Source organism: Anguilla anguilla, chromosome 7 (assembly GCF_013347855.1).
Source record: "Anguilla anguilla isolate fAngAng1 chromosome 7, fAngAng1.pri, whole genome shotgun sequence".
Classification (NCBI taxonomy): domain Eukaryota; kingdom Metazoa; phylum Chordata; class Actinopteri; order Anguilliformes; family Anguillidae; genus Anguilla; species Anguilla anguilla.
This window is the reverse complement of record NC_049207.1, coordinates 53,922,825-54,045,452: the sequence shown is the minus strand read 5'-3', so window position 1 is coordinate 54,045,452 and position 122,628 is coordinate 53,922,825. Positions and strand designations below refer to the sequence as shown.

General features: G+C 41.1%; 6 protein-coding genes and 1 long non-coding RNA gene across 23 annotated transcripts in view; 3 read left to right on the top strand and 4 right to left on the bottom strand.

Moving 5' to 3' along the window:
- Positions 1 to 8,711: 8,711 nt before the first annotated feature.
- Positions 8,712 to 43,393, bottom strand: gpm6aa (glycoprotein M6Aa). 2 transcript variants are annotated; one of them, XM_035425138.1, is made up of 7 exons: positions 43,232 to 43,393; positions 17,298 to 17,490; positions 15,575 to 15,731; positions 14,634 to 14,787; positions 14,033 to 14,109; positions 13,453 to 13,518; positions 8,712 to 11,131 (listed from the first exon to the last, which is right to left on the bottom strand). In XM_035425138.1, exons 1-7 carry the CDS (start codon positions 43,233 to 43,235, stop codon positions 10,979 to 10,981), a joined length of 804 nt encoding a protein of 267 aa, XP_035281029.1. In that variant the 5' UTR covers positions 43,236 to 43,393; the 3' UTR covers positions 8,712 to 10,978. The 2 variants fall into 2 exon arrangements, with proteins under 2 accessions (XP_035281029.1, XP_035281028.1); XM_035425137.1 differs by lacking the exon at positions 43,232 to 43,393 and adding an exon at positions 34,047 to 34,519.
- Positions 43,394 to 45,568: 2,175 nt separating this feature from the next.
- Positions 45,569 to 48,451, bottom strand: spata4 (spermatogenesis associated 4). Its single transcript, XM_035427645.1, has 7 exons — positions 48,103 to 48,451; positions 47,779 to 47,908; positions 47,387 to 47,505; positions 47,018 to 47,238; positions 46,163 to 46,261; positions 45,764 to 45,819; positions 45,569 to 45,577 (listed from the first exon to the last, which is right to left on the bottom strand). The coding sequence occupies exons 1-7, from the start codon at positions 48,201 to 48,203 to the stop codon at positions 45,569 to 45,571; spliced, it is 735 nt and encodes a 244-aa protein (XP_035283536.1). The 5' UTR covers positions 48,204 to 48,451.
- aga (aspartylglucosaminidase) lies at positions 47,571 to 72,202 on the bottom strand. Of its 2 annotated transcripts, XR_004766049.1 has the most exons (10): positions 71,772 to 72,202; positions 70,031 to 70,184; positions 69,536 to 69,648; positions 69,289 to 69,401; positions 68,458 to 68,566; positions 68,099 to 68,174; positions 67,526 to 67,633; positions 66,693 to 66,826; positions 66,225 to 66,436; positions 47,571 to 47,585 (listed from the first exon to the last, which is right to left on the bottom strand). XR_004766049.1 is itself a non-coding variant. In XM_035425129.1 (9 exons), the coding sequence occupies exons 1-9, from the start codon at positions 71,884 to 71,886 to the stop codon at positions 66,336 to 66,338; spliced, it is 1,023 nt and encodes a 340-aa protein (XP_035281020.1). In that variant the 5' UTR covers positions 71,887 to 72,202; the 3' UTR covers positions 66,080 to 66,335. The 2 variants fall into 2 exon arrangements, 1 of the variants encoding a protein (XP_035281020.1); XM_035425129.1 differs by lacking the exon at positions 47,571 to 47,585 and having other exon boundaries at positions 66,080 to 66,436.
- LOC118231383 (ankyrin repeat and SOCS box protein 5-like) lies at positions 48,623 to 56,353 on the bottom strand. 6 transcript variants are annotated; one of them, XM_035425136.1, is made up of 8 exons: positions 56,136 to 56,153; positions 53,440 to 53,523; positions 51,970 to 52,049; positions 51,704 to 51,811; positions 51,040 to 51,190; positions 50,690 to 50,824; positions 49,729 to 49,920; positions 48,623 to 49,362 (listed from the first exon to the last, which is right to left on the bottom strand). In XM_035425136.1, exons 2-8 carry the CDS (start codon positions 53,513 to 53,515, stop codon positions 49,235 to 49,237), a joined length of 870 nt encoding a protein of 289 aa, XP_035281027.1. In that variant the 5' UTR covers positions 53,516 to 53,523; positions 56,136 to 56,153; the 3' UTR covers positions 48,623 to 49,234. The 6 variants fall into 6 exon arrangements, with proteins under 6 accessions (XP_035281027.1, XP_035281026.1, XP_035281022.1 ...); XM_035425135.1 differs by lacking the exon at positions 56,136 to 56,153 and adding an exon at positions 54,627 to 54,736; XM_035425131.1 differs by lacking the exon at positions 53,440 to 53,523 and having other exon boundaries at positions 56,136 to 56,353.
- On the top strand, positions 50,758 to 52,090 carry LOC118231385. Its single transcript, XR_004766050.1, has 3 exons — positions 50,758 to 50,848; positions 51,011 to 51,236; positions 51,958 to 52,090. It is a non-coding gene; the product is annotated as an uncharacterized LOC118231385 (long non-coding RNA).
- Positions 58,902 to 65,952, top strand: neil3 (nei-like DNA glycosylase 3). Its single transcript, XM_035425122.1, has 10 exons — positions 58,902 to 59,170; positions 59,477 to 59,586; positions 59,834 to 59,968; positions 60,462 to 60,675; positions 60,851 to 60,925; positions 61,504 to 61,670; positions 62,497 to 62,666; positions 63,087 to 63,510; positions 63,980 to 64,154; positions 65,332 to 65,952. Exons 1-10 carry the CDS (start codon positions 59,066 to 59,068, stop codon positions 65,512 to 65,514), a joined length of 1,758 nt encoding a protein of 585 aa, XP_035281013.1. The 5' UTR covers positions 58,902 to 59,065; the 3' UTR covers positions 65,515 to 65,952.
- Positions 72,203 to 109,920: 37,718 nt separating the features above from the next.
- The window catches only part of si:dkey-237h12.3 (teneurin-3), a 335,156-nt gene continuing 322,448 nt past the window's right edge, over positions 109,921 to 122,628 (top strand). For 8 of the 10 annotated variants that reach the window (XM_035425584.1, XM_035425591.1, XM_035425590.1 and 5 more), the window contains exons 1-2: positions 109,921 to 110,652; positions 121,354 to 121,429. The gene's annotated coding sequence lies outside the window, so the exon portion shown is untranslated. The remainder of the gene's footprint in view (positions 110,653 to 121,353; positions 121,430 to 122,628) is intronic. The other 2 variants (XM_035425593.1, XM_035425592.1) reach the window with 1 other exon arrangement.

Here is a 122,628-nt window from a genome sequence, read left to right as displayed (position 1 = left end):
GTTATAATTTCAGACCTGGAAGAGCATATTTATTTATTTGTAAAGAATTTTTATTCTGGACAGATGTGCTATGTTCTGCTCTCATTTGAAAACACATTGCTTCCGTATTTGTCAGATATGAATCATTCTTAGCAGCGTTCTTCCAATCGAATGTATATGCAAGTGTTGTTGTAGATACAGTACATGCTCCATATTACAACTCCCCCCCTTTAAGGTCAGTTGCACGAGACCCCTATTATAAAATAAAGAAAATCCTCTACTATAAGGTTCTCCTGTTTAAGTAATCTTTTTTTTAAAATGGCAGTTGTATAAGTGTGTAACAGAAAATATTTGGCGTGTTATTTGCGATACAGATGGATGATGTCTGGCTCTTGCCCCCCCCCCCCCCCCCGAGCTGGTGTCCTGCAGCATACAGATGAATAGCCATGGCTAACCGTCACATCAGAGCCAATGACTTGTTGCATCAGTCCGCAGGTCGATTTTTTTGTCATTTTGAACAACGTCTCGAGGCACTGAGAGAACGCGTCTCGGTACTGGGGCTGACAGACCCTTCTTCTATCACCACGAAAGAGCGGACAGAGGCAGCTCGATCTCCGCAACATGTCCGTTTAATGGGCGCAAAGCAAAAAAAAAACGCGGTTAAACGGGCTCTTCAAGGAGCACATAAAATTGGCATTCAGTTGTAGAAAGAAACATGCTGATTGCTTGTGCTTCCTCACAATATTTGGCTTCTTTTCGAATATTTGTAAATAATGTATCATGTGTACATGAGTAATATATCCAGAAAACAAAAGCAATACATTCATAGAACTAAACTATTCACTGGATTGGTACTACTTCATGTCAAATATTTTAATGCAAAAAGAACTATTGCCAGTAGCTGGGATTTCTGGACTGTCTGACCTTGCATACTTCACTGTGTCCCTTACGGTGTTTTTTCCCTAGTCCTTGCTAGAGACATGCCATATTTGATTTTATTCTGTATTTGTCCAATATTCTGCGAGCTGGACTGTTGCTTACTTCAGAAGACAGACTGACATACTGGTGCTGACACTGTCCTTTTCCCTAGTCTCCTCCATTGGATTTCATTTTCAGTGATGTGTACTATCTGTAAATGTAAACCTGGGCTGTATTAAGTTTTATTATTATTATTATTATTATTATTATTATTATTATTATTGCTGTATCTTTGGCAGCTTTTACACCCTTTTAGGCAATCATTTTGTCTGAATGTATTTCAGCCTTTTCTACTGTACATCCCCCCTGTACTCCACGCACCACTAATTAATTTCTCATGAATAATATATGATTTAGAATAACACTGTAAAATATGCAAAAACATCCTTGGATATGTGGTACAGTAATGGATGGTGAGTAAGTGCTATGTGGAGTAGAGAGATTTTTTATTTGCTATTACGCATTTATGGTGACAAGCGTCTTCCTTGGAAGGGGAAATTTTTGAACAAGGACTAGTTTACATTCATTAAAATGATGCTTAAAATCACCCACATCATCTGATATATACTAATAATAATAATAATAATAATAATAAAGTCTTGCTGAGTCTTTGAGGTCTATTGAAGATGCTTGTTAAATTGCTCATATCATGCAGATAATGGACACTGGATAATGTTCCTAATTCTATCATAGATTCACTATTAATTGACATTGAAATATAAAGATTGTTTCTCATTAACTTGTATTTTCCCTGTAACTTGCTTTACTTGTGCCAGGCATTGTATAACCACTGCTTCTGTTTGAAAGCAATCAAAAGGCACAAATCAGTGCTGTGCAGTGAAAATGTGTCTAGAGAGGGCTGACTGTATGAGTTTGTGTGTTTGACAAGGGCTTTTGTCATCCAAAAGGGCAAGTGGGTCATAAAATCCAACTGTGTGTCTTTTGGGATGTGAACGAAAGACAATTAACTACACCATCAATCAACAGTCAAACTGTTGCTTTCACAAAAGAAACAGGTGTAGCTGTTGTTACAGAAAGGTATAGCACAGCTACACATAGCACTGACGTGCAATGATGAAATGGGAGTTTAAAGCCATGCGTAAAGGACACCTCTCATGACAAAAGAGAGCAAAGATCACTGAATGTGGCGAAGCAAATAAGATCTATCACTTCACTCCCTCTTCCACCAAAATTCATATCAGATCTGAGATTTGCAGCATTTAAAAGGTCCTCAAATTGGCAACATCTCTGCTAAGACTATTCTGCCTCTGTAGACATGATGATAAATCATTTTCCAGATTTACCCCTGAACTCTAAACCTATTACCACTGAACTGCTATAAGGAGGGGTGGTCATAGTAAAGGTCATGTACGATGGGAGGTGATGCCCCTGTTATCTTCTGAGAACTATAAATTAGAACTTAATTGTTATTTAGCCCATCAAAAAATGGAGGTGCATTGAATATCGGCTGCAGGTTACATAACTGAGACTTTTCAGTTCTGTTTTGTTTTAATCACGTTCAGAGGTCACATGATGTTACATTGCAGGGGAATGAATTGGCTGATTTAGCCGTTATGTACTCTTAAGTATTCAGCTGCTGAAGTGAAGTTATTTCAGTTATTTTTCATGCCTACCAATAATATTCAGCCATACAAACCACACGGTTTATTACAAATGTACATTGTTATGATGGCATTAACAGGTAATGATTTTGTTGCATCAGTTTATGTAATCGGTTTATGTAAGTGCTGAAAATCAAAGTCTTAGTCAAGCTTTTGTGAATATTGAAGTAATAATGAAAATCTTATTCATGAAATTAACTTTTTTTTTTTTTTTTAAACAATCTTTCTAGTGTTAACTGTGACATCCATAACAGCCGAAGAGCTATTTATAATACATGATTGCATATATTTATAGCCCTTTTTCTGAGGTTATTTAATGTCCTTTCGTAATAAATGATGGATCTTGATCCTTTGAAAAAATCATGTTGTCTGCTGCTTTTTGGCACTCGTCCTGACGTGCAGCGCAGGAAGTGCTTCGTCTCGTTCTCATGAGATTTTAAAACCTGCTGCATGACAGAAACACTCAAACAGGAAGTGGTGAAACCGAGCTTAATTCCAACCCTGTGGTGCTCCTATGGTTTGGAAGCACAACCCATAAACTGAAAAGCATCACGCAAACATTGGGGGTGATCGGTTTAGCTTGAGTGTTGCATGCATGTAGGTTTTCTCCTCCTCTTCTGGGTGTGCGATGGCATCCCCGTTGTGTAATGTGTACTTTTAATACCAGTAATAATAACAACCAGTCCAGGAAATTACAGCCATTGTTAGTAAGAAGGGGCGTAATCCTAGAAAGTGTAGTGCTGTATGTGTTTGTAATTACTGCAGGGTACATATAACAGGAAGTGGTTAAATGTCAACACATCATTTTACGGGTGAGAAACTGATCATTGCATAGTTATTATAGGCCAATATAAACATTCCTTCAAGGTTATTGCCATTGTAACTTGATATTTAGCATTTTATATGACCGTAATCAATACTTAAAAAAAGAAAAAGCATTTTTAATATGGACTAAAGCATAAAGCTCTGTTATGTGAAATATCCCTACCTCACCTGGCCAGTCCCTCACATCTAGGACAGTCCTCACAGCACACACGCACACGCACACACACACATGCACACACACACGTGCACAATAAATCATTTCTGCACTTATCTCCTGAGTGAGGTCAACCTTGGTGACTCGCACCAGGACACCTGGGAGATTTATACTAACAGCCACTCTGTGTGTGTGTGTGTGTGTGCGTGTGTGTGCGCAGGTGTGTGTGCGTGTGTGTGTGCGCGTGCGTGCACTTTCATTCATTTCATTCAGTGCATAAACTTAAAAATCTGGCCTGGATTATTACTAAGTTCTGAAGTTATACATGTCCCACCTAGGGTCGTCAGCCAGCCTAAGCGGGTCTAAGAATAATAACAGTAGGAAGTAGGTGTCCCCCAGTGTCTCTAAGAGATTCAATATTTACACAAAAAAAATAAATTTCGGTGGAGAACGCTTGTCACTTTTGGAAGTGCAGTACACGTGTCATGGATGACAAAAACATTTCGGTGAAAATATTTTTTTATTTGAACAAAAATATTATTTACTTTACTTTTATTGATTGTCCCTTGTAAGTGTATGTTTCTGCCTACCAGACTATAAGAAATTAAGACCAAAAAATGAATTTATAGGTCTTGGGAGGACATCATGCTTCACTAGTTGTCAGTATCCTACCCGCTATGGTTATGTTCTGCGATGCAGCAATATTTGCACAGTTCACATGAGACCACCTCCTCCCTTTCTAGTTGCTCCTACTGGTCAGGGTGTCTGTCTGCTCTGTTCCCCTATGGTGGAACGGCAGCCTCTTGACATGATTTCCCTTACAACTGTGTGCTTCAGGAAGAAAGAAAGAAAGAAAAAAAAAACACATTCTTGACTTGCCATTTTTTTCCTTCCTCACAGGGAGCTGTCTGTGTCCCAGTCCGCGGTGTCACTCTGAAAGCGTCTGAAAAAGCATCGCGCCTGCCTCCCCCGGTGAGTACCCGTCTCCGATAGACTGCTGTATTGGGAGAACTTTGCAGACATCTTGTGTGTTGATGGCTTTTATGGAGTTTCTTAAGTATTCGCTGCAGAATACTTGTTGCCACATGCTAGGAAAATCTTTAGCAATAGTAGAAATTATGTTAATTTGGGGGTGGGGGCGGGTGGGTACATAACAAGGCTTGAATTTCTTAAATAATCCTACTTGACTGCATCAAAGCTATCATATAACCGTCACAGCAGTGGTATGTGAGTGTTTTTCTTTCTATTCAATTCTCGTCCCTGTTGAGTTTACAACAGGCAGCAGATGAATGGGTTCAAGTGAAGATTTTTATTGAAGGGTATAATTTAAGACTTTATACGTTCATTAAACCATGACTGAATCTCACACCATAACTCTGTTACCGGGAGAATAGGCCTGCCTGGTGTATGTTGGCCAGAGTATAAGATTGATGATATTTCATAAGCTCTTGATGTTCTTCACTGTGTGAATACAGTCCGAGAATGCTTGATGCCTTGCTTGAGTATCCGGATGGGAAAAGTCTCTGGATCCTTGGCTATACCCATACTGCCCCACACCATCTGTTGCCATCTAAGACTCATGTTACTTTGCAAGAAATCTCTGAATATGTGACGCATTGCTGACTCAGCAAATACCGTTTAAAAATTCAGTTGCAATGTTTATCGCGTTCCACCCAACTGTCAGCGCGTCAGTGTTCTAGAACTCCACTGCTTTCAATGACCAGTAGTGACTGTGACATCAGCATTAGAATGTTCAGACAAGAGACTGCAGAGTTTACCCTATTCATTCTTAACAAGAGTTCCTCTGACATCACTGCTTCCTTTCAGACCCTATTTACAATGAATTGTTTTCATTATTCAAGTGAGAATAAATATTTGTTTTTTTTTTCCTCTCCATTTTCATATTCATCAACATGGTAAATCCTGTCTTTTCGTATCTCCATTTTTACTCTTATAATGTCACGCTCTCTGGCTTCCTCCAGTGCGGCATGCTGGTGTTGCTGTTGGTGATTGTGAGCACTTTTGTCATATTTATCACGGACGCCACATTGCTGCTCTCACACGCTTGCTCAAAGCTGTATGACCATTTAGTGTCATCGCAAACAAAATAATACATCCAAGTCATGCAAATGGGATTAAAAAAAAAAAAAACCTATATACAGATAAATACAATGACAATCCCCTAAATCTCCCCTCATTAATGTGGTATATGATCCTCCTGTACTGTATGTTTTCATAAAGTCATAATCTGGAAATAAAGAACTGGGTTATGTAATGAAAGAGTGAGTGTCCTGACCAGGGTGAGTGACAGATGAGATCTCTAGCCCTTCTTCTGCATGGTTGTGAATAGCCATAGTATTAAGGGTCCTGCTTCTATTTGCTCATTTAATTAGCAGTTATACCAGATGACACGTCTGTTTCTTAGCAAACTCTGAGCAGGTGATAACCCCATGACAGTTGATTTGCGGATGTTTAATCAAAGATGAAAAACTAAAAATGGGAGGTATTGCGCCTCTGCAGTGAATGTGATAATGTCGCTGCGGCACTCTGAGAATTGTGTGCGTTTCCTGGCAATTAATAAGATCTAATTATGAATATTGGGATGATAATCAAAATTCTAATTTTAATTTTATCATCAGAGGGACATAACATGTTTCTGGGGGAAATGTTTTTTGACAAAAAAAATTATTCTGATTATTCAAATCCACATTCAGTGATTGCCCCGACTTCCAAATCTGCATCATTGATTATCTCTCAATGAGCACAAGACCAAATCCAGAATGAGACCCCAGTGAACACATACTGCCAGCTGCCCCTTAACCAAAATAACAACAACCCAACCGCTGCTTGGACAGTGATACTATACCTCCTCCCAGCTGTACTGTAGTACCATGCTTAAAGCACAAAATCCTGAAAATGAGTCTGCACAGACCAGTCAATTCTTATTAATTTCCCTTTAGATCAGATATGTTTCTGCCCTGAATGCATAACACCCCTGCCACATATAATGCATGCACCTTGGACCGCAGTACCAGTGAAATAACGGAGAACTGGAAGCTAAATGAAATCAACGCATTTCCCCCTCAGAACTCATGATAGCAGTGGCACTGCAAAAACTCTGCCAGCTAGCTGCTGTGTCTCGATGTCTGTCCACCGCTGTCACAGAGCATCCTCTGCGACCTCGTTTTATAAATTAATTTTTTTTATAATGCCGAAGACATTTATTCAAAGAAGCACCGGGTGCTAACTCTGCTGTTTGGCATTCTAACGTTCCGATAGCCGTAATTCCTCCTTATTGGTCTCCGGAGTCTTGTGACTGAAAACACTTTCTCCTCCCTTTGGGAGTTCTGTTCCCCCGTGGGTTTTTAGGACGGGCAGAGAGAAGCTCTTTAAGGGGGTTTGCCGGACCCCCCCCCCCCAAGAAATGGTGCATCCTGCATATCCAGTATAACCACTCTGGAGAACTGCTATATTTGAAATTGAAATCAATGCAAAGCCATTTTGGGTTCACTCTGTCATGTAATAATGTAATATACACTGGGGAGCTGGGGATCGTCGAGGAGCAGATGGAATGCAGTACTTAAAGCACTGTAGGGTTTATTAATACTTGTTACACTACATTTAAAACAAAATAATAGAACATACGGGAAGAAAGGTGGTTGTATTGATGTCATAGAGTACTGTGTAGAGTGCTGGACACCATCCTATAACAAAATATACAAGAATCATCATTACACTCCCCTGAGACACTGTGGCTTTTTTTGTTCACGTATAAGTACATACATTTCTATGGTTAAGGCTTTTCTCATGTTTCTATTGTAACAGATATAAAAGTCATATATTCTTTTATTAGGTGCTCTGCCATCCACTGGGTTTTTTGTCTCTTCCAAGGTCTCCAACACAGTGATAATTTTACAGTGTACAGAGTGGAGAAACTTATTTCTATGATATTTCATATTCATACCGTTTTATTTTATTTGACTGAACCAGCAAGTTTGACACCCGTATTTTTGCGTTTGCTGCTAGCGACATAGTGTAACTGCAGTTTTATTAATCTAAATTGGGGGGGGGGGGTGGGGGTACACTACTTGCTGATTTGTTGTGTGCTGCATTGTGAATATTGATTTCTTCCAGATTGCATTTTGAAGAGATGAGAATGGGGTGATGCATTACGTTTGTTAACATATTCCGAACTGCCATTATATCAGGAAATGTCATGCTGGTTTTGAACATGATTAACAGTAGATTCCTCCAAGGTCAGCTATGACATTGACTGAATGCTGCTTTTCAGTGTGTGTCTGTTCAATCCATGTACCAGTACCTCATAATCCTTGTGCAGTTTCTAGGAAGTGATTATCGTGAGATATCATGAAATAATAGTGTAACTGTGGAATAATGCTTGTTGAAGCTTTTGATTCAACTAAGCAGTCTTAACCATTAGCAACATGCCATTTTTATCAATTGGAAGAGAATCAGAGATTATTTCATTGAAATAATCCTCAAATTTGCTGTGAAACTTTGATGAAGGCGGTGGCATTTATATATTGCTGAAGGGTTATTAGCAGTTTTTTGTAAAGATAAACAAGCTCATTCCTTGTGCGTCTATTGTATTCTGTTACATGAAATAGCTTTCTTGGTTTTGGCTGGCAGGGGTTCATATCAGTCCACATCAGCATGAATAAAGCACCCAGTTCTAAACATAAGCAAGAATGCTTTTTGAAATCTGTAGCTTTGATTTGATATGAATGGCATCACTGCCATCACCTGTTTTGGAGTGGTATTGCATGTCCCTTGAACAAACCAGTGTGCGCATATAATCGCACACACTCACGCATTGATCTATCTATGGCTTTGACTGAGCTTATATGGAAAATAACTGGGTTTGAAAGTGTAGTTTTAGATGTAGCATAGCCATGGCAAGAAGCACTCCTGTGTCAGAGTTAGTTGAGTGAAGATTCCATGTAAACAGGTGTGCTCTCTGTCCGAGGATCCCATTAACTGTTACAAATGGGGTCCACATAGAACAATATACAAACACACACAAAGCGTGTGTTTGTAATGTAATGTAATGACCAGCAAGGATGGCCCCCTTCAGTTCAACAGTACACATAATGAAACGTACTTACAAAAAATAAAGAAACGGACCCCAAAAATGAATTATTAACAAGTACACAGTGTGTTTTATTTATGCAAGCAAATTGTTCCTACAGTTCAAAAAAAGCCACCGCCAAGCTGTTGGCACATTTATGTACAAAACAGATTCATTTTTATAGACTCCTACAAAGCAATCTGTGTGAAAATACAAAAAAGACTAATACAAGGAGAACGCCAAAAAGCATCATCAGGTTAATACTGAATACGCAACACCATTACAAGAATCAGTTTCAGACATGGTCTGGAAATCATCACAAACTATAGAGAGACATCTAATCAAACACTACAACCTAATATCATTTCCCATAATACTGTTAGCAGAGGAACTGTAATACTGCACATATAATAACACAGTTGACCCAGCAAGACAGTCAAAGTGTAAAAAAGAAAAAAAAAATTGAATTGGTAAAACTATTACCATTTAATGCATAACCATGCCACAAATAACAACTAGATTCACTGTCTTTACCTAGTACAAGATTTGTTCATAACCAATGTTGAATGACTAGTTATATTACAGAGATTCAGCTCTGATATGAAAAGAAATGCACTTACACCAAGAAAGAGCTCACAATGGTTTTAATAAGTGCACAAAACTAGTTTTCTGAAACACTGACAAAACAAGAGTTGCCAGGCAACGAAATGACATGACACCACTGCAGTCCTATAGCGTTATGAGTAGGCAAGACAGACTTAAAATCTGTCCCATGGCCTGGCAGATTTTTTATTTTTATTTTATTTTTTTGAGCGACATTTAATGTTGTACAGTAAATAGCTTAGCAATTGTTTTATCTCTCAGATGTGACAGTCCCTCCTCACTTTAGCACCACCAAAAGTATATAGTCACCAGCTCACCTTGATTTAGTCACATTTTAAAACTGATATCTAAACAAGTGTATACATTTATTTGGAAACATTTATCACCCAACCACCGAGATGTGCTTTTTTGTACAAAAATCCTATGAAATGACCTGAAATTAAGTGTTTGCCTCAAACGTAAATATTTCTACACAGATATATATATATACAGCGCAGAATACTGACAAAATTAACTGCTTTTAACTGTATAGGTGTGTTTTAAAAGTTCTACTTCAAAACAAACAAACGAAATACCATATAAGGATTATTTGCATGTGAGTGTATGGCTTGCAATGAATTAAAATATAATTACAGTCTGTCCAAGGCAAACCCTAAAAGGCTGACAGATGAGAATGGGTTCATGCTTGGCTACTCTTTTCTGTAAAGCACCTTTATCCCTCTTTCGACATGCCATGTTAGCGCTCTCTTCTGTTACGGACACTCATATTGTCATTTATCAACATCTTAAAAACCGGCTTGGCACACGGAGCAAAAAATAATAATAATAAAACAATACAAATATCCAGTTTGGTCAAGCTAAGACAGCGTGTAAAGAAGCCACTTTATGGTTCAGTTAAATCCATTGCATTACCAGCACGGGCAGAATACGCTGGAAAATAATCCGTACATTTATGCCAACCCGAAATCGCATGGCGTAAATGCGTAAATTTGGGCTAAATTCGTATGTTCAAATTTCCGTAATTTATATAATCTTCAAAACACACTACGGACCCATGGACGGGCATCTTCAAGAAATATATGGTAATGAACTTCACTTTGGGGCAAAATATGTGGTAAAGTTCTTTGGCGTAACTATTTGATGCAAATCTGGCACTTACACTATAGTTACATTACAAATGGCACGAAGGCGTAACATTTACACCAATGCTGAATGCCGGGTGGTTCATAATGCTTTTCGTTTAAATGTTCCACTATACAAATTCGCTGACATTTTGGTTTCTGGATAGAAAAGGATGACCTGTTTATGTGTGAGGTGTCACATAAATCGCGTGACCCTTTGGAAATGTGTTTGAAACTATTTAACCCCAGGCAACATCCCACCAAAACAAACAGAAATGAGTGTCGCCGCGGGAAATAAATCGCACTACAGATTAAGTCATAAAATGCCATGACAGCTGCCGTGGGATGACACGTCACACATTGGGAAATGAAAGGACTGAGATGTGTCGTCTCTGATGTGAATCTGAAAACGAGGCAGTACGTAGTCGAAGAAAAGAAAAGAAAAGAACTCAGTCCTGTAAAGAGGTAAAGAGCGGTCGTCAGGAACGCTGTTAGGGCGACGGTACGGTCCCCCTGACCACCTTACTGAGACACGCCCATAAACTCAGTGTAGCCCCGCCCCGCCCCCCGTACTGACGTGAGCAAGGCAGGGACTAGCGCGTGTGCTTTATGTGTAGGCGTTGAGTCGCTCTTTGGAGCGGGTGGAATGGATATCGTGAAGCTCCTGCTCTTCCTTCGATTTGATATCCTCGTACTTCTGCATTCTGCACGCATCTTTCACGTAAGCCCAATTGGCAGAGAGCACCATCAGATAGTGAATCTGAAAAAGAAAAACATTGCCTCGTGTTAGTAGCCTATAAAGCAGGTGTAGAAGCCTAGTTGACAATATGGTTCACACTGCCCAAAACCTGTATTCATTGATAATTGTGACGTAAAAAAACACACACCAAATTAGCGGATCCAATTTTCAATAAATAAAAGGGTGGTGGGTACATTATTATACCGCCTATTTAACACAGTGCGTGTCATGAATTCCGCATAGACTTTAGTTCGCGATTAGTGCAAGACATTGGATGGCTTTGTAGTCTGCGCAAGTAAGGCCTCTGAATTAATAGAATTATGTCACTTTGACAACACTGAAAACACCATGGCTTCCCCACTCGTTAAGGGCAACGAGCCTGAGTAAATCCTCTTGACAGCTCTGTGTCCTGTTGAAAAGTTTCCTTTCGAGATGTGTGCAGTACTTTCCCAGACCTTTAACCTTTATTGTGACAAAATTTAGGATCAGAAGAGATGCGCTCATCACCTGTTACACAATGACGCAAAACAGAAAAGTATTTTCCACCATACAGACGGCATCTGCTAAGACCGTGTGAGGCCCACGCTTAGCACTCATTTCACACAATGTTACATTTCAGAAAACAACCAGCAGGTGGCAGGATTGTACTGTATGTTGGAAATGTGAGGCTCACCAATGTGCAGCTCGCCAGTGAATGTGTGTTTTAACTCCTGACTATAATTATTCTGAAAATAAATCAGTAAACAATTTTTGAGGACTTGGAACAGGCCTAAAAATATATGTGTGCGTTATTTTTCTTCAGTAACAATACAAAATACTGCTAAAACATGTTTTGAAAAAGCATGCAGTACAATATAACAAAAGATCCTCTTTGTTTACTTTTCATAGTCACAATATGCTGTGTGTTTTTGTATAGATACAACTGTCCGCTTGTGAAGAAGATACAGATAACTATTCTTTCCCATAAGTGTAATGTGGTTGTTTCTTTAAGTGCATCATTGTTCAAGCTAAAAGATAAAACTAATAAATATAAAAGCAAACAAATGAACTTCTCTTATGTAAAATGCTGCCCTTTCTATTTCCCATTTGATTGTTCTCAACCTATAGTGGCCATAATTTAATTTCAGGCTGAGGAGTTTATATCACCTACAGAGTTTATATCTGGCTTAAATTAATCACTTAATTTTCCTCATATTGAAAATCCTCACAGGATGAACTAATAATGACTCTAAATGTCCAAATATATTTGTTTTAGTATTTATAATTGCAACAATTCCCCTTTTTGCTGAAAGTGAGGTTGGTAAGGAATATTTATTTTACACCTTCTACAATAAAAACTGGACGCGAACAAAAGATACACCACACTAATTAGCAGAAAGAATCTAAGTAATTTGTTTTTAGTCTAAATTGTCCTGACGCGGCGACGAGCATTTCGGCTCATTAAAGTCGACGCCATCGTCCCCCGAACGCTCGCTGCCTTCCCCCTTCTTGGAAGACTGTTGCCTCGCAGTCACTTTAGCCGCGCTTTCAGCGAGCGCCTGGCCTTTCCAGCCCCAGTTTCCATGGCAACCATATGCCGTGCCGTTTGCGGGGAGACCATCGTCTCTCTCAGGAATGGCGAGTCTTTGTACTGCAGCAAAATATTACCTCCCAGCTCATTCTCTCAGCCCGCAATAAAGCGCGGTTTTTTGGTTTGTTTTTCTTTTTACACCAAAGCCGTTAATCGCGTTTATTACAGCTCAAAAGGGCAATATTTTCAATCAACCTTTGACTTATAAAGGCGCTGTCCAAAATGCAAAAAGGTCACCAACCTTCAATGCGTTTTAACCGCGGTGTGCAATTAGAACATTCATGATAAAATTCATTTCTCGTGCATATCGTTACGTGTTAATTGTATTGATAATGTTCTCATCAAGACGAACAGTGCTATTTGACAGTTAATTTGTTCTACTATCACATTCTGAACACGTCTTTGACACTAATCAGATATGTACTGTTCTTATGAGTAATGAGTTTATGCTTCATTAACTGTAACATTGACAGCAATCAGATATTTACTGTCGTTAATAGCTTGTATCAATGATCATTGTGATTAAAAGTCTTTGGAAAAACATGCATCATTATAATTGTAATGAAATGATTTACCCTCACTGTGGCTGTGGTCATTTATTTAATTTTATTTTTTGGTGGGATTTTTCAAGCCTCACTGGCCATCGAAAGAGCATTATCTGTGTGTGTTCAGAGCAAGGAAAAACATTGCAGAGGGGGGTACAATGGAATCACTGCAAATAACAACTAACATTCACCCCGAGATAAAAAGGCAATATATTCTGTCTCCTCACCATGGCAATGACGGCTGCCCCAGCTCCTGCCAGAGCGCAGATGAACAGGTGAAAGGTCAGGTCCAGCTGCACGGTGTTCAAATAAAACTTTATTAGTGACAGGAGTGAGGGCATAGACACTGCTCCACATAGCATCCGAGTCATGGGCTCTTATCTGTCAGTCAGTCAGTCAGTCAGTCAGTCACTCAGTCACTCATTCACTCAGTCCCGTGTGTCATACAAACGAAACATTGCTTGATCGTATTTCAAAACAAATAACACAATTTACACATGGCATCGTTCAAGACCCTTTCATTTTCATGAATCCGTTCCTTTCTAAAGAAAATGGCGGAAGATATTTTGTGCTTGCGTTGTTGCTCCTAAAGTTCAGTCCTTATATGCGATTTGCCCACCATTTTGTCCTCTGCAGGTTTCTCCCATCAGTAATCTATATCCCCACAGTCTATAATACACTACAATTCTGTAGCTGTTGTACAGGATGCACCAGTGCTGTTTAAATTCACCTCCAGAACTGCAACAGTCAAGCTTGGGATGGCTACATAAGCTTCCGTCTGTGCACATATATACGTATAGAACTGACCTCATTTGATTCGCACATTTTGAAGAACTTCTCCGACCCAGTGCAGACCTTCTTCTCCTCGCCGATTGTCACAATCCCTGAAATAAAACATTCGCAGGATCCAGTGACTCCCCTGAAAGTACTGCTCCACGGCTTAGTGTCTGCACCACGTCATGTATCCTGAACCTGCTTTCCTAGCATCAGTCAACACACAGACTGCGGTCTACGATACGACTACAAAGTAAAGTCAGAAGGCTAAAGCTGTTTTTGCAATATGACATACTTTTTTGAAAATTGTGTATATGAAGAAATGACACGTATACTAAGCAGAGGCTTGGACCACTGTAATGATAATCCAGCCATCCATCTGTTATCTATACCAGCTTATTCCTGGTCAGGGTCGCAGGAGGTGCTGGAGCCTATCACAGCATGCATTGGGCACGAGAGGCAGGAAAACAGCCTAGACAGTTCACTAGACCATCGTAGGGCACAATAATAATAATAATAATAGTACAAGTTCTAGATATTTCATTGTATTTATATAAAAGCAGGCACGCTTATTGGCTTGTCTCAGTGCCCTGCGTGTAAACTGAATCGCTGCTGGGGCGGTGAACTGGCGCACCGAACTGGCGCAGGTCCAGGCACAGGTTGGCCCCCTCCACGGCGGTGGTGTTCTGGCAGACGGTCCAGATGTTGAAGTACATGAAGACGGGCAGGGAGGTGAAGGCCGTCAGGCCCAGCCAGGCCAGCATGAACACGTAGGTCAGCATGATGAACTACGGCGGGGAGAAAGAGCGCGTCCCGTCAGTCAGAAACCCGCTCGCGCAGCGGCGACACGCTCACCTGACACCTGCAGGTTAGGGCACCTGGGCAACAAGCTCTACATACACTCTCTGAAATACAGGTACAGCAGGGGTACGGTCTTTTTCTTTAAGGATCAACTTTCCAAAACGTATGCTATAAACGTAATGTTCTATTAGGTTAGTAATAAGTACCTTTTACAAGCAGAACGGATACGGGGCGACATAGCTCAGGAGGTAAGACTGATTGTCTGGTAGTCGGAGGGTTGCCGGTTCAAACCCCGCCCTGGGCGTGTTGAAGTGTCCTTGAGCAAGACACCTAATCCCTAACTGCTCTGGCGAATGAGAGGCATCAATTGTAAAGTGCTTTGGATAAAAGCGCTATATAAATGCAGTCCATATACGAATGAATTATGTATGGCTGCCTATGGTTACAAATTTATGTACCTACAGGGTACCCGCAGTGACTTATGCTTGTGCGTTTTTGGGCACTATTTTTGTACCTTTTTTGGTGAGAGTGTAGACAAAGCTCAACAGACAGAATACTATCAAAAGTCATAACATATATTCTCATCTTTCAACATTAAATATGTATATTTCCAAAAGCAATCCCATTCCAACTGTGGCCACCAAATATCCTTGGCAAATCAGGGACGCGACACTGATATACTGCTCTGTCAGACGCGCGGTGTAAACCCCTCCCCCTTCCTGCCGTGTGCGCGTACTGCCCCCCCCCCCCCCCCCCCCCCCCCCCCCCCCGTACCCAGGCGCTGACGCAGCGGCCGCAGGTGGTGATCTTGAAGTCGCCGTACAGGTCCCTGATGGCTCCGGTGGTGAAGAAGCCCTCCACCATCAGCAGGATGCCGTACACGAAGAACGCAGACGCGATTCCGTAGATCACGTATTTGATGATGTCGATCCTGCAGAGGGATGGAATGCTTAATGGTGCCCTGCACATACAGGTATAGCGTAATGTTTAAAATAAATGGATTATACTGGTCATTATAGTAATAATAATGCATAAGGATTTACACTAAATGCTTACAGTAAATACACTCGTAAGGAAAGGTAGGACTAGACAAAACGCAGTGTCACCGTGGCACGGTGGTTCATACAGGAATGGGGCCGTGGTGTGAATGTCTCGGGCCTGGGTGTGAAACGGCAAGCGTGTTTTTCGCCCAGGAGAGGCGGCGGGACGTTGTGTTTACATCTTGAGGTGTGGCAGTTAGGGACACACGGGCACAGGCCTCTCTCTCTCTCTCTCTCTCTCTCTCTCTCTCTGTCTCTCTGTCTCTCTCTCCCTCCCTCCGCTGGCACGGCTCTGCTGAACAGGTGCGCCCGGGACGTCCCGGAGAGATTTGAGCGCGCCCAGCTCTTCCCCTGCGGGACTGGGGGGCCAGCCCGATGCTGACGAGCATGGAAAATCGATTGCTCATTGTGTGCTTCAGCCAAGGCTGCCACGGGCACTAAATCCGTTTAAATCTCACATAAAATACATCGCACGCTAATATACTGCCTTGAAATGTCAAAAGTTAGGGATATACGACTGTCCATTTCAGAGAAACTGAGTGTAACTGAGGCAGAAAAACAGCGGACGGAAGAATAAATCTGCTGGACTGCTTCTCGTGGCATTTCAAAAAGACACCGTTCACAACACCTTCAAGGTGGAGGGGCAGTCACAATTAAAGTGTAAAAATGAGCGGCAGGTTTGAATTTAAAATCAGTTTAAATGAAATTTTTGTGGCTCAGTGCTATTTTGAGAAACTCGACCAAGGCTATGAATTTTTTTGAACAAAAAATGATGGCTTCAAAGATCCACTGAGCCATTCTTGCCAGCAGTCCAAAGCATGGAAATCAAAATGTATGAATGTATGCACCAGGAAGGCTGCTATGTACAGAATAAACCTCCCTTCACACACACAGGCGAACGTTTCTCTGAAGGGGAGAGGTTGAAGAGCAGGAAATCATTACAGAGGATTCACTAAATGAAAGAACCGGCTTCACAATCACAGGTTTGGTGCTGCAGGGGATGGTTCAGCTGCTATCGCAGCAAAGCACTGCAGCTTACACGCACATGTAGGCTAACCCATGTCAGGGGATCATCGTGTTGTGTTGTAAGCTTTGATGGGCCTTCACCCGTTTACTTCCAGTACGATCAATGAAAACGTGCAGGAGGGACGTGAGGTTTATGAATTTACACACTGTGCCATTCCAGGGCCTACACGGCAAAAACAAGCCATTTTACAAAATGGCCTTCGTGGCTGTGATACCCTATGGCAACGGAATTTATTATGCAATATATTTGATAAATCTGGAATGTATAATGACACATTTCACAAGTGTAATATATAGCAGTATCTGAAATTACACATGTCCAATATATTGTAAAGTTCTGCCGTATATAGCTAAAACACTGTATTGCTTATATGGCAATATATAGTAATATATTTTGAAATGTACCCTAGTTCTGCATGAGGTGTACTCACATAGTGAAGACGTCCAGAGAGTCCATTGGTCCTCTGACCACCTCGAAGTAGTTCTGCAGGATGGTGACGGTGCCGGAGAGGGCTTCATGCCCGCAGCCACAGAAGAGTGCCACGCCCGCGTAGAGCAAGATGGTGGCGATCAGCGACGGGTACGGAATGCCGCCCAGGCACTTGATGCAGCACTCGAAGCACCCTTTAAAAAAAAAAAAAATTAAGCAAAGCAGCAGGTCTCATTCGCAAGGACGCACTGGAAAAAGAACAGGTATAGCCCTTCAAGCTCCCTGAAAAAAACACAGTGAAAAAAGATTGTCATTGTTACTCTTGATGCATCCTGGAAAAGAGCGCGTTTTATTTTAAAAACAGTACGAAAAAACTCACGCGACCAGCGGGCCTGTTCGATTCCGGCGTGACAGTTAAGAATAGACGCGGTTTCTGGGCAGAAGTGTGCAGACGATTCTATTAAAATCTCCTCAGGAAAATGAATTGCCTTAATATGCAGTATTGATCTAATTGTAGATGCAGCATATAATACAACAAACGCTGCTGAAGACAAACAGGGTATTGTTTATGAGGAGCAGAGACAACGACCACCCATCCGTCAAATTAAAGCTTTTCACATCAAACCAGATTGAGCTGTAAGAAGCTATAGCTTTCAAGTTATATCTCGCATATGTCTTCATATGCTACTTTGTAGACGAACCATTGCTTACTTCAATAAGCAAAAAATGAATTGGGGCACTATAACCCCCAATTAATTTCCATGCCGCAGACCACTTTCTGCTTCCAAAGGCCAAAGGAATCTCCCTCATCACTCCAAAACATGCAGGTACATCCCATAAAGCACTTTGGTTTTGTGAGGCCGAATTCGAATCACAATGTCAGTTATGTCACCTGGTTCAATGTTGTTCCGTGCTACCGTCTTAGCAGAGATGCAGCAGACGAACAACAACGCGCAGACAAAATGTTGGTCTCATTTTTTTAAAAAAGCCCCCCAAAAAACCACCCCTCCGCCTGCGCCCTTTAAACACCAGCAATGTGTTGTGTCGGGGAAGATGTACGACCATCCCCACTTGACACCTGGGAAAATCCAGAGGGAAGGCCGCGTGCTGGCACACAGAGTGACTTATCGTTGAATCTTTTCGGCGTGATCTTCTGAGGAAGAAATCGGCTCTTTGTTCGCCCGCCTGCGTATCCCTTCATCGAAAGAGAAAAGGCTTCATTCTGTTCATCTCAGCGCTGAGCTGGATGCCAAGAATCTGGTCACCAAGAAGCAAGCCAAGAACCCAGCGTCTCTTCCCCTACTTATTCCACCCACAGCGAGACTGAGAATTTCACCAAAATATGCCTTGCCGAGTTTGAATCTAATCGCTGCATCTCCTGGCTGCTTTTCCACACAGCCTTTATTAATACCACAAATTTCTACTGTACAGACTTTTTTTTGTGTGTGAAAAGGACCAAACTTTATAACAAGACATTCTTTTTTGAATGTGCGCTTGCAGCATTGCAGCCAGCGAATCGGACATGGCTGGGTATACCGTAACAGAAACAGCTTTTGCCTGTATATGCTTTTCTTACCCACTGACAGGTGATATGGCACTTATGATAGGGCGACTGGAGTCAGCAGCAGAGCTCCTGTTGGCTTAGGACAAAGCAGCGGTATGTGCAATGCTGGCCCATGTGTCCTGTATGACCCCCCCCCCCCCCCCCCCCCCCCCAGACCTCATCTCTCCTTCCCCTTCCCTTTGCCTCACGCTCCCGTGTGTGTTTCGGGAGAACTTTCCCACTTTCCCAGTATCATTTCTCTGACCCGTCCCAGCCAGACCCTCAATAGGCCCTGTGCTGGGCCCACACCTGCACCCCACTTCCTGTGGGGTCCTGCCCCAAGCAGAGGCGCAAAATCCAGGTTCTGAAAGTAATGAATGAATGAATTAGTTGTATTCAGAAATTCGACTTAAATACTTCACCTGGAATCTTGCCGTTTTATTTTACTCTGTGTGGATGCATCATTTGTCAAACTGACAGATATTCTGGAGAGTAAATGGAAAGCTTTTTTTCCCAGATATATTTTTCGGCAAAGTGGACTGAACGAGTATACTTGTATTCATGCGATGGTGCTCTGATTAGGAAGTGGCTGGAGACTTATTCGAAAATTTTTGAAAAGACGCTAGTTTATGAATATGAAATACACACTCAAGAAGGAGTTTTCTCCAAGATTGAGCGCTCCTTGAGTTCAGTAGTTCCTTATCAGAAAATGCTATCTCCAGTAGCCACAGGATCAGCCAAACTGTTCCCAGACTGAAAGCAATTTAAATGGAAATCTTTAGCTCAACCTGCAGTGGAAAGTTTCCCAAATTAAAACTGGTATTTCCTGCTGTTTATTTATGAAAACGAATGACCGATCTCCACACTCTTTGTTGATTTAGGATCTTACTTACTACTGAGATTAAAGTAATGAAGTTAATGACAATCTATATTGAAATGTTCCTCTGTTTCATGAGTTAAATGCATTATTTCCTTGTTTAGGACCAAACATTAATTTTCTGGTAATAATTTTGTTATTTCTACTTTAAAATATGCAGACGTGTTTTGCGGCTTCACTGTCAATTAAACTGACTAAACTGACAATTTTCTTGTTTATTACAGAATTAAATGTATAACCTTGCAGTGCAGGTATTACTTTGGTAGTCCAAAACAAATATTCACACGTATTTCAAAGTTTCACAGCACAACATTTTGTGCTTTAAATTTCTTTCACGAAAAAAAAAATGTTGAAAATCACCAATAAAATCTACAATACATTTTTGTTAGGAATTTATATTATTTAATGCTCATTCTTTTTCATGAATTAGTCAATTGATTTGTAACTGCCTACTTTTAATTGTTCATTCAACTGTAAAATTAATTCAGTTTGGTGATGAATTAATTAGGTCCTTTTGAAATATAACGGTTGTCCTGCACACTGTAATTACTGCATGCAGCAGCCGTCTCACAGTAATTTAAGGGTACATTCTGTTAAGCATGACGTTTAACTGTAGAAATATCAAAAGTTTATTAAAAAAATATGTTTTCAGGAAAGCAGAACTAACTGAAATTTACCCAAAGCTAATTCTGCCATCAGAGTTGTTAATAGAATGGGGACAGATTTAACAGCATATGCACTGCCAGTCTATTGGAGCCTGTCTTTTGGAGAATGCTCGATTTTGATGGATTTTCAACTTTCCATTACTGAGTTGCCTACTGTATTTGACAAAACTGGGAAGTATGTTGATACTTTTAGAATATTGTCCTTAAACAGAAATGGAACGCATGGATATATATTCGTGCTGATGAACTTTATCACTGATATTCCATTTACTCCTCAGAAGTGAACAGTCTGAAGGTACAAGCTTAACTTTCAGCCCATATCTGTAAGCTTAATTAGGTTGCATATATGTAGAATACACTTGAAGTATGGTGTACTTATGAGCTAAACGAGATGTGATTTAGTTTAACGAGGGTAATGGGAATACTGCCAAAATAAATCATATGAATAAATGAACTTCAAGATCAGATCAGTGTTTTCATAGCTCATAAAACAATGCAAATTCATCCACAATCGTGATAATGTGAAATACGTGAAAGAAATGTTTTCTTTTCTTTTTTCCTTTGTAGGTTCCCTAAATGTATTAAAATCGTTAAAAAAAAACATTAACGCGATGCTGAATGGTAAAGACGTTGTTTTCTTCCCCCGCCCTTCTTTCACTGCAAAGAAAGCAGCTCAACGCTGCGCTGGTCTGACAAGCTCCATTGCTGCTTCTACCAGGATCCTGACTAGAATAACAAGTACAGCTATCAAGGCTGGGAGGGGGGGGAAAAAACCTGCCTCGCGCTTGAAAACCCGGTTGGTGTATCTGCAGGAGCACAGACGTAATCCCCCCCCCGCCCCCCTTAAAAAAAACGTCAGGGAATCCCATGTTTTTATCATGCGTGTCTGCTATACCCAGTCATCCATTGTCTCAAAACAATGGTATCTCCGCTACGACTGTCCTGTCGCTTTATACAGACATTTGCTACGTGCGAGCGCTTAACATCAATGAGACTCAATTGCGTACGGTGGGAATATAGCTTCGAAACCGCGGGACAGACGGTTCGTTTTATACGCTCGAATAGGATGTGTCTGGATTCAAAATGATTTTGCCTGAGTTACGGTTCTGCTTCATTTTATGCTCAAACATGCACAGTTATAGGCTACATGTTTAACATCAATTGATTTTGACTGGTAAAATGCTAACTGCGAATGCAATGAAAAGAGCTCAAAATATATCTATAAACTGAATTGACATGGGGCGTAATACAAACTAAACCAGACAGGCATAACACTAGATTTGAAATGTCATAAAAGCAAAACATACTTATAATCGAACGTAACTGCATAATCACACATGAACGAGTGTTCTACGTTCTTCCATGATAGGCTATAAAGACTGACAGCCCAAAACCTTCAAGTACCTCTGACGCTGATTTTCCATAATCAGCTTTAGACAACTCAACCAGAAAACCATAGATGGTACCATTTAGAACCAGCAACACTCAATTTCCCCAGCAATATTAAATCAGCACTGGGGAATGCGTTGACAGAATGTCAATGTATGCCTTCGTGCATTCGTGTTGTTTTCATAAATAATGGTATACCCGTCTCTGCGTGCGTTCAGTTATATTTCAAGAAACTGCAATTTCAGTTGCCTTCCACGACATTACTATAACAAATACGAATTTTTATATAAATATAAATATAATGTAACTTACATTGTATTCAAATTCCGAGTATAGCACAGCTCTGTGGATCACTGTGTTTCAACAGGAGGAAAATTAACCTGTAATGTTTACAAGATACTACCTTATCCTACTTTAACCATACTTAAATGCTGATACATACACCTTCAGAACAGGCACAGCTGCTTTTTTTGGCATATATAAAACATTATCTTACATTTAAAAAAAATCAAATATTAATGAAAGTGTGAAAGATGAATAAATACATATGAGAGCTTGGAGAGATGGAGAAGGATGCTATTGTGACAGTGTTACCATAGCAACAACGGCGGACGAGGTTGTTAGCCAAACACGGATCCGTCCATAATCAATTGTGCATTTGTTTAATCGGGAAAGCAGTTTTTTTCCCCCTTCTTTTTCATTAATTTTCCATTTCAACGTGTCTGTCAATAACACACGTCTTCAGTACGCCTACATTTTGTGAAAACACCAAAGGCATGACACGCTGACACCATTGCTAGGAACGTACAGCGAGACAGACTGGGCAGCACAACAAACCAGGCGTGATTCCACACAATTGCATAAGGTTTAGAACAGTACTTATGTGGTTGATGTGGATGCTAATGATCTGCGGTTGTTTCCCTTGCTATGATACCACACCTTCACACCTGTACACTGATCTGATGTTGCTCAAACTTGGGAGTGTGGGGCGTGTTTTAAAGATTGACAACCGCAAAGCAGATTTGCGGGAAAAGGCTGTCGCCTTTCATCCGAGAACAGTCTTCAAATGGGGTTCATGACACCTCCTTATCTCTGAAGGCAATCATAGAGGCAAAAATGGCTACCCCACACACACACACACACACACACACACACACACACTTACGAGAAGAATCTCCACTAATGCATCTGATTGTGGTGAGCACTGAAGTGATTCAGACTGCTCTACATCGCCCAGGATTCAAAACAGGTTGCTCCTCATATACAGAGACGATGCAGCAGGATATTACCCTTGCAAGCAGTGGCCTCTTCACACATTCTCTGATTGGCAGTAAGTGCTGAAGGTTTGGCAGCCAGTCAATACAATCCTTGAGATGGAGAACACGCTTAATAGCTTTCTCGTCTGAGACAGAAGCTGTTGTGTAGGGGTGTGATATTGCGAGTTTGGGGGGAAAAAAATACTTTGTGATGTTTACTTCCACGCATAAGGCATCTCTACCTACAAAGCAAAGCAGACCAAACAGTGGAGCCATGCTGGTTGGACAGGCCACATGATTTTGGGAGCTTTTAAGGGTCCAGAATGCAGCTGGACGGATGAGGCCAGTGGTTCCCAAACTTCATGTGCACGGGACCCGCTGATCCCTTATTTTAAAAAACGTACACGGTGCAACGTGGCGTGGCGGTATTCGTCTCCCGCCAGCGCGGCTCGCCCTTCCTCTTCATCTTCATCTTCGCGGGCCATTGCGGCCTGCCTGCGCTCTGATTTACGGCCATGGCCATGCCCGTCCCTTAGGCTTCCACAGACGGGAACATAACGGCTCGAAAGGATTCCAAATGTCCTCATAAGCCACTTCTATCTGGCTCGGCTCATTATCTTAATTACATCTTGACACGACCCGTCGGTTTTTCTTGGGCTATCCCGAGTTACTGCAGGCTGCACCAGCTTTTAAAAGGTTAGACGTCCACGTTTTTGCAGCAGTGTGAAATTCCGTGGAGGGGCCCTCATTTTTACTTAACCCTTAGAAGACTAGGTTCTTTGGAATGTTCTTTAGTCAGTGTTCTAGAACAGTAGTGATTGTTACATCAGCATTAGCATGTTCAGTTAAGAACATTACATTTATTTAGCAGACGCTTTTATCCAAAGCGACGTACAAAAGTGCATTTCATGGTCATGGACAACTACAAAACACAGGTTCGTTAATGAACATTCAGGTTCGATAATGAACATTCTAATTACATATTTGTGATTACACCTTACACCTTAAAGCAGGGCTGCCCAACCCTGTTCCTGGAGATCTACCGTCCTGTAGGTTTTCATTTCTGCCTGAATTTGGCAAACCAATTAGCAGCTCAACAAGATCTCTAAGCTGTTGAATGAGGTGTGCTTTGTTAGGGCTGGAGTGAGAATTTACAGGTCGGTAGATCTCCAAGAACAGGATCGGGCAACCCTGCCTTAAAGGGTTAAGGAAATTGTATTCAACATTATTTACAATGTCTTGATTACACACAGACCCATGCATGAATGCACTTTCTTTGTAGACACAGCAGTATTTATTTATTTTTTTCCCCGGCTGTCATCTCTGCAAATTAACTTAATTCATAAGAGCCCAAGCGTTCGTCAGACAGAGAAGTGGCACACTGAACACAGCCACGAGATGAAAGAGCTAGGGCTCACCACACTGAACACAGCCACGAGATGAAAGAGCTAAGGCTCACCACACTGAACACAGCCACGAGATGAATGGGCAACAGGCTCGTCAGAATGAAGGAGCTGCAGGGCTTCCTGGGGCAGTGGGCAGCGTCCAGGCAGAGCGGCGAGCGGGGAGGGGGGAGGGGGGAGCGGCGAGGGGGGGCAGCGAGGGCGAGGGGGGGGGAGCCGCTCGAGGGGAGCGCTCACGGCGCACTGCTCTCTGAAGAAGCGCCACGGCGGGCAGCTGTCAATTGTCGCCCGGCGGGTGTCAGAGGCGCCCCCCCACCCCCCTCCCCCCTCCCCGCTCGCCGCTCTGCAGATACCCCACTACTTCCAGGGCATTTCACAAAACACCAGTTGTGGCCCTTGTTTTTTTTTTTTTTTTTATTTTTTTTTTTTTTTTTTTAAAAGAGTGGACTTTTGGTCCAGTTTGAGTGGTATCATATCTGAGGTGAGACTGACAAGAGTAAAGAAAAGTATGGACAGTGCTCTACTTCTGATACCCCACAACTCGATATTGATATTCTTGATATGCAATAGTCGGGCGCAATGACTAGATCGGTGACTAGTTTTCCGTGGGTCTCTATCCATATTATTGAATGGGCATGCTTTCCCTTCTGCCTCACTGTGGCAGAGGCACTTCTGACTGTAGTCAACAGTGGGTCAAGAGTCCCGGCGTAATCTTTCTTCTGTGTTTCTCTCCTGTACTTCTGAAATTATTCCAGCACCCTGGGTCCATAGGTGGGACTCGATTACCAGAGCATTACGAGGAGAGAGAAATCTACTGCGATAACAATTACCACGCATTAGTGCACTATAACAATAAGTACATGGACCACATTAGCTCACAATGCACACAGAGATTTTGGGAAATGTGTTCTTTCCACCATTTACCGTACATAATTATACTAAAATAAAGGAAATCCTTCCTCGAACCTGGGATGGAGACATCAGTGTCTTGCCATTCAGCAATCAGTCAGACTCTAATGCACTCTCAGCATTGCAGTGAATGCACTCTCTCTCTTTCAGTCTCTGGAGCCGTTCTCAAGAGGCACAAGCAGGCAAATACCTCATCTGCCAGCACGTCACCTTTCTTGGTCTTAAATCGTCACCTGTCACTACACTTAAACTGTTCCCAGGACTGTAAATACACGGTCAGTTACTGACGTACAGTATGCTGAGCTGAATGCAGGGACACAGGGACCTGCTCCATGTATTATTTAGCATCAGCAGGTCCTGTGCAGAAACGGCCGCCATGTCCATAAATAATTTAACCGGCACCCCTCGTCTGCATTACCGTCCTCAGCAAGACTAAACATGAATGGATTTGTCTGTCTAAAGACGCGTCAGCTGACCCCGAATGCGCTCTTTCCATTGGCCGCGATGATGACTCGATGAGGCGCGATGGCCTGCCGTTGCTTCGGTGGAGTCGCGGGCACGATGGCGGAAAGGAGCGGATTTGCACGCGCAGACACAGACTCAATCTCCTGTTTTAATTTCCCGTCTCAATTAGGGTGAAATCACACGTCGTTCCCAAGAGATGGAGGCTGTTCTCACCGACAGTCTGTCAACAAGGAGCTTAGAAGAAATACGTGTTCGGCAACTATGGTGATCCGAAGTGTTACACAACTGAATTACAAATTCAGCTAATTTTATTGATAAATGTTAAAACGTGTATGTACTGTACTTTAGCCATCTTCAGCTGAATTAGACTCCTAACAGTATGTGTTCATGAACCAAGAATATTGTAGCAGTATCATGACAAACATGAGCTCAAACAGCTACAGTAAGCTGTGGTACAATAAACAGCAGGATTGCGGTGTTTTTTATGCATGCACGGTAGACATAGTAAAAAAAAACAAGCAGAGAGATTTATTTGGTCGACTGATTTTGGCATGACCCAAATCTGCATAAAGTCTTGGTTAAATATCAGCGGCATTATCGTACGGGCAACAGAAGGCATCTTCCTGATGACAAAGAGATGAAGCTCCCCCCAACGCCCCCCCCACCCCCCCGCCAACGCCCTCACCCCCGCCCCCACCCCCCCTCCCTCTCCACTCCCACCTCTTCCCATCTGTCTATGCCATGTCATACAGACAACAGAGAGATTAGCCCCTCCCTTAATCCACACAGGGTTCAGGGGGTCACAATTATCTAATGGTTACTTCTTGGGCGTATTACAAAAAAGCATCGCAAAGGCGTAATTAAAGAGACAAAAGCATCCCCAGTCCCCTCACTGATTTTGCATAAGTACACACACTTTAATAGCAGCGGGTGTACAAGGGGAGGGCTGTATTGAGGTCTAGGGAAAGTCAAATGGAACGATGCTAGCTGAAGCCTACTTCCGGAAGAGGAAGGTGGCCCGCTAGACCAGTGATATAAATAGATTGTTTGTTGTAAATTCACTCCAACAGAAACATTATACACTATATACACTATTCTGAATGGATCTTGACAGGAGGGTTTCAGGAAGGTTAACAAACCCTTGATCTCTGGTGAGCTCCGTTAAATCCCTCCAGCTCCAACGAACATTCTTCAAACAAAGGAAGAAAACAGACAGTAAATTCAGCGAAACAAAGACAGATCAATGGCGAAACAGTTTATATGACTGTTTGTGGCATTCATTTGCGAACACTTAGCTCCTTTCGCTGAAGCGAGCAGGTTTCAAAAAAAATTTTTTTATAACCCACAGTCTCCTGGATTCTCGATGCATGTTTAATCAACCAGTATAGTTGCCATGCCAACAACGGTGCAAATTCTGAGAATAGACTGAGTACTTCAGTGCAGTGACCCACTTACTGTATGTCAACATATTCAATGGGGCAATAGTGAATGAGACACATTACACAGATTAAGCTCTAGGGAAACGCAACTGGAGACCAGGTCTCGAAGCTCAGACACTCATTTCAGGAGTTAAAAATAATTTTTTAAAAACTATTTCTGAATAAAGAAATCTATTTCTCCCGAGCCACTCCCACATCGGCAGAACTGTAAGCTTCTGTGTTGGCCTAATGAGTCATTCTGCTGCAGCAAAAAAAGAAGAAAGAAAAGATTGCAGTAAATGTATGGCTTAGCACAATCCAGGGAAGCTCCATATCGTAATTACATTCATAAACCGCAGACTATTTACATACTGCAAACACCTGAATTACTGCACATCCGTTTGCATAAGCATATTTTATTTATATTGGAGTACCCATCCAAACTATAGCGCATCTGGGAAATCAAACAATATATCAAAATGTTTGTGTTATGTAATTGCTCTGCTGGATAACAATGGTCTGCATAATAACTCTCTGTTGTAAGGAAAGCATAAGACAAGTCCTGTGGGTTGGTGGTGAGCGCCCCTGAATTGGACTGGATATGGATGGTGGATATGTCTGAGGCTAAGTGGCAGAGGAGAAATGTGAGTGAAGAGTGTAGATACACTGCACAGACACTGCAAAAAGACTGTCTTAACCATAGACCGTGTACAAATGGTCTTAACAAGTCTGTTAGTCTAGTAATAAGAGTTAATCTTAAGTAACAGATATTAGCCTGTTCTAAGTTACTTCTTGCTTGACAAGGGAAACTGTCTTCTACCTCATTGACAAATCTTAAAATGAGTAAAACTGTCTCACTTTACTGGCAACCTTTGTCTAATTTAGCAAAAAATGCAAAAGAAACACAATTTTAAGTCTTAAATATAAGACTAAAACGTTTTTTAAGATTTACTTTTTTTTTTTTTGCTTTTGCAGTGGACCTGCAACAGACAGCTGTGGGGGAGCAGGGTTTGACCTGCTCTAAGTTATATCAGTGGTCCAGTGCTGTTAATACAGCTTTAGAATGAGCCCTGTGATAATCCAGATTACCAAAGCATCCCAAAAGCGTCTGCACACCCACTGTCGAACGGCTGACACAGCTGTCAATAGCTGCAAATGGAACATTTAAGAGGTGGAAAACTGTAGAGTGTTAAAAAGACGTTGTCAAGTTGTGCTTAAAATGCACACAGACATGGAAGCAGGGGCACTTTGAGTTAAAAAAGGAGGCTGGGGGAGTGAGAGCGTGTCGGTTGGATGCCTGATTTAGATGCTCTGAATTGGGGGGGGTGCTGGTCACCCCCTCTCAGTGGCTTGCTACATCCATCCCACGGTGGTGAGGCTCTCAGTTTGGCTGGAACGCTAAGAGCGTGGTCACTGTGGAGCTCAGATCTCCAGCCTCGTAGACCGTGGGGAGAGCAGGCGAGGGTTTGGGAGCCGGGTAGACTGTGTGGGAAGAGCGCACCTGGCACCGCACACAGGGATGCTGGCAGCACTATGAGTCACAGTCTCAGGCTCTGCCTGGGTTTAACCCTGAAGGGTAGGTTTCATGGAATGTTTTTTTTTTTACCTTCATAATTCTAAGGCAGTGTTCTAGAACTCTGTTTGCTTTCAGTTGCCAGTAGTGATTATTGCATCAGCATTAGGATGTTCCGTTAAGAACATTCTAATTGCACATTTGCGATCTTTCACCTTAAAGCTTTCAACTGGGAGTCTAGCTTCTGAAGGCTATGATAATAAGGTGCATAAGGTAGTGCAGTGCCTACCTGACAGGTATGTGCAGTATCTAGTATCCACAAAAGATGAAAAACCCTTGAGTATGACATTTTGAAATCAGTGCACTGACTAACGATTAAAGGAAGTTAGGGGAGATGAAAGCAATTCTGAAGTTGTCTCCGCGGTTTGTGGCTCTTTTGTGGGAAGACAAAGTGAAGTTTGGAAAAGGTGTTGACAGATTATTTTTGTAAGCAGTCAGATAAGATGCTGGGGGAGAGCTTGGCAGGGACCTCTGCACCAGCAGGGCATCTCGCCTTCGTCAGGGGCAGACTGGCTGATACCCCGGAGGGAGGGGGGGGAAGTGCATGTCTCATTAGCATAAACTAGACAGTCAGGGAGGGAGCAGACTGGGGCGCAACCAAAATAAATCTGTCAGCCATTAACCCTTTATGGGAATAGAATGTTTTTAACTGAACATTCTAAAGCTGATGTCATTCACTGGATGGTAATTGAAAGCAATGGAGTTCTAGAACGCTGACTTCAAAGTTTTTTTTTTTTTAATTCCAAAAAACCCACTCTTCACAGGGTTCAAACAATTGACTACATTCACCGGTCAATAAATCAGGTTATTTTTCTTTTGCATTAAAAGGGAAATTTTATAGAGCATAGTATGGAGTTTATTCACCACTGCATGTGCTCCTATTTGTCTCTGCTGGTTACGGATGACACGTCTGATCTGGGCTATAAAGGCGCACATTGTGCAGGGGATCAGTGGACCGTCTTGGTCGTGTGAATAATAGCATCGTTAACCGCAGCCCTGACCAGGTCCTTTTTTTTACACGTGAATATCCACATCAAGAGGCCCAGAAAGCCAGAGGAACGTGGTCAGTGTTCCACCGCAAAGCTACCAAGCGGCTGATTTGCACACTGTGCCAATATGGCTTTCAAAAGACGTAGAACACTGAAAAGTAATGTGTGGTTTACAGACCTCAGAAGTTTTTTTTGGATTTTGTAAATCTTCCTCCAGCCTATTTGTCTGGATTAAATCTGTAGTGATACGACTGATTGCAGTACACTGATGGGGAGAGGTGATGGTATCAGTGAAGGCTGACTGAGAACCCAGCTGGCAGTACCACTCAGGGTTCAAGACTAAAACCATCATAATGACTCCATGAGAGTCTCCCACTCTTTCAGGCTTCAGTGACTCAACCAGACCAGAAAGCCAGGCCCATTAGCAACAGTGGCCCACTTCTATTAAAATATCAGCAGGTTCCAAAAGTCATGATTTGGAATGGTGATCAGTATTGGGTTGGGGTTTCAGATATTAAAGACATGCTAATCAATTGCATCATTAAGGATCAACCAAGGGGGAGAAATCTTTTGAATAATTTAAATCATATCACGATATAATTATACTATTTCTGCAAATCGTTTCTTTTTTCCTGTTTCCTCCTGATGGAATAATAAAGATTCAGCTTCAAAGGCTGTGCTGAATGGGGAATGGCATTTACATCAGGTGTTCTACCGTTCACTCTAAAAAATGATTTCAAGGTCTACCAGTCAAGCCCAGCACGTGTGAACAGAATTTAAAGCACAGTCATTTGTATCTAGCTTGCCCTGGGATGTGGCCAATATCAGATTTTTAACAGTGTGCGTGTGAAATAATAAAGCATTGTACTTGTTCTTAATCAAAGATGGTGTAGTGGAATAAGATGATGCATTAGCAGTACCAACTGCTCGTAAGCACCGAGCATTGATCTCTTCTGCAGAGCAGAGGCTGTTTTGATTTGCAGGGCATTCTATGGTTGGTTGGGAGATGCTCAGATTAACTACTGAAAAGTCATCAATCTTGAGCAGGACTCCTAAGATCGCTACATTTAATTGGTTGCATGTTGATATGACCATGAAGAGTACAGCTGACATCATCCATTGAACCACATTTGATCAATCATAGTGTCTCTAGGTGTTTTGGCATCATTTTATCCTCCAACAATTTCCTTATTGTATCTCATCTGAAATACATGAGGGATATGATACTTCTTTGTCAAAAACATACCAGTGATACTTTACCCGTCAGAACACACAGACCCAGAGCTCTTGGCACATTTCAAACCTTCCCCCAGGACTGACCCCCCACTGGCCCCTACGGCATTCACAAAGCTGTAAAAGCAGCTTATACCAGGAGGGTCAAGGTGCAGACGTAATCTCAATCTTGATTAAGCTGTCACCGGTGATTTAATGATATGCCACTGGATACCGGCCCACAATGCACTGGTAACCACCGTGAGAATATTTATCGCCACTCTGGACGCCACACGTAACCTCGCGCAATCAGCATTCATGAGGTGCAAACCGAGATGCAATCCGTTAGCCCTGACAATTATCCCTTTGGGTAATAGGGCAAGCCAGGCTCCGCCATGACTCAAGCGCTAACCGCTACATGTGTAATGTGCACGCTGGTTGTCAGTGAACGAGGCTGCGCTGCTTTAAGTTTGCATTGTGGCCAGACTGCTGTCTGCTCTTCAGAGTAGAGTGCAATTTGCTGTTCATTACAAATGTCCCCAGAAAAAGACTGGGTGCCCCCACCCCCCAAGCCCACCCAAGCCCACCCCATCTTCCAGCAGCACAAACTGGAGGCTGACTGGGCCCCCAGTGAATTACTGCTCTTCCTTGGCTTTAATAAAGCAGGCGTCGTACTGTTAGCCCCTCCAGACAGATGATATGATCGACCTCAATTACAGGACAACATGGAGATTCATAGATTTCATCTAAAGCTCCACCACTAAGGGAGGATACTGACTGCTCTCTTGCCAAGGAAGTGCATAGTTTCCTTTTAAGGAAACCATGGGAACCAGTGCATTGTTTCCATTTAAAGATGCTGGTCGACTGTTCCCAAAATAAAATGCTTTATTAACCAATTATTGTTTCATACGTTCATATTTTGAACTATAGAATTCATATAAGTATTATCATCATCATAATCATTTTTTATCATCTTCACCACCATAATTACCATACTTACCATAAACATTTTACTCTCCATTTGTTCATTAGTTTTGTGCTATATAACCTCATAATGAGACTGTTCAATGCTGCCCTTCTTCACAGCTGAGTCTCTGACAACAACTCATCAGCATGATAATCCACTAAAAAAGGGAAAAAAATAATCTGGAACATTCTGCCATCTGCTGAAGATGAATGTTTTATTTGTAGCGTATAAAGGCTTTATGGGCGAGTGGTGTTCCAGGGAGCCACATTCTTGCCTGAGGGGAGAGCTAAGCGGCTAATGGTGAGCTCTGCGCTTCTCTGGGAACAGCCACCATTACAGGCAGCGGCTCACGTTTCCTCACACGGCGTAATATATATATATATATAGAGAGAGAGAGAAAGGGGGGGGGGGGGGAAGCGCCACAGATTCCATTTTAGCCGTGGTTCTTTCCTGCTGTATCTTTGCAAAGCGTCGCTGAGATAAAACATCTGCTGTGCCGTGTCACTTCGCAGCGCATCTACACTACCGTCAGGCTATTGACAAGTGCGCTATTGACGTGAGTTTGCTTCAAACTGTGGTCACCCAAGTGGGGAGTCTGAAGACCAGCGGCCACAAAATGAATTACTCTCATTCCCTCGGCGCACTCGCGGTTTTTACGCATACGCTCCGAGCTGTCGGCTCATTCGAATTTCATCTGACGAGAACATTAGTCAGAAAAAAAAATTATGTGCAAGAACGCTATTAGTTGTATGTGCATTTACAGTCCATGCTAATGCCCAAATTCACACTTCAAGATAAGATTCTACATTCCCAAGGCTAGCTGTGACACTGGACACTGTACCAACTGTGCCAACACAAGTCAAAGACCAGTTTGTATCCACTGAACCACGACACCAAACAAATGAAGGATCTACTATATAATGCCTTTTTATTTTTTAAATGGGGGTATTAAAAAATACCAGTGAATATCTTTGGGGTTTAAATTCGTTTCCCCTGTCGATTGAAATTAAATACTTTCTACTTAAAGCAACACTGTTTTTTTTTTTCTGCTGAAGAGATAATACAACAATTATTTGATTAGCAGCATTTCACAATTAGAAGCAGGTAATAAAGACACTCCTTTGTAACCGGTTTTCATGCTATGGTAACCATCTTGGTTCTGTTCCCTGCCTTAGCAGCACGTAATGATCTCATTTAGGGTGGGAGAGATCACAGATATGTAGAAGATGACAGTTACTCTGCAGGAATAGAGACTGGGTGTGTGGGAGGAGGGAGAAGGATTCTGGTGTTGCTAAAATGGAAGCGAATTGTGTGTGTGTGTTTGTCTACGTGTGTGTTTGTGTGTGCGCGCGTGCATGTGTGTGCGTGGGTGTGTGCGTGCATGTGTGTGGTATGTGTGTGTGCATATGTGAGCTTGAGAGAGACAGAGAGAAGGAGAGAGAGAGAGAGAAAGAGAGAGAAGATGATGGTCTAAAATACAAATAAAACTGACAGTTTTTGAAATTGTGGTCCGGTACATAAATATTAGCGTAAATATTTCCCCAGCATTGCTCCACAGTCTCAACTGTTAAATGCTTTTCTGGAAACCAAGCAACACTTACAAGCGCACGTATGAGCAAATACGCCCCCCCTTCACAAATCAACCAGCAATCAGGTTCAATGGGGTTTCTGATTTGAAAGTAATAGCCCCTTTGTTACGATAAGCACAGGGAAGAAAAGTGGAGCGTTCGCATTACTTCAGCATCCCCTGACCTGTCAAGGCAAGTGTGAGAGAGCATGAACTAAACGAGGGAAAGACGAGGGAAAACAAAGACGGCTCTCTCATCCACGCTGGACTCTGCAGCCGAGGCAGCCTTGCAGCTTAGACTCTCACTGTGTGAGAATACGCGAGGATGCTGCTTCACGAACGCTGCTAATTGCTAATTAAAACATTATGCGCCGTTAGTCGTCTATTTCCCACGCCGCTTGTACAAAAAAGATCTCTGCAGCTCTCAGAGTCAAGTCTGACCACTGGCTCACACAAAGAAACATGTTTGCATTAGCAAATAAAAAATTAATAAAATAATAAAAGGAACTAGCAATACCTTTTTGTGTCTGCCCCTCGTCCAAGTCTTCCTCCATTCTTGCTTGGTTTAATTCAAGCCTCCAGTAAAATGATTAAAAGCGTTTTTATTGTCTCCTCGGGGACAGCAGCAGTGGTTTAGGAAAGACCTCCGAGCTCCGCTCGCAGACTCACTTACTCCCGACTCAGCCTCGAGACCGCCTGTCAAATCTTATTTCATTCAAATGAGTCGCTCCGTGAAGATCATCAATGCTTCTTCTCAATACTGTCCATTGTAAGCCGCGGCCGCGCGACGCTCTGAAATAAATTCCCCCACTCCACTGAACTCCGCTGTCCGCGGTGAGACGAGAGCAGCCACTCAAACGCGCGCGGGCAATGCAGGTGTTTGGAAATACAGACAGAGGCTTGTGGTGGAACAGACGCCGCGCGCTGAAAACAGCCCCTCACACTGAGAACAGATGGGTGGGTGGGTGCGACTCACGTTCCCCCTCTTTCCCTCAAAATGGAAAATCCCATAAGCCCCTGGCTGTGCTCTGCTGCATTAACTGACTCTCACCAACTGGGGGGAAATGGGGGTGAAATGCATATATGCATATATGTATTTACATATTTCTAAAATGGAGTTTACACATGCATGTTAAGACACACATCTATAATCCAAGGATCCACAAATATAGAAGAGTAACTGTGGTCTCCTCATGATGAGCTCATTCTTTTAATATGAAATACAATTTTAAGGCAGTTACTAATGGCTTATAGCACATTTGGCAGGTGAAGTCTGCTCACTGAAGACAAATGTATTGCCTGTTCTGTGTTTACAGCATTACAGCCACACCCGCTCACCACTATCCCCAGGGGATTTTCTGTTAAAAAAAATAAAATAAAAATTGTGCAAACTCTTGGGCAGAAATGAAGCATCAGACACATTTTAATTACATTTTTCATCTCAGTCATACGCTATGCACACCAACCGACGGCAAAATTGACAGGAGTGGTGATAATAAAGGGCATAAATTGAATAAAAAACGTGACGCGGTGATTAGCGAAGGCTTGGTAATCAGAAGCAGGGAGAGGAAAAAGGTCCCTCACACCACGCCTGTGTGTGGGAACGTCATACAGAGGCAGAGTGTTTTTTGAGAGGGAAAACATCACAGGGAGGAGCAGTCACAGGGACCCAGCGGCACACAAAGCCTGGCAACAGCAGAGGTCCACAGACACGGCCGTTTGGATACCTCTCCAGAATCGCAGCTTGCCGTTAATGCAGAAGTGAAATTACTGCAGAGGAGATCAAAGGCACTTTCATGATAAAAGGAAAACAAAACCGCACGCAGACACACACACACACACACACACACACACAGGGCGAGAGGAAGAGAGAGATAGCATGTGTTGAGTGGGACGTTGCCATAAGCCAGCTGCATTACAAACCCACCTGTAAAGATCCGCTTTCCTTTTAAAAGAAAAAAAGTTACAATTTTGCCACATTCACGTTTCACATCACTCTATAAGCCACTGAAACCCAGCCATTGTCACTGAAATAGATATTTTTTGGGTGTGGCATGTGAGCATCACCCAAATGTGGGCATCTCTCATCTGATCCATCTGATGCATGAGACTTACTGTTCACACAGACCCTCTGTAATGCAGCTACAGGTCAGGCGCTCCCCAGATATTACACTTCTGAAATATGCATCTCGATTATGCACTCGTAGATGTGTGATCCTCTTGTGATCACAAGTCCAAAAATATTGAATTAGAATTTTTTTGAGGAATTTGAAAACAAAAAAAATTATGCAGAAAGAATAATTATTTATTTCCAATTTAAGCTAAAATGCCCTCTGAGGGATGCACAAGCTTTTACTAATACTTTACTAATAAATGCATTAATCCTGCTGAGCCCACAGCACATGTAAGGTGTTCACAAAGACAGACGCTGGATCAGCTTTCCTCTTGATGGCGCATTACTACAAAAACATCTCACTCCCACCCAGCAAGCACACAATTCCCCTGACAGTTTAAAATGGGATTAACAACGAATTGTCTGTGCGGCAGGTGCTTCTGCATTTAATTTACCAAAATCCAAAGCGCCAAACACAATTTCACACTTAAGCCCTGTTCCTCAAATCATGGGGCTCAAGGTTTCCACCCTTCCCTTTTACCTGGGAGACAGGTGTGAAAATGGTCTGGCCAATCAGGAGCACGAACTGTTCAGTAAATTACCTGGGAGGAAAGAAAACCAGGGCCGGATTTTAATTCAAGAGCCAGATTTGGGTATCCCGGGACTAAACGTTTTATAGTTCTTATACATCGGGGACTACAACATATTTTATTAATGATATGGTCCCATAGAGCTTTTACAGGTATGACTATGTAATAGCAGTGTGTACATGATTTACAGCTCTGTTTCTAAGGAGAGTGATGCTGTCCTCCCATCTGGCCAAAAACTGTGACACCCGTCCCACCTGCCTGTGTACACACGTCTGTTCATAACGTCCCAGATCTTGATCTCTCAGAGATGAAAGCACAACTCTTATTTTCTCCAAGAACTGACACGAACTGAACACCACTGCTTTGGTACAGCAGTGACCTTTCATTGTATTGTGATCTACTTGGCAGGCATTGTTGGGCTGAATGGTCTGTTTTTGTCATTATGTTATGTTACTGTATATAGCTTTCAGGAAATAAACAAACAAAGAAAAAAAAAAACATGGCTACTGCAAACGGGACTCGAATTTGAAAAGATCAAATGCTGTACTACAATCAACTGGGGAACAACTAATAACGGAAACAAAAAACTGACATTTAGTTGGTACTGAGCCTGGCTTTTCACAGCTAGCTAGCGCCCATTAGCGATTTATAATTTTTTCTGTGTAGTTGTTAATGTTAAAAAGGTTTTAAATTTGTTCCCATCCATAGTTATAACTGGGGATGTTATGATAAATCAGACTTTTTTTCCAGTCCTGATATCATAATTAGGTCATGTGACATGTACAGTTATGTAGGAAACGGCTTCAGAGGCCAGGCTCTGCACTGTACTGTGTGTGACGCAGAACCCCCCCATCCCCCCCACCCCTCAGCCCCCCGGCCTAGCTAACACTGCTCAGGCACGCCCTGCCATTGCTGATGATGATGATGATGTCGATGGTGAGTTCGGCTGGGGAATCCTTAGCTTCCTGCTGGATCGCCTGTGGCTGGTTACGTGTCTTCAGTGAGAGTCCAGCTGTCCGCCCTCCTCTCTACGCGGATGGGTATGGGGGAATGTACACCGTTTCGCCAGATTTTGGTGTCTACCATGTGCAGGAGTGTTTGAAAAACTGGCAGTGCCTGAAAATGAAATCGGCAATAAATACTGGATGTATCCACGGAGACGGAAACGGTGTCAATATGACGCCTGGCTGGATTTTGCTGGAGATGCTGCGGTCTTTGACCGGAAGCAGCCAAATAATTAAAGCAAAAGCAAGCTTGCTACTGGCTACTGGTTGCTTCGTTACAGTCGCGCTGGCTACCATGGCAACTAACACCTTTGCCAACGAAATATAAGGAAATGAAATGAGCTATAATGTGATCCCAGGCATGCGTCCCTCTTGCTGTATATTCTGACAGATTGCACTGATGATATTGGCTGTTATGGATGATCCAGGATTATCGTAAGCGGTAAAAACAGCACACACGACTATTCATGTGAAGTTCATTCAGGGCTAAATGGCACAGACTGAGAAGGCTGCAGAATTCCATGCTTCATCACCTACTTCATTTCATCAAATCCCAGAATCAGATTCTTAATATACAAGTCCTTCTTCAAGATCTCTCCACCATTGAGTGAATATCTTCTCGTGGTTATATTGTCTGCACACATCAGTCTGTAGACGTAGTACCTCCATCATAATTAACGTGGTTGTATTCCAGTCTTGAATAATCTCAGAACTGCTTGTTGTGCAGCAAGCGGAATACATTTTTTTTTGGGAATAATCCTGTCTGATGGATCCTGCTCTTTTTTTCCACAATGAATACATGGACACTAGCCAGGACTACAGCTGAGTAAATGAGCACTTTAAAATTCAGAGGATTATTCATGGGCTACAGAGTCACACCCCCCAAAAGGTTCAGTCCCAGCCAAGTCAGTCTGCTACAGTTCAATGGCAGGGGGGTGAGGTTGGGGGTGGGGGTGGGGGTGGGGGGGGGGTGGTGGATTCGGGAGCAATTCAGGACTCAGTCGAATCTTTAATTGGCTTCATGTAATATTTAAGGAAACAGAACAAAGGCACAGACACACAGGGCTGTCTGAACCTGGGATTAGGCTGTGGGGTGACGACCAGACATTTGATGTAATTCCCCTTCACGCCTCGTCTCTGGCAGAGATCAATAAGAAAGATCAGGGATCGGGAATAAAATCACAATTAAAATGTGAGACGCAAGATAGAGAGTCGCCTGCAAATGCAAGACTGAATGGCCCTTTATCTGGCCTCGTGTTTCCTGGGAGCGGGGCACCCGTTTAAAACTCTGATCTGAAAAATCTGAGCCTGGTGGGCAGCTGGGTAGCTTGCTCGGTAAAAGCGCTACTATATATATATAACCTAAGAGATAAATGTGTTCAGTGTTCATTGCTCGGGGGATTCCTGTTAGCCATCCGGATGTTCGTGGCTAGCGCTCTCTCTGCGCACTCGTATGATTGGGTCTCCTCCGCCCCCACTCTACATGTGCGCTGCTTGTGGCTGCGGTCTGAAAAGAAGCATCTGGATCACACGGCGTTTTTCTAAAAGTAAATCTGAGCCAGGCCCACGATGAGGCCCACACTCATACAAGCCCCAATGGGCTCTACAGTACGAGCAACACCGGTCCTCCTACTCTCTATTTTCAAGCACAAGAATAAGAATTGTTTTATACATTTCATTCCCAATAAATAAATCGACACATACACAAAAAAACATTTAAAAACAAAAAAAAACATGTTTCAATGACATTTAAAAGCTCCAGAGAGGTCGGAGGCCTCCTTGCTCAACAGAACACGTCAGATTTCCTGTCGCCTGTTTCCACAACTTCCCCCGCAGGGTCATTTCCATCCAAACCCAGATAAAACTGGAGTGCAGTGGTGGGGTTTATCTCCAGCAGGAAGTGCACGTGCATGCGGCTCGCTGCTGTATGGCATCCCCGCAAGGCCAAGTGCAAAGTAGCGTTTATCTGCGAAGGACTGCAGCTGCAATCTCAAAAACTCAGAGAAGTCAGAGAACATCTCATGCAGGTGAAATCAGAGCGATGTTTACACGTAAAATGATTATTATGGTTTTCTCCCCTCTCTCTTCCTTGCGTTTGTCTTTTATAAATTTCTGAAATGTAATCATGGGATCGGGTGTTAAGTTATGCCATAAAGTAAACTATGAGGACAAACAATTTTTCAAAATTTTCAGGCCATAGAACAACTGACAAAAAGGATGCGGGTACAATGATAAATAGTGAAATTTCATGAAGCAAAACTGTTTGCAATATCAGGTTCTCTAATACGAGGGGAACAGTGAATTGAAAACCACCATCCATACATACACTTAGGCAACATGATACACTTTGGGCATAGCTAACGATAGCCACAGGACACATGTACAGACCATTCAAGGAGTCGCATCATACTCTGTGCTACTTATTTCCTGGATTTGTATTGCCTTCGGGTAACAACTTGAGCTGAATTCCTCCGTATATTTCACACGAGCGGTGACCCATTGTCTGCCTGTTGCTCTGGAGCCCGTGCTTCATCTCTCTTTTGCCACAGATATAGTAAAAATGATTTTTATTGCCTGCAGCTCCAGTGAGTTGACAGCTTGTCAGCCCAGAATCTCGAGGCAGTTGATTAAACAGAAAAATATTACTCCCAACATTGCAGAGCTGATGGCGGCTGCTGGTTTCCTGCTGAGATGTTGAGATTGCTGCTGCCGCCGACGTCGACGATACGATGAATTTTCACATTCGCATCTGAGTCCTTTAAGCCAATTAAAGTCGCTAAATTTCCAAATGTTCCCCTGCAGTCTCCCGCGCATTATTAGAGGCGTACGGAGGTAGAATAAAAAACCCTGAGAGATCACGTGCCCACATAGCCATTCATTTCTGCATGACAGCGAGATGCCGAGATCTAGCAGAGTGAAATCATGCTGGTCTCTGAAGATGTAGGGAGAGATTCAGCGCTGTGTAAATCTGCTACACACAATCAAATGCACATAAGGGAAGCGGTTTTGCTGGAAACATGACTGAAAAGGTCAAGACTGAACCTTTCTTCATTACTTACAATCGTACACCTCTGTACAACATGTACTATACAGAAACTGATTTTCCTTTCCTACATGCTTGCTTTCTCAACAAAGACATCATTCTTTGAAGTTGTTTATGCAATGTACCTGTTGTACCATTCACCAGTAACCTCTGCTCTTGTGGGGGTGGAAAGCTAAGACTTTATTTTTGCAGAACTGGTTCATTGCAAAAATAATCCATTGAGTATATACTATATTCAAGGACAGAAATAAAGTGTTTCATTTTTGGCGGTTGTGCTTCAATGCCTCGCAGTAAGAAGCGATATTATACGCACTTAAACACATTCATACTATGAATCTCAATCACATGCTTACACGAATATCAACAGTAAAAAATTCATCACTTGCTCTATACAATGATGATTTAATGTGCAACAATTAAAAAAAATCTGTAAGTGAATTACTTTCGTAATATCATTACAACTGCCAACAGTAGGTTTTTAACAGAGATAGTTTTTCTGCCAAATAGGTCAGTGTAGTACATCACTGACTGACATGTTACACATGGTCATCTAATTTAAAAACGCAAACAGGGGCCCGTGGATGCCACAGAGTTGTCGAACTAAGCACAATGCAAAAAAAAATAAAAAATGTATATATATATATATATATATATATATATATATATATATATATATATATAATTATTATTTATTTCATTTTTTGTGTTCCACATGTTGTATGGCTGCCATGCGCTGCATTAATAAATTAAAGCCTGAGTTCTGATTAGGAGGCGAGCAAATGACTGAGCAGCCAAGTCAAAGTTTGCACAAAGGAGGCAGGCCTCACAGTAGACTGTCTGTTGGAGACATGTGAGAGCTATGCTCCCTCTGAAGGGAAGCCAAACTCAAGGGCACCCACTCTTTCCTTCCACGCGGTGGAAACCGCTAAGAACAATGGAGGTTCTGGATTGAGGTCACAACCAAAGATACAGCTGGTGTCCCGAAAAGTCACAATCCCCGTCACTGTGAATGTGCTTTGGTGCGCTCGTATTTGAAGTGCAGTGACGTATGTGTTCCTGCACTTATAAGCGCTTCATTCAAGCCATTGATCTGCAAAGAGTCTGCACACCTTGTTTCCGGGGCCTACGTTCTCTGCCGATTGAAAGGAAATCACAAAAAAACAAACAAACAAAAAAAAAGAAACAGCAGACACTGTTTGATAACACTGATCGAAGGCATGCACGCTAAATGTTTATCGTGATTTAAAATCAACGGGCTACATGATCGCTCACACCATTGCCTGAAAGGGGCAGAATAAGCTTCAAGCGAGAAGGTCACTACAAGCGGTCCTGTGAAATGAAATTCAAGAAAACAATACGCTGAGCTGCAAAAATCCTACAATGTTTGCTGAAACTCATCTAAAAAAAACAGGCAGAGGCACACGGTATGAGCATAATGAGCCCATTTTTCGTTTGATTGACGCTCCGCGTAAAATAGGCTACAAAGAAAGCGAAAACGGAAACAGCGAGGGCAGAATGACGGACGACCTCAGCAGGCGCTGTTTCAGTCCAATCATAATGTCGCTTCCAACTACAGAGAATTGGTGTCCGGTATTATCGGAAAATTGAGAATAAAAAGGGTGAATGCAAGATCCTGAGGGGGAAAATACTTTCGCTTTGTATAACCTTTTATAATGCTACATTGCTGCTTCAACAGCAGTGTTACCGTATTTGTTTCGGGAATCAATTATTTGATCAACAGGTAGGCTACAGTATTAATTTGTTTATTACAAACAGAGACCCATCCTGATATCTCTGTGGCTCTTTTAACTAATCTATTGTCATTCATGTCACAAAACAGTTTCTAACTATGCTAAAGGTCGTATTTGCAAAGGAGATTAAAAACAAAACACATTTCCTGTCTTTGAATGTATTCCCTTCAGCCTGTCAATGTTCCAGTTTTCAAAAATGTTTCCATCCACAAGAGGTTCTGACACGGTTAAAAAGAAAAGAAAAAAAGAGTTCATCCTGTAAGCATACATAGACTTATATGGGTTTGTGAGACTATCAGAGACAAACAGTGACAAATCAGAGACTTCCAAATAATGGGCCTATAATTTGAGTTGATAGTTCAAACATAATCGGCCAATATTTAGTTGGCATGCACATGTTTTTACCCCCAGCATCCATCCAGTTAGCAGGGATCCAACATAGCCTGAGCAGGCAGGCGCACCCCAAATAATTGGAATTGTAAAAAGATCCAGTGCTTTTACAGCATACAGTGGTGTTAGTTCCCAGGTATCCTAACAGGGACACATAGAACTGAAGTATTGACATGATAATAATTAGGCCTACCTCAGTTATAATAATAATGTTATTATAACAGTTGTAGTAGACTAATAATCTTAAATAGACTAATAATCTAAGTTTGGATTAATATATACATATATTTTGCAAGAGTCATATTGGCTATGCCAGCCTAAGTGGAAAGAGCCAGTGCCCCACTGTGTCAACCGCGCTATCCTCTCCTAGCCCAATTAGACTACTTGTTGCGATACACTGTACTCTAGAGGCGTCGATACAACACAGTTCGAAATCGTGCAAATTGAGTGTAATTTTTTTGCTGCGTAGTCTATTTCAGTTTCATCCACTTCCTAGCTAGTTTGACAGACAGTGGTTCCTTCTGCTTTCAGTCTGATAGGGCTCATTAAATGCTTAGCTAATCCTTATCAATAGACTACGGTGTTTCGTCATGCAGTTGAATGATCTATTCGGTTTAATTGTTGTTTGTTTTTGAATGTTCCCACACATGAACTGGAATGATACATGATGTGTTTGATGTGATGATGTGTTTCCGTGCCACTTTAGAGTAGCCACGTATAACCTGGTGAAGTAGAATAAACGAAAACATGAAAAACTACATTGTTCCTAGCTAATACATTATACAACTTTTATTAGCCGCAGGCTACTCACCCATTAGCTGTCTTTTATGCTTCAAAGAATGTCACGTCTCCCTGGCAACAGTGTATTTAGTCCGTTTGAATACAGCGCTTAGATGGGTAGTAATATAAAATTCAATCTCGAATAAAGAGAAAGTCACTCAGCTCCGAAACGGGCGGGATTCATCCATTCATCTCTCCTACTGAACAATCGGACCTCTATGTGTGTGACTGAATAAATGCGAGAAACAAGTGATGTGTCAGTTTTGCAAAGTAGTCAAAGTAGCCTCGCTAGTAGGCTACGATTTGTTTACTTTTTTATTTCACTATTCAGATGATTATCTACAGATTTGGACTACGTGAATAATGGCTGATCTTTAAACCACACTTTATATACCATTGTACTTCGTACGCCGAGTTCATTTGGGTTTAATTAGACAAATTTATTATGTAGAAAAGTTTGCCGAAATAGGCTACCTGATTGCACCATCCACTAGCTAAACCATGCAGGTTTATTATTATCTTACTGTTTCATTGCTATTGATACAAATAAATATTTGATTAACAGCATTAGGCTAACCATACACATTGTTTACCCCACCGTCACGACTAGCTCTACTTCAGTGTTCAGAGATTTTGAAATGTAGTCTAACCGAATGAAATTTGGGCTATTCCTTTTGATTGTAGTTGGGTATAAGGCTACACGTAGTCACCCTCTTTTAACGTAACCATAAATTGTGCGCCATAAAACGATGCGCTATTATGCTACTGTCCATTGCGTTTCAATCAACTGAAATTCGCATTATATTTAGACCTAAATTTGGAATTTCCTTTTCATTGCATTTCTAATTGATTCTTACAGACAAGCGATGGTAATAATGTTCTAATTATGTGCAATTTCTTTGGCTTGCAAGTAGGCGTATGCAAGTATCTAATTTAATTCGGAACTCTATGCATTTTCACCTTAACTGCTTGGACCTCAAACGTTTGAAAAACGTTTTCATATCGATAGTAAGACCGCTGCTCCACCATGGATTCGTAGCCATGAATTTATCCATGAATACCATTGCATTCAAGGAGACGATACAGTCTTTCCTGCGGTCTTATGAAGAATATGGGTTACTGAATGTAATGTTAATACACATGTTAGCCTGTAGACAAAATGCACACAAGCATGCACACACTGTCTACACCTTGATCAAAACGTAGTTTGACCAATCAGCGTCATTTCATTGCGCATTCTGTTGAAGCCAAAAGTCATAATCATTACCATGCGAGGCACGTGACTTTATTTTATTAATTTAGTTTTTGTGTTCGATTTTAGCAGTATATATTCATAATTACTCACCAATTGAACTATTTTACTAGATTTACAATATTTGAAAATCATATTTTAACAATGGCGTAGTTCCAGTTCCCCCTCGGTTGTTCTGTAATTCTTGTCATTCCTAGTGACATATCTAGCTGTCTTTTTTCCATTGTGTAACGACTATGTGGCAGTAGTTGAACTAACTGTGCTAAATTCTAGACAATGATACATAGAAACTCGTATTCAGCAGCAGCATGAATATGTATTACGTACATATTTATCCTAACATTTGCGAGTTTAATGCCTGGGGATATTTTACATCTTTTCGTGCAATGATCGCAGTTCTGCCATTGCGGAACACGCCCTGAATCACAGCAGGTGAACGCACGTTCCACTGGCGCCACCTGTTGGCTGGAAATATTTTTGGTGTACTGGGTTATGATATTTCATTTATTCAATATGAGAAATCACACGAGATGACATTTTATGGTGGTCCTTTGAGGTTATCGTGTTATGTGACGGACACGTTCAAAATGGAGGAGCAGAGATCAATTAATTTTTTTTCACAGTTCAAACAGCTTCTTTATATTCCATGTTTATTAAATGATAACCAATATTTGTTTTTAAATATAGAATATCCATTTTGAACTTTTCAAGGCTGTGTAATAGCTATACAGGAGTCCTGAGGATTGATAAATGTATGATATTAACAGACATCTTAAACTATCCATCATTGACCAATCCAAGTGGATTTAAACTGACCAACCCACTGAAGTATCTAGGGTTTCAGTCCTCTTCCACAAATGACTACTCCTTAGGGAGGTATTTTACGCAGTACCAGGTGAGGTGGATTTGATTTATATTTTTAATTTCATTGTGTTCTAAAAACAAAGACAAAAAAGACCACATTTGCTAATACACTGCTAAGTGAAGTTTATTTTGTGAATCCTGTTGATGTATCAACCTCAGAATCCTTTAATTTGCGAAGGCATGTCGATGTTGGACAGCACAGATGGTTTATCTGTCTGCCGTACGTTAATCTCCTTGAACTGAACAATAGCGTTACTTGTGCTGGGGGCAGGAGACATCTCTTTGGGGAAAACAACAGAGAGGAAAGTGGATTGTTATTAAAATGCAACAAAAGAGCACACACAGGTATGTTGCCTAGTTGACTGAAGTGCTCATACTGAAGACTACTTAAAATCAAGATAGGCCTCTATATATATGTATATATATATATATATAACGTATATATACGTTAATCTCCTTGAACTGAACAATAGCGTTACTTGTGCTGGGGGCAGGAGACATCTCTTTGGGGAAAACAACAGAGAGGAAAGTGGATTGTTATTAAAATGCAACAAAAGAGCACACACAGGTATGTTGCCTAGTTGACTGAAGTGCTCATACTGAAGACTACTTAAAATCAAGATAGGCCTCTATATATATGTATATATATATATATATACAAAACAAACTTTGAAGTTTATAAGAACTATTAACTCCTGTGGAAATTCTTGGATAAATGGACAATGGACATGTTTAATCCGTTAATTACAATCAAATATTAGATAAAATTGACATTTACTGCAGAGATGATTTGGTCAGAACCCTGAATAAGTGCATCCTCTGTCTTTATTCAGGGGTAAAGCTTACTTGCAGATCTCCTGCTCGACGAGGGCTCTTTCCACCCCTGTTCTGGAGGGGGCAGTCTGACAGCCAGCTCACCCAGTGTGGGCTTCACATTGAAGCGCTCTATCACAAAGCAAAGAGAGAGAAACTGCACTGTCAAAATCCACTCACATACTTTTCAGGTTTTTTTTTCCCTTTTTGTAATGTAGGCTTTGGACACTGAGGTGTGGTGACAGGGATAGCCGCCGGTAGCTAGCTGATAAGACAGGAAGCAGGAAAAGTCGGTAAAGAGACTGAGGGCTGCATCAATCCCTCCATTGTGGATATATAATGTAGCGCAGTTTGTGGGGAGGGGTGGGGGGGGCAAGAAACAAACAACGAAGAGTCAATGCAGACACAACATTCTTAGTTAAAGGTGCTGTGTCTCTGCAGCAGAGAAAGGGAAGAAGTTGATCATTTACAATTTCTTTCTACCACACAAAGACAAAAAAGCAACATCTGTGTTATGAATCACTCTCAGGTGTGTGTGTCTGCCCGGTGTGGCTATCGCTGTCCAAGGTTCTGAAATCTTCCCAGGATTTCGAAGACAGGAGACCACGTGACAGCAGCTCCCACCCACCCCTTTAGGCCACACATCTATAACATAAATAAGAGCGAACTCTATTGCCTTATAATATTTAAAAAATGCTATAAATACTCATTTACAGAGGTCAAGTGTTAAATATATATATATATTTCAAGTGTCCGATCATTTTAAACGTCTTTACACAATCCTAACATTCCCGCCATTTTCAGCACACGACCGGAGTTGACCGCGGTCTAAGGGAAATTAGCATTCGTTTTGTCCGTCTCACAGGGCACCAGATCGGGGAAACTCACTGGGGTCCTCGGCTCTCTCCGCCTGCCTCCGCCGTACATGCGCGAAGATGATGGCCTCGATCTTTCGCCTGTTGGCGTGGATACTGGGCTCGGCAATCACCTCGCTCAGACGGAGGTTGTTCTTGATCGCTTTGGAAGCCGTGGACCGGGCCACCATTGGTAAGTTCTCCTGGTAACAGCGATCGGTGAAGTCGACCTCATCGTCTCCGAGGCTTCTGACGCTGTGGAGAGAGAAAACTGTTGATCAGCTAGCATGGGCATCTTAGACAACATTTTAGACTTTTAGTCGTCTTTTAATCGTGTTAACAGAAACAAAATAAAAGCTCACGGTTGTTACAGAGATGATGAGTGATAGACTTTATCACGTACCGCCTGTTGGTTAGTAGAGAGTAAATGTCTTGAATCAGGAGCTCTGCTGCTCCAGGTTTACAGTGGATCGTCCCGTCAATCACATCTTTAGGTAGCATGATGTTTTGTTTCAACAGGAACTTAAAAACCAAAATAGCACAAATTAAACTATTTCTATGAAGTACTAGCTGTGCACAAACACACACACACACACACACACCTTCATTGTCCTTGTTTAATATTGTATTTTTTATTTTTAAAATGTTATTATTATTGCTGTTATTATTATTCAGTTAATATAATTGCAGGGAATATATGCTGTGTTAAAATAGCTCGCTTACAAACTCTGAAAGGACAAGAACAAGTGACAATTCAGCATTTTATAAGCCTTTGTGTTCGATGCCATTGCTTACCCTTTCAATCTGAGACCAGTTGCTCAGTTTGGTTGGTAGCGAAGTTCCATTGTCATAGGAGTGCTTGGGAAAGTCTTCTGGGTAGTACCAGGAGAATATTTCTGCTACAAGGTAGCCATTGGAAAAGTCTCTACAGAATGAAAGGGATATGACTGGATGCATATTTGCTATTAAGAATCTAAAGTAGGCCTACCACACTTGTACTAACTAGGCTATATCTCTGAATAGGCCCACTTAATGGTATTTTCAAACACAATGAAGCTAAGTCGTCTATCTTAGGTTACTGAAATTGCCAGCCAGGTACTAGCAAGCAAGGCTACTCACCTGCGGATGTTCTTCGTAGAAAGCGACAAATCAAGACTTTGCAACCACTTTAAAACTTCTCGTGGCACTCCCGTCTTCTTGAGAGGCTGTGGGTAAGCCATTGCTAGCAAGGGGGTTATGCCGTGTGTGTGCACTGCGAGTACGAGGCTGTGCTGTGAGCTTACAAATAAAAGAGAAAGAAAATAATAAAACGCACGTGTTGTCGCCCAGCTACAGATCCAACGGATCAATTCATCTTAGCCCACCCACAGAACGTCTGTCGATAAATTAGATTCAGAGTAGCGACCTAGCGAGCTACATGCTATTCAGAGTCCCCACTCTACGGCGAGCAGGCGTCCATTGTTTACGAAACCATGGAAACAGGAGTCTCGCTTCGTGTATTGTCACCGTGGAAAGCTGTGTTTTGAAGGTTCAAGGACAAGGTGGATTACTTTTGCACGTTTCGCTTTTTTTTTACTGAATGATATAATGCAGCAGACCTGATTTTAGGCTATTTGATGATGTCATTTGGATCAGTATATCTGTTGCATTAAAGCGCTATTTTATTTATCTGACAATTCACATTATTTAGGAGAACTTGGATAATATGGGTACAATGACAGTACATAGTGAAAATTTCAAATGACAGTAAAATACACACTTAATTTATAGCACAGACAGTAGTAGTACAATTCACAAATATATGCTACTATCTAAAATTCTATAATGTCCTAGAGCAACGACTAACTGCTAGCTCACAATACAAAGAAACATTTTGAGGACAGGTGACCATTTACTGGAAAAGGAATTGTAATTCAGATATCAAAATTGTCAGAGGACATTGAAAATTGTAATACCAACGGCTAAGTCGGTCTAAAAGAAATTAAATTAAAATGTTTATTCTTAGGTCAAGGAATAAGCACATACAAACAGGGAACACAGTCACAATGTATAAAACAACTGCACATATGACCTGTGACTACACAGTGGGTACTTTGATGCATCCACATGCTGTAGACTGATATTTTGTGATGAGTGTTACAGCAGACTGTAAAAAAAAAAAGACATAAACAGAAACATGGCGGATTGAATATATTTAGTGCAGGAAATGCCGTTCAGTGCACAGAGACAGTCTGTTCCGTGCCTGACTGTTCTATCTGTACTGTAGGAAGTTCTTCAAGCGGTTGGGCAGCTGAAGCTGTGGAATGAGGTGGAGTCTGGATTGGCCAATGCAGTCTCTGATGCTGAGTCGGCACAGCTGACAAAGGGGGCGGGGCATGGCTGTGGGATAAACAGGGGGGTGTGGGGTGGGGTGGGGGACAGACATGTGTTATTCAACCCTGCCTGTTACTCACATGACCAAATAGCAGCAAGTTTGGGCCTGACCCAGCTATGGCCCACATAACTCACTTTGACTTGCCCCCCCCCCCCCCACAAAAGAATGGGAGTCCATGAGTGGCCAGGTCCATTTTTTAGGCCATTTTTTAACAAGTCATGGCTCAAAAAACAGACCGGGTCTGGGCTGCCCATTGACTGTCATTCATTTCATTCATTCAACCCTTTCAGACGATTGCGGCTGCGATTGAATGCAGTTCCCCGCGTGACCGTTGTGGCGGGGGGGAGGGCGGACGTGTTTTAAAGACGCACCTTCGTAAAGCAGGAGGAAGCCCTCCGCCAGGCTGCTGGGCGGAGCCGACTCCACCGGCCGCTTCAGCTCCTGGTTCCGCACGTTGACGTCCGCCCCGTACTCCAGCAGCACTCTCACAATGTCCGCGCAGTCCTTCTCCGCCGCCGCGTGCAGCGGCGTTTCCAGAAATCTCCCCTTCTGCACGTTCGCTCCTGCGTGGGGAGAAAAAAAAGGAAAGAATCAGGACAGGTGCTATAAAGGTTTGTGGCTGATTAAAAATCACCCCATAGAGCCCATTTGATGGGCGATATTTGATCAATTTTTATGCAGGTCTGCTTTCTGATCACTGTCTGCAACATTTCATGAGCTGTTTTCCGTTTAATACATGCACCAGGAGATCAGATGTATATTCTGGGCCACAAAAAGAGGACCACAGTCATAAATTGTGTGATTATGAGAATGAGCTGGCTGGGTTTTACGTTCACATTTTACCACACTATAGTCCACTTTCCTGGTTTCAATTTTCTCAAAAATGAATCACTTCTTGGTGCTGAATGTTTCCTTTATTGCGATCCATTAAGTTTTCATTGAATATTTTAACCATCAGGCACTCTACCCATACTCTACCCACCCCATTAAATAAATCCACAAACCTGTCACCCAGAGAGAATTAGTGCCACTGGAACGGTACATGAATTATGCAACAATGCTTTCCTTCCTGTCTTTACAATAAATAGTTTGTTTATATTTTCGCATTGTGTTCTCTCATCTTTCTGTGTGCTCCATGCTGACACCTAGTGTTTACAAAGGAAGTCTTTATAAATATATATTTTAATAAATAGAATACAAATAAAATGGTACTGCAAGTCCTTAGCCAATTTTTCATTTTATTTGAAGAAAATATTAGAATTTTTATGGCCTATATCCTGTTTGCAATTTGAGTTATCTATGTGGAAAACGGGCGTTTGTGGCAGTATTTACCTTTATCCAATAGCTTCCTGGTGCAGTGAAGCTGTTTGGACACACAAGCGATGAAGAGAGGTGTTCCCAGGTGGGGAATGTCATAGTCCACATCAGCCCCCCATGTGACAAGGGCCTCCACACAAGCACTTTTACCTGAGCAGGAGAGATTCATGACAGGTGTGCCACAACTCTCTCTCTCTCTCTCGCTCTCGCTCTCTCTCCCACTGCCTGCTGTTTTAATGTATTAATGCTCTGTGCAGTCTGCATCTCAAATAGCAATACTTTGAGCTTTTGAGTGTTTCATATCTGTCTGTGAGCACACGGTTAATAACGATGCAGAGAGTAAAGGAGGTGAGCTGTGGATCTACCTTTGCTGGTGGCTTCGTGGATGGGTGACGGCTGACATATGGCGGTCTGAGGACTGGCGCCGTTTTCCAGGAGTATCTCTGTGCACGTGGCACTGCCCGCCATGCAGGAGTTGAACAGAGGGGTCACCCCGTCGATGGTGGTGGCATTAACCTGGGAGACATTAGCACGTTAGCACGGTACCGCGTTTCACTCCCCGGTAAGCACTGGCCACTCAGCACACTGCACAGCACATCATATTTAAAATGAATTTAAAAGGAATTATATACGTGCACTGGAGTATAGCTTATGCCATTCATTTTGGCGGAAGTTAATAAATGCATCTTCCTATAGCGTAGAGTTTTCATTTCATTTTACAAAAATGCACGCACACATACACACACACACCATTGTACATGTTGAGCATTATATGCATTGTACATGCACTTGCTACATTCTAGAGCAGTGGTAACCAACCCTGTTCCTGGAGCTCTATCGTTCTGTAGGTTTTCGTTTCAACCCTAGTTTGGCACACCTGACTGTACTAATTAGCAACTCAACAAGATCTCTAGCTGTTGAATGAGGAGTGCTTTGTTAGGGTTGGAGTGAAAACCTACAGGACGGTAGGTCTCCAGAAACAGGGTTGGTTACCACTGCCATAGAGCAGTATATTTTGAAGACGCTTACATTTGCACCGGCATCGATGAGAGTCCTGGCACAGGCCACATGGTCTGCAAGACAGGCCTCATGGAGTGGAGTCACATGGTCAATGGTGCGCACGTCCACATTGTACCCCTGTAGTGACAAACGCAACAGTCTATGTTTTTCTTCTTCTACCATAATACACATTTAATTATGCATTTGTTTAATTCCAAAAAGCCGCAGTCTATCTGATTGTGAATACAGATGAAAATGTGTCAGGTGTGTTTTTTGTGACTCAGGTGACGGCCCACCTGAGAGATCAGGTGTCTCAGCGTGAGGAGACGACCTCGGGCCGCGGCCTCGTGGAGGGGGGAGCGGTCCGCCCATGACCCTGTGACACAGAGCACACACCTCAGTCCCGCTCGCAGGTAACAGCTGCCCGCTAAAACACGGCAAGGAACATCGAGTGTGTCCACCCTGTCAAACCCCACTGAAAAACAACACACATCGCTTTGTGAGTGATCTATTATTATAGTCACGGTGCTTCTTTGGAAAAGAATGCCCTGATGTCATCAACAACCTGCCGCAGAGGGTGGAGTTCTGCAGGGTTATTTTTACAGGGAACCAATCAAATAACATTAGACTTCCACTATTTTGCATCACGGTGCAATGGACTCTATTTCAGGTAAATGCCTGTGATGTCATTTCACTGGCTGCCTCCCTGTTATTACTGAACTCAAGCGTTTACCATTCTGGGTTAATGAGCAGATGGGGGTATTATCCTTTGCATATATTTTATCATGAAAGGGATGAGGAAATCAGGGATGGTTTGGGGGGAAAACTAACCCAGAGAAGCTGATGATGCATCATTAAGTCTATTCCCTGCTGGGAGAAAGACTAGTTACAAGTCAGCTGCTTACAGTGAATCTTGATCAGCAATTATAAATACAGTCTAGCTTCCCCAGAATATTTTCCTTTGTATGACTATACATCTTTTACATCATGCTAATTGGTTCAGTTTGTCACAATTATTTCCCCAGTGACAATGTAATTTGTGTTGATAGATCTTTGTTAAATAGATAATTACCCACCTAACAAAACACCATTCCCCCGCTTTCAAAATCGGAGTCCCTTCAACTGAAACATCTTTATTAGAACATAAAATTATCTTTCAATTTGTTATGCCTCTAATCTTTTGAATAAAGTAAAATACAGGTTTTTGATACTATATACAGTAAGTGAACATTTCTTTGGTGTAAAGTTGATTAATTGATCTTTCATACCAGTCTGAGAGGTAATTGAGCTGGCCACAACATTTAAGCTGTTCAATATCAAGCCAGATTAAAAGAAAGAAAGAGAACCAGAATTATCAAGAGATGATCCCATTTGTGTTTTCCTTATGCTGGGAAATGGAATGAATGTGGCAATACATTAATGGTCCCCCCCATGTATAGTCTTTCAAGAAAAATCAAGAGTATTTTTAGGTTTTCAGTGAATGACTTTCAGCAAATGCAAATGAGAATGAATTTATACAGTGTTAAAGTACAATTTCTGTTCTGTGCTGCAGCATATTACCTGTGGAAATAGATTTTGGACCACCACATTTACAGCTCTATTTCCTCGTTCAAAAAAAGAAAAGCCATAGAATTACTTTGCACAATCCCAATGTAACAGAAGGTAGAACAGCAGTATGGGTTCCCTGGTGTGTCTGTTTGGCACCGTTTGCAGACAGCTGGGCCCTCACAGAGTGTTTAATGTACAACGTACAGTACAGTACACACCTGAGTCAATATCCAGAATAACTGCCGAAGCGTTCCAGACTGTTCTATCATCATCATCCTCCTCCTCTTCACTCATCTATAAGACTGGTGACAGAGGACAGCGCTAAGTATAGCCCCTCAGTCTCTGAGACTCCCAGTCTCTCGGCCCGCTCCTGTGTCACTGTCCCCCCGTCGAGTTTGTTTTTTACCGGATGCCAAATCTAATTTGCACCCAATTATCACGTTTAACTCCGATCATGTAGGCACACTTCTGTTCTTTACTACAGCGCGTAAGGATCACTGGGAGTACACTGATTAGACAAGGAGCGTTGCAAAACCCTGAAGCCTAATATTAGAAAACAAACTATCCGTGATTGCATTCTGTATAATTTGCTTACATGCATTATTTCAGTGAGGTGAAATGCTAAAAGGAAAGGGGTCTGCTCAGCATTAGCAACTAGTTGTGGTGGTGTTTTGCTCTATAGCTGTAGTGGTGTTTGCTTACTGTGGTGAAGGCACTTTTCATTAGTTTGCTACAAGCATCTGCCAAATTATTAAATAGGAAATTGTAATTAGCACTTATCAGTAGAAGATATAAAGGATGTAAGTGTATTACTGAAAACATAGTTAAACACCATTGGATGTGAAGTATTTTACTTATTCAGTAATCTTTTCAAAGAATTACAGAATAACAGTGCTCTTACAGTACTCCCACAAATATAAAACATAATGAAATTCAAGCATTTTCTTCAAACCAGTAATGACTTTCACAAGCTTGCAAATAGCTTCGTCCATGGAGGCTATATTTAGACAGATATTTCCCAGAGAGCCATCTGGTGTTCTTGGGAACTCGGGAATTTATATACCGAGAACACATAAAATATTACCAGAGATAAGCTATAATAATCTGTATTCTTTGATATCCATGTCTCCAGGTTTCATGCAACCAATCTTGCAGTAATGCCCAGGAAAAATGACAGTGACATGAGCAGCACAAAGGCTTTTGACATGTTTGATGTTTACACCCATACAGTAAACTGGTATATGACAGTTTATTTGCGTTTAAGTTGAAAATACAAACATAATTGATATACAGATATATTCACAAACAAGTTATTGCAACATTTATCAGGAACATTACTATAGTCTCAGGTTCAGTACAGAAGAGGAGGAATTGATTTTGGGGGTTGCGCAAATATAGCACTGACCTTGACTAGTTAGGATGCCCCAAGATTTCTTTTTTGAAGGAAAGTCCTCTGTATTTTCTAGGGCGCGCTTCCTTGATGTGTTCTCTAGCTCACTGCTTTCTGTGGCTGGCACCTGAGGCATGTTTTGAAGAAGCTAGCGCTTAATTAAACCCTTGGCAGTGCGAGAGTGGAGCTGGGGGTGCTCCCTGATTGGCTGCCTGACTGTTGCCGTTGACAGCAGATCCGGTGCCGGTGAATTGCACGAGTGTGAAGAGTTGAAGGGGACGGTATGGGGGATGGGAAAGGGATCACATAGCACCGGTCTATTTATAAATCCGGCTAAAAGTCAACTTGCACCGGCATTTAAACTAGAAACAGTGGCTAGAGCTCCCAAACTTTTGAAAAGGACTTAAACATTAAGCTCTCGCCTGGTGTTGTCACTTTTCACATTACCAATCAACACTTCCATGACTTGGATTGCCCCCCACGCATTTCCATAGCAACATGATGTCATGATAATGCAGCCGAGGGGGCAGGGACAGCTGAGTGTTCAGTTGTAACTGATTTAATTACCTAACTTAAGACACAGCTCTACCATCCAGACGTTTCAAAATCTATTTGATACGCTCGAACGAATCCTCAGCTCACCCAATAGCGCTCTAAGATTTTCATTGTTCTTTATGCTGAGAGGATGAAGAAGGCATCTGAACCATAAAGCAGTTCTGGGGCCTGCTTTTGAAGAAGGCAAAGAATGAGAGAGACGGCCTCATAAAGTGGATTATCTTTAGCTAAAATAGGTTCTCAATTTTAAGAATAACATTCCTATTTCACAGTTTGATACCCTGTACTTTCTTTAGGAGAATTCATATTTAATGGTATAATTTAGTGGCAAAACATTGTCCAGAATGGATTGCAAATTAATCTGTGCATTCTGTGCCCTTCAAAAGCACTTTCATTTTTCACTTTCATCAGATTTAAAGGCCACCAAAACCTGTTCACTGGCAAATGTACTTTTTAACTGCTTCCATTGTATTAGTATAGAACAGTCCTCAACATTTATGTAAGATGCGTCATGTTGATCATTATTTTGCACTTGCAAAAGTACACAAATGTAAAAAAATACAAAAGATTAGATTAGATTAAACTCTTACAAGTATAAGCATATCTAAACCTGTAAGTATAAAAATATTTGTACACTGACATACAGAGAGTAGACAGGGGAGAAGCTGTTGTCAAACAATGCCATATAATAGCATGGTAGAATTGTGAAAAGCCTTCACATTAACCGATCAAATTGCAGCCTGCCATGTAGCCTTAATACAGTTTATAGTAGTAATCTGTCCAATGCAAAAATCAAGTTCCCCATAGAAGACATGTTTACGTGCACAAAATGATCTGAAAATGAGAAAACTGACTGAAAATTAGGGTGATGGTTTTCATAAAACTCAAACACAACAGCTGCACAGCATGCACAGTGACCTTTCTGAGACCCCGTGGTCATGTACACACAGTTCAGAGAAACGCACTCACTCTGTCCTTGACCAAAATCGTAGAACTCGGCGGAAATCCGCGCCGCTTCCTTGCGGTTCCCCCTGATGATGTAGAAGTACGTGAGCAAGTTGAGGGTTATCTTCACAAAGAGCTTGAAGCAGAACAGTGCCAATATGGTGAGGTAAACGTTGGACAGCTGCACGGCAAAAGGCCTGCTCTCTAAGTCAGTCATTGCTGCTGCCCGCTCGCTGTGAACGTTTCGGAATGAGGCTGTGATGTGTCGAAGGGATCACATGCACTGTCCCGACATTCCCTCAGCGACGAGAGGTTCCAAACTAGGAACCCCGCTGCTGTAAATGTACCTGTCCAAACACAGCAGCCCCATGCATCATTATAATGGGCTCACACGAAGTGTATGGTACACAGTTGTCATTCACGGACAACTAGTAATATTTGTCATTAAGTGCCAAATCTAGTTTCAAGTGTAGGCTAGGCTCTTTTCTCACAGTAATTCCCAAAATTAAAAAATTATAATAAACAGTAAATAAAAACAATCTGGAATGTATGCAGGTTCTGATCTTGGCACACTTGGATAAGATACAACTATTAAATCTACTGAAGAAGATTCGCACCGAAGAAGGAAATCATTGCCAAATATGCCAAGAGTTTAAACCAGGCCAGTTTTTTTCCTCCCTAATTAATGGCTAATTGTACCTCTTCAGTTACTTCTGTGCCCCAAACATACAAAACATTTCACAAAACATAACAGTAACATTTTTAAAAGCAAATGCATTTATTTAAATAAATGTTCCTGCTCATTTATGGGAAAACAACTTTCTCCGGAAACACGAAGTTATCTCCTTACCAACTATTGCCAGTAGATGGCACTGTGCGACAACTTTTAGCAATGCATTATCTGAAGGGAAAATGGGCGTAGTGCTACAGTTCAGCCGTGTGCAAATCAATTTATTATTTCTTGTCATTGTGCAAGATGTGCCTCTGTATTTTAGTGACAATTGTGAGATAAAAACCTAAAAATACTGTATCAAAAAAGTATTTCAAAAGGGTTACTACACCATGCCTTAATACGAAACAAAATTGAGATTTTTGACCAATCCAATAGTGACCACAGTGAGATCTTTTTTGTTATATTTCTTGTGTTATATTTAATTTCATGTATTTATTGTTTTGTCAGATTAAGCATATCTAAGCTGTTGGCCACGTGTCCTTATGGACACTCTTTCTCAATTGACTTTTCTTCTGCTCCCAGGCACGAGTGAAAGTTAATTTGAAAGAAAGTGGTCTTGAATATAATTTCACCAGCAGGGGTCAGCAAAGTTCTGCTTGTATGAGTTTTGCGTTGCAATTAAAGCCGATTGGGGAAATGAATAATTGGGACAGAGGACCGGAATTATAATAATAATTATTATTTTAGAACTTTAGCAGAAGATTGGATATATGCTGTGATATGTGTTCTAAACACACCATTATTAATCTAAATATTAATTCTAGAACATATTCGTAAAACATTAACTCATATAGAACAATAGGATATATTACGCAAGGTTCCTATATCATCAAGATTATTTTTATAACATTTTTTTCTTATAATAAAGTGACAAGGTTTCATAATTGAAAAAAACATTTTGATATTTAATATTACATAATAGTAAAGTGTTACTTTGGATAATGGGGGCATCTACAAAAATAAAAAGTATCAGAAGCAACTGGGGAATAATTACATGAAATGCAAAAACCCTCAAATGTATTCAAACCTAATTAGGGGTGAAGTTCTTGGTAATTAGTAGGTTTAACAATCAAGAAATAACCACATTCTACAAAACTAGATTTTAAATCTTTTTTGGAGAAGAAAAAAATTTAGTCCAACAGAAATGCAAATGAAATGATATCTGACTTCATTACCGATGATGAAAAAAGCCATTCTGATCTGATCTAAAGAATGATCTTAAATAATTAATTTAAAAAATGAAAATTTCACACTTATTAATATCAAAAATGTAAAGGTTTTGCCAAAAGCTATAGTCTGAATGAGTAAAATAAGTTTATTCTTCATATTAATAATTAACATTAAGCCTACTTAAAAGGAAAACATTCTCTAATGTTATATCACAAACCCCATGCCTTTAATCTTTGCACAGATTGTAGGGCAGATGGAGTGTATTTTTGGTTGCGTGGTTTAATTAAGCAACTTCAGAAAGGATTTCAAATAAGAAGTCCATTGTAAAACTGCAGACAACAAAGTATGTCCCCTTTTAGTAGACTACTTTTAAGTGGGAAATGATCATGACTGTTGTACAAATTTCAGTTTTGCTTATTATTAGAGTCATATTAGAGCTGACAAAGGATTTGGGTTGTAGGAGCCAGGGCTAGGGTTAGTGCAATGACTACATTGATTTTGGATGACCCTTTTTTGTGCACTTGTGGGATCTAAGACTGTAGCTGTTTTTGCTTTTAAGGCAGGTAACATAAAATCGCTTTATCATTTTTATGTTCGTGTAAGTGGCTTCATTAAGAACATAGAATGTTCATATGTGGTTCTATAGTGTCGTATGTCTTATTTAAATTGTACATGTTTACCATTATTTATACGATTTTACCACATGATGGCATTTATTCAATGGATCCCCTATAATAGTTTCCCAAATAAAATAGCTGCATTAAAATATGTCTCAGCATCTACACCTCTTATTACCGGAACTCAATACACATCATAAAATAGATATACCTCACCGGAACCTCTTGGCAGAAACAGGAAGCCTCCTTGTTCAGTATTTTCTGGCGCAGGCATAACTTTCAAATATAAGGCGGGTAACGTCAGAGAGTTCGGTCAGCTAAACCGAACGCTTGTTTTGACTTTTGTAATTTATCAGCGGTATAATAAGCCAGGATTTAGTTCTACTTATTTCACATTACTTGGGCTACCATATTGTGATCCTTCTGGCACCATAATGGTAGAAGGACCGGGATGCACTTTGAATGGAGAAAAGATACGTTCAAGAGTGAAAATGGGACAGAAAGTTGTAGAAATTCGTGGATCAACAATGCCAACACAAGTAAGTTAAGTTAGCTCTGAAAGTGGGGGAATATAATGCATTTTCACAAAAGTAGCTGGTAAGAAAGAGTTGTATCTATATATATATATATTAAAAAGTTTATTAGCCTACGTTTGGTAGCTCGCTAACTAGCTAGGTTACATGAGCTAGTTTTACATTTTACACTGACATACGTTGACTGGACTCAAGATTTGACGCAACGGCAGTCGACTCGTGTTTGTGTAATCGTGTTTATTGGAAACTCAGGAATTTGGAAGAAAATTCTGAAGGGTAAGGGGAAAAACAAAACCTTTTTTTCTTCCTCAGGAAAATGAGCCTCGAACAAACCCGTTCCAGGCATTCGTCGGATGCCAGTACGCTGGTGTGGAGACGCTGGGAAAAGAACTGTTCTTGTTTTTTGGCCAAAGAGCTCTGAGGTAAGTAATGAATCAACAAACAAAAATGATTGGGTGATACTGTGATATGTCTGCATACACCCAGCTGTGACCTGTGTCTTGTCCTTACACCACAGTAATCTGATATAGCCTACCTCTGCCCACCCTACACCAGTGGTACGAAACCATCAATTTCCAGATGCTGTGGACCACTGGTGTCAATCTGCACAGACTATTGACTGCCAGGCTATAGGCCTTAAGCTGCATCTGTGTTAACTCTTCATTTCAGAGTTCACTTTGGCATGAATGGCTCAATGAGAATAAACCAATGTGACAGGGCACCTGGGAAGGGTACGCCCCCTGCGCTGGAGGTCCGACTGACCAGCGATACCATTTGCTTTTTCGACTCAACTGTGGAGATCAGGTGACTATTTTTTTTGTCAAACTCTGTTGATGCAGTTGTAATCTTCCACCTTTTGCTAATGGAATGCAGCACGAAAAGGTTGGACCAAGTAATTTTTTCCCCCTGGTTTTTCATCAGGGAAATCAGACAACAGCTAATACAACAATTGGCTCTTGTACTTTCTTCTGCCACAGTTTCTGCCATTTGGGGATTTTGTGTTTGCTACATGCTTTCCAGAGCTTGTGCGTATTTGGAATGATTTTACATTTGTCAATAATACACGATAAAAGTTGGAATTGTGATTTAAAATGCATAGCTTCCCCCCCCCCCCTCCCCCCCCCCCCATTTGGTCTCAAAATACAACAAGGCTGTTAATGTAATCCTGTGATGTATGATGCCTTTGGTATTCTATTAGAGGAAAGTTTTTTTTATTTTTTATCTTTGGTCACGTCATTACAACCTTCTGGAAGAAAATAAATAAATCTGCTTTGCTTTTGGGGGTTTTTTTCTTCAGGCTTTCCGAGCACTGTGCACACAAAGTCAGGGCCATGGAAAGCTTGGATGTCTGCTCGTCCAAATTCAGCTTCTGTCGAGCAGAAGACCGGGTGAAGAACGAGGGCTGTCGTATGTTGTGTGACGTCCTCTTAGACCAATCGGTCCTGCCGGGTGTGGGAAACATCATTAAAAACGAAGCTTTATTTGACAGCGGGCTTAACCCTGCAGTTAAGGTAACTTTCAATATTTAAAATCCTCAAGATAATAGGACATGCAACAATAGTAAGTATTAATAATAAGTGTTGTAATTTTTATAGTATCTATGGTGGCGATATAAAAGGAAAGCATCATAGAATATGGACTTATTCTCTGTTTTCCCCTCTCAAATTCGATGTTACCTTTCCTCAGGTCAACCAGCTGACAGACGTGCAGATCCATCATCTGGTGAAGATGACGCGCGATTTCACTCTCCTGTTTTACAAGGTGCACGTCAGTTTGACCCAAGTAATTTCGAGCGAACCCAACACAGCGTTCCTGAAGTTCCATCCCTTACGTTGTTGTATCGGAGTAGTTTATTCGTTTGACCTATTGCCTGTATAGGCAGTACTCTGAATATAGGCAAATATAGGCAGTACTCTGAAGGAGAAAAATTGGCATGCTTTTAAATTCTGTAGTCTGAAATTGCATCTTAACATTGTGAATATGATATGTGAGAATAACATGGTCACTGGTAAAACATTTTTATCCTATTAATATGATATCTGCATCCTCCTGTGTGTTCAGTCACAGTGTGCACTTGCGAAAATTGAGGAACGAGAATTTCACTCATTTATCTGTGTTTCTGAAGACTAAAGGGACGTTGATTTAAGTGGTACTTAGGCCTAATATTGAACACTTGTCATAGTACAGTCAATTTAGAGTTTGTCTGTCTGAGCCTATGGACAATACTGTTCATGCAAAACAATGCACTCATTCTTTCTGAGTACACTATAAATAATTCTGATTCGTCTAATTCTTTTCTTTTTTTTCCTGTTCTTTTTTTCTTCATTCCCTCCCTCCAGTGCCGTAAAGCCGGATCTCCGCTTCACAAACACTACAAAGTGTACAAGCGGCCGAACTGCGGTCAGTGCGCCGGGAGGATCGCCGTCTGTCGACTTGGAGAGGACGGGCGGATGACGTATTTCTGCCAGCGCTGTCAGAGCGGGGACGCGGGCCAGGTTAATGTTCGGTAAAACGTGCCGTTTCGCCTCTTCCCCCCTCCCCCGTTTCTGTTATCGCACGCCGCTCAAATAAGACGGTGTTTACGCGGCATTACCAGCTTATCGGACAGACTGGTGCCGCTTATTCCGCCGCGGATGGCGAGGCGCGTTGTCGGCGGATTACAGTCCTCCCCCCCCCGCGCGTCTGCGGTCCGCTGGAACGGCGGCGCGACTGCGGGATGAGCTGGCACGCCGCGCGCGCGGGACGCGAGCTTTACTCCCTCCTGCTTTTGTTGAGAGAGGCTTTCGCGGGAGCCTCTGCGGCAAATCCCGAATTGCATTAACCGGGCCGGTTTTTGAATTTTTAATTGAACGCGCCCCGGTAAAATGGTCTCTGCCGCCTCTGTTTACCGTGCAGGCTTTCCATGGCAAGCCTTTCATCAGAATCAGATACTGTCTGTGAGGTAAACGCTGCTACAGAAATAACAAAAGTGTGTTTGTTGTTTTGGATCCGTTCCCCAAAATTCTCATTACCTGCAAGAATTTAAAGTACCCTCAGATGCAGGTGAGGTTTCTCTGCTGTGGATTTCTCCTGCTGAAAAGATCAGCCTTGGAGTTTCTTTAACGAATGGAAATGTACTGTGTCAAATGTTTCTTACAATTACCACAAAACGATTGTGCTAATTGTAAGAATTACTACAAATGTTTTTTTAATCATTGATCTCCCGTGATTCATTGAGCATCAAGTAAAAAAAAAAGACATGTAACTGTTTGTTTTAAGCACATCAGCCACTTAAAGCTGTTTTTCTGTCAGTATTCTCAGTTGCCTTGTTTCCGTTTTTTTTCTGATTGAAGCAAGCTCCCCACCAGGAACAGTTTGGTGGGGTGGGTGCACAGCCGAGGCTCGGGAACCAGCGAGGAGGTGTGCAGGGAGGAAGAGGAGGAGTGGGCCTGCGACCTCTGCACTCTGATAAACAAGCCCAGCAGCAGGTCATGTGATGCCTGTCTGACCCCGCGCCCTCAGCGTGAGTATCACAGAGCTGCTGCAATCTTCACTCTGTGGTCCTGATCAGCCAATCGGAGAGCTGTGTTACCATTCTGTTACCCCATAACTTTCAGCACTGAGGGAGAGCTGTGTTACCATTCTGTTACCCCATAACTTACAGCACTGAGGGAGATCTCTGATTCTCCTTTTGTTGCCCCATCACTGATGGCAGTTGAGGAGAGGTGCAGTGTTGCCCCATCGGTGATGCATGCTGGGGTCATCTGCTCATCTAAGTGTTATTTACAACACTGTAATGGCGAGGGGAGTAATCCAGTATCAGCCGCTGATAAGAAAGGTTTGATTTCCACCAGGAAATAAAGCAGATGGTGTAAAGTGCTGGACTGGGGCTGTGCTGCTTTAAATGCTAATGCATCGCTGCACTCGAATTCTCACTCCACAGGTCCCAAAGAGCAAATGAAAGAGGATTTCTCCACTTTTAGCCCAGATTTGATCAAGTACCCCTGCAACGCCTTCTCCAAACCGCGGGAGGAAGTGAAATTCAACAGGAGAGCGGCGTTCGGAACTTCCACCCTCATCTTCAGCGATCTGAGCGCAAAGCCTCCCCTGATGAGAAGTACCCCGCCCCTCCGTTCCGGGGGCGGCCGCTTGGATTCCGGGGCCTCGGAGAGAGATTTAAATAAACACAACCTCAGTCTGGGGGGCGCAAGCAGCGATTACGGCCTCGCGGCCTCCCGCACGCCAAGCCGAGCTCCTTCCGGTGGGGAATTCTCCGCCCCCTGCCGCCAGCCGAGCAAGAAAATGAGAATTGATCGCGAGTCTTTTTCCGAGGACAAAGCGCCGGCCGGACACCATGACTTAACAAGGTAACTGTGCGCTTGCTTATATCCACGAGTAAAGGTCTGTACGGACACAAAATGGGGGACGCGGTAAATCCCGTGGAGCAGTTTTCCTCTCGAATTTCAAGAAATATGTGGCATTAATTCCTATAAGAGTAGCACCTGAGTCAGCAGTAAGTAAATGGTCTGTGATAAAGGGCTTGTGGTAAATTGACCATGACCTGATTCAGGCCTACTTACTTTTAAACCATAGGTATTTTCAGTGAAGGAGTCTGCGCACTATACACAAGCAATAATTATTGATTAAAATGACTACAAAGATGACACAGAAGTCAGCTGAATATCTTGCCTCACATGTATGCTATTAATATGAACTGCCCTTTGGGGATTGGTTAGGTTAAAATGTGACACCCGACGTGTAGCTTCTGTTTGGGTGTGTGCGTTCGCCAACAAAGTCTCAGCTTTGTGAGGAAAAACAAACGTTTCTGTCGATCAGGACCACTGAGATTAAGAGCCCAGAGGTGGGAGGACCCTCCCTTCCCAGCGTCCCCTGCTGCGACACTCACCGGCGCCCCTGTGTGCTCAGAGTGGTCCGAAAAGAGGGCGAGAACAAAGGCCGGCAGTTCTACGCCTGCCCCCTGCCCCAGCAAACCCAGTGCGGCTTTTTTGAGGTAAGGAAAAACGTCCAGACAATGCTTTCACGCGAGGAACAAATTTTCACTATTGATTATGGAGACTGTGGATTTGGTTAACTTGCTGGTAAAACTCCACATTCTCTTTCAAATCTACTGGATGTGTTCCCTTTAACAATAGGTACAGTAGAGATGACAGTGGTAACTATGACACATATGACAAAATATGAGATTGGGGTTCATGAGTATGGTACTGTAAGTATGATACAAGCCAGCTGTATAATAATACATTTTATCGCAGCAGTAAGAAATTGATAAACGGCAACTTCTAATTAGGTTGATAATATCAAGGGAAAAATCTGAGATAAATTTAAGGCACTTTACTGTTTGTAGTTTGTGGACCTTCCTGAACATGGCAGCCCCTAGATTATAATTCACTGTATTGATGTGTGGAAAATTGGATTAGGCAGAACTCTTGTGTAAGAGTTTAAATAATTGCAACGTATGAATAAGTTCAGTTGTGTTGGAGGCCTCAGCTCATGGAACATACAGTACATTACATTTACATTACATTATAGGCATTTAGCTGACGCTCTTATCCAGAGCGACTTACAACAGTGTAACCAAACTCAGGATCAAGTCCACTTAAGTCCATTGAACAACATGTAGATAAAAAGCCTTTACTATGATGCATACATTAAGGAGAAACAAGATAGTCTGAACCAAAAGTTTTTTTTTTTTTTTTTTATAGTTATGGGAGGGGGTTTAGGGAAGAGGAGAGAGGTACACAGAGAAGAGGTGCGTCTTGAGTTTCCGTTTGAAGGTGCTCAGACACTCTGCTGTTCTGACCTCCACTGGAAGATCGTTCCACCATCGTGGGGCCAGAACTGCAAAGAGTCGAGACCTTGTTGCTGCTCGTGTTGGGGGAGGAATCAGCCGCCCTGTAGTAGCCGATCGGAGCGATCTGGCCGGCTTGTAGGGTCTGATCATCTTCTGCAGATAACCAGGAGCTGACCCCTTGACTGCTTGGAAAGCAAGCACCAGTGTCTTAAACCGGATGCGAGCTTGCACTGGTAGCCAGTGGAGGGAGATGAGGAGGGGAGTGACGTGGGAGTCACGAGGTAACATGCCTTGATGCGTACACCTGATGGAGGTGTGATGAAGTTTGCTGAATGGAAGTTAAAATGGCAGTCTGTCTGCGTGTCCTCTCTGTCAGTGGGCCGACCTGCACTTCCCCGTCTGTAACCACGGGAAACGCTGCCTCATGAGGACCGTGCTGAAGCTCGGGCCCAACAACGGATGCAACTTCTACGTCTGCCCGCGCGGAAAAGCCAAGCAGTGCGACTTCTTCCAGTGGGCGGAGCACGGCCCCGGAGTGAAGATCATTCCTGGTTGCTGAGGCAACCGTCAACCCCGCGTCGGCTTCAGTCCAGAATGGTATTTTTCCTGCTGACCCTCATTTATGCTGCGTGCTGTATGTCCACAGCTAGTCTTAGTGTCGTATGTGTAACGTATGCACATTCCTTATGTGTGTTTGCAAATGTCTGCTTTATGTGTGTTTTTAATGTGCTGAACTGTATACATATAAAAATCCATATTTTGGAATGGAACCTAACTGTAAATATTGTACCTACCATCAGCACTTTACCTACATTACGCTAATAAATTTATAATTGTATAAATGGGCTGCATAATGTGTAAAAATCATTAGCCAGTCTGACTGAAAGTATTAGACAAGTAAACTGTCCAAATAAATTGTGTAAATTTTCATTTTATTTGAAAGATTTTAAGTAAACTGCAGATAATATTCAAATATAAAATAAATTTTACTTTCACATTTTCTCAAAATGGCCTCTTTATTTTTATTATGAAGTTACTGTACATTCAAACATATTGTGTTCAATGTGGTAAATTAAACTAGCAAGATGAATCATTTGGATATACAGATTATGGACAGCAAAGCATTAAAATTGAATGACTTGATGATGATTTAAAATGACTAAATTCCAAATTACAAATGCTCATCCATGTTTCACAGAAACTAAACGAGCACTGTTCCAAAATAATTCCATCCATGATTCCTGCATTCTGTCATGTGATCCCACCCACACACACACATCAAACGGTAAAACTCTGTAATACACTTTAAATGAGTACGTTATGTTTCAGAGATCAGGCTTTGAACTGACAGAAGGGAATGACAGAGATGTGAAGTAGGTGTTATACACAGTCCACCATTTCTTTTACTGGCACGTTCGATTTCTGGTTGAACACCATAAAAGGAAATTGAGAGAATCCAGGAAGTTTGTTGCAAGCGGCTCCTACAAGGAAGGGGAAAAGACTCAAGATTTATGAACATATTTTAAAATACCAACTTTGAAATGTTCACACACAAAGTGTAATTTCATTTACAACAGTACACAAAGAAAACGGCTGCAAGATTACAAAAATAATTAGAAGTGCACAATATATTACACTACCACTCCAGCTGCATTAACTGAACCAGCACATCTGTCCACAGGATACTCTGTCATGTTCATGACCCTTGACCCCTGCCCCCTGACCCTGAGGACTCACCGTAGCTCCCTGTCGTGTTTGCACAGACGATGGCGCCAAAGAAGTGAGGGAAGTGCTTCTTGATGCGCGTGATGGCGGTTCTGCAGGCGGTGGGCGGGTCTACGCCGGCTCTCATCTGCTCCACAGCCAGGTAACTGCGATCGCGGGGGGGGGGAACGGATAAAACCGCGTCAACGCCAGAAGTTTCCGCGCGCGAAACTCGTGACAGATTTTCAGCGCTGATACAGGGGCCTCCTCCCTCACCACGTCCCACTGTCAGGAACATGCAAATAGCGCACGCTCCCCCACAGTAATAAGGCTGAATAAATGCATGCTGGTCCAGTGCTGATCCCACACACTGTCCAGTCTGTGCTCTCTGCTTCAGTGCGGTATTATTCATAGCACGATGCTCACGACAGGACACATGCGATAGAATATTCGCACTGTACAGTCAGTGTGAGTACATGCGCTGACACGTGGGTCCACCCAGCCCTTGTTGTCGCGCATTGCGTTACAGTGAATAGCCACGCTTGCTCCACAAGTCACGTTAAAACTTTTCAGGTAATCACAGCTGGTTTCAGGTGTCAAACAGCGCAGCGAAAACAAAAAATAAAAACTACTGGCGTTTCCGGTGGAGCTGGAAGGCGTTGAATATTCAGCGGGAGGAAGTGGCAGCGTTATTACCAGAGCCCCGTTGTCGCAGGATGTATCCCAGCATGACTTGGGCTGACAGGAACACCCGCTCTGCTGTTTGGGCAGTCATGCCTGTGTCATGTCACTCAAGCTAAGGGGGGAGAGGGAGGGGGATCTGCTTAAAATGCTCTTATGAGACTCTGTTTTACAAGTCAGAGAACCTCGGGAGGAAACGCATCATAATGTCCCCGTCTCCCGTGGCAGCCGCACCCCCAGCGGTGCTGTCAGCGTAGGCCCCCGCCCCGGCGATGGGCGAATCCCCCACACGGCTAAAAAAAAGACACACACACACACACACACAAAACATGAAGAACAAATCAACAAAGTTTGGTTTGGGTTTAACAGCAAGCAGGGTTCATCGCAGCAAATCAGTCGAATATACAGAAATAGGCTTACAGGCCTGAATTCCATACAACACACACACACACACACTAAAAAACCTGTATTGCTTAATTTTGGTTCTTCAACTCAGAAACTAAGTATTTACAATACACAGGAACCACAAGCTAAAAGTGCAGTCTGTCATAGCATACGCTTAACTCATCCCACTATATTTTATGGATGACACAAAACAGACCAGAGACCAATACTTAAATAGACATCAATAGAAATGTACTAAATACAACTGGATCTTGGTTCTGTTCTTTAAATACAGACTGAGGCCCATTTGGCTACCCTCAGACTCCCACTTTCCAAATAATGTGCCGCAGGACCCGCAACGTTTCGGTACAAACCCCGGAATCTTGTGGCTTGCTCCGTTAGTCGAAGTTCCAGCAGCCACCTGTCCCGCCTGATTGATCACGATCATCCCTGAAACCACAGAAAACAAAACTTTGGAAACTGTGTCAGTGTCCACATTCAGGATATATGCATCATCTGTTGAAATTCCATTCAGATATAAGCAAACACCGCAGCCGTGACTGACCGGATCCTGTTGCTTGGTCCTGGAGGGCTGCAGTGTCTACTAGATTTCATGGTCTTCTCCACACAGGTGGTTCACATAAGTCACTGACTGGCTAAAGAATCAACACACCTTGCTTCCAAGACTTTAATTGGCAGCTGATTGCTAATATGCTTTACAAAACTACTGTACCAATAGTGTCATGGGCATGGATATCGATGAGTTGGTGCCTCCTCCTTTGTTGCAACATGGTGTGTGGTTTGTATGGACCACATGACTTTGAAGGGTCTGGAGACACGTTCTGTTAAATATGAGAAGAAGATTAGATTAGATTCTTAGAAGAGATGTCAAGATGTAGCTATGATCATTTATTTCAGATTTGGAGAGAGAGTAACCACCATTTAACCACCGTTAATCAAAAGCCATAAATCTAATATAACTCCGTAATATTAAAGTATTGCATATTAAAATTTGAGACGTGAGTATGCTTTTTCCCACCCAAATAATACATGTACTTCCTTAACTGGGGGAAAAAATAATTCTTTGGTGTGGTCACATGCTTTGGTGTGGTCACATGATCCAGTCTGGCCCCTGCCCATCTGCTTCAATGCTTTATCTGCTGTGTGTCTGCATCTAAAAATAACGCTGCCTGTCCGTCTGAATGTTGATTCATTTCCACTGAGCTTTACCCACGCCAAGTTTAACAGCACACTGAGATCAAGAGTAATCCTTCTCATATTGGTAATGATTAATTATTCATATTGATTTCATTATGCATGCGGTGTTTTGGGGGTGGCCATTAAGGTGCCATTTCCCCCAAAAAAGTCCTCTGAACTGTAACACGAATGCAGCATTTTAAGGTCAGGCTAGTATTCGTAATACAGCCACATGAACGGTCCTTCCCTTACTCTTACTGAACATGGAAATGTCAATGTTTGGATGAGATTCTGTAAACATTCTGGCCATATTATTCTGTAATAATTGTAATATACTAACAGGGTTTACAGCAGAGAGAGCACGCACCTGACGATAATTTGGCTGGCAGCTGTCCTTCAGCCATTTTGTGAAAATATCGAGCGAGTGGTTGGTGCTTAAATCTTCGACAGGAAACCCCATATTTTCTGCAAACACTGAAGCTATGTGGAAAAGAAAGAAAGCTGTAAAGTTGCTCAGAGTAAGTGTGCTTGCTAAATGCCAAGGTGTAAAAATGCAAACGTGTAAAAGAAAATTCAGTCTTTCTCACGGCAGTCTTATGAAAAGCAGTTATTACCTGATTCCCCCACCAGGAAGGTATGCTTGGTACGTTCCATCACCGCTCTCGCCACACCGATGGCATTCTTAATTCGTCTGAGGTCCCCCACTGCCCCGACCTCCATTGTGTCACTATATAAAAGGAAGCAAACCGCCAGAAAGCCCAATCACCAAATAGTGCAAGAAAAAGACCCTTTGATACTGTCAAAGATTTGGCAATTAATAGCATTTTTAGAGATGGCCGACAACCAGTTTGACTAACTGCATTAAATTGATCTGTAGTTCATTTAAGACAACACTAAGAGATTCAAATTTTTTGGCAAGCCTTCATAGGTGAAATGGTGTTATATGCAGAGGGCTGATCTTTTCTGAGTGCATTTACTCAATTCCTTAGATCTATGCACCTCTGCTTTAACCCAAAGTGCTCAGTGAAATAAAATAAAAATGAGTTAACCCCCATTTTCTTTTTAGAACAGAACCGCAGTTTGAGGCTAATTCAGCTAGCGGCCCTGACCCATTCATTATCATGGCGTCCAGCGTGGTCTCTCCCATCTCGTCTGGGCTCCCTCCGTAGCCAACGCTGCCGTCGCACTGCAGGATTTCACACTGGGCACAGCCCTTCTCCACGGCGTCCAGCGCTGAGCCGCCAGAGCTGAGCGTGCTCCACGCTACAAGCAGAGAGGTGGGTAACGAAACATCACCATACAGAACAACAGGCCAACTTCACCACGAGGAGGAGAAACACACTTCTGTTGCTATGGCATCACATCGCTTTGATAAAAGCTTCTGACTAACTAGCCTTCGAGTGGAGGCTAAAAGGGGCGATCGTTTCTCTGCCTGCAGTGTTTGTGGACTTTTCAAGTTCGGCAAAAAACGTGTTTTTAAAGACCGTTTCCTCTACGCGCCACGCTTAAGTGTTCACAGACAAGTGACTTTGATGTAAAAAGCTTTTACAGGTGTCAAATGGCAAGCGCCACCTGCGGCGACTCCGTGAGCAAACAGGCGCACGACACAACCATTTGGCAGATAATCTCCCCCGCCTGTCTTGGAAGATTAATATCCCTACTGATGCAATATTTCCAACAGCTTGTGTGTTAATATCCTGCGAATTAAGGGAAATGCTGAGGTTCAGAGGGAGAGGAAACGGTGCAAGGGGGATCAAGCCAACAGAGGACACAACACTGGCGTCTAAGAAAGGCAAAGCCCAAGGAACAGAAGGCTAGCTGTATGATGTAAACAGTGCCAGTGGTACTGCTGTCTTTATCCCGGGAGCGCTTCGTAAATCTTCCACATGGCTCAATTGGAGCGGGTGAAATCGGTCCAGAGGTGGCGAGTGTTTGGTTAACGTTCGCAAATGTCTGCAAACATTATTCAACTTTTTCTCGTCAACTTCAGAGCATTCGCTACTCCTCCTGGAAGTTACAAAAATAATTTTTATCGATTTTCAGAGATTTCGGACAGGTTTTTGGAAACCTATATATCTTTGACCCCTAATACTGATGAAAAGATAGTCATTCCCATTTGAAATTGATGAGCGAGTTTCATGAGGCAAAACTGTTCATTTGTAGTGAACTATATGAACGTTATGATTTTCAACAATGCATAATTTAGACATTTTGGATAGATTTGGAGACACTAAAGTACACTATTTGCATTTTGCTTCATAGATCTTAAGCAGTTCTTGATATCACCCGCAGATATTGCACACTTGTGGTCAGGGAGTGTGTGATCCAGGGCATGTATAGTTTTACCTGTTTTATGTGTGATCTCTGTATTTCATTTCAACAAAAGAACAACAACTTCATTTTGGAGTTTTCGCAAAGTTAGTTGAATCTATGGCACTATTTCTAACTAAGTTATGAATATAAACTAACCTAAGAGTATTGTAAATGTGCAAGTGTCTTGCTTCATTTAAGTCATTTCCCAAATGTCTGAATGCTCACTTGTGTAGGTATTAAATAGAACTCTATCAAAATGGGCTAGGAATGGCCAGATTTTACATATATATGCGCGAAGGGGATAAACATAGGCTACTACTATGCTATAAACATAGGCTACTACTATTGTCAATAAATGCGACACACAACTGGTTCCCTGAACTTAATGTCAGTCATTTCCTTTATGTAGGCTAAATGGACTTGGTAGAAATCGCGGTACAGCCTATAATGGCTATTGCATTCGATAGTACGGTTAAGTTTGAAGGAAAACATTACACTGCATGGATACTGTTTTTGAAGACCGCTAATGTTAGGTACCTGTCGCCGTCGCGTCCTGGAAGGGCCAAGTGTTAATAACAAGAGGCAACACAGCAGAGCAAACCGGCGTCAGGGAGACACAAAGGATTAATTCCACTGGCAACATTAGTCTCATGTTTTACCCGAAACTGACGCTAACTAATGTCGCTAAATGTAAGATTACTGTGAAACTAATCCGACTTAGTTTCTATCCTCGACTCGGTTAGCAGTCAACCAACGTTAACGTGTCCTAGTTAGTTACTTCTGCTGGTTTCTTCGGTTTCATAACGAGCAGTTTTGTGCTTGTGCGCCTGTATAAGAATTAACGGACGCCACAATTCAAACCTTTAAAATCTAAGCTGCCAATATAACTATCAGTCCATTTAGAAGTACAATTCTGTGCTTACAACCTAGCGGAACAGTTTCATGTCAGGACTCGCTTGCTTTTACTTCCTAGTTGACGAGGCTGTGGGTCACATGATGTGGACGAAGCTGTCTGGTGTTGCGCAATACGCGGTAAGATTCTTTCAAAGATCATTGGCTGTTCCTTAATTGTCTCATTCTAGAGCGAAATTCTCTAACTTCCGTCCTACTTTGGATCTTTTCTTGATCAAATTAAAATCGCATATAATGTGTATTAATATTCTAAATTTGCAAAATGTAGCAAAAAGTTGCTAAAATACTGTAGGGATGTATTTGCAGAACCCCCTGATGAATTGTAATTTATGTAATTATAATTTATTTAATTTTAATCTTATTTATTTTTATGTCTGGTTCAATATTTGCTATACGCTATGTTTAGAACATGTATAGTATGTTTCTTTTTTATTTTATATTATACTCACTCCTGTTCCACAGACCACAGTTCAAAACATGATGGTCAATTATAGCTACAGTATGCTTCTGTTTTGAATCCGCATCAAAAAATAAATAAACATCTATAATTTGATCTGCATTGAAGTCAAATAAGGGTATAAACGAACACCCTGAGACGTGTTGAGGGTCAGTAATAAAAAAGCACAACCAAATCAAATGTCACAGATCGTTTTTCCCTTGATCCCAAAATGAGTTAGTGACGGCCCGCTGAGCTCCGAAACCGTTGGCTGTCTTTTCTGTCTTGTTATCTCGGCCCGAGGTGTTGGCAGTACGGGAGAATATATGCTGTAGCCTATTCCCAAAAAGACTTCCTAAATATCTCCCCTACCGTTATCCATCATGGTTGCTTACACTTATACGAGTCTCCAGAAGCACGCTGCCTGTAGCTGGGAGAAATAATTGGCTGTTTCGGTGTCATCGTTCGAAGGGCTGTCACCTTTGAAGTTAATGAAACCCTTCAGTGTATTCATATCTCCCTCACAGGTAACGCAACGGCACTTGCGAAAACGTGCTCGCGGTGAACCGACAGCTCAGAACCTAAAAGAACCCTTCTTTTTTTTTGGGGGGGGGGGGGGGGGGGGGGGGGCGTATCGCTGCTTGTTCTGTGATCATTTCACCTCCGTCTAATTACAGGTGCCGAGACAGACAGGCCAAGCTTCTCGTTTCCGGTGTTATTTAGGTAAACACGTTCCGTTATTGTGCTATTTATCTTGCGGTCTCTTGTAAGCAGTTGGGAGTAACAGGTTTAACGGGCACCTGGGGCATCTCTCTGAAAGGGATCTGTGGTTTATCTTAAAATTATCATTCGATTGTTTTTTTTTTTAAATAATTGGATCTCGAAGGCTCTTCTTTGCAGTTGAACACGACCCCCCGCTGCGTGTTCAAATGGATAAGGCGAGCTTATACTCACGCAATGACATTTAAGAGTGATTTATAAAAGCTCGATACATGTGGCAAAATATATTCCCGGGATTTATTTCTTCTCACAGAGGGGACCTAAGTGCCCTTAACGCAGGAAATAATGCAGCCTGCAGTATATAACTTAATATAACAATTTGTTCTCACCGCACTACACCATGCTCAAGAGCTCTGGGCCCACTTGTGCATTCATAATTGAACCTGGGAGAAATCAATGAATGCTCAGGGTTGTTTTCACCTTTTTTTCTTTTTCTGTTTTACGTCATATGCAAAAAAACCCCACCATGATAATCTAACTGCCTCATGCTTAATCAGCTCATAAAATTAGAATTGTGCATTTCAAGAAAACCGTATCATTCTGATCGTGTTCATATTCACAGTGACCCTTTCACGGAAATCACATACGCGGCTTTCTGTATGGTGGCAAACAGGTATCTTTTATTCTCCATGGTTCCAGAAGGGGGCGCCAGAGACATTTCAGCAAAGCCCAGAACAGCTCACATGCCAGGGACTTGTGTTTACTTTTAGATCACGAATTGAGAATTACAGCTTGCCAAATTAAGGTGAATTCAGTTCATGTACTTTATTGTAATTGAATTTATTAATGCAAATTGACGTACTGTATAAATGTGTGTGCATGTGTCTGTATGGTGCAAATACTGCACAAATACTGTAGCTACACACTGCAAAATACAGCAGACTGGTGCTGGTGATGGGGACAGTCATAGACAGACGTAGGTGTACTAAATGGAATGGAGGGGGACGCAACAGCCTATTTCTGATAACCTTGGACACCTCTGGTCAAAAGGAACAGCGAAAAGACTCTTGGGTGTATGCATGAAAGTTCATTGTGATGGTGGTGGGAATGCAGTTACGCTTGTTTAGTTATGCATAGATGTGCTATTCGGGAGTATTTGGCATTTTCCGTGAGAAAGTACAACGTTAACAAATGCCCCATATTTTTTGATTTACATATGATTAATGTGATGTACAGCAGGACTATGTCCAACATTGCTATGGTGTTACTATGCAAATTGAACACCTGGCCAGGTCTGGTCTTCAGCAGTTAGAAAGTGTTGTGCAAGGAGATAAAAATGATGGCACATCTAAATAGGATGTGTTACCGGTAATAGATTTTAAAGATGATCGGCCATTGGAAATAACATTGCATGAAGGCAATTTTTAAAGAAGAAGAAGAAGAAGAAAAAAAAAGTGTAAACAGTGATTAAACTGCTGTGCACGCTCCAGATAATGGCTGCTAGCATCCACTAGCCGAGCGTGGTGTGCATATGGTTTCAGTTATGAGTATTGGCTGTGACTGCCCTTGACTCTAGTGGGTGAACTTTGTTTTTCGTAATGTCTCTGGTGTAGCACAGCACTGTCCACCTGCCAGGTAAATCCAGTGGTAATAAAAGGTGATGCTATTGTCATGTGGTGCAGTTCTCTTTATGCGTCACTTCAAGGACACTCAAATCGGGAACAAAGGCATTCGGTCTAGTGCGAGTGGCTTTGATGAAAAATGCCATGGGTGATGAGAAAAACTGTCCAGAATACCCCTCTATAGATTGTTTTTCATTTTTTATTTTTCAAGGTTACTGCATACTTTTGAGTGTGTACTCTTTTTTTAAAATAACAGACTGTACTGGCTGACTGTGCCAAGAGAGTGATTAGAATTTTTTTTTTTAAGTTAACATTGGTGTTACTGTCTGTAAAATGGTAGAGTCATATGGGTGTCAATGGACCAACATGACTGGGACTCTAGAAGAAACCTTTTCAAAACGTAAAAGTCTCAAAAACACGCTTCTTTATTTCAGAAAAATTGCTTTTTCAATCCATAAGACCAAGTACGTTAAGCATGCAGCTCGAGTCATCTGATGTGGTCTTATTCAGTGTTGATCGTAACATTAAAGTGATAACGCTGTGCAATCGCTAGCCCCCGAGGTCTCTGGAGCTACAGCGCGCGCCTCACCTCATGGGGCGCTTCGGTCTCCCGGCCCGAACACAGCCCCAAGCGCACCGCGAGCCCCTGACACTGCGGTCAGGGCAGTAAAGCAGACGGGGGGAATCCGACATGTTTATCCTCTAATCTCGGGGAACGAAACAGAGGCGGCCGATAGCCGCAGACAAAAAAACAAGCCGAGCAGACAGGCCCGTGCCTCGGCTCTGTGAAGCCGGGCCGTGGTATTGTGTTTTTCATTATTGATACGGCGAATACAATTTTGCGTGATATTTTATTCATGAGTTTTCTCCTCGCAACAACGGCAATTCCTTACACATTACGAACAAAACCGCCTCAGCCTGTGTTTGGAAGAACGGAGGTCATTAAACAGCCACAACAAAATTCTCCAAGGGCAAAGAGCATGCACGAAAGAACATTTATTACACCCCCCCCCCCCCACCCCACCCCACTTATTGATCTCAGTTAAAGATGATCAAACAAAAGCATTGCCCTTTTTACAATATGGCTTCATCAATCAGAAATGCCCTTTGTGAGATGACTATAATGGGGTTTCCTCACCGGCTGTCTCATTGGGTCAGCTGTTTTTTTTTCACACCCGTTCACATTGGCCCTCTGCTTTTGGCCCTAAGGTGAAATGTATTGCATATCTTCTTTGAGTCTGTGTATGTAATGCGTGACTGTGTGTCAGCCATAAATCTGCATAAGCAATATATGATGGCTCCTCTGCATGTATGTCACGCAGGGTAAAGCCCTACACAAGAGAGGTGGTTTTAAACTGCATAATTCATATATTTGTGAGGAAATGCGTTCTTGTGTACCAATGAGTTTGTCGTATAATCATCTTACTTTGTCAATAAATCTCCTGATGTCAAATGGAGTGTTATAATTGAAAGGTTAATGGTGTACAGATACATACAGACATGTAAAATAATAATAATAATTATTATTATTACTATTATTAATTTTTTATTATTTACTTAAATATGTGTTAATGTTCAAAAAATTTTTTTCACATTTTTGGTGCACAGCTCAAACATTGGATGATACTCGAAAATAGATGATTTTTTTGCTTTTATATGAATGTATTATTGATTCCACAACTGTTTGAATGAAAAGGGACTGGAACAATCGCTCAAATGATAATCCCTTCTCTAAAACCACATATGAATGGCTTATGAACCTCTCCAAGCTTCTCAAAATCAAACTTCTCAGACAGAAATTTCTGCGAGAGATGCATGCTCTCCAATTATACAAAGACGTCGGGTTGTAGGACCTGTTTTGTCCCTTAACCTGACTAAATATTTTTCTCTTGGGAATGATTTCACATTAAACATGTTTGTCAGTGGTTTAATTCAGCGGGGGCAGCGATGTTTACCTGAGTTAATTTGCAGGATTGGGTTTCAGAAGCTCAATGAACCAGCCTGCATGTTTGTTTGGCCTGTAATGAAAACAATGTCCTTCAATTCCTGAATTGAAGCAAACACAGAGAGTCAAGGATGAAGTGTTTTCAACGGCTTCATTTTAAAGTTCGTTATTTGCTTGTCGACAGCCCGGGTTCCTTCCGGACAAACGAGGGACTAACGAGCTGTCGCGAGGAGGGGAAGAACCGGCAGCAGAGACGCGGACTTCAGGAGCTAATGGTGAGTAAACGAAGGACACTTCCCGAAGCGGAGAGAGGCTTTCATTTGGCTTTGTGTGAGTAAACATGAGGAATGTTTTGCGCCGCTAACTGCTTCATAAGTGATTTTCCAGAAGTGAGAAATCGCAACAACAAGAGATCTCCACTCATTTAGAACACTTTTTTTTTCTCCTCTCAGTGTGGGTTGTTAAGAAGAAATGTTAGCCAATCAGGGCCTTTGTCTGTCGCCACCCTGCAGTAATTGCACGCGCGTGCAGCTTTGTCACTTTTCCCGTGTGGAGAAGCTGTAGGGAGGCTCTGCTCATACATGGGGACTTTAATGGCATGTTGAACAGAGCAATAAAATGGGCCTTTTAGGTTTCAGTGCCACTCCTTGGTGTTTACATAACGACCATGCTCTTTGTCACGTTTTCTTCTGAAAATAGTATCATTTTTTTAACAAAGTTACATCAAAAACACACTTTTGTGTTACTTACCTAAGTTACTTAACTTAACACCATCCATGTTAAGTGTGAAGAGTGTAAAAGCTCCCAGAGCATTTTGCCTGACAAAGAACCCTTGAGCTAGACAGGGTTCCACTATGGAGACACAGAGCAGCCTTTTAGAACCCTTTCTTTTGTGTGTTCTAAAAAAGTTTAGCATCACACTAAACTTTTTTTGGTGTTGATTCAACATTTTAACAAAGTTTATATGTGATTATTAGAGAGTAAAATGTACTATATCGGGGTAAAATGTACTCAATTTGAGTAAAATGTATTCTGTCTCGGTTCGATTAACACTGTACATTTTATTGTGAAGTAACACCTGAACAGGCATCCAGAAGCAACTAACATTTCTGCGACATTCCCACCTAAGGTCTCTTGCTCCAGACATTCAACAGATGAGTGAGCCTGTGAGATCTCTTGACCGGTAACAAATGAACAACAGATTTCCCCAACTTGCTTGTTTCATAAAAATGTGCTGGTACAAGCACTTGTGAAGTAATACACTGCTTAAATTTGGTCGCATGTCGCAGAAAATATGCCCTTGTTCCAAATTTGCATGGGGGCAATGTTATAACAGGGTTACATTGCAAAAATGAACCCATTTATTCCACTGAAATTAGATTGCGGTACCAATAAATGTGTTGAGAACAGCACAATGAATATATATTTCAGGCTGATGGGCAGCAGCTACAGTATCTACGGACTTACTTACCATGAGCACACAAATGAATAACTTAAAAGTTCCAAATACAGCATATGGGCTATTATGAAGAGGCCGATTAAGCATTCAAGCCTGCTAATATATTCAGAGGGAGACATTAATAGGAAGGTTAACAGGCCGATCAGTTTCACCATCTAATAATATCCCTGTATAGCCAGGCAGCTTCAGAATGTGGAAAAAGACTGGACAGAATGAGAGACTGCTCCAAGAACGGTACTTCTTGCCTCTTCACCTTAATGAAACAGAAGGTGCTGACGTGTGTGAGATTGGGGAACAAAGGACCCCTTCAAGAGGAAATTTTCCCTCCGCCAAACCATATCAGATCATACAGGGGGATATATTACTGAATTTACATTGGTGCATATCTGATTGCGATGATGAGTTCTGGAATATTTTAGTGACAGCTTTTCATGACAGGCCTAGATTCTGCAAGCTTTAATTAATTACTTATAGACTTTGTAGGCATCAGCAACGTCACATTTTTATACTTTGAAAACATGTTTTTGTTGAGATTTATCATATACACTGTCCACACACAAATGGCTTAATCTCCATTCAAAACAGTCCACTTAAGGAAAAAAAAAAAAAACACTGACCACATTGTTAAATCCTGTTAAAGTTTCTGAGAACGAACGATGCCACGAAATGCGCTCGCACTCGTACTCAGTATCAACCCACATACTCTCCCTGTTCTCCTCAACCCACAGAGCACGCCCACGCGGTTTCCCTGGGTTACACTGCAACCCCTATCAACCCCCTTTATTCCTCTGATAATCGATACTGTCTGATGTTTTCATCCTCTGCCGTTCCCTTGCTCTGTCTCACACGTTGTTATCTTTCGCGCTTTTTTTTGTGTTTTGTTATTCTGTTTGCGCTCTCCCATCGCTTGCACAGAGAGGCCGAGGTGAGAGAACATCTCTAAAAGCAGAGCGGAGACGGAAAGCAGAACTCAAAAAATAAAATCTCTAATAAAATAGCCAGTAAATGATACAAAACTTGCATTTGATGTAAACAACAGCAGGGATGCCAGGAGTCCTTCTTCACGATACATGGTATAGCAGTGAATATCCTCAATAAAAATAAAGTATTCGCGTAGATTTTTTTTTTTTTTACATGTTCATTTTGTGTTACATTCGTGTTCTTTGCCAGTGGAAAGCACTATGATGCTGAATAATTTAAATGGTGCTTTCAGGGATGAAGCTTGAGAAGGCAAAGAAGTGTTCTCGTCTTCAGAAAACTGGTTTATTTCCCATTGTCTTGATTGATAATGTGGTGAAATATAGTCAGCAGCTTATTTAAATGGCCTGATTTGACCCTTCATTGCCTGTCATTATAAATTATTTAATGAAAGCTTACTTTGATGAAATTGGTTGAATTTATGTCAAATGACATCAGGTGTAATACCACACTATTTTTTGTTTCTCATGATTTCATAAGCGAGAGCTGTACTGTGATGTCCCTTCTGTACTGCAAATGCTTGGTCAGTAACTCAGCATGCCACTGGCTAATCCTGCCCGTCACATTATCTGCCTGTAAACGTGGTGCATTTTTACTGGCTCAGGATATTGATCCTTCCTGGTTGTAGTCATCTGTGAACGGTGGTGTTGAGCAGTCAGGTGTTGGCCAGGTATAATCACCACCGAAACGGACGGTGATAGCACCAATAAAATGTATTGAAAAGCATTTTATTCTCTTAATCTCTCTTTATTCTAATGTCTGATATAAAGCACTTTGAATTAGATTTTTTGTGACTTTTGCCTTAGTTTGTCTTAGTTTCAGTATTACAGCTTAAATTATTTTTCTGCATCACAGGTGATACCGCAGGTGATAAATATTTTTGATGTAGTTACCCGTCTGGACACTGTAAATAAGTTTGGCTCACACCTACACTCAGACACTGCTTGGAGGGAGAGACAGGATCGAGCCTATAAGGAAAATGCTTCGCGAGTCTGAAGGGAGTCTGAAGTTTTTTTTAACAGATCCAAAATGGAGAGACTGAAAAGAGTTCTGAATGCCAGCGGTGGAGGGGTGAAGAGAAACGCGTAGCGGGCCAACAGGAGGGCATATTTGGAGAAGCTCGGTTTAAGATCAGGGAGTGCAGCCACAACCATTAAATATAAAAATGAAACGAAATAAAAACCAGAGAAATGGGGGGAGGAGGGTGGGGGGGGGGGCAACAGGGGAAAACTATCAGCAAAGAAAAAGTCTGAAATCACGAGAGGCGGTTTGAATACCAGGCTGTTGTGTGTAATAATAGCTTGGCTCTGCACACCCGCCAGCCGATGTGGCATTTTCTCTCCATGCGTGCAGCTCACCCTCGGCTTCATGGCCGGCTCTGACGACACCCTGGGTCCAGGCCCGATTCATGCTCTTATATTTTGTAAATGGGTGGTATTGTTTTTTTTTTCTCCCCACCATTGAATTTAACGATCATTGTCGGCTTCCATGAAGAACACAGCGCTATCTGGAGAGTCGGTGCTAATACATATATTTTTTTACGCCCTTAAGCCTAAAAGTTAAAAAGCAGTGCTGTCACAAGGGGGTTTATGTGGAGAGCCGTGGTGTTTTTCTGCATGAAAACAGAGACGTGATTACCCTCTGAGACACTTCGCTAACTGTGTGTTGGAAATGCTACTCCGTGTGTATTACTCTCAGCATGCAAAGGATCTTCCTCTCCTCTCTCTGCTCAGTTGTTTGCATTGTCTGTAAAAAGTATCATCAAAAGGCTGCGCCATAAATGGCTGGAGGTTAAGAAATAACTCTACGGGAACAAAAAAACATCCGTGAATATATTGAGGACAGATGATATACATAATGCAGTTTATCCAGAAATTGAAGCAATATCCAGTTTATAAATTATTGTTGGCTGTTGCCTCTCAAGAGCATCCTGAATTTGTGTTGTGTCCTCTACCCATTCTGCATTATGTGGCTTAGTATTTAGTATTTTCATGTTTTTTTCCCAGATTTTTCCAGTTCACAAATAGTGAAACGTTCCTGTGTGACTTCAGGCTGCCTACGAACAATCCAGGTTCTGATGCTCAAGGCCACCACGCTAACACCACGCTAACACCACGCTAACACCACGCTCACACTCTCTGGTATCCTTGAGTTGTAGCCAGTTTAATGTTTTCTCCTGGTCTGTTTTTCCAGGGATAATTTCAGCAAAATCTGTATTCTTGCAGACAGTCTGTCCATATTACTCAAGTTTATTTTCTCCTGTTGTTTTCTTTCTGCACCCTAACCGTGCACAAACATCAGCAGCGCTGAAAAAAAGAAGAAAAGAAAAAAAAGAAAATCTCAATGTTTAATTTGCTGGCACATTTCTCCCTGCAAATTAAGGACAACCGTCGTCTCTTAATGATAATGTTCAGCTTTAAATGTCTTCTGACCAGCCCACACTGCCCAATTTCCCTGTGTTTACGAGCGGAGAATGAACCCCTCATAATGTATTTAAAACAGTGACAGATGTGCAGTGGCAGCGTGTGGACACGTTTCTCTCTGCACTTGATTCTGGTTGCTGAAATTTTTTTTTTTTTGGTTGTCTCAATTTGTTTGCCCATCTGCTCCTGAGTCTGTATTTAAACGGGTTTGTCATGGACCGTGTTTATCCCTTTAAGAGCAATTTAAAGTTTCATGCCATTGTCTCGTTATTATCTGGCTATTCGGCCATAATTAAGCCTGGATGGATGAGAACAGGGTGTGCGGTAAATAGAACTACTGTCGACGGCCCGTTCCTTCCACTGCTTAAAATGCACATACCAAGCTGTGAAACAACCTGTGGAAAATTAAGCTTTTTCCTAGACAATCATCATCATCATCATCATCATCATCACCTCCACCACCATCATCACCACTATCATCGTCATAATCACCACCACCACCTTAATCACCACCATCATCATCATAATCACCACCACCACCTTCATCACCACTATCATCGTCATAATCACCACCACCACCTTAATCACCACCATCATCATCATAATCACCACCACCACCTTCATCACCACTATCATCATCATCATCATCACCACCACCACCATCATCATCTTAGTTAAGGTTTTTTTTTTTTAACACATATTAAAAAACAGATGCAAATGTACAAACCTGAATATATCCAAATGTAAAAGTTTGTCAATATTTTGGTTACGCTAGCAGAACATTTCATTTCTACACTGTAAAATGTTCATTGTTCAATCAGCTTATTCATATTAGTCTCATATGTACTCTGTTAGATTCCAATGAACACTGGCCATTTTACTGTGGATTAAACATTCATATGCTACAGAACATGTTCTGCTAATTTTGCTCACAATATCCACGTCAGTTACATGTCTTACATTCACAGAAGAATGTAATGTTGAGGGTCTCAGTTTTGCTCTTACACAAAGCAACACAAAGCCCAAATGCAAGCTCATTGGTCTGTTTATTCCATAGAGTGCTTCCCTCTTCCACCAAAGTTGAACAGGCCCCGCGATATGATTTGCAATATCCTCTGAAATTTTCTACAGTTGCACGTTACCATGCATTGCTTGTTTTAGAGAACAGATGTTTTAGCATTTTGGTCAAGCCCAATCATGCAGTTACAGGTATGTGCAAAGAAGCAAGATCTAAAAAAATAAATAAATAAAAACTCTACGTTGCCGTTTAAATGACGTTGATATTCTTGTACGACGAGGGGGAAACTTTGCGAGTTTTCCGCGTCGCGCATCTTTTTTCCCTTAAATGCTTATATTGGGGACAATAAATGAACGGGCCCACGAAGCAGAAGTCGTGTGCGGCCCAGCTGGGAAAGTGCCTTCGCCGCAGCAGTTTTTACGCGCTAACGGGGCTCAGAGGACCGGATCTGCCGTCTGCAGCAGGGCTGGAACGGCATTAACGGGCTCCGGGAAGCCATCGTCTCCCGTCCTCCCCCCTCGATGAATTTACATTAGCGGGGGCACCTCGGTGTTCGGCTTTTACTAAATGTTTCCCTGGCCACGATAAAGGGGCCTAAAATATCCCCCATAAACCACCGCAGCTTTCAATTAACGCTCCGAGACACGAGTGGCTTGTGCAGCGCCGCTGTTTGTCTCCCCTCTAATTAAAGAATCGGATGTTATAAGTGGTTTTAAGTTGCATGTTTGTAAAGTTACTGCATTCGACAACTTCAGAACTTTTGTTTAAGTAAGTTTATCTCTTCAGGATGCCACAAAGTGTGAGCAAAAATAATTTATTTATCTCATCTATTTTCAATGGAGGACATGGCAGAAGTGATCCGTTGAGGCTATTGTCCACATCTAAACTTATTGAATTATTTGAATTATTTATTCAATTATTATTTAATTATTATTATAAAGGTAGGAACTTGGCCCGGGTTTATGCTTGAAAAAATATTTTCATTTACAAGTATTTGATGGATGGGGCTTTTTTTTCTTCTAAATATGAATTATCTAAATTTAATTTGATCTCACAAGGTTACCTGATTAAAGATTCCTTTGAGACGCCATCTGTGCTGATGTGAAATAGATCATCAGACTTCTGTAGGCGGAAGACTTTTAGAAAACTGCAAAAATGCACTCATCAGTCTGAGTGTCTTTGAAATTCTCGCGGCTGTTCTTAAATAATGCACTTAACACCTGTTTGTTCTTTCGGAAACCTAATTAAATCTGTTGAGGAGTAAGTCCACAAATCATAGTTTTAATCCTTGAATTGAATCCTTGAATTGAAATGAATTCTTTCCAAAAACATAAGCTGTCTGGGGGACCAGTTTGAACAATGACTACTATTGTTTATTAAGCAGAGGCAATTATTTTTAATTCAGAATGTCATGTAAAACAGGCTTGGCTGGGGGGAAAAACACAGTTTTGCAATGGCATTTGGCTAAACTTCACTGTGGTCAAAGAGTAATTGTATGCAGTCTTTCAATACCATCTGGCTAGAAATGTTTTGCTACAAACAAATAAACACCGTCTTATTTTTGGTAAATTCATAAACAGCTGGGTGAATGTTTTTTTTTTTTTTTTTTAAATATATATTTTAAAAATGTTTCACATTTACACATTAGCTTGAACTGATACAATATAGACTGATGTTAGCATAGGCACATAAATAATAAAAAAAATAGGTAAATGATTTGCGTGGGGAGGGGGTGTACAGGGTACATTAGGTAAATGCAGTATAGTGGGTGATATAACATATTTCCTATGGGCTTGAATCAGCCCATTTTCACCATAGAATGTTTTTGGTAACCTCCTGAAATGGCTTCCCTTATTGTGCAGTGTGGTTTGTCAGCTTAATATTTCCATTATAACTTCACTGTTGGCAGCCTTTGACAAGTGCGGCAATTCAAAGCAATTTAAATAAAAAACTTATGAGTCTGTGGAAGTGCGATAAAGATCTTTCCAGGATTAAAATATGAAGTTTCTTTTTCTCAAGGCAGTGATTAAATTAAGTTTGGCTTCAGTTCGCCGGGGGAGTGGAGAGTTTAGTCTGTCTAGGTTGGCTCACAAGGTCCCCCGCTATAATTTGAAATATATGTGGATAAATCAAAATATCCAGCAATCAGTGTCAGCTCTTTGTTATGGTTTCTAAGGCTGCTGAAAACAGCATAAGCCAAGTTTGACCGGTGATTTATTCAGCCTATAAAATGTGTTTGTCTTGCTCTATACATTGGGGTTGAAGAGTTAACAAGGAGGTAGCATGTTAAGTCTGACCATCTACTGCTGTCAGCAACATCTGGAAATTCAGTTTACAGATCCGATGCCCTAAACATATATTAGGTGACATGATAATCATCCAGTGACATAATAATCGTCTACATTCAGCATGAGCCTATCGTGACGATATGTGGACTGTATAAGGATTCTTTTCAAGAATTAATAAAGCACCTTATCTGAACCGGCTTTCACCATTGGCTCGCTTGATTGGATCGTTTTATGGCTCTTCTGCTTTTACAACCCATGTTTACTGTAAAACTGAAAATACTCTGTAGTTTGTACTGGAGTTCTTAATAGTTATCGGTCCCTTAGTTTTAGTGAAGTTGTGAAAACAAATCATTTTTTGAAGTGTGCGCCTGCACAGAGTGACCACAGTAGGCCTCAGGTTGGGCTCCAGTGGTCAACTGAACAGCCATTTTCATCCGTCAGACATATGGCCATTTTTACACAGTGGACACATATCGGAACAATGGTAATATTAATAGCAATGGCAATCTAGCTAGCTATAAAACCATGTAAAAGAACATAGCCACTTTAGCTATCTTTGGTTTTAATAGTAAATATCCTTTTTTCTGACTTGCAGAGATGAAATAAATTAATATAACCATAATTATAATTTATTGACAGCAGTTGCTGGTAACTAATGGCCAACTGTACCAATGGCCGTAACATTTGCATTTTCTAAACTCGGTTAACCGTTGTATAGAGGTCATACAGTGCTTGTATTTGGGAAGTGCAAGCGGGGATTTGGATGATTTTGTGCCACAGGGACCAAAGCAGTGTCCAAGGACTTACTGCGCCACGGAAGCCAGCACCCATTTTTGCTATTCAAAAGAATAATAATATTTTTTTTTTAAACAACATAGCGTCCAGATGGATTCGCAATATCGAGGTAAAACAGATGGTCGAGCGCAGCATGCTTTGTAGCACATGCACAAATTGAGGGGTTCATGAGGGCCTTTTCCGTTTTGAGCATCCTTTAAAGGCCGGTAGAAAGGGTGCGGATCGCGTCCCGCGCCAGCTATGGTAGTTAAAAAACCGACGTCGCTGCCGCCTGGCAAAATTAGGAAAACCTCACAGGAATTTGCTTTTGCGGCTGGCTTCGGAATAGACAAATGTGAAAAGAGGCAAACAGATTTGTCTTCTGAAGACGGGGAAACCATATCCAAAAAAAAAAAAAAAAAAACCTTGGATATTGAACCATACTGGACGTTATTATTTTCATGTTCTAAAGAAAATAAACTAACAAACAAACTCAGAAAAGGTAGGCAATTGTCCAGTTTTTCATTAGCTTACATTATTTGTTTCCTACTTCATGGGCATAATGGCTTGCTTTGCAAACCTTGCCAATACATACCTATATCGCAATTACAATATTTCTTGTTTATACAGCCTGTGACCTTTAGCTTCCATAGCAATTAAACAGTTTCAAAGTGAAGTGTTTTCATGAACAGTGCATTGAAATGGCAACAAGATTTCTGCATGAATTGTTCTGTTTAATTTATGACATTTTTGCCAGAAAAGTGTTGTCGAGAAAATATATCATAGAGTTAATTATGCGTTTAAATATAATTAATATTTACTTATCATGGACAGTCAACATATTTCCTTCAAATTCATAGTTACAATAATGTTAACAATGTTCAATTTAAACTAATATGTATTTAATGTTAATTTTATCACCAATCCAGATTATGTTTTTTTTTTTTTTTTTGTTATTGCTTTTTTTTTTAAATGTCATTAAATGACATTAAAAAGTAATTTATATTATAGAAATATAATGATTCTGTATGGTTTAAGGAGAACTGTCGTCACACATTGCACACAGGCTGGTGCTGCCAGTGACAATGATTGTCTGGTTTGGTTCTTAAACCTACCGAAGTATACATAATTGTAATAAGCCTTCGTGTTGTACAGTTGCATACGATATCTTTGTTTATGGTCGTAATGGGGAACGGCAAATCTTTCATTTTATTCTTTTCTATTCTTTTCCTGAATTTAAACTTGTATACCTGTAGGCCAGTGTAATGGTGCTCAGGTTTACCCTGACACTCGATAGACCTGTACACAGTCTTGACTTCACTAGACTTGTGCATGACAATTTGTCTATTATTTTTCTCTTTGTAGAAAGAAAGAAAAAGTGATTGCTCTGCCATGGTTTTTTTTCCCCACAAAGTTGTGACCGACTACATCGGTTAGGATTTTTCATTTTCAGTTGATACATGTAATTTATTCTGAAACGTTATTACATGCATATATTCTCAATTAGGGACATAATTAGAACGCTAAAATTTCTATAATTTTCTAGTCCTGTCTAATCACAGCCAAATTGATTTGTGTGTTCACCTGGAACAGCTGTAGACATCTAACAAATTAAGAGATTTGCAGGCTTTTAAAAAAATAAAAAAGTAACAGTCATGAACTGTATCAGTGAAACATCTCAATCAATCACAAAACTCTTATTCAGTGGAGACATTGAAGTCATTTGAGCTGCAAATTAATTGACATAAATGTGATTACCTCATTCAGTGATTTTTCAAAACAGGTTCAAAGACAAAAAGCATATAGCGCTTTTTAGAAATGTTATATAAATTAGAATCTATTCATGGAAAAAAGAAGAAAAATACCAACTCATCCCTATTAAAATCTGTATGTATCGATACATCAATAACATATATTTACAATATGAATGAGAAATTGAATTCCCTCTTTCAATTCGTATTAATTTAATTTGATATGACAGACCAATCAATTTCATAATCAAGTCTGTTGAACATTAGGTATGGCCTTGATATGACACTCTGCAAAATGTTACGAAATCTTGAAAAGAAAACCTTTTCATTTTTCATTTTTTAATGACCACAAAAAAATTTTTTCTATGAAATAAGCGTCTCCTCAGTTCATTCACTAATTCTGTCCTGCCAGTCCAAGTCCAAAACGTGTATTAAAATTTTATTTTAAAAAATAGCTCTCCAATTCTTTGCACTGAATATATTCACCATGGATACAAGCCAATATTGAAAATCACAGAAATTACCATTCAAAAGTCTGAAGGTGAAAGTCAATGGAATTTCACAAAGAATTGGATGTGACTGGCTCACTGGTTGACAATGTTTATTATTGCATTTGTCCTTACAAAGACTTATTTATCACACACGTACGCACCACACACACACACACACATACCACACACACACACACACACACACATATGCACGCATAGCCTTCTGTAAGTTCCAGGTGTTTTTCAGGCAAACCAATTCTGCAAAAAAATAAAAATAAAATCACTCTGGCCAAAAATCTGGTCGCTATCAAATCAGTGTACTTTTAATTATATTTGCACACCATTGTGTGACACCCCCAACTTCACACGGCTGCAACTTTAATGGCAATTGAAAAGGAGTAGATGAGACGTAGATACACCGTTTCTTAAAGGAGTCCTATTCATCACAACCCTAATTGCACACAGTTAGGTGGATTACAAATGATCTTGTCTTCTACATGTACTGTAACTGCTACTTCGAAAGAACCTTCCTCAAAAAAAAAAAAAAAAATCCAGGATCAGTAATGTTGAGCCTTTGAGGATTTCGTGCTTCATGTTTTTTTTTTTTTTTTACACACGATTACAAGGGATTAGAGGGATGCTGAATAGATTAGTTGACAAAGGTGCTTACCATGAGCACGTATTACAGTAGAGAGGATTGTGGAGTCAGTTTATGTCAGCCAGCGTTCACTGTGTTATTTTCTCTCAACAATAGACCGGTACCCACAGCCTATCAGCTTTCAGTGAGAAATACACCCCTCCCCATCCTCCAATCAAATTTAAGGCTACTGTGACACGCCACCTGTGTTAAATGGACTGGCCAGTGGCTTGTAGGTCAATGCATATATCTCAAGTGCTGTTATGTTCTACACATTCCTTCTGGTTGGATAGTTTATGTTTGCTGTAGTGCACCATGTTAGAAGAATAAGCGCCATCACCCATTTCAGCATTAAGCATGCTGTTAAAAAGTCAGTCAAATTCATTTATAATCTAAATGTACGCTGGTGACATGACAGAAAAGTTTGATGCTTGTATGTTTATAAAAATGTCAAAGTATGTTTTTTTCCCTCATTTATTTTTCTTCCTGGACGAACAAAAAAAAAAAAAAAAAATGCTATTTCAAGCTTCTGGGATAAAGTATTTTCCTCGGACATTTATTTGTTTAAGAAAACAAAGGATGAGTCTGTGGGAGTCGTTTAGTGGACGTCAGGGCATGTACGGAGGCCATGGCGGATGAAATATGGCCGCTCTCCGTTTCCCTTAATCCCCGTAACTAAGAAATAACTGGAATAAAACTGACGAATCGCTCGCCGGGTGACATGGCGACGCTCCCGTGACCCCAGCCCTCTTCAAGCGCTCTCCCAAGATTTCATTCTTTATACTAATAGCTTCACTTATCATCTGGAGCTCGCAGCCAAATTTCCCTTAAACTCTGTGTCCTGGGGGGGGATTTTTTTCTCCGAAGCAGAGATCAATCATATTTTTCTTGGGGTGGGGTGGGGGGGGTGGGGGATGGTGAGTGAGGGGGAGAACAGTTGCTTTCCCCTCTCTTTCTGAGTTGGGTGGCGCACTCACAAAGCGGATGCAAAGAAAACGTGATCATTCTCATTCCTGAAGGTGAGCACCTTGCTTAAGACCAGTGTTCTTTAAAAAAAAAAAAAGATAGTCTGTTTGTGTGTTTATTCATATTTAATAATCCTGAATGTGTGTTTCACACAGTGTTGCACACACTGTGACAGGCTGACATTGGTAATTCTCAGAGTTAATTTACAAGTAGTACAAGATCGCCCCTCTCCTGGGGTCTTGGCTTGGTTGTTTTGATTGAGCATCCAGTGGGTTCTTTGTCTCTGTACTTAGGTCGCAGGAAGTTCCAGGTGAATGACATCGCGCTTCTGTTCGAATCCAATAGTCAAATGACTTTTGAGTTAAAGCGCCTTGTTATTTTCCTCTCTGTTCTCGTATGAAATTAAACATTTCAAGGACAAACGTATGACGTTACTAGTCTAAACCTTGGTCAAAGACACTGGGAACAAAATACTGAAATGATTAAACTATTTAACATCAGAACAATAATTTGAAAGTGACATCAGGAAATTGATTTTCGTGAGCTGGTACTATTTAGCTGCTTGGACCCTATTCTAATGTAAAGTCATCCTTAACAGACCCCAACTTTTTTATTTTTTTTACTTTTTGAAAGCAGCTCCGAGACGTATGAAATTTAATTTAAGACAGAATATGGGAATCATTGAAAAAGGCGCCATGACATTTCAACACTTCATTTAATTAGACAGCCTCTCGCCTAATGCATTTTTTGTATGGGCCCTGTCTTAGTATAACCTTTCATACAAATGCAAGAAAATGGCTTTAACTTTCAAAAACAAATTTAAGGCTGAGCTATTTTTCCATTTTAGGTGAAAGCTGAAAGAAAAATTAGTAATTCAAAAAGGTAAAAGTATTATTATGTAATCATAAAATATCTGTTTAAACCTATGCCAAAACATGAGTTGTGGATTATTTCCATTTGTTTGTCTGGCACATGTATATGCTTGTAATGTTATTGTACCTCTCAGAAAGCTTAAACTGCTCTGCTTTCTGATCTTTGGTGTCTTTATTAATTATGTTAATCACGTGTTATTAATATGATTCATCTGTTCTGAAGGGATGAGTTTGTTGATGCATAGAACTCACTACGACATCAGAGAGAAAAAACATATTTGTGTGAAAAACATATTTCAGTGAAAGTGAAACAGTCTCATCTTTTCTTGCAGAGATGTGGATCTTTCATTACAGTCCCAATTCCCCTGATTTCATAATATTATTAGATACAGTGGAATTGTTAAACAAGGTTTCACTCGAGATCATTTCAACCTCTCCAAAAGTGTTGTTTTTTATGGAACACGTATACACGAGGCTCATCCCTGGCTTTTCAGTTGCATGCGTTTGCATTTGTGTACAAGGGGAGACTACTACTGTAAATAAAAGTATGAAAAAGTGCCTTTTTAATGGTACAAATGCTTTTCTCTGGGGTGGTACCCTATAGGTATATAAAACTGTGCCCCTAGCCAGCAATACATTAATTAATTTGTACCTTTTTTACTTGTAAAAATTACTTATTAGTGCCCAAAGAGAACCTTATTGTACTCAGGGTACATTTTGGAAATGTGTTTCCTAAAGAACAAAAATGTGCCTTTATTTCATTAGTGGTATGAAATATTATTTATTCTTTTATTCTACAGTGGCTCAAAAAGCTTTGGTCTGGAATGTGTGGCACAGCATAGAAGAAATGAGATTGAGAGTATTGTGAACTGAATGTGTACGGGTGAAGCAGAAAAGCAAGGGACAGATTCCTCCATATCTGGGCTCAGTCATAGTAACTAGGCCACAACAGTAACACCTGAGACACAAAATGGAGTCTACATTAAAGAACAAACATCGGTCACTACGAAGCTCTTCTCGATCAGAAACGGGTCCGTGGAAAGTTCAGAGTAGAGCGCTGAACACGTGTACCCTCACACACACACACACACACACACACACACACGTGCTCAGATGGCCGAGTTCACGCGGCAGTCTCCCGAAGACCCGGTCCGGAAGATTCCCGGGCTGGCAGCGGGTGTCAGCGCTCCGTGGCGGGAAGACCGAGCGCGGGCCAGATGTAGCCCCGCGTAATTGGTGCTCTGGGGAGTTGCTGGCGACAGAAAGCAGCCCTGGCGATGGGGCGTGGGGATGAACGACGCGCGCGACGGTGACCGCTGTGTTCTGTCTAAGTGGACAGCGCTACGGGTCTGTGGGGGCTCTGCTGAGTCGTCGCACAGAGCTGCTGCACAACGATGCAAAATTTTGCCAGCGTGCTGTAGTGAACTGCTTGTGTTGAACTGCACAAAAATGATTTTTTTGTACAGAAAATTAAATGTACAATTGTGAATTTGGAGTGTGAAACTATCAGGCGGGTTGTATTAGCTACCAGCTAATGATATTGTGTCAGGGGGGGAAAAAAACATAACACACTAGATGCTCTGTTCCAAACCTCTTGTATAAATAAATACAAATGATCGTATGCATAAGTGTACGTACATCCTGAATGTAAGCATAGAACGGTGACCGCGGGAAATCTTTTTAAGTGGTTAATGAGTGGCGTGCTCCAAGATTGTGTCAGCGAGATTTGAGTGGACGGGAGCACCTCCTCTGCACTGTGTCCCCGAGGCTGCTGTACCGGGGCCAGGACGCGTAGCGTGAAGCGCTTTCGAAAAACCGGCGGGTCCTGGGGTGCTGTTTCTCGTTCCCGCTCACTCTTCCATCTTCCATCACACCCCCTCCCCTGGGCTCGCGGTTTCTGTGTCTTCCACCTGCGAGGCCCCCCCCGACCCCCCCCCCCCCCCCACACACACACACACACACACACACACTGCTGTCATGACAACCTTGTTTCGGCTTGAAAATCCTTCTCTGAGGTTTCACTACTGTTCTTTAGTTCTCATCTCCCCCCTTTCTCTCTCTCTCTCTCTTTCTCTCATATACCTGTATGTGAGAGTGCCACTGTCCATGGTCCTGGAAAAAAATCCCAGTTTTATTTGTTGTTGAAGAAATTAAGCATGCCTAGAGTGGAAGGACCGGTGAGAAGGCGGGGCCGTAGGCAAGAAGGCGGGGCCCTGGATGAGAAGGTGGGACCCTAGGCGAGAAGGTGGGGCCCTGGATGAGAAGGCGGGGCCCTATGCGAGAAGGCGGGGCCCTATGCGAGAAGGCGGGGCCCTAGGCGTGAAGGCGGGGCCCTAGGCGAGAAGGCGGGGCCCTGGATGAGAAGGCAATGGCTTTCATTGACAGGAGCTGAAAATTCGTCCTCTCTACTGTTTAACTTAGCACTCCACTCAGAGTGCTTGTGTTTGGCTTAATGTGCTACTGTGGTTTTGCACATGGTGAATAAGTGAGAATACCATTTAATATCTGGACATTTCTTAAAAGAAAAAAAAAAGACTTCTCCGATGATTTAATATACGGCTTTATGTTTGTTTGCTTGCTTCTGTAGAAGACCACATCAGGGAATGATTCTAAATCCAAATCCAATCAAACAGACACACATTCCCTCTTTCTATCCCAATAACCATATAACACCAATTAATTTGAAAAAAAGCTTCTTTTTTTTGAAGAGAGTGCTGTGACTCCTAAAAACCTAATTTATTTTCAGTGGACGCATTATGAAAAGATTTTTTCTGCGTGCTTCATGATAATTGGGCACTTTTTCAGTCACAATGGTGGGTCACGCTGTAATTCTCCTTTTTTCCAAACAGTAAAATCCAATTTTATTTTAGTTCAATGGGGTACGGTGCTGTGTCTTAAATGAGTGCACCCTGAAGGAACTTCATCTCCACGCACACTTAATTGAAATAACGTCTTAGAGGACTGTTTTACATATAGATGATCACATAGACAAAGCCTTTTACACGTACTTGTTGAGACAATTAATGCAGTGTATACTATTTCCATAATGGCAACTTCATGTAATATGTCACCGATATAAAACATGTACAAGCCTAAGAAACATACGTGGACACAATATACAAATTTAAAATCGAAACACTACCTTTTGGTAAGTCTTTTTGTCACTATTTAATACGTTTAGGTTCTGTTTTTATGTATGTTTCTTTGTGTCTTTGAAATGGAACAGATGCAAAGGTTTAAAAATGTAGTGCTTTTCAAAACCATTTAACATTGATGAAATTCAGCATTCAGTTCCTTTTAAATAACATAATGGAATTAAGTCATTATCATAAACACTTGAAAAATCCTTAAAAAAAGAGATTAAATAACTGAATAACGCACTTACAGTAATCATAAAAGTAAACATAATCATGCATTCACATTAAATGACTTGCCCTTAGATTAGGAATTCATACACTCACACTCACTCACTCGTTAAGAGTAATTGTAGTGCCTACTTGAATTAATAAATGGTACTACTGCATTGAATTAGCAATTAATCCGCTGGAATCATTGGTTCCTTTGAATTAATGAAATACATCCTCAAATTATTTCTACATTTTTATTCATTTTTCATAGTCCTCATATTCCATAGAGAAATAAATAAATAAATACTCGGTTCAATTCATTTTACTGTTCAGCTCATCCGAGCTTTTCAGTGTTTTACGACTTTACGTGTCTTGCAATGTCATGTGGATATGCAGAATGTATTTCACTTTTAGTGCAGGATTTTGATTTGCCCAAACAGTTTTAATATGCGATGAAACATATCCAGATATTTAGATTTTTTGCTGATAACCTGTCGGTTTTTATGATGGCAGTTTGGCTCTCGGGCATTTGGAGGTTTGCAAGAAATGTTCAAGCGAGTCTTAAGCAAGACATTACACCTCTAGCAACTCCAAAGCAGCTTGCACAGTGGTACTATGTTTCCAGAGGCTGTCTAGATGAACAAATTGATTTTATAGCATTTATTTGGAACTACAGTATAAACCTTTACACTATTTTTACATTGTGCTGCCAGTTTTTTTTCTTTTAACAGCAGTCTCAGAAGATGAACTATTCCTTTGACTTTAAGTTAAAGGGTTTATTTGAGTCCTTGAGAGTTAAAAATGTTTTATTTCAGAGTATTATATGCATTTAGCATACATTGCACAGAACATCTGATACATTGCACAGTTTTTGCATCTTGCAAGTCAAGAAGGAAGCCACATGCCTGTGAGATCAGCAACCATAGTGGAAAAGATTAAACAAATTCTATGATACCTCCTGCAAAAAAAGAGCGCAAAGTCTTTTTTTTTTTACTGTAGATGTGTAAAAGGAAGACTCGTACTGTTTCACTTCTGAGTGAGAATAAATGTGTCCCATTTATCTCAGCTTATCATTATTCTGCACATATATGAATCCAGTTGAGGGAACACATTACTAATGTGCGGGTGCACATTATTAAATTGGTAGATAATAAATATTCATTTTCTGGATATGGATTACTAATGTGATTATAATTTATTCAAGATATTTTTAAGACATTTGAATAAATAGCCAGAGGAGAAAAATATGCCAGATAAGTTTTTTTTTTTTTTTTTTTTTTTTTTTTATGCCATGAAGTGTGCTTTGTCTGAGATGCTGACAACACTGATTATCATCAGTATATAATACGTTATAATATGGCTGACAGTAGACTAAAAAAATATATTTTATTTAACCTGCTTCATCGGTGTCAATAGAAAAGAAAATAGTCCTGGAAGACAGCTGTGAGATATTGGTAGCCTTAATAAGTTAAAAAGTATATGAAGCTTTAGATTCATAGGGGCAGGTAGTTTATGAATCCATCCGTATACATACTGTATTGGAAATCAATTTCAATCAAGATAATGTGGCATTCTTGAATTAAATAATTAATCTGAGCGAATCTATAAAAAAAATACACTGAGTGTTCTGTAGAAGAAGCTAGGCTTTGGAGGACTTGAGTTCCCCCATTTCTCTTTCTTTTCAACCCTCTGAAGCTAAAGAGGAACAAGGATATTCGATTTTTTTCCCCCTTGAACAGAACCGCTGAAACATACTGGGTTCTGTTCGGAGTGCCGCTTGAATTCTCTACGCCCTTCAGTGTCCTCCCTCACAGCCTTCACTAATGCAGTCTGAGGCTCAAAATGTAGACTCACCTGTAACAAGATCTGAGGCAGAAAGCCCCTGACATCTCATAGGCTGTCATCCTCAAACCTAAACCACGTCCATTAGAACCATGGTAGGTGCAGCTATTCTATATGCACATGGAGAAAAAAAAAAAGTAAGTTTATTATTTTTTTTATTTTTAGTTTTTTAAACTAGCGAGCTCGTTAACAACAGTGAATATCATCACCTGGTTTTCATACAGTTTCTCAATGCCCGTGCGTACTAAAATTTTATCCTGTGTGGACGATACGGGTCATGGGACTTCAAACTTGCAAAATACTGTAACTGAGCAATGTTGGGGGGGGGGGGGGGGGGGGGGCACTGGCAGAATAAATATGAGAGTGCAAGTCGTGATTGATTGTTACATCATTGCCTAAGAGATTTTCCAGAGCTGTTATATTTATATATATGATTTTATTTTTTTATTTTTTGTGTGTGTGTGTTCCAGTCAATGCACTTTTATTTATTTTGTTTAGCACTACACATTTAAAGGACCCCAAAGGAATGGACTGTGTAAATAAATCATTTCAGTTCATTTCCAGTCGCAGTGCTGTCATCACTCTGGACCTGATCCTGAGCTTATACGGGCAGGTTTATCCACACGCATAGAGTGTGTGAGAGAGAGAGGGAGAGAGAGGGAGGGAGAGAGAGAGGGAGAGGAAGAGAGAAGAATAGGAGAGAGATTGAGAGGGAGAGAACGTGAGAAGATAGGGAGAGAGAAAGAGAAGAGTAGGAGAGAAAGAGAGAGAGAAGAGCGGGAGAGAAAGAGAGACAGAGAAAGATTTAAAGGGAGAGAAAGAGAGAGGGAGAGAGAGAAGAGAGAGTGAGTTGTGTAAAATGCAGCTGCAAGTATCCTGACTGCTCCAGAACTCTTCACATTATCCATACCCTCATTATGGGTACTGTCACGATATGACTACTTCAGATACGCTACTTCAACGTTTCCTCCAACATGGAAAAAAATCATTATATTTGTAGCTCTGTCCCACTACAGTACTGCTAATATCTCTGACATGTATCTCCAGAGCAAAGCAGAGCCAGCAGCTTCTTTTCACTGCTTAGCCACTTTCTTGACAAACCCTGTAAATGGCTTTAGAAAAATATATTAGACATGCGGCACTTGGCCTGAAGGTTTCTGCAGCATGCAATAATGTCATCTTTCTTAAAAGTACATTTAGAACTCAGAGATACTCTGCGTTGGTTATGTAATGCATTATAGATAGGGCTTTACATTTTCAGTGGCTGGGATTTATAGACCATAATTCCCTTTAAAAGCCGTCCAAGTCCTCTCACAGCACGCTTGCAGATCGGCCTTCTCAAGAGCCATCTAACAAATTAGCATTATCAGCGCGGTACCTGAGTAATATCAATCATACATTTAATGATTGCTAATTATGTTCAACCGCAAGCAGATTAACAGAGCAGCGCTTATGGCTACCGGCAGATAATCTATGTGTTTTATTCAGCAGTGTGCAGAGCAATGAGGCGATGACACGTTCATGTTTACTGGAAAACAGAATTTTGATTCCTTTATGCTTAAAAAGGGAGAGGGAAAGACATACTCATAAATTCCCACTGACACTGAGAATAATGTACTGTATGTGGCATTCGGTCTGGCGATGAACCGGATTGGTCTCGGCTGCACTGGCTGGTGGAGAGAGAGCACACGCACCTGGGCTGCGTTAACCAATCAGCTCAGGTGCTTAAAGGTGCGCTGCTCTCCACAGTTCGGGACTGGGAGCACACACCGAGAGCAACACAATTATCAAGGCTTATCCATTCAATGACAAACAATTAATTACAGCCAATGACCTCGCTTTGAACAACTATAACAGCTACCTTGTAGCGGCATGTAGTGTATTTCATTGGAAATTACAAGCTATTAAACCAGATCTCCATAAAACACAGCACTAATTAAAAGATAATGTAGTTATTCATGAAGTCTTACTGTATCCAGTTGTGAATAATTCTGAGGTAGAGATAATAAGCCAAAGATTTTGGGACTTTGGCAGGATGTCAGGCATAATTAAAGCAAGCAAGCCGTGTAATTTTGTAGAAGGTGTGCACGTCTGAGGCTGAATTCATCATCTCGAGCTGAATGGCTGGGCACAGTGCCACAGCGCTTTTGTGTGCCCGTCAGTAACTGCAGGTCCCCCAATTTTCTAGCCGGTGTACAGCAGCTGTCAAAACTGACATCAAAAACATAAGGTAATGATTTGGGTTGCGAGTGGCAGTTTTGGCTGGGAGAGGGCGGGGGGGGTGGGGTTTGGGGGCGTCAAGGCCGAATGACTGAGTGTAGATGGTGACAGTAGCTGGAGGTGTGCTAACTTAGCATGCTCCCGAGGTGACAACCATCACCGTGGATACGAGCTTTATGACTCACGGACCGAGACCCAGCCGCGCTGACAGGGGCTGCTGGGAAGGCTGCGGTCGCAGAAGTCGCCATGACGATGGTAACTGCATCACTGAATGGCGGTGCGTTGACGGTTATGGTTCGAGACAGCAGGGAAGCTCTAAAACGGCCAAGAAAATTTGAAAAAGCAGATATCGTAGAACAATGTCTTTCTTCAATGTCCTTTGAAAATCAGCATGTAAGTAAAAACGATAAATGCCCTCACACTTTTAATACCTGAGATGCAGGTTATGTTATGTAAATATGAAACAGCTACATGTATAAATAGCATGTATCAGTGCAGAATTATACATGGCATACTACAAATGATCATATAACATGCATTTTAAGTGTTTAAAACTTTATGTATATAATATATAATGTGTTGGGAATGCATTTAATTTGTAATATGAAAGGGTATGAAAGAGAATTTCTCTCATCCCATTGCATTTTTTAAAAATATATTGTTATACCAACAGAAGTTCAGCATGCAGGGTGTGTTATTCATATGGAGCATGACTTTCAAATGAAAAAGAGCAACACGCTTCCATTTTGGAAAAACACCTGCAGTGTTACCCACCTCTAGCTGCCTCAGCTAGAAGATAAAAAAAAAACACACGATGTTGTCAAACAGAATAAAAAATGGACCACAAGAATTCCTGGAAGGCTGTAGTTTGTACCTCTCCTCACACACACCTGCAGTGATCAATAACACGGCATGAACACCTGTCAGAATCAAACCATCACAGCGTTGGTATTCTCCAGGGCCTGCCGCGTATTATCATTTCACACAGCGAAACAAATACCGTCAGGACACTTAACCACTCATAGCGAACGGTTAACCACTTGTACAATCCTGTCCGATGTTACTCAGGCCAGGTTGGTAATGACACACATTTATAAGTGCCTCATAAGTGCCTCACATCTCAAATCTACAGTGAAACCTGTTGCATACTGTATGGCTTTCTTTCACACTCTAGATACTCTGAGATATTTCAATGCATTTGGCCATGTACAATTTATAACTGTATTTTATAGTATGTATCAACTGCAGTCTGGGATGAATGTACGAGTTGTGTGCCTTTTGAAGGTCTGGAGAATGACAGACAGCTCAACCGCTGGAGGCAGAGAGTACAGACATTTCCAAAGTTACTGTATATACTGCCAAGATGGATACAAAAACCATCATCCAATATATTAGATACAAACTCATACTCCTCAAACACAAGCATATACTCTCAGTATTACACCCGCTGTACACACATTTCATTATTATATAAACAAGTTTACCAAGGAGAAAAAATAATATATATGTTGGATCTTGTAATAATGTGTGAATAAAGCTCAACATTACACAATTAGATACATACCTCCATCCTTTCCCCTCTCAAGTCACATAAATTCAAGTGGAGTTCATCCTTTGAAAGTAAATCTCAGAAATTCCTAGATTTAATGATTATATTTATGTGTCAGTGCTCACATCCCTTCTGTCTGTGGTTTTTTTTAGCCTATGCTGATATTACTTCCCCTACCAACGTTTTAGTTCAGTGCTTCAAGGGATGAATTATTTCAACAGAAGACGTTAGCATTTTACGACGTAGGCGCATAGCAATTTAAAGTGTATCGACGTAGAATACTCTTGCCGTAGCCTTTGTGCTTAGAAACGGATAGCTGCTTGTCTTGCTACAAGGTCATAAATAACAACCCTCTTCCCTCTTCATCTGAATCTGCTGGGACAGATCACACTTCTACACGGAGAAAGAGAAATGTTAGACATGAAGTGCAGGGCACTGTCTTCACGAGACATTGCAAGTGAAAGTATGCAGGAATTTATTATTTATTTTTTTCAGTAATGAATCAACATTAAAACGTTGCTCCTGGTCAAATACAAGTTTGCCCGAGGCTGCAACATTGGAGAGCTTCAAGGACAACCGTGAGCAAAATGAAAAAGAAAAAAAGAACAGACAGAAAGGATAAATCTTATGTGCTAGGGTACGGCTACCTGGGAGAATAAAATTAATGTTAAATTTTTTTTAAATCCTGCAGCCATTCAGTAATTAATAAGAGAAAGGTATGTAGAACAAGGATAAACACTTAACCTTTGATTTGGGGCAATGGGGTTGTGAAGGTTTATTAACACACAATTTGCGAATGTTTGTAAACAAACTAATTGGCTTTTGTAACAAACAACATTTGGTGAAAGTGTTAGGGTTGAAGTGGTTATTATTAAACCAGCAAGATTTAATAAACGTCTATCCGCTTTCAGATACATTAGCCATGGCCGTGTTTCAACTTTGGAGGACTAAATACTTTTTCCCCCGTAACTATATTTAATGCCTTCTGGACTAGTACATCCCTGTGAATATCCAGCCAATCAGCATGTCCTCAATGAACCCAATAGCATGTGTTCAGTCTGGAAGGCATACAGGTAGGCATTTCTCATTGGCTGACATACTGAATGGCAAGGCATTTCAATGACTGTTTTTTTCTCTGTGTTGCCACCACAATCTTCTTGTATCTGAATTGTACACCTAAAGGTAGTTATTTTCTTCAAAGTCAAAATAAGGAAATATTTGTGCTGCATCAATATATCAATATATATTTAATAAATCATTTGGGTTATCATATAGTTTTTTGGGGGGCTCACTGTTAGAAATATATTTACTTTATTTCTGGTTGTGTGGACATATTTATACAGAATTGTATTTGCCCCTCCGGGGAGCATTTTGAAGGGCATTGAAGGTGCCACAAAAAATTTCCAGGATCTTCATCTTCATGTAAATAATATCTATGAAATTCCTACCGTCAAAAATCATTGCATTTTGCTGAACCATCATCTATACTGCTATTAATCTGGAGCCATGTGTAATACCATCTTTTAAACGGACATAGGTCTCAAATTGATTTTTTAACCCTCCTAACAAAAAATTACCACGTCAAAGAGAAAAATATTCCCCTGCATATTTTTAATACGTATTTTGCCATGCAATATGTAGGTAACATAAATGTTTTCCATAGCAGTGGCTGACCTTTTTGGAAATGGGTAAGCTTAAATAAATGGACAGTATTTCAGACTTACTGTGGATCTTCTCTACGAGCCTCATCTCTGAGCAGTTCAGGTAGGGGGGACCCTTATATGGGCATGCAGTCCGGGTCGGATCGGGTCGGGTCCCGGTCAGGTCCGGGTCATAGGATTAGTGTGTGAGATGCAGTGACACGCAGTAACTCAGCAGTGATGAGAACTGTCTGATTTGTCTACAAAATATTCAAATATTCTCCAAATGCAACAATAGACTAACAGGCACATGGGGAGACATTAGACAAAGAAAAGGCACCTATTATGACTACATGTTCGTGTGGGAAAAATGACTGTCTTCGTATTTGGACTATTGTTACCATTAACTTACATTAAAACAGGAGTTTTACTGGAGCCGACCGCACAGCTGCTAGTGAGCAGCGTCTCTCAAGAAGAACAGAAAGTGAGAAGCTCAGAAACGAAGCTTGGGTAGCACCATCGCCTCACAGCAAGAAGGTGTTTCTGTGAGGAGTTTACATGTTTTCCTCGTGTCTGCGTGGGTTTCCTCCGGGTACTCCGCTTTCCCCCGTGGTTAGGTTAATTGGAGAGTCTAAATTGCCCCTGGGTGCGAGTGTGTGAGTGAATGGTGTGATGGACTGACGAACTGTCCAGGGTGCATTCCTACCTCTTACCCAATGCATGCTGGGATAGGTTCCAGCACCTCCCGTGACCCTGACTAAAAATAAGCGGGTGTAGATGATGGATGGATGGATGGAAAAACAAAGCTTGTTTTTGATCGCTCGGTTTATACCTGCAGAGTCCTACCTGTGCCAGCTGTGCCTAAAATGGACCCCGCCAGGCTAGCACAGTGGCTGCACGGCTGGCTAAACAGAGAAAAGAAGCTGCTGGCTCTGCGTTGCCCTGGAGACACGCGCGTTTCTTTGTTGTCTATGGAAACTGTATTAGCAGCAGTGGGACTGGCCTACGAATATAATTTTTTTTTTTCCGTGTTAGGGGAAATGTCGAAGTAGTGGATATGAATTAGTATGAATTGACAATGAGCAGTTTGATCATTTGGCATCCGCTTTTAGGTGCTGTATAGGTATGGGGCATGCCACCCCGCCAAGCCGTAACTTGGCGGGATGGCATACGTGCCATCCCAATCTTCCTTTCTTTCCCTTGTACATGTAAGCAAGCCTTGTGCGTTTCAGGTGCATGCTGATATCTGGTATTAATACGGCTGTAGTAACCTAGAAAAGCAACACAATAATGAACATTTTAAGAATGACACCATAAATGCAATAGTATTGACAAGCACACAGTACACGGTATTGGGGATTGGCATAAATCTAAGACAGAAAGCATCCTTTGCCAGTGAGAATTATTTGCCTGAAAATTATGCGAGCAAATGCGGTCGTCAGGGGAAGAAAGAAATCACGTTTGTTTAATTTCATCCTATATTCTTCATAATTTCATCTCATCCGCATTTGCCCAGAATGAAATAAATACAGTTTATGCAGCCTATGCATATCGTCGTCGGCCTTATCTGTTAACAAGCAGGACATGGTTTGATTCGAATGCTCCAAGGAATAGGGAGAAAACTGCTTGGCTGAAGCTAATCAATTATGCAACTGGCACAGAGCACTGACAGGTAACGGAGCATTTTAGAACAGATGGAGACTCTTAACTCTGAATTAAAGAGATTAATAAATTGACGTGGCTGAACTATTCTACTGCCACAACAGACTCGCGAGTCCCTTTTTTCAAATCTGAAATAATGAGATGCCATAAACGCTCCTTAATACGTCTTGAAAAGGCGCCAACGAGAACTGAAAATAGTTGCCCTGGAAAATAACCGTTTCCCGCTCGGTAGCCTACCTGACAAGAATTTGTCATTTTGAGGAGGACGGCGCAGATAATAACGTATGTGAATATATCAAAATGTCCTCCTACGTTCTATTTGCCAAACAAAAGATATGGTTTAATTCAAATGAAAATAAACATGCCGGAATCCGAAGAAAGGAACTGTCACATTTCTCTGCTCACGCTCTACAAACTGCCACCAAGCTACAGACACCGTGCTGGAATTTTGTACAAAAAACAGTGTATGTCATAAAATAAATTATGTGGGAGATCTTTTAAAAATGATTACACACTGAGAAAACACATCCACTTGCACCTATGTAAGCTTCACAGTGTACAGGAGCAGCCCACATCGCCGTCGGTGTAGAACTGAATGCACAATTACACAGGAAACACTCACGTGTAAGAAGCGTAATGAAAAAGTGTCAAACGTTTTCACCTCCAGTTTTCACACATATGAACATTGCGTTCCTTTCATTTATTGCAGTAGTTAGTATATTGCAGTCAAAATAAGTTTACATCACATGATAAAGTATTTTCAAATGAATTATTAATGCCCATAATTTTAGATGAGATGTTGGAAGTCAGATGTCCACATACTTTTGGCCGTGCTGTGCATTTCTCTGGAAAATACGAAAACAAAGATGTACACAGTGTTGAATTCGGCGACAGTGAGGTTTGGAAAAACTCACACGTATCACAAGCAATACCCACAGTCTTAATCTTACACCTTGCAGAACAGCTTGAAGCCGTCAGTATGTTGAGCAATCTGCCGTTTGCGGCTCTCTCTCTCTGTGGCCACGTTCACACATTCCTGGAACGGCCCATTTTCTGTAGCCGGGGGACGACAGAAACACATAATACCCTGTTCTGGAACGGCCCATTTTCTGTAGCCAGTGGACGACAGAAACACACAATACCCCTTCTGGAACGGCCCATTTTCTGTAGCCGGGGGACGACAGAAACACACAATACCCCTTCTGGAACGGCCCATTTTCTGTAGCCGGGGGACGACAGAAACACACAATGCCCCTTCTGGAACGGCCCATTTTCTGTAGCCAGTGGGACGACAGAAACACATAATACCCTGTTCTGGAACGGCCCATTTTCTGTAGCCGGGGGACGACAGAAACACAAAATACCCCTCCTGGAACAGCCCATTTTCTGTAGCCAGGGGACGACAGAAACACAAAATACCCCTCCTGGAATGGCCCATTTTCTGTAGCCGGGGGACGACAGAAACACACAATACCCCTTCTGGAATGGCCCATTTTCTGTAGCCGGGGGACGACAGAAACACAAAGTACCCCTCCTGGAACAGCCCATTTTCTGTAGCCAGGGGACGACAGAAACGCACAATACCCCTCCTGGAACGGCCCATTTTCTGTAGCCAGGGGACGACAGAAACACAAAATACCCTGTTCTGGAACGGCCCATTTTCTGTAGCCAGGGGACGACAGAAATACATAATACCCCTTCATGGCCAAACACTGCACCTGCTTTTGAGTAGTCCGTCTACAAAAAAAAGCTCTCTCTTCACTGTGGAGGTGCTTTGATTATATAAGCTGCATAAAAGTTTCCAAGGTCATACACGGGTTTATTTAAAAAAAAAAAAAAGTTTTTTGACCACCGGAGAGGTGTCTAGAAAGTATCATGATTTGTCAGCTCATTGTCAGTCTGCCTTTGACGTCGGCCTTCATGAAACACTGTCCACCATTCACAGCTTCTTCGACTGGCCCTGGCACTGGCCCCAGCAGCAGGTGGAGCGATAAAGATTTTTGCTTCATTGAAATACCCCCGGCCTTCATCGAACCGGCTGCTGCACAGACACAGTGTGGGCTTATTATTTTAAAAGTGCCACCTCTGTTCAGCCAAGGCTGAGTGCGTCCAGTGCAAGGGACAGAAACGCAACTCAACGTTTGCCTTTAATTGTCTCATTAAAGGTGATAAATGGTCAACAGGAGACACCAAAATAAGCATTTGATCAAAGACTTCACAAAATAGATAGCTTAAAAAAAAACTATGTATAACTATATCTCAAAAAACATTCACTTATTTATTCACTTATTCCTTTATGCTAGAGTTGCAAAAAACAATGCTGTTCGTATCTGAGATGGAGTTGACACCAAGGACCAAACTGGCATGTTTTGTAACTACAAATTATGTTGATTGACATCACTTCACAATCATGCATAATCACACAAATAGAAAATGTGTCAGGATGAGAACAATGTCCATGTCTTGTTGCGTGAGAATCATTTTGAACACTTTCATCGCTTAATGTCAATATTTGAAACACTCATTCATTGTTCTCAAAGAGTTTGCTATATCTTTTTGAATCATCTTCCTTTCTGATTGAATGACTGTACAGTACATTCCCTCTATTTTTCCTCTAGTTTTCAAAAACTCCCAACGGCGTGGCACAGCAGAGCTTCTTCTCTCAGCCGCCCATAGTAAACACACGGCCATATGGCGGGATGACGTCCTTCGGCATCGCGCTGACGCCGATGTAAACTCACAGGTTGATCTTCCCTCCCAGGGCTTCGCTCCAGCCAAGGCCTCCTGGATTGGTTTAGCAAACGGAAACTAAATTCTTCACCTCAGGCTTACTTGGGATATTCCCTTGTGAGTAATGGAGTGGAGAATTTGGTCTTGCTGCGCATATAATGTAACATATTAAATGGCTTGAATGTAAAAATGTGAGTGTTGCATCCTCGGAAATGCAGGTAAAATCAGATGTGTAAACTGAGAAAAACAACTGCCATTTTTTTTTTTTTTTTACAAGAGAATTCATGTACTTTCATCTACTTTGTGAGAAGTAGAGGTACAGCAGGTCTGAGTTCTGAAATGGATGGACTGTATGTCCTAGATTTGACATTGTGAGCTGTTATGTAAGTTGTCCTCAAACACTCCACCCCAGTGAGGTAAAAATGGAGCACCTGTCAGTCCAACAAAGGAGAGAAATCTCGACGGGGGAAAAGAAAAGTCAAAGAAGCAAAGGGAATATAAATTGATAAAAAGGTAAACTAACAGAAGAAAATAAGTATCAAAATGCAAAAATAAAAAATTAAGTCAATACCAATGTTTCACAATGTTGTTTCATCCCATTCATTACTCATTTTGTATGTTGACACAGCCAATAATAATGCATATGCAGTATTTCTATCAATGGGAACAGCTGGTGTTCTTGGAAGTACCCCTGGAAGATAATACTCCTTACCAGAGCACATACTGTACAAAGATTTATGGCAGCTGCAGTTCTCTATATTGCTCACTACAGACACAAAACCAGTTGTTTCATAAAAAAAATGTATTTATTTTATTTTATTCAGGCTGAGAAGTAACGTTGTAGCTTGGGCCAGAAAATCAGGGCAGACCTTTGATTTCTATCATTTGAATTGCGTAGAGCAATCATCCAATTAGCCTACATGTGCGCATTTTCTAAATAACATGTGTAATACACATTCTAAATAACTATGTGCATGCATTACGTTCACAGAAAATATGAGCATGGCAGTAATTCAAATTTAAAAAACAGAAATGTCCTTTTCACGTGCCAATCAACTTTTATTTTCTGCCTCATAGCACGCAAAGTACATCAGGTGAAGAAAGGGAAAATCACAGTCCCTCAGCACGAGGAAATAAGAAGGACCTGTACTGAAGCAATTTCCAAAATAAACAACAACGATCCCTTCTGTGTCAGCGAGCGAGACGCAAGATCACACCAGCAGACTCGCCAGCCCGGGCTTGTGCCTGGTGATTCAGTTACGGCTAATCGCCGCAGCGAGTTATGGAAACATGTTTTAATTAACGTCATTTTGAGTTTTTGTTTAGCGCTGAACTCTGCTGATCATCCAGTATTCCGATATGGAGAACATCTTCCTGGGAATAAGAATAGCATTCGCTGTTTCCGGGCATGATTTCATAACAATACATCTGGCACCGTTGCTTATATTTTTCAGGTGAATGCTCTCATGTATTTAAAGTAATTCTAGATAAGACCATCTGCTAAATGATGTTATGTGATGTACATTACATTATACATTACTTTTCACATGCATACATTATTCTTCACACACGCTCACATTTGTGATGCAAGCGAGAGCCGTTTTTCAATCAAATCTTCTCTGAAATGGTTGTAGTGTCTTCCTTATACACTTTATATATTTTAAATATGAAATCCTTTACATTTCTTCTTCAGAAACCACATTCATACCAAAACACATGTTAGTAAGAAATGAAATACAAAAATGTGAATTCATTTTGCCAAGTTTAGGCAAGAAAAGGGGGCCTTTGCATATAATGATGTCTCCAGTACTGTACATATATTTCATTCATTACACTAAAGGAACTTTATTCTTCGAGTCCTCAGACAGCATTGGTGGAAATTGTGTTGACTTTCTTGTTACGAGCAATGCGTATTCTGAGTGGAAGAAGTGTGAATTTCATTAAAGCGATGCTTTATTTTCTCAGTCTGAAAGTGTGCCTGTTATGAGCCCCTCGAGAGTGCTTTCCAGGGCTTCTCCTGCGATCTTCAAGCTATTACGCTGCCTGTCTGTTCCTTCTTACACCCGCGTTCACGAAGATGTTTGAGACTGAAATAGTCCAAGGCGGGCCAAACACTCCTAATGCTCCATACCTTCATAAATGTGACTTCCTGGCTCCCTTGGACTATTACAGATGCTGTCTTACCCCCTTGGCACCTTATTTACATGTGAGGCACTCATTATCCCTGCTCTTTCCTGATGCTTTGATACCAATTCTAAAAATGCAACACGACAACATGGCCACATGGAGTTACAGGTGGTCTAAACTTCTAAACTTTTTGAAAGAAGAGCACTGCCTTTAAAAAAAAAGGAATTGTTTTTTCTGTTTAATTGAGATATGTGGCCAGCTGAGGGGATGGCGCGTTGAGGAGAGATCACAGCTCAGAAAGTGTTTTGGCAGGGGAACCCACCCCCCCCCACCCCCACCCCCACCCACACTGGGATACTTGTGTACATCGTGAGAGTCAGCTGCCCAACAGCCTGCACCACAGGTGTGGCAATAATCATATAAAAATTGTACTCTTCATATTTACTATATGCAGAATCCTTAGTAATTACCCCGGTGAATGTTTTTTTTATAGATTGAGAAAAGTTATGAAAGCGCAGTGATGCCGTGGTTTTGTTGGGTCACAAACAAATCCTGCCATGGAATCCAGACTGTGCCCTTGGTGACTCAGAGTCCTCCTTGGCTGTGCATTATTGGTCCTATGCCAGTCAGCAGGTTGACCTTGCATCATTGCTCATCATTGCCCCCTCTGGTCAAACATTTATATAACTTTTTTTTTAATGATCAAAACTTTACAGAAAATTGAGATTGTAATATGTTAACATGTCATTAATGTAAGTCACATAATCTTCCTGTATGTGAATTTTTAAAATAATATTTTCACTTACTCTAACAAGTTTTAGCACTTCTGACTTACTGGCAAACTATAATAAATGGAAATGGTTACCTTTAGTCATTCATCATTTTCACATGTTTTCAAGCCTGAAAATTCACATTGAAGCTTGAGGATAATCATTAAATTCACTGAATACACACGTAGGCGAAGGATATTGCTACAGTACTTGCAGTGGATCTTGGTGTTTGATTTATTATGTCCCCAACATTTCTGTCACTTGCATTCTTTTTAAAAATTTGTTTTTGTAGCGTTTGGGTGAAGAAATGTTTAATAAAAAACAGTTACAATTTCCATTCAAGTTCAGTTTATCACTGACCTTGCTTTTAACTAATGATTTTTAGTTTGTGAAAAAAATGAACTGGGAATATCTCAGCGATGATAACTATTAATTAATGTTTTTTTTTTTCATTATTCTGTACTGTTTCATTCTCAATGACATATGTCTCATGTGTGAAACAGCTTAAGCACAATTACCTGACTTTTTTCTTTTAAAACATGGCTGAATTTAAATTAAAACATGAATTAATGGACAGAGACCACGATTTGTCTTTGGAAACGGCTTCTGTCACTTACAGTATGCTATTAAAGTATCAATGTTAAGTGCCTGTACTCTATCATTCATATTGATTTCATGTTCTGTCCACATTAATTATGGCTTGTGCACATATTACAAACAAGGCTTGCCATGGAATCAATTTCAGTTGACACATTATACATCACAGAGTGCAATGACATTGCTGTCATTCTGAATATGAATTATTTGTAAAACATATGGGTAGCGGGCACAGAAAAAAAATATAATCTCATACTTAATGAAATATGAATATAGCAACAGTCTAATTAATTGCGTCGGTTCTGGTTGACCGCAAAAAAATTAAAAATAAATCAGAATTAAGTGTGGAATGATACAGCACACTGACATTGTTGCAAAGAACTACTTCCCCAGTTTGTTATTTAATCAAACATTTTGTCATTTAATCAAGTTATTTGTATTTGAATAAATCAATTTAGCAGTACAATATCACTCATAATGGATATGCATTTTTTTTTATAAAGGCACAAGAAATATACCTGGAATTAAATACATAACATTTTTAAAAAGACCATGGAACCGCACACGCTCATATGGATACAAAGAGGGTCACACACACGTACACACCCAAATGTGTGCACAAATGTGCACGCATGCACAAACAAGCATCCAGACATGAATGGCACGGAACTCACAAAATAGAAACACACACAAAACCGATTCTTAAGCCTGTAAAGCAGTGGTAACCAATCCTGCTCCTGGAGATCCACTATCCTGCAGGTTTTCATTTCAACCCTAATTTGGCACACCTGACTCTACTAATTAACAGCTCAATACGACATCAAGCTGTTGAATGGCATATAGGCCAATTATGTGAGCTTGCGTGTACTACATGTGACTGCGTGTCCTGCAACAATTGTTTGAGCACAGGTGAATTAATTAACGCAGATCCGTCCCACCATGCGAGGGCTTATATGCAAGTCATAGCCTCTGAGTTAATACCTATTGTTTCGTGCTTAGGATTGCGTTTATTCTCGTAATTATGTTGCCGCATTCACAAACACGCTTTGTAGTTCAGCGCGAGCGCCGACGTTCTTGGGCTTCAGTCTGCTCGGTATTTCGAGCGTTAACTTGCCACGTGAGCCCGTTTGCAATATTGAGGGGTTAAGGAAATACGCTCAACGGAGAGAGAGATACAGGTTGCCTACAATGACACAGAGCAATGTTGTGCACTCCGTTATTGCCAGACTGAAGTCCGTATTCACATCACATCCCATTCTCCTCTGACAGAGGCAGCTCTTCAGCCATACTACGTCTTAACAGCTGGGGGAAAACCTATTTTATCTTCCAACTTAACCAGCTTCCAGGACACAGTATCAGCGAGTTTTGTCAAAGATCCAGGGATGCTGTCACGGTTACTTCGTGGAAGGCATTAGACGAGGGACCCACTCACATGTATTTTGACAGGCTTCAGATATACACGTTCTTCGAGGGAGAAAGGCGCTGCCAGACAGGCAGTTGGCTAGCAGTGACAGAGCGCACCCGTCTTCGCTCCAGAACAACTTTCCATAAGAGTAGCCTACAGTAAGCTATAGCATTCGTACTACACTCTGCGAAGCAAAATACCGCTGTCCCGAGGAACAAGGCACTGTTTCCCTGAGAGGTACGTATTTTAAATATATATATATATTTTTACGTGCAATGTTTATAACGAGGCCTGAAGCCATATCATTGGAACGCAATGCACAACATCCAATATATGGGATGGATATTCGCAACTTTTCATCAACTTTTAGGCTAGTTCAGCATTTCATACATGCACTGGTTAATGTTAATTAACATAATAACAATAGCCTACCCCGTGTTCTTAGTTTGTTCATTTGGATTTTTGTTGATTTGGCAGTTATACAGTACAGACTGTCATTGCTTCAACTTGCGCCGTATTGGTTATTGGTAGGAATATCCGCGACGACTGGTAACAAGCGCGCGGCAGTATAGCCTACCTGTAGACAGTGTAACTGAAGATGTGCTGACACGCACCGTAAATCTGCCTGAAGTAACATTGCCTGTGTAACCTGTTGATGTTTGATTAGTGACTACCATTCGTCGAACTGGGAACGTGCTTTCACAGTCGATGACAGAGAGGCGAGAAATTGCCATAAGATAACCGTGCATTTGTGGTAACGGTACTTGCGGGACGCATTTCTGGGCGCTGTGTAGTCGTCTCAGCTTTACTGTAGTGTCCTGTATGCAGGCAATGCTGCTCATATCTCCATTAAGGTTCGGAGTGCATTAAAACGTGCTGTGCAGCTCCTTGAAAAGTTCAGGTTGTGTTTTAATAGTTACATCGAACATGTAATATTCACTAGAGATACAAATAGATCAAGACCACTCTCCAGGATGTAGGCATAGGTGTGTCAAAGACTACAATACAGCGAAGACTACACTAGCATAACCTCACAGGGACCACTGCAAGATGCAAACCACTGGTAAGCCTCAAGAACAGAACAGCCAGGTTTGAGTTTGCAAGAAAATACATTAAGAAACTGTTGGGTAATAGAGAATTGTAGAGTCTTACGGACAGATGGAACAAGTATTAATCTGGACCAAAGTGATGGAAAGAGTGCACATTGAGTTGCACCCGCTGTCAAAAATGTGCTTTATAAATAAAGTTTGATTGATTGATTGATTGATTGGAGAAAGAAAGGAACTGATCATGATCCAAAGCAACCCCCCTCCCACCCCCCCACCCCACACACACACCCCCATCATCTGTGAAACAGATGTGATGCAGGGGTAGTGTTGTGTCTTGGGCATGTGACAGAAGCAGTAGGATGAACCATAATGTATTGTAACTTGTTCGGCCATACAATATTGAACAACCGTATTTTGTGAATATGTGTTATGTTCTTTCATAGTTATATTATGGGCATCTCCAGAAATCCACGTACATTATCATAAGTGATTCAAAAAAAGTTGATGGATAAACTTTATGGGATGAAAGTGACCTTTGGCAAGTATTTGAGTTATTTAAATAGCTGCAGCTGCAGAAATAGTAACACATTTTAAAATGGTTGCACACCTGAAATGGTTAAATGACTCTTACTAGGTAATTATTTTGCTGCAGCTCACCTGAAAGGGAATCAGCCTCATGTTCTCCCGTCCCACACTAAACCGTGAATGTTTCAGCGATAAAACACTTCTGGGAAATTAAACGTATTTCTGTGTAGCTACGTTCTGAACTTTAATTCAGTATCAAAAGTGTTAAATTGGGTGCTCAATCCCTGGGTGATATTTGTGAACATCTTTTACTCTGAATGATTATTGAGGTTCCCCGTGTACTACGTTTGATCAGTATGCCTGAAAAAAGGCTAAATTTTCCATGTAAACATGGAAATATGACCGGAGTGAATCTACTGCTCAATCAACTTTGATAAATGTTATCCACACTATAATAAGTTGTTGTGATTTAACATTCAGTGTTTTAGCTCAGTAACATTATTTGCATTCTGTGATATTTTCAACATTGTGGTATTTTGAATGTATCGCAGGATTTGAGAAGGATAGAATTAACAACGCAAACATATCTTTTCACAGGGGAGTGGTGGTTAAGATTTTCATTACAAAAAAATGTCAAAATATTTCCATTTTATCTTCTGCCTAAAAGTATAGAAATTAACTTTAGAATTTATTAGAACTTTCTGGAGTGTAATTATCTGAGCTTCAACCCATATTCATTTAGTGAAAATCACGCTGCTGTTCTAACACAAAGTAAGGCTAATAGTAAGTGTTAAAGGGTTATCATTAATTCTGGCATTTCATCTCCCTGAAGGCTTCTGAAGTTATTGTTATTTTAAATCGAAAAGGCCAATGTTAATTGAGGATTAGCCCTGCACGCACATTCTGTTTAGAAACATGATCTTAGGGGCTTGGGTAGATCTGGCCAACTATGGTATGGATTATTAAAAAATGAATCAGAGGAGGTTTGTGGGCTATAAAGACGTATATCTATGTATTATTTATTGTTTTGAACAATAAGGCAGTTGAAATTCCCAATGCTGCCATTTTAAGGCTTCAGATATTGGACTATCAATGAAGGGAGCAAGAAGGAGAATGCTGGAACCTTGGAAGAGACTGTTTTCATTTTGTGTGACCATGTTATGATCAAGAATTCAGAGTAAAATGTAAAATGTTCGATGTTAAATCAACACTTACAGGTTACACGTGGTCCAAATTAAGCTCTATTAGAGTTGAATAAACACTGAACATTTTACAGTGCAATGACCCTGCAGATGCAATGGATTTTGTGTGCTAATTGATTAAACCTATTTAAAGTCGGTTGTGGCAGTTATACACAAAATCTACGTCTGATGAGGGTAACTACCTAGTAAGGATTACAGTAAATTGCTCGCTCGCTATTTAGTTGTCTAACTGATAGCAGATATCTAAAGAGGTGTAAGCAATTCCAATTTCCAATCCTGGAACAGGAACTGAACTCTTATTAGTTTGGAATCTGGTTTTTACTTTCTTCATCTGAGTGGTAAGTCCCCCTCTAATTCTTGCAGTCAAGAGTACCATGGGTCTGTTGAACCCTGGTTCTTAGGCATAGTCACCTACAAGAAGAACAATGTCGGTGTCAATCGCAATGACCAGTGCACAAAACTCAGATCCTTTAATGGCGAACATATGTTTAGATTTCAATGTTAAAATATGCAACAACAACAACAAAAAAAATGACATGCTGTAGTGTAACTTTGGAGGTCTGTGTTGTTATCCTGCGGCTATTCTAAGGTGCCATTTGCCAGGATAAGGTGCTCACACCAAACTTTTTAATCAGTGTTTCTCATTCTGTATGCCAGTTCACTTGGGGACAGTCGAGCAACCCCTCACCCCCCGGGGCGTTGACTAAAACTAAGAATTGGGCGCTTGCTTTAAAATAGACTTAATTGGATGAATTGAATAAACATCAGTAGAGGGAGAGGAAGCACAAAGAGCAACCTTTGCATGCTCTATTTGGGGTATTCTATACTGTATATAATACAAGAATTAACACATTTTTTTTGGAATGAGGCAGTGTATGCTAGCTGTGTGTAATTGCATCCTATTCGTTTTGACTGCCCCCGCCTCCCACGCCCCCGCCCCAACCGTTCTTTGGGATGGAATGCAAACTTTGGCCTTTAAAATGTACGGTCCCATTGGCATCAGTTGGAAGTGATATCTTAGACTGTAATTCAGCTTTAGCTCGAGATTGCAGTCTGACAGAAATCTCATGGGGGGTGGGGGTGGAGGAGGGGGTGGGTGGGGGGGGGAGGGTAGTAAAATGACAAGGCTTAAATATTTCCTCAGCGGAGTGACTGATGGCTTTGGCAGTTCTGTTTGATTTCTGAGGGCACTTTGCCTCTCTTAAGCAGATAAAGACGTTCGGGTGATGGAAAACACCTGACGGGGAAACAGACAGGAGGCGGCGGGGCGGCGTACGCTGCTCCTCAGAGTTCTGTGACGGTAACCGGCAACAGGGAACGGCCTGTGCCCAAATTCGATCTGAATAATGGCGGATAATGCAAACGAAGGGGTTGTTTTGAATCTGAAATACACATACCATTTTGTTTTTGGAACTTTCTGAAATTGTTGATATAGCAGAGCAGGAATTCTTGCTTGGGGGAAAAACTGCGGGATTCTGTTTTCAAATATTGTGGCCTCTGCTAAGTGATGTTCTGGGAAATGTAATTACATGGAATCCATTTTAAACAAAGTGACCCAACCACTGACTGGCAACACAGATTAAATCCCTCCATGAAATATTAAGCTACACAAAAAAAGGTATTTACGTGTACAATTTGATACAATTAAAACTATTTGCTACTGTTGTTACCGGAAGGATGCAGGATGTTCTTTATTTACCTGGACGTTTTAAGAAATGTTTGTGTGAATATTAAAATAATGGCCTTTTTTATGAAGGTGTCACATTATTGTGGTGTATTCTTTTTGCTGTTAAGAGAGCACTTAACAAAAAAAAAAAAAAAAAAAATGCTTGTCCATACATAATGACCCATTTCTGATTACCAGAGGCTGCAATGGGGATATTAAAAATACTGTTCCAAAGGTATTATTAGACTTCATGCAGTCTATAATCAAATGCCCCACCAGACAAATGTACAAAATGCTCATTTGCAAATCACAGAAACATAACCTGAGCTTATTGTAAATGTTTATTACAAATGGTATCATACGATGTAAGTCAGGGGCACCAGAAAGGGGGGGGGGGGGGGTCAATTGGTAATACCCTCCTTGCTAATCCCTGTATCCCCTCTAATGCCCATATAATTGCAACTATTACAGTAAAAAGGCATTCCATGCATGCCCGTCCACTCTGGCTGAGCAGAGAGGCAATTCGATTCGGCAATTAAAAATTGAGGAGCAAAAAAAGGTATAAATTGAAGGATTAAAGATTCTGATGAGATTTCAAGGTAAACTTATTAGTGTTGGAGTCAAAGACACCGGGATATAAACTGTGCATTTGTGTGGTACGCTTCATATTGCTGTACTGTGCCTGGTTGGATTAATTCATTTGAATTTTAGAAAAAAAGACTAGTACTGTTATATATGATCATTTTACTTCATATATTGTTAGCTGCAGCATACCGATATGTGTCAGACTCATAACAATATAGCATACTGTTCAAACTATTATGATCAGTGTTTTACAGATGTAACCTCCCCACGGAGAGAGTGTGCTGCTTAAGAAATGAAAGTAGTTTTGCTTTCTTAGTTGTGAACTCACAATTTAGCCGCCTCTCTTCAAGCAGAAAGAATAAAATGCCATACAAATCGGCTGCCCTGCAGTGCTTGGCCCCATAAATGAAATAAATGGTTTTTTCATTGTTTAAAAAAGTATGCATTTTATAGCTGATTCTAAAATAGCTAAGCCAACTGAGACGACATTTGTTCAGCAACACACCATTACGCTACTCCTGTGCTCTTGCCATAAACGGGATATTAATGTTGCAGAAGTCGAACGGAAACTGGGAAAAATGCTACCTGAGATAGATTGTTTTTAAATCTGCACATAATTCCATTTTAATAATTTGCGTGCTTTTGGAAAGCAGTCGTTTATTCTGCGGCATCAACTTTCACGGTCCTCATCTGTGCTTATAACTGTGTTAGTTTCAAAGCCGCGGTGGATATTAATGTTTCATTTTTCCTAGAGAACAATGCGCAGCGAATGCAAGTGTATAACAATGATCATTTTGCATTTCGTGTAATTTTTCAGCAAGATAGCAGTATGTCAAGAAATATTATATTTCCGGGCTCATTAAAGAACCAACGTGTAATAAAACTGCTGAGTAATCACATAAGCAGATGATAAATGTTTGTGACCATCTCTGGGTAAATGATAATCTGTGTTTGGTTGCTACATCATTACACCACAGCATTTGTGTTGTTACGGCCGGCTTGCAGGGCCGCAACAACAGAGTCCAAAGTACAAAAAAATCATCCAAAAACTGATTTAAAAACACAAACCCAGACATTTATTAGAATAAATAACAAACTAATCGCAAACTAAAACAAAGGAAAAACCTACAAAGTTCAAATAAAACGGTCTTCACAAAAACTACGAACCCAAAACCACAAAACAAACCACAAACCACACACAAAAGAAACCTGAGAGAAGAATCTCCCCAGCCTCATACGACAGGGCTTATATTGGGCCACAGGCAGGTGGAGGCAATCAAGCAATTAAGCAATTGGGTATTACCTCCACCTGCACCACCCAGGGAAGCAGAGGCTGGGGACGTAACAGTATGCGTCATTCCGAGCCCTGCTATTTGAGCAGACAGTAAGGGGGTGTGGTCCAAGCCTCGTTACCAGCAGCATTAAACTGCGCAGTGATTGTCTATTTTGGAAGCGGTCCTTTTATGTACCGATTACTGGCCGCTTGGTTTCTACAACGATTCCTAAGGCAAAAGCTAGCATGACAGTCGACATAAAACAGGCATATTGAAAACCCAACTCTCAAACTTTTTTTATGAATTTGATGATTTAATAAATGAATACTGTTGAATCAGATTTTTGGGGGTGGGGGTTTCACACATGGCTGTGTGCGTGCGTGCGTGCGTGCGATTGGCACTGTAGTTATAAAAAATTGTGATGCCTATGCCTGATCTTTCCATACCTCTCTGAGAATTGCTCTCTGGCCAGGGCACGTAATCAGATAAAATATGCAATCGATATCAAAGACTGCAAGAGAAGACTGGTTAGAATATCCGTGATTCTTCTTTCTCCATTCCTTTTTCCGAAGCTCACTGCTTCCTTAACCTTATCTGGGTGAAATAACCTTTCCCCAGAAAGCACTGATAGGTAATCCCAGAGTATGTTTTTCCATCTTCTTTACACCAACCTTTATCAACATCTCTCCACCATGTTTGGCTCCTGTGATTGCCCATTTTTTTTGGACTCCCTATTTTGTTCTTTTGAACATTGGCAGTAAACTTTGAGCCAGGGAAAGTCTGCTCCCGAAGTCATGTATCATTTACTCCTGGTCTTGTCCAATTTTACTTCTGTAATACACTTGGAAACTGGGAGCGCATTTCTGCTTTAACCATTTCTTACTTGATTTCACTTGATTTCAAAGTGACTTGAACAAGGTGCACTGAGAGTATGCTTCATTTCTTTTTTATTTATTTTACTGTTATTGCAAAACTGGGGAAAATCACATGAAATATTCAGAATGTATTTGTACAAAGGAAGTTAAAACGGAGTATGTGCAGTGGAGTTGTATTTCAGATGGTTTGAAGGACCAGGAAATCTGAACCTGTGGGAATTTATATTTTGATTAATTAATTTAACCATAAGACAAGGGTTAGTTAACTGAGAATACGTTCTCATTTACCAGAATAGCTTGGCTACGGGGCCAGGAAATGGCAGTGTTAGAAAACAGATGTAGACAAAACGTTGACTGGAAACACGGGGGTAAAAACTTTCCTCTGTGTTCATAGAATATAAGCTTCTAAGGTATACAGAAGGGAACAATCATTAAAGTTGCCTTTAAACTGATCATTGGTGCAAATCTTTTTCATTTGTCTTTCTTGATTAAAAAGTCTGCTAATTATCTGAATAATCCGTCGGTAATCTCACTTCTTTCTCTTAACTGTGTCTTGCATATTAGTATCCCCTCTCTCCCAGTCCTCACATTAAAAGTGAAAAGTGAAGATTCACTTACAAGCTTTAAACATTACATCACTTCAGCAGATACAGTATGTTATCACACCACCTTTGACCTCAACGCGTAGCAAATGCTAGCAAACTGCGGAATATATATACTTTTTTGAGGTAACTTAAAATTGAATCAGACCTTAATTGGGTTTATTATCAGCCATCCATCCATACTTTATCTATACCTGTTTATTCCTGGTCAGGGTCGCGGGAGGTGCTGGAGCCTATCCCAGCATGCATTGGGTGAGAGGCAGGAACACACCCTGGACAGTTTGCCAGTCCATCACAGGCCACACACGCCATTCACTCACAGACTTATTCCTTGGGGCAAATTGAACTCTCCAGTTAACCTGCCTTTTTTTGGACTGTGGGAGGAAACTGGAGTACCCGGAGGAAGCCCACGTGGACACGGGGAGAACATGCAAATTCGCTGTGAGGCAACAGTGCTACCCACTGCACCACCCTGCCTCCCAGGTTTATTATCAGCATTTCCTTAATATAGAGATAAGAAAAGAAAAAAAAAAGTGATGAATGATGAAATGTTTGTAGAAACGTTCCTACGCACAGTTTACAAATGTGATTGTACGCAGGTTTTGTGAATGAGGCCCAATATACTTGTATATCCTGATACAAATATAACACTGACTCCTGGGGTAGCAAGTTCAAGCGTGTCAGCGAAGCCAAGCGAAATGTACCTGATGTAACGGTGTGAAATATAGCTGTTTCGACACATTGAGTTTGGGTATAGGGCTTTTAAAAATACAGCTTGATTTGTGGTAAACAAGTCACATCTGGGATGGTGTATTCACTTATTAAAAAGAGACAAGTGACTCTAAAATGGAATAAATAAAAATATAACTATCCAAATACGTTGAGCTATCACCATCCTGGAAATAGCAAGTGATAATTAAACCAATTAATTTCCCAGTGGAGTATGACAAAAAAAGTCTATAATTGTTTTAAACACATTGGCAGCATTATATCCTTTAAATAAATGGCTGAGAAACTTCAATTGTGGAAATAATGATATTCATGTTCCTTGTATCAGTAAATGGTCTATTGTATATCATATCATATTGGCTAATGTTATGTCACATTGTGTGTGTGTGTGTGTGTGAGAGAGAGAGAGAATGAGAGAGAGACCAAACGTACATATAAATTAACTACTTCACCTTCCTAGAATGATGATATCAAAGGTGTTGGATGGGGTTGAGGTCAGGGCTCTGTGCTGGCCATTCAAGTTCTTCCACACTGTTCTTGACAAAACCATTATCATGCTGAAACAGTGGACCTTCCCTAAACTGTTGGGGAAGCACATAACTGTCTAGAATGTGACTGTATGCTGTAGCATTAAGATTTGCCTTCCGTGGAAGGGGCCCAGCCCAAACCATGAAAAATAGCCACAGACCAAAGAGTGTCCAGATACTTTTGGTCACATTGTCTAAATGCACAGTGCAAAAATTTCACCGACACAAAACCAATGTAACTGTTCATATGATAATTACCATAATTTGTAATGAGTGGCTTATCAAATATGATAGCACATATGATCTGATGTCTTATGGACTTGGTGTCAGTGCGATGAGTTCCCACAATCACAAGCAGGCGTAACCTAAAGGAGATGCAGACTCGTTTAAGCAGTCTGCTCTCAGAAGTGTCTGCGCGGTGCGGTTACCCGTCCTCAGCCGTCATCTCTGATATCCCGCCGCCGATAACCGCCCGGCTGCCGGCTCAAACGCGCCGAGAACCCACCGCTACGCTGCCCGAAATCCCTCCGAGGCCCTCTCTCCGAGCCTCAGATGTTTCGCGCGTCCAGCCCCTCTCCCCGAGGAGGGGAATAGATTCGTTTTTCCACCCCTGGAGGCTGAAATGGTGTGCGGTCCCGGATGTCGAGGAGGCAGGAGCGCGGGCGCCCGCCACCGCAGGGGGGGGAACGGCTGCTGCAATCGCAGTGTAATGCTTCGCCACGATGCTGCCAGTCGTTCGCGGGCCACGGAGCCAGTTGCAGCGTGTCAACATCTCAAGAGAAGGGAGTCATGCTAATGTTAACTAAACTGCATTAATCTGTCAGTTACTTGATGGTGCCATGTACTTTCATGTATTAGTCACTCGTACATTTGACACATCACATTAAATGTGCATTTTAAGAAGTTCCAGATATGGGGGGGGAAAAAATGGACCGTTTTGATGGATACCACCAAGTTTAGGTTTGACTGTGTTACAAATGTACAGCGGTTGTTAAAACATGCATAAAAGTCATGCCCATTCATAAGTATCTGACTGCACTCTTTAACAGTATATGAACATTATATATTGGCCTAAATGGAAAATATTTAAAGGAAAGTAGCCATCTCACTTTTTCTTACTTTTTTTGGTTTCAGTTTCCCCCTTTCTCATTTTAAACTACGTAATAATGGTCTGAACAGCTGGGCTGGTAATCTTTGATTAGAGCGGGCCTCTGGGTCTTGTGGAGATGGGATTATCCTCTATTAGAGAGTGGGCCCACAGTAGCATGATTGATGCTTATTTGCTGCGCAGAAGGTTGTTGGAATCCTATCAGTCTGAGCTTTATCTCACATGTTTGGGCTGAATTCCAATGACTCAGGAAATGGAGCTACTGTATCTTCCCAAGTATCCAAAAAAAAAGTGGGATATAAACTGTTTATAGAGAAGGAAACCGTATGCTTATCCAGATGACTGAGCTTTTATTTATTTATTTATTTATTTATTATTGCTGATGGCAATATTCTTACACTGGTTGATTGTATAATAGTTAATTGGGTAAATCAAAAATTTTATAAAACATAGATTTGTTACACCTGTATTTTTTAGGTTTTCTCAACTGAAGTTTTTTAAACTGATTTTTTTTTTGTTCTGTTTCTGAATTCACACAGTATTTTCTTGAAGACCCACATGGAAAAAAAATGTTTTTCTTTCCTCTTACAATAACTGTAGAGTGTGAAACTTCATGATCCTATTGCACCTACTCCTAAAAAAAAATATATATAATAGCCTTTATATATATATATATATATATATATATATATATATATATATATATATATATATATATATATAAAGGCTATTATATATATTTTTTTTTAATCTGATTTTTCATTTAATTTCTACATTTCATATTTTTCTTTTGCAGGGAAGGCAAGAAGATTGTTGAGCAGTCGGCAAGATATTCTACATAACCGTTCCACAACCCCACCACTTCTGACAAGGTATAGTGAGCCACCTTACACCTTACCTAAAGTAAGAGAGAGGAGGAAGTACAGCACAGATTGTGCTCAACTTTAAGTTTTACGCATGCTTATTCACCCAGCCCTGCTTCATTGCTATTTGAGCTGCTAAATCTGCTCGATCTTCATTGTGATAAGAGAGAGGCAGGCAGGGACTGAGCCACAGTTTAATCATGCATCGCTGTAAAATATACATTAAGCTAAGATGGGGGTATATCAGGAATAGCTTTCTGGGTCCCTGGAATGTTTGTAACTTTGGAAATGACATGACATTTTAAGAAATTAAGATGAAGAATTTAAATCCTTTTGATGAAATGAAATTGCTTACTTAGCCTTATTTTTAAGTATGCTTCTCTCGCAAGTGCCAGTCAACCAAAGATGCTTCAGTGAAGGAACGGGGTTGAGGAATGAAAATAAGGGTAAAAAGTTGTGCATGAATGCCTAATGTATGAAATCAGTCAGGATTAAAATAGCCAGTCAGCAGGAACTTTTTGTGTCACGTTTCTATGGCAACTGCATTCAACCACCTTTATGTGAGTTGCTGTATACCAACTGCATTTGTGAAACTGAACAAATTATGTTATGTGATCTCGTACATTTTCATAAAACAGAACCACTTTGTGATTAACCTACACTTTATTAACTTTTGTGTGTCTTCTCTGTCAGTATGAAGAGTATGATATTACATTTCCATAAATGTAAATGTTATAGTACACATTTACATTTCCGCAAAAAAAAAAAAAACACAGTTCTGCGTTTTGTCAATTTGACATTTATTAAGTTTTTAAAAAATTGCATTATTTAAAATCAAACAGTTGGTTGACTAGATCTCTATTATTCTCTGTAAGAGCTACTTTAAACAGACTACTGAAACCAGTAGTCGCTGTTTAGTTTAAAAAAGGCTTTTGTCTGCATACGAGTAATGTGAGAATTGAGAATTATGGTAATACTGACAGAAGGAGCTGCATATCTGCTCCAGTTACAGTATGTGTCTGTGTTCTGTAGCCTTTTAATCATAACCGGAAGAGATGTAGGTCAAGACATTTTGGGCAGAATGTGCACCAGCCAGTCATGGCCTCCACAGCACCTGCCTAATAAATTAAATCGATCTGTCAATATCGTTAAGTGATTTGAGCATTTTCTTCGAGGACCCACTACCTAACATGGTAATCGCTGCATTG

Excerpts from the sequence above, each read along its gene's own strand:
- gpm6aa (XM_035425137.1), bottom strand. The coding sequence starts at position 34,083 with ATGGAGGAAGACTTGGACGAGGGGCAGACACAAAAAG. Across the intron at positions 15,732-17,297 it reads TCTCTGGACGTCTTCACTAT|GATCGACATCATCAAATACG; the intron begins GTGAGTACACCT and ends ATCCCTCTGCAG. Across the intron at positions 11,132-13,452 it reads GGGCAGCCGTCATTGCCATG|ATTCACTATCTGATGGTGCT; the intron begins GTGAGGAGACAG and ends TTTCTTTTTCAG.
- spata4 (XM_035427645.1), bottom strand. The coding sequence starts at position 48,203 with ATGGCTTACCCACAGCCTCTCAAGAAGACGGGAGTGCCACGAGAAGTT. Across the intron at positions 47,506-47,778 it reads ACTGGTCTCAGATTGAAAGG|TTCCTGTTGAAACAAAACAT; the intron begins GTAAGCAATGGC and ends TTGGTTTTTAAG. Across the intron at positions 47,239-47,386 it reads TCTCTACTAACCAACAGGCG|CGTCAGAAGCCTCGGAGACG; the intron begins GTACGTGATAAA and ends CTCTCTCCACAG.
- LOC118231383 (XM_035425130.1), bottom strand. The coding sequence starts at position 54,747 with ATGCCTCAGGTGCCAGCCACAGAAAGCAGTGAGCTAGAGAACACATCA. Across the intron at positions 49,921-50,689 it reads CAGGAAGCTATTGGATAAAG|GAGCGAACGTGCAGAAGGGG; the intron begins GTAAATACTGCC and ends CTCCCCACGCAG. Across the intron at positions 49,363-49,728 it reads CTTCCTCCTGCTTTACGAAG|CCATGCCCCGCCCCCTTTGT; the intron begins GTGCGTCTTTAA and ends TTTATCCCACAG.
- neil3 (XM_035425122.1), top strand. The coding sequence starts at position 59,066 with ATGGTAGAAGGACCGGGATGCACTTTGAATGGAGAAAAGATACGTTCA. Across the intron at positions 59,587-59,833 it reads TTTGGCCAAAGAGCTCTGAG|AGTTCACTTTGGCATGAATG; the intron begins GTAAGTAATGAA and ends TCTTCATTTCAG. Across the intron at positions 62,667-63,086 it reads TCTGACCCCGCGCCCTCAGC|GTCCCAAAGAGCAAATGAAA; the intron begins GTGAGTATCACA and ends CTCACTCCACAG.
- aga (XM_035425129.1), bottom strand. The coding sequence starts at position 71,886 with ATGAGACTAATGTTGCCAGTGGAATTAATCCTTTGTGTCTCCCTGACG. Across the intron at positions 69,649-70,030 it reads GACGCCATGATAATGAATGG|TGACACAATGGAGGTCGGGG; the intron begins GTCAGGGCCGCT and ends CCTTTTATATAG. Across the intron at positions 67,634-68,098 it reads GCAAGCCACAAGATTCCGGG|CCGTGTGGGGGATTCGCCCA; the intron begins GTTTGTACCGAA and ends TCTTTTTTTTAG.